Source organism: Pteronotus mesoamericanus, unplaced genomic scaffold (genome assembly GCF_021234165.1).
Source record: "Pteronotus mesoamericanus isolate MK-2021 breed Mesoamerican mustached bat unplaced genomic scaffold, CSHL_Meso_final contig_202, whole genome shotgun sequence".
Classification (NCBI taxonomy): Eukaryota; Metazoa; Chordata; class Mammalia; order Chiroptera; family Mormoopidae; genus Pteronotus; species Pteronotus mesoamericanus.
Window position 1 is genome coordinate 7,021,623 of NW_026555086.1, and position 137,132 is coordinate 7,158,754.

Here is a 137,132-nt window from a genome sequence, read left to right on the forward strand (position 1 = left end):
AGATGAGAAGGAAAAGGACTGCTAGAGATGAAATAACAGGCCAAGGCCATATTTAAACACAAAACTGGGTGTCGAACGCTCCTCTGTTCCAAGCTCCTTGTTTTACGGATTCACGACAGAAAGCAGCTGAGTCTTGGGGAGGCGGGGAACAGCCAGGGTTAAGGCTGCAGGCTGTCTCCTATCCCTCAACCAGGCTCTGCCGGCCCCCCCTCCCCACCACTTCCAAATCCCTGGAGTCCTCCAGCTGGACTCAGGCCTGTGCCTCTCCCCTCCTGACTTTCCTCTTCACCCGCCACTGTGCCCGCGAGGACACCTCCAACTACAGATTAAATGAAGGGAAAACTGAGTTGATATGATCTGAGCAAGGGAAGCACAAGGCCCCAGTTTCCTCTCCACATTATTTGGGAAGCTCTGGGCCACGTGGGGAGCCTTTTGATGTTTGCCTTCCTGAAAGTAAGAAGCAAACAGACAAGAGACGCCTTCTCCGCCTCCAATGCAAACTCACAGCAGTGGGTTTCCAACCACGCCTGAAACAAATCCAGACATGAAACAGTGAAGAAAGGAAGCAAATAAGAGAGGGAGAGACCATGGTTGTTTAGAGAGCTTTACGGACGAGATCCTTTAAAAGTAACTACACGCCATGTAAAAGAGCTTACAAACAATTCGAGTGCAGCCCTGGGCTGAGCTCCTGCATCAGCAGCAAAGAAGCCTGAGCCAGGGACCTAGCAAGACTCAGCTGAACCCATTCAGGGTGGGGGTGCGAGGCCCTTTCCCTACACACCTGAGCTGGGGATGCCAAGAGCCAGGACCAGGAGGCACCCGCCAAGCTGGAACTCCAGCTTACACGGTCACTGCCAGCCAGGTCACCAGGTTTGTAAATATGCTTGGAGACCCTTATTTGGATGTGTGGTTCAATTTCTGACACGTGCCAGAAGTCATGGTGGCCTTTAGGCCCTAAGCCTGGGAAAGAACAAGCGCATCAGTCTCCTTCTCTCCCCCATCTTCCTCTTCCTCTCCTTTTTCTCCTTCTCCATTTCCCTCTCTCTCTCAAATTTTTCATTGCAGTGAGGTGGGAGGCTAATGTGTGGCTCCCTGAGACTTTTGTCAGAATCACCTTGGACTTCTGCTGTAGCACCAGCAGTTCTGGAACATTCCAAGGTGCCACACGAGCTCAAAGCTCTCATAGCATGGCAACACTTTCCGGCCTTTACACACCACGGTGATCACTAAAAATTATTCAGGAGCCAGGGAAGAAGTATATACAGACAAGAAATAGCTGTAGCTTTTTTCCTTCTGAGGAGAGGCAGGGATTAAGTAAGATACATTAATACCTTCTCTTAGTCAGATCCTTCATGACATAATTTTTTTTTAATCTTAATATGCCAGCAACTCTATCATCATCATTTTACAGGTGGAGGAAATAAGGTAAGGTTCAGAGAAGTTAATTGACTTGTTTAAGGATGACATGTTATTAAGTAACGGAGCCAGAATTCAGCACAGGGCTGTCTGATTTTAAAGCTTGAACTCTTTCAGATAATATCCACTTGTATCCATTTTCAATGGCCATGTGACCCCCTCACTTGTATGTGCTGGGAAAGCAAGGTTCTGCTACGCCTCAATCCTCCTTGAAAATGAGACCAGAGTTCCTTGGACTTGGCACCTGTCTGGACTTGTATTTGTCAGCAGTGTCCACTCTGCCAGCAAAGTTGGAAAGTGAAGGTCTCCTGCTGTCAGCATGCATATGTATGGGCATGCTCCATACTCAGATTTATTTCCCCATTCTTGACCTCCACCCTCAACTCCCTCTACAATTGCTATTCCCTCTCCAAACCTTCTCCCTGACCACCCCTCAGGTCTTTCTTATCCCAGTAATGATACAACTGCTCATCTAGTTGACCAAAACAAATGCTTTGGAAGGGACTATTTGACAAGTCCAGAAATTTAATCCCAGGCCGTGCCTCAAAGGCCCAAGGTATTCTAATTCATGGGTGTAGAGTAAGCAACTGAAAAGAATGGGTGGGTGCGATGGGCCTATCATACAGAAAGGGGATTTCACAGAAGAATGAATGGGCCTCTAAGATGAGAGAATACCTCAGTAGGAGCATTCAAACTTGTAAGAAAAAAAAAAGAAAGCTTCTAAGGAAATATCTGGGCTTATATGTCAAAGCAAGGTCTTAGTGGGAGTTCCAGAATCTAACACTTGCACAGTATCTTCTATGTGCCAGGCACTGCTTAGGTGTTCTAATCATTGTACATTAATTAACTAATTGAATTTTCACAATAACACAGGAAGCGAGGAGGTTTATTTATCTCCCATGTAAAATTTTCAGGATCAATGGCCAGGGTTTGGTTTGGCACTCTTTAGTGTCAGGGGCCTTTGTGCCTTCTATCTTGTTGCTCTGCATCATTCAGGATGACTGTTAGAACTCCAGGCTCTATATACAATCCCAGCCTGTAAGAATGAGCAAGATGTAAGAGAGTATCTCTAGTGAAGGCACTCTCCAGAAGTGGCACATATGTATTCCACATATGCCCACTAACCAGAATATAGTCACATGATCATTCATAGCTGCAAGGGAAGCTGGGCAACATATCATTCTAGGCAGCCAAGTAGCTGTTTAAAAGCCAGTGGTCTCTTTTATGAAGGGAGAGCTGAAAATACATGTTAAAGGACAATAAGGGAGCTCTGCCACACAGATTGAGTAAGCTGACTCAGAACTCCCCAGAGAGCCTTGAGACTAGTTTACATGGTATATTAATTATCTATCACTACATAACAACTAACTTCCAAACTTAGAGCTTAAACTAACAAATGTGTTATCTCACATGGTTTCTGAGAGTCAGGAATCTGAAAGCATCTTTTCTGGGCACTTCTGAGTCTCTCACAAGGCTGCAGTCAAACTGTCAGCTGGGGTTGCTATAATTTCAAGGCTTAACTGGTGCTGGAGAACCCACTTCCAGACATACTCATATGGTTGTTGGCAGTTCCCCATCAGTTGTTGGTCAGAGGCGTCTCTTTGTCACATGGATCTCTCCACAGGCTGCTCACAACATAGCAGCTTGCTTTCTCCAGAGCATGAGATCCACAAGAGAGAGGCAGAGAGAAGGGGGAGAGCAGGGGGAGAGAGAAAACTCAAGACAGAAGCCATAATTTTTTATTACCTATTTTCAGAATAAACACATCATCATTTCTGCCATTTTCTTTTGGGCACAGGAACCAACCTTAGTGCAATGCAGGCGAGGACCACACAAGGGCAGTACACCAGGAGACGGGATTCCTTTGGGCCATCTTGAAGTCTGGCTACTGACCACAGGTAAGTAAATGTGAGTCAGGGGTTAGACACAGATTATCAATAGAGAGAGTTCCTTGAAGCCAAGAAGAGTTCACAGGTTCAGGAAGGCTGGCTGGCCCTTTACAGCAGAAGGTCAAAGGCTAAGGAATATAACAGAATGTTCCTTATGATTGCTTTCTGGTGTCTACTCAATCATCTTAAGGGTTAAACATTTTTTCCAGTTCAGGGAAAGAGGCAGTTTCACCAGCCTGTAATAATCAGTACTACTACCCACAATGCACAGAGCTCAGTCCTCCCCGGATGCAAGGCCAAGACCATTGAGCAGATAATCACCTGGTTAAGTATGGACACAGGGCACAATCAGAGCTTTGCCAGCTTCTCAAAGACTACTGCTCACCTTTTGAAGTCACTGATATGCCCAAACTAGTCATTCCAGAGACTGACAGTCTCCCCTGGCCTGTTACCTGAAACTGGGGACCCAATACCATGTGGATGGTATAAGTCATTATAGAGGCAATTAAGCGCTCACCTCCATAGCCAGATGCCAACATGCAGGCCTTTGTGCATGGCTAACCCAGCTCTTTCTGCAGGGGGAGAAATCTTCAGTCTTGTTTTCTCCCAAGCCTAGGGGTTACTCAGGAAGCCAGCTTCGGTGACTTGTACACAGAGGCTAATTTGTATGGCCATTGCCCCAAAATGGGGGGAGCAGGGGGACAATGACACGCAAAGCACATTGCTGGAGACAGTCAGCCATTGAACTCGATCTTAATATTCTAGTCCACAAGCCAGCAGTTACACTAAGGCCTAGTTTAAAAAAAAAAAAAAAAAAAAAAGGCAGGAAAAACCCACACACATTCTTTCAATTTCTAAAGGGAAATTTGACTCGAGCTATAGAACAAAGGACGAAGAAATAGAAGTAAAAGAAAATCAAAGAAAAAGTGATTTGGATTCAAGGGGATCAGATGTTTCATTTATTGCAGGTTGGAGACCTTCAATCAGTCAAATGAAAGGAACATTTGTATTAAAATACCTACGAGGCAGAGAGAAAGCCTTGATCGGGTGCGGGAGAGTTAAGTTACAGCAATGTTGCTGAGAGATATGAACCCACCTTCGAGGCTATCTGTTCCCAATATTGAAGGTTTTCTGTGTTACAAACCTGAGATGAAAGGTAGCTGTTTTGACGTCTGGGTCTGGAAGCCAGACGCTGAAATTAGCAGTGTTCTCCAAGTGTGCGCTGCCGGGAAGCTGGGGACGGGGTGGAAATATAGCTGCTTTATTCAAACGAAAAGACGTTACTGCCGTACCGAGGGCCCGAGGCACCCACGCAGGCAGAGCAGGGTGTGGACGGGAAGTATGGAAACACCCTCCACCCGATGGGAAGGAGCGCTCGCCTGAGTTGTGGAGCCCAGGGTACGGTCGCCCTCTGCCCCTGGGATCCCCACCTCGTGGTGGCTGGGACTTGGCTGTCCGATGCCCTGCATGCAAGAAGTGTTCTTTGGGTATAGATGGCAAGTGAACGTGACCTTGGGGGTACCCTTCCCCTCTTTGGGCCTATGTCTTATAAAATGAGGGGTTTGGATAGCTAAGGATTCCCCAAATAGGTTGCGTATCACACAGATGGTTTGGGGTGATAAACATGAATATAGCATTAAACCATATACCAGTGCATAGAGGGAGGCTAGCATCACATTTGAACTCTCTTTCAAGCTCTCTGATTCCCCCTAAGACGAAGGCCGAAGCCAAGGCATCTTTAACGACCTCCCCCATGAACCCCGCTGCATCCAGCCACATTTAAGAACATGATTTCTTTCCTTTGTACTCATTTTTATGATTACCTATTTATGGCCAGTGATAGTAGTTTTTCCTTTAAAGAACTGATTTTTTAAGGTTTCTTTGTCAGAAAAATATGATAAGTAAACCTGAATTAATGTAAAAAATTGTAACTTTTTTTGTAATGTAACATTTCAAGAGGGATGTAGAGAGAAAGATTTGAATGCCTAGGTTTGAGAAAAATTGTCCAAGGTCCCTTCTAGAAACGCTAGCCATCTTGCCCAGGCTAGTGTGGCTCAGTGGATTAAGTGCCGGCCTGCAAACCAAAGGGTAGGGGGTTCGATTCTCAGTCAGGGCACATGCCTGGGTTGCAGGCCAGGTCCCCAGTAGAGGGTGCTCGAGAGGCAACCACACATTGATCTTTCTCTCCCTCTCTTTCTCCCTCCTCTCCCCCCGTCTAAAGGTTAATAAATAAAGTCTTTAAAAAAAAAAAAACAACACTGACGATGTAAAGTTTAAGAATATACGCCCCTAGTTTGTGTAGAGCAGACTCAGCTGTGTCCAGCAAAGAAGCAGCTGTATAGCCTGAGCTTCAGGAGGATGGGACCATCCATTCATCCATGATTTCTGTAAATATTTATTGAGGGCATACTATTGTGCTCATTACTGTTCTGGGTACTGGGGAGACAGCAGGGGGAAAATAGACCATATATAAATGTATATATGTATGTATATACATATGTATTTATATTTATATATCCCTGCCCTCCTGGAGTTTCTGTTCTAGTGCACTGTGGCGGGGCATGGGCTGGGGGAGGCTTCCGGGTGCACAATGTAAGGAGGTCCCCATTCTCAGGGACGTGCATGGCTTGGCTCTGGCTTGAGGACTGTGCCCCGCACTGACCATAACCTAATGTGACCGTCACCATTATGGGGGCCACAGACTCTGCCTCCAGAGGTTCTGGTGTAATTGGTCTTGGGTGGGGTCCCCAGACCAATAATTTGCCTGAGTCTCCAGATGGTTCTAATACACATCATGGTGGTTTCGGAACTTTGAAATTTATAGTTTAACATTTTTTGCTGGCACCTACCTTTTTGTCAATAAATCAGAAGTAATGCTTACCAAATGACGTAATTAATAAGTGAATAATTTGCCACTCACCATAATGACAAAAATCCCTTCTGTCTTCTGTGCACTTAAAAAGTATCGGGTGCTGTTCTGAGTTCTTTATCCCTCTCGCACCATTCGATCATCACAAGCACCCACAGGGCAGGTGTTCTTATCATCATCGTCCCATTTTGCAGATGAGGAAAGAAAGGCAGAGAGAGGTTAAGAGCTTGCTCAAGGTCACCTGGAAAGCCGTGCTTCTAGCTCCTGTGTGCCACTGTTTCCGTGGGGTGAGCCTTGATGCCTGGGTCCTTGGGCACAGGAGTCACAGTGAAAATGAATGAAGTCAGGCATCATTTGCACCTTAATGACAGCACATCAGAGTCATTATCACTCCCACCAAAAAAAAATATGGCCTCCCTCCTTCTCCACTCCAGCTGCCTTTGACTTCCGCGTTCGTTAAAGCCATCACTATATAATGCTTTTTCATGGAGGGAAAAAATGGCAGTAGCAGCACAAAACTACACAGAGCAGCTGCCCTCCCTACCAGTTAGAGGGATACCTTGGGGAAAGGTGGAAGCTGTGGAAAATTGGGAAGATTGTCCAGAATTGTCCCCTGTTTTCAGATCTTCTGACTTATCCAAAGAAACAAAAAATTCAGAACTAGTTGTGAACTCTCCCAAGTTTCACGTGGGCTCTAACTTATAAATAACTGTGTGGGACAAGCACATGTTGTGTAAAACATGGATGGAGTCCCCTGGGAAAGGCAGAGCCAGAGACAAGTCCCGTGGGGCCTGCTCTGAGATCATCGTGTGATCTGGGACAAGCCCTTGGGTTTCTCTGTGCCTCGTATCGAAAGCTGTAAGAAGGATATAAAAATTATTATTTATTTGCTCTTCAACTTTTAGTGACACTTTCTGTATATTAAACACTGTGCCAGATGGCGGATTTAAAGATTAAATCAATATGCTTATCACTGGGACAGAGACAGGAACAGTGAAAGCTAGGGCCACGGGACAAGGGCTGCTGTGAAGTAAACATGGGACACAGGAGAACAAGTCAGTGGTCCCACCTGGAAAAGACATAAATCCGCCAGACCCAGAGGACTGAATGGGGCTCTCCCCCGCCGCCCCCCGCCCCCCCGGTAGCAAGGGCCGGAGAAAGTGACTTTTCCTTGAAACCAAAGTGCATGAATCTTTTATGAGTTCAGAATGCACACACATTCGTCGATAGTTCGTAGAGTGTGCACATGGATGCTACAAACCCCAAAATGTGTCCGTCTTGCAAACTGATCACTTATCTACCTATAAAACTAGACTCTGGTTTTTCCCCTGTGCTCCTCCCTCTCCTTAATCTTACCGGGGTCACCAATGTCCAGGAGCACAGCATAGGCACTTTGGTGTCACCTCCAACGCTTCCTCTTCCTCATCCCCCACATGCAAACTAGCCATGTGTCCCTCAAGTCACACAAGTGTCCTCACCCACCACCCGCGGTCATGCTTCCACTACACGATGCAGCCGCTCATCTCCTGTGTGGACTCTTGCTCTTGTCTCCTCTCTGCTCCTTTTGTCTGTCTTCCAGGCGACCCGCTGTGGTTTCCTAAACCCAGGTCTCACTGCCTCACTCTCTGTCTTTAAACCTCAATGGCTCCCGCTGACCACAGGACAAAGCCTAAGATGGCATCCACGGCCCTTGGCACTCTGGGCCTCATCTACTATTTCTTCCTCACCGTCCTTTAATCAGAGCTCCCTAAACATCCCTGACTGGTGTGGCTCAGTTGGTTGAGCATGGTCCCACAGAGCGAAGGGTTCAAATCCCGGTCAGGGCGCATGCCTGGACTGTAAGACCAGTCCCCAGTTGTGGTGCAAGAGGCAACTGACTGATGTTTCTCTCACACATTGATGTTTCTCTCCCTCTTTTTCTCCCTCCTTTCCCCCCTCTCTAAAAATAAATACACGAGATTTCTTTTTAAAAAGAACTTCCTAAAACAGATGCTCGCACGCGCCTTGCATGCTGCCTGCCACATGCTCCCCAGAGCCTGCCTGGCCCTTTCCTACCCCGGTGGCCTTCCCTAGGCTCTTCCCTCCTCCTTGTGCGACCTTCCAAAGTGTTTAGCTGTAGACCCATGACCACACTGAAGCACCCCCTCCTCTGGAAGCCTTCTCTGGCTATTGCCTCCCCCCCGACCCCCGCTGGCTCCCTTCTGTCCCCTCTGGGGCCCAGCAAGCTAAGAAACTGAGCTAGAGAATTCCCAGGGTGAGGGAGGCAGGGTCTTGAAAGTCTGGGAGGGAGAGAAGCCTTTCCGAAAAGTCATTTCTGCCAAAGCCTCAACCCAGAAAGTCAGTTTTGCGAAAGCCTCACCCCGCAGAACCCTTTGACCATGCAGACCCACCCACAGAAAGAAAGAGAACGCAATTTCACACATTGGAAAAAGGCCCTGGGCAGAAGAAAGGAAAAGCCACCAGTTGGCAGCAGGTGCGACAGGAGGCTAAGCAGGAAGCCCAGATCATATGCGAGGCTGGGACGTTTCTGGGGAGCATATGGGCCCCAGCGCTGGGCAGGCCGACACCCCATCATGAGGGGCGGGGAGCCAGGCCTCCAAGGGCCCAGGCAGCCGTGGGTCCACGGGCCGTGTTCATGGCCAGCAAGAGGCGGGGGTGAGGGCAAGGTTGCTGGGGGCTAAGGCTGACCATTGCAAGGCAAGGCAGGCTCACTCCCCGCTGTGCCTGTGTCGGTCACCAGGGACAAGAGCGCTTCCAACGGGTCTCTCTTTCTGCCGTGAACACCCAGCGTTTCCTTATAAAGCAAAGTCTCAAACCCAAACACCCAGGTCAGGTGGGTGACGAGGGAATAAGGCTGCCCAGCAGGGACTAGGATGATCAGACTATGGCCACAGCAGGCAGATGCCCTCTGCTCAGCATCAGCTGCCTGTTGCCAACTCTGCTGATTTTTCTAGGGATGTCAGATATTGGAATTTTCATGGGAAACCTTCTCTTATTAAAAGTTTTTCTTAGTTTTTAAAATTACCACAACACAAAAGAAAGAGAGCCACCAATGTCTGAACTGTGATGCATAGATTCAGATTAAGAGCGTTAATTTGGAGCAAATACACGAGGTCTGCCCGGGTTGTTAATATAATAAGAATCATTTGCATGACATTGCTATAACCTGGCAGCCAAGGAGAGTGGATTGGAATGCGCATGCGTGAACAATGAGAACTTCACTGTACTAGTCAGTGGGGGCAGTAGACACCATTTGAGTGGGCATGTGTACTGTGTGGTCGTCACATTCAAAATGACTGAGTGAGTAAAGCAACTAATCTGCACCAAATTTTGCATTAAGCTTGCACATTTCTACGCAGAAACTATTCAGATGATGCAGAAGGCCTCAGCTATGGGCAACTGGTGAATGGCAGCCTCATCACAACAATGTGCCAGCTCATGCATCACATCTCATGCAGTTTTTTGATGAAACATCAAATCACCCAGGTGACTCAGCCCCGCTGCAGCCCAGATTTGGCGCCCTGCAACTTCTGGGTTTTCCCAAAACTAAAATCACCTTTGAAAGGGAAGCAATTTCAGACCATCAATGAGATTCAGGAAAATACAATGGGGCAGCTGATGGCAATTGAGAGAACTGTGTGAGGTCCCAAGATGCCCACTGTAAAGGGGACTGAGGTGTCATTGTCCTATATACAGTGTTTCTTGTATCTTGTGTCTTCTTCAATAAATGTCTCTATTTTTCATAGTACATGGCTGGATCCCTTGTGGACAGATCTCTTATATGGCCTTTAAGTCTGTGACTCCATCTCTTTGGAGGATATTTGAGATTCTGTCATTAAGTTGGACTTGTTTTCTTAATATCTAGGTATTTTGTCCTGCAGAGATGTGGCTTCAGTATGCAATAATATTCACATATATTTCTCTCTGCATTCCCTGTGTATCTGTTTTACATGGCAACATCATCATCATCATTTATTCACTTATTTTACAAACAAGAAGAGTTCTTGAACATCAGCTAGACTTGCCTCTCCTCCAAAATTTCATAGTTCAGGAAACAGAGGCTCGGGGAGGACAAACTTGTTCAGGTCCCAAGAGCAAGTCAGAACGTCCTCTCCCCGGCTCCCCCTTTGCCTTGTCTCTGCGCAGGTCTCGGGGTATCTATATAGTGTGCTCACCCACGCACTGCTGTGTGTGTGTTTGCCCGGGCCCTGAAGAAAAAGCCCACCAGGTCACCAGATGTGCTGAGCTCAAGGGCGCCTGAGGAAGTGGTTTGTAGCCCTGAGAAGCCAGCTGGTCTGGGGTGTAATCTGGCCTGCCCAGCAGCCTCGCCTTTCCGTCCACAGGAGATGAGGAACCAGAGCGGAGGAAGCTGACGCACATTCCCGCGCCTCAGGAACGGTCTCCTTGGGGTCCTTTCATCTGGGCTTTGGCAGGTCCCCCCTCCACCTTCTGGGCATGTGCGAAGCCCCGGGAGCCCTCAGCCCGTGTGCCAGGGAGAGACATCTGCCTCTGGTGGGTCCTGTCCCTTTCTCAGGGTCCCCCCTTTCATGGGGTTCCTGTTGAAAGAAAATCCCTAAGCCAGGCCTTTTTTGCTTTATGTGTCAGCTCTTCTTTCTTTTTTTTTAATTTTTGGTTTAAAATCATCACCCAAGGACATTTTTTCATTGCTTTTAGAGAGAGAAGGAGGGAGAGAGAAACATCGATGTGAGAGAGAAGCAATGAGCAGTTGCCTCCTGTACACACCCTGACCAGGGACAGGACCCGAAATCTAGGTATGTGCCCGGAGCAAATCAAACCCACGATCTTTCAGTTATGGGACAACGCTCCAACCAACCGAGCCACACCGGCCATGGCTATGTGTCAACTCTTGCATTTCTTGGAGAACCTGCAGAGGAGAGGGCAATGCCTAGCTCAAGGCATGAGGCTCTGATGGTAGACTCACAGCCCCTTGGTCATGAGGGTCTTCCTGGTAGGTATCAGATGATACCTTTTGAGGGACCCTGGGCTCCAGACTCTGCTAAAGTTGCCCTGAAACTCCGGGGGTTCTATCTGCCTCTGCTTTTTTTGTCCCGTGGGTCCCATTTATTTTCACTTCAATGCAGACCTTGGCCACAAATTCCCTATTTTCACTTTAAACAATGCACGTGTGTGTGTGTGTGTGTGTGTGTGTGTGTGTGTGTGTGTGTGTGTGTATGAGAAAGAGGAAAGGAGAGATGACGGGAGAAAGGGAGTATGAAGCACCTCCTATGTGCTCACATCCTCCCAATTCATTCTGTGAGGTCAGTTAATGTCCCTGTTTTCCAGATGCAGACCCTGAGGCCTCCCCCCTCCTCTCCATCCCTTGCGTTCATTTCCTTGCCCACCCGTGCATCCTTCCTTCCCCGCATCAGGGTCATCATCACAGGCTGAGCCTGAGCTCGTCCCGTGTTGCTGGCTGGCGTGCCCTGCTGTCCCACGAGGGGGGCTGCAGGCCTGGAGGGCGTCTCCCCATGGGGTTTCACGCAGGAGTGTTCATGCCTGGACGAACATCTGGCCCTGGAAGCTCATGAGGATTCACAGGATGCTGCAAAATGTCCTTTTCCTGGGCCGATGTGGCCACAGAACAGAACCCCACTGTGGTCGGGCCACCTGGAGGCGAGAAGTCCGCCTCTGGGGTCACAGAGAGCAGGGTGCCCCAGCCGGCTGTGCCTCCTTGGGCGGATGGGGCCGCCTCTCTGTGCCCATCAAACGGGGCAGTCCTAATCAGTACAAGTCCTAACTGGGACTAGTACTAGGAGCACAGGGTGGTTGCAAGGATGAACTGAGACAATAGTATTTGGAGACTAACAGAGATCACAGACGACACAAAGTAATTTTAGGTGATGTTCAGACCAGACATTAAATAACATTGACTCACACAGTGAGTACATTGTGTTCTTTGTAACTCTCTTTGGACCCTCCTAATGACATCAAGAAAGTCTCTGTTTGATGCTGGTGTGACTCAGAGGGGATGAAAACAGGCCTCCCCAAGGTGGACTATCTTGGCATGAGGATTATTTTCAGTGGAAGGCAGTAGAGACCCCGTGGGCTCATGAGAAAGTTTACCTCTCCCTTAAAGAATTTAAGTCTGGGGTCTTGCCCTAATAAGAGCTATCACTAGAAAGAACATTTTATGGCCTATCTATAGGCAAGCAAAACTTCTAATTACTGAACATCTGCTCTCTTTATCATCCTGCAGATTGCCCTCCTCCCCTCTCTAACCTCAAAGCCCCTTCCCTCATCCCTAGCTCAGAACGGCCCACATCTTCGTTTTTCTTTCTGTCTCTGAACCTCAGATGTGAGGTTCCCGTATGTACATATGTAATTACATTTAGTTATTATTCTCTTGTTACTCTGTCTCATGTAGATTTAATTTGTAGACCCTCCAAGCATTAGAATCACACAGTGTCTAACCTCTTGTGATGGGCTTTTATTTCACTTAGCACGCTGTCTTCAAGGTTTATTTCAGAACAAAGTTTTTATAGGCGCTAAATAAAAAGAATAAGATTAAAAAGAAAACTTATATTACATGACAGTTATCCCAATAATCTTAAAAGATATAGTAATTCATAGGCTCTTATTAACCTTTAAATAATATGATATAGAGGTGAATCTCATAATTATAATTTCAAAACAGTCATTAGTCAAATATTTTAAGATATCCAAAAGCAACTATAATGTGATAGTAAATATCTATGATTTTTATTGATGATAAAGGCACAAAAGTCACATGTATATAGTACTGATACAGTTGTGGTTTGTTGCTTACATTCAGAATGGAAGGAAATGCTAAATTTTGGTTAGAAATTAGTACCAAAAAATGTGTGTGTTTGTCCCTGTATATGTATACATATATGTATTTGTGTGTGTGCACATACACACAAGCATAATTTTCCCATCCAAGCTCAGAGGCTTTCTGAATTCTCCCCCACGGACCTTTTTAGGCACTTTCAGCTCCATGGACCCCAAGTTGGGGAACCCCCACCCCCAAAGAAGTGCAGTTTTAGTCTCCTGCAGCTTGTTTCAGTCTTGGCTCACAGCTGGGGCAAAGGCCAGATTCTCCCAGCTTCCACCTGGTCCCAGAAACTGACCCATTAGCATGGACAGTGGGTGGGTTTCTAGACTCCAGACAACCTTTATTAACCCCCCACCCGCACCCCAGGCATTGTGGTTGTGGGGCAGCCTGTGAAAGGAAGTGATTAAAAGGGAAGACACGCCCACTTTTGCTCTGAAACCTGTTCCTTGTGACTCATTCCTAGTTTTTGCACAACAAAGCACTTGGCTGAAAAGAAGGGGGTAGCCTGAAACTTGGGAGACCCTCACGTATGTAGGCAGTGCTGTTCTAACGGACAGAGGAGACCCGGTAGTTAATTTTTCTCATCTGCAAACAAGCTTAGGATCACCAACCTTTAATTAAGATACAGTGTTTGTTTTTTTTTTCCAAAAGCAATATGTTCTAATAAATACCATCTGGGCCGGGGTGGGGGTGCTACAAAAATTATAATTGCAGCTGAAAAACCAGGAGACGTGCAGCAGGCTAACCAGGGAGGCCTTCAGGAAGGGAATAGTTTCCATGTGCTTCTGAGATGAGGACATGCCTCATGGGCCATGTTCCCTGGCTTCAAAGCCAAGCCACCGTGTGGTAGGTTCTGCCTTCGTGTGCAGAGGGAGGACAGGAAGAGGCGGGGCTCTGGCTCAGACAACTTCTGCATTTCATGACTTTAGAATCAAAAAACGTACAGGGGGTGAGGTTGCAAGTACTCTTCCGGCCACCGAGGCCCATGGGCTTTGGAGAACGGAGCTCCTTGAAAAGCAAGCGTTTCTGCAGATGGAAATGTCTTCACACCCCCAACTTAGAGTTGCTCGATAAAATACATGATGTCCAGTTAAATTGGAATTTCAGATAAATAAGGAATAATGTTTTAGTATAAGTACGTCCCATGCAATATGCTAAAAATATACAAAAACATTCTCGTTGTTTACCTGAAACTCAGACTTACTTGAGTGTCCTGTATTTTTACTTGTAAATCTGGGAGCTCACCCCCCACTCAATGGAGATTCTGGAATCTCTCCTCATGATCTTTGTAAAGAAACCCTGGGCCAGTCTGGGACTCACGGAGGTCAGCTTAGCGACATCTCTACAGCTATCACAGTGGTTGAGAATGTGAGCCTCAGAGTCTCCAAGGCTTCAGGCCTGTCACTCCCTAGTGGTTTGACCGTGAGAAAGTTACTTGGCCTCCTTGAGCCTCACCTTTGTTCTCTGCAGAATGCGGCGGTGGGGGGACTGAATCAGGCCATAGCCAATGGAACGACCTGTACTGGTTGTTTAAAAAGTAAGGCACTTCCCAGACCAGTCTGTAAATAACCTCCCAAGGTCCCCTCCATCTTTCCCGACACGCTGGCTCCTCCTCTACATTCCCCCAACCCCAACTGGCCTTCCTCTTGCAACAAACACCTGCCACAGACAGGAACGTCCAGTGCTGTGCTCGGAGTCCTTTCTGATCAGCCGGTATTGTGGTTCATTCATGGTTAAATAAATTGACTATCACTCTTGCTGAGGGGGAATACCCAACTCAAAGAGTTGTTGTAAGGGTTAAATTAAATGAGGTAGTCACAGGGATGTCCAACCTTTTGGTGTCTCTGGGCCACGCTGGAAGAAGAAGGGTTGTCTTGGGCCACACGTTAAGTACATTGCGCCATGTAATCACAAAACAATCTCATGATGTTTTAAGTAAATTTATGATTTTGTGTTGGGCGGCATTCATGGCCATCCTAGGTTCATGTGGCCCATGGGCCATGAGGTTGGACACCCCGGACTGTAGAACTGGGTGAGAGGACCTGTACACACACGCAATGAAAGAATGAACAAATGAACGAATGAATGAGTCTATATACTACTTCTAAGGAAGAGTCTTGGTTTTCTTTGTACATAGTGAAGTTCTTTCCTTCATGTAAATATAGATGTGTGTGTGTGTGTGTGTGTGTGTGTGTGTGTATATATATATATATATATATATATATATATATATATAGCATGTGTGTTAGAATCCCTAATCACACCAGCTTAAGGAAATCTTAACAATCATTCTAGTTTTAGTTCAATTCCTTCCACTTTACACAGAGGAAAGCTGAGATCTGGCTTAATTTACTGACTTATCTAAACAAGGCCATCTCTATGCATTGGAAGAAAATTGGTTTGAGGGATCACTGGAAAGATTTTTTTCTGCTCAGAAATTTGCCTTTCATTCAACTGCCACAAAGCCTGAAATTTCACCATTAGTATTTTAGCCATCTTTAAAATTGAAAGGCTTATCAGGGTATTTCTCAAAGCCCGCTCTCTTTAAGCTAGAAACAACCTAGGGCCATTCTGAGAAAATGGAAGTACTGGGCTGGGGGGGGAGAGGGGTGGAAAGGAGACTCTAAAAGAAGCCAAAAGGACACCTAGTACTTGACGAAGATGCAGGTGGCCAACATTGAAATTTTGTGACAGGCTTGTTGTGCGCGGAGTTGTTGCACTGTGACAGCTGTACATTTGTGCTGTTACATAGCAGACAAGGACAAAATGCATAAATACTAATGGATCATTGCATTCAAAAGAACTTCTGTAAGAAAGCAGGGCCCTTGATACCATCATACGCTATACAAAGCTAAAAGTCTTTCTGATATAGGTAGTCAAGAGTTTTTCAACTGGATGGATGGAAATGTTTTTCATAGGTCTACAAAGCAAGGATGGTAAAACATAGCCTCAGAATACCCCAGGACAAAAATGTAGCTGGGACCGTATCTGTTCACATGTACAAATTGGTTCTACCACCTGCATTAACGCTAACCATGGGAGTTCAATGTCCCTTGAATTTGGATGTATCTTCTTTTTTTTTTTTTTTAAGATTTGTATTTATTTATTTTTACAGAGGGGAAGGGAGAGAAACATCAATGTGTGGTTGCCTCTCGCACGCCCCCTACTGGGGACCTGGCCCACAACCCAGGCATGTGCCCTGACTGATGTTTAAACTGGCGACCCTTTGGTTCGTTGGCCGGCACTCAACCCACTGAGCCACACCAGCCAGGGCAGGATGCGTCTTATCTGCTGTTGCTTATTCCAGTCCACCTATGTGTTATTCTGGGGACAGTTGGTGACAACTATAGACTAGACCAATTTCCCCAAAACATAATAAATATGACCTCAAATGATCTGATGGGCTTACTTTGGGAGGTCTGAGTCTAAGGACATGAAGAAGGAAATTGTAGGGAAAAAACCCATGGTTAAAATCCTGACCTTTCCTTCCAATATCAATACCTGCAGTTTATTAATTACCAATGGACGATCACTAAACGAGGTAGGCTTTTCCCATCAGAGTCTAATTAGTTTCATTGTCTTTTCTCTGAATTGTATTGTATTCCACACTACCCGCCGGATGCCTCTTTTAATTAATGTTTTTGTTGCATTCAAAGGTTTTGCTTTCGTGCTTCTCCGTTTGATTTAAATTCCTTTTTGCAAATAAATAAATTAATAAATATCAAAGCTAATGAGGCTCTGAAGACTCGAAATGTAAATATCATATGCAGATTCTTTATGGGGCCCCAGCTCAGCAGAAAACCAAAAATAACGCTTGGAAGTTTGAGGAAGAAATCTCAGGCTCCCCGTTCTATGTCTCCCTCCAGACCATCCTTCTGCTGGCAATTTTGGTTATTTGACAAAAAAAAATCATGCCCCCTACACTGAAATCCCCAGAAGCAAATTCCTTTCAAGAACAGCTCAGATGGGCCTGGGACTGTGAGGAGTTGCTGTTTAAGATCGATCTCCAACGGGCTGGTTTGTGTCTGTCTTAAGAAGCTTCCTTCTCTGCGTGTCTGTATACACATCCACACGCTCACACAACTCGCCTTGGGTACACACACTCTCTCCCAGGCACCTCCCCACACACGCAAGCATATGCACACCAACTAATACAGGCACATTCTATATCCATACTTACCCATATGTGCACTGAACACATGTTTACACATGCAAAATCATACACAGCCTCACAGTGCAACTCACCCATACTCATATACACAGACACTCATATACACATTCACACAAACTCACAACACACATATTTACACACACGCATATCCACACACATATTCTCTCTCACTACCCAACGCATGTAGCACGCATTGACCAGTCAAGGTGTCTCGTCTCAAACCTCCACTGAAGAGACTTGAACTAGGTCTCCCAAAGGACGTCCTTGTGAGACATCCCTGGGCCCCCTCCTCCCGGGTGTGACCTCGGGGTGCTGGGGACCCCGTTATTAAACTCTCTCTGAAGGGCTCTCACATCTTGCAATCTGCTTTGGCCCGGGATATTTGTATCCTTTACTGAGAAAGTCTGATTCATTTCCCAGAAATTTTCATCTGCTATTAATCTGGCAGGATATCGTTAGTGTTGTGATATTTCAGATATTGTTTTCGGGTGGCGGGGGGAGGGCGGGCGGCTGGCGGGCGGCCGTCCCCCAGCGGCCTCGGAGATTACTCAGTGCTTCTGAGCAGCTCGGAACTATGCGACAGCATTTCCATGCAAGGGGCTTACAATCATGTTTCATTAATTCGACGTGAATGAAGCCTCATTTCTGGCCTTGAGGAGCTTAAGATTTATGTGAAATTAATAACGGAACAGATGTCTTCGCAATTTGGTTCCTCTGGAAAAAAGGGGAAAAAAAAGGAACCGGATTACTTTGAAAACTTCAATGCTTTAAGACATAGACCAGGGAGTTTTTACTCCAGGGTAAAGAGTTATGCCTTGATAGCATTCGCATCGCAGAACTAAGTGGAATTTAAATGTCAGGTTTATATTAAACAGTCATATTCCCCATTATGACATGTATAAACAACAGCTTATTACTTTCATTAATAAGCTGTGTTGGACATTTAAACTAAAGCTTCCGAGATAAAGCCAGCACCTCATAAGCGGGGGGCGCCGGGGAGGCGCGGGGAGAGGCCGGCAGCCTGGTTTGTCGCTTGGTTTCGGATCACTTAATCATCGCATCCTCCGAGGAAAACAAAACGCATCTGTGCTCACACAAAACTCCCCACTTCGCCGAGAAGTTGAGTCACCTCCCGCCGACGCTGAGCCTGGGGTCCGGTGCTCTCCACTTCACGGGGCACTTTAAGTCTTGCCTCTCCGCCTCATTTATTTCCTCCCGCCCGCAGTCCATCTCCTTTACCTGGGTTTCTGTCACACCAGGTGTCCCTGCAGCGGAGCCTCAACACTGCCCCAGGCTCCCGAGTGGCTGCGCACGCGTGGGGGCGGGGTTTTCACTCCTCAAAGTCCAAAGAAGGGAAAGCATCGTGGGGAGGTCCTGTCCATGGGCTTGTTCTGCAGGGGGCACGAGAGAGCGAGGACCCCCGGGCGCAGGCCCAGCTAAAGCGCTGTGCAGTGGGAGGGGTGCGGTAACCAAAAAAACCCAGAGTTCGGGTGTTAGGGTCAGATTCAGGTCCCCGCAGCCCCTGTGAGGGCCCCTTTCCCTGTCCCAGGCCTGCCGTGTGTCCTGCAACCCCATGCCGCCCGTGGAGAAAGCAAGACCATTGTGCCCGATAATCAGCAAGCATGTGTTCACATCCTCCATTTACTCCCATTTTTGGCTTTCCCGACCCCAGCGTTCTCACTGCCCCTCTCCGTCCTCCTCCTTTCAGGACCGGCTGTGGGGTTCCCTTGCTCCCCTCCTCTCTGCGGACAGCGGTCAAGGGGCGCTCTCAAGTCAGGGCCCTGCACTTCCTGAGGGTGTGGCCTTGGGCGAGACACAGGGTGTGCTGGGCCCTCCTTCTCCTCACCTGAAAAGGACAGAACCACCCTCCCTCAGGCTATTGCAACAGAGAGAGTGAAGGGGGCAGGTAGGCAGAGCTAGTGCTCTGCAAACACACACACACACACACACACACACACACAAAATGTGAATGAGGGTCAGAGCCCCCCTCCCATGAATACAAGTCACCATGAGTTATGGTTTTTATTTCTAGCACTATTATTTGCCCACACCCACCCTCACTTGGCCAAAACTATTCGCTGACCCCGAAGTACAAACGATTGAGAGCAGAGGAGTGTGGACAGCGGAGCAGAGGGACTGGGGTTGGCATCGTGAGCGCGAACCAAAGCCCGGATTCAGCAAAAGGCAGGAAAACCCTAATAATTAGGCAGCGTAGCTCTTTCCAACGTGCAAACCACTTTCTCCTCATTTGTTTCCTAAGAAACAAACAAAAACAACAAAACAGCAACAAAACCAACTCTAGGAGGGAAGTCAGGAGAGAAAGTTGTCTCAATTTACAAACGAAAAAAACTAAGCCCCTCCCCCCCAAAACCATTTATTTAAGATTTTCCAGGTACTGAAGAGGGGGATTGAGATTGAACCTGAGCCTTAGGTCAGACGTTTTTCTACAATATATGCGTGTGTGTGCATATAACACACACGCACACCCACACATGTGCTGTTGGAGAGGCAGAGAAATGGAGAGACGAATAAACCGAAGGATCAAAAATCCTAGCAAGTCACTGACACTCAAAGAGGCCTCACATCCCGTGTCTTGGCTTAACTGCACACGAAAGTATCAGCCGCTCCTCGGGCCACAGACCTTTACGCCTCATGTGAAATTAACCTCAACAGCAAGGTCCCTGTCGACCTCCAGTGTTTCTATTCTCTGCTCTTCTTCCATTGCCCTCCCGGGGCTACCGCATGGACCCTCTTTCCTGTCTCCACCCAAATTTATCTCAGTTCTCACCAGGGGGCTTCTTCCCCCTGTTGATAGGAATTCCATTCCACTCAGTTCACATTCATGGTTTCCCTGAGGGAGTTGTGATTATCTCCCTTTTACTGACCAGGAAACAGAGACTCAGAGGCTTTAAGAAACTCGTCCGTAGCTGTACAGCTGCACCTGACCATGTCCCCTGTCATCCTATGGCCCAGGTGGCCTGTCATTGATTCCACACAAGTTTCCTCTTTTTGAAACTGGGAAGAATGAGTGTAGGACACATAACCTTGCGAATGTGGAAAGAAGGTGGATCCTCCTGGTCCACTTTCCGGCTGAGTCACGTGCCTCCGTTCATACAGTGTTTACCGAGTTCCTACTGTCCAGACCTCTTACGCCTGAGGGTGCGAAGGGTTTGGAGGGCAAAGGAGAAAGGAAAAGGGAGAACCGTACTTGTTAATTAATGTGTAACAGGTTCCAAAGTGTTACTGAGCAAGAGCCTCTATTGGCAACCACTGAAGGAAAAGCAAGTTCAAGCACCAAGTCAGCAATATCTAAATGTAGATCTTCACAGTAGGTAATTCAATGCATATGTTAAAATAAAAAAAAAAAAAAATGTGTGAAGAGTCTGCCTCTCACCTTTATCACCCAGTACTCAGTTTCTCCCCATAAGAACAATGACTTTCTCACGAGTCTATCCGGTGAAGGTGAGGTCTCATCAATGAGACAACTTCTTTACTCCTCCAGAACCTCCCTAAGACAATATATTATCAGACGTTGAGATATTTGCCATTCTGATCAATGAAAAACAGTATTTAATTTTTATTGAATTGCCTGTTCATAGTCTTTGAACATTGATCTGTTTGGTTACTTGATTTCTCTTATTGATTTATAGGAACTCTTTATATAGTCAGTACATCCAGCTTCGTGTAATAGAGACTGCAGGTATTTTTTTGTTTTTAGATGTTTTTCACTTTTTGTTTCCTATTATGCAGGCTTAAAAATATTTCTTTGTAGGCAAATTGATTAACATTTTCTTTTATGGTTTCTGATGTTTCAGTTGTATTTTGAAAACTCCTACCCATTCTGAGATTATTTTCAAGTTTCTTCATACCTTCCTGCAGTTGTTTTGTGTTTTATTGACTGTAACTCATCTGGAATTTATTTTGCTGTAAGTTGTGAGGTAGGGATCCAACTTTATATTTTTTCCAGGTGACTACCCAGTTATTCCAAAGCCATTTATTACATAAACCCTCTCTCCTCGCTCGCTTGAAATCCCCAAACCTTGGCAACGGCTTCTACTTCAACATTCTTTATTCATTTCATTGTCTGGAGGCTACATAATTATTTCAGACTGATCACATCACTCCCAATGCCTCTGGGAGCCGTCTTGCACAACCCTTGGGTGAAACAGATAAAATGATTTGCTAAAGAGCAAGGGGTGCGAGCGGACATCACCGGAGAGCTCCATCGAAGGGAAGACGCTGCAGGTGAAAACGCGGCGCGAATGCTTTCCTTGGGGGCACCTCTGATTGCGTTCCGGTTTCAGCCGCCAAGAGAAAACAATTGCACAGCAGAACGAGCTATATAAGGGCACAGCGCTGTCAGCAAAAGCTTGCACCGTGAGGCCCGAGGACGCTCTTGCGGGAGGCTGGATTCCTGGCGCGTGCCGTTCAGGGCGCGGTTCTGCTGCGGGATCCCATCTCCGCCGCTCTGCTGGGGCCCCCACCCGGCCGCCTGGGGGACCTCCCTGCCACAGGGGAAGGCCTGCGTGCCCTTTAGTCTTCTTCGAGCAAAACCCACGGAGCGAAGTTACCGTTTGATAGGGCTGCCCTCAGCCTATAGAAAGTCGTACCCGCGGTAACAGCCTCCGCGCCGCGATGCCCTCCGTGCGGTGACACAGGCTCGCTGAGACAGCCAACCGGAGGAGCAGCCCGGGCCTCCCTGCATCGCTGTCTCGGGCCGGGGCAGCGTGATAAAGCGGTTTCAGCGTCACAGCAGAGCCCCCCAAAGAGTGCTCCCGCCTTCAGAAAAATGTCAGTGAGATACCAACGTGAGTAAGGGGCGTTTTCACCGACCACTTCCTCCTCGCTTCCAGCTGGCTGGCGGCTGCTGCCCCCACACCGGTCAGCGCCGGCTCTGGACGCACCTCCTCCTCTGCCTCCCGCAAGGCCGTGTCCAGAAGCTTCCCCATCCCCTGGGCGGCTGCCCAGGTTGCTCTGTGTCCTGAGTTGCCTGAATCCGAAGGCTGGGGTGAGCACCCACGGTGCGCAGCCCACAGCTGCAGAAGGGGCGTGGGGCGGAGTCGCCGGTGGGAGTCGGAGACGTCGTCAGCAGCCTCGGACTGGCTCGGCCAGCGTCAGCGAACCAAGGGAAATAAGAGCAACACAGGAATGTTTTTGTTTTTAAACTCAGGAGTGGAAAATGCAGATACCCGAGGGTTAGACCAATAGCATAACAGAGGAGATGGCGGAGATGCAAGGTACTGGGGGGCCAGGGGTAGTGCCATGAACTAGAAATCTCTCTCCCCTCGAACAGGCCGCTGCTGCTCAGCCTCACGTGTTTTTATATGTGGGGATGCCAGCCTGGCGTCACTAGGTCTTCACATGTTTTTTCGAGAAAACCTCCACATCCTAATTGTTTTTAATGGGAAATCACCTGATTTTGTATTGGCTACTTATTAAGTATTTAAAACCCTTGTGTGGGTCAAATCTATGAGCAAAATAAAATATGTATGGGATGAGCTCTTGCCCTCGGGCCCGGGGGAGGACTGTGAGGCCTCGTACTTTTCCCTTCCTTAATTTCAGCACCTATACATTCATTCACCCGTGCATCTGTCCGTCCATCCGTCCACCCGTTTACTCACCAGTTCATCCATTCATCCAGCCATTCTTCCTCCTGTCCAGCCCGCATCCGTCCATCCGTCCACCCACTTATCCATCCACCTACCCGTGCATTCCATTGGATGTTCACTGATGTTTCCAGGTGCAAGCTAATGGGATAAAAACAAGAGTCTGAGCCCAAGGGCAATCTCATCTCTAGCCTCACTCTGGTCTTACCGTGACTTTAGCGACCGAGGCAGCCAGATATAATTTTTAAATAGTATCGTGTGTGTGTATGTGCGTTTGTGTTTTAGCCGCAAACCAGGGATCAAAATCGAGGTCTTTAGCCCTATCTTGGCTTCAAAGTTGCATGTAACTTTGGGCTACTGTCTTCCCTTCTTTGGGCCGCTCTTTCCCCATCGCCCAACCTGGAGAATCTTTTATGAGATTTTACGTTGTCACAGTGACATTGCTGGTCTGGTCCTGAACCTTATTTCAGGCCGCGGGCCAAAACCGACCTTTGTGCTGACCTCACGGTGAGTCCTCCGCAGGATCGCCCGCCCGATCTCCCGTGACGTCCTCCCTCTGTCCTGCCTGGACTGTAACCAGGAAATGCCTCCATAATTGCTGAAATGGCTGGGTTGTATGTCAGCCAAAGGAGAACCTGGGAGAGGGGCATCCATCCATCGTCCCCTCAGGGAGAAGCGACTTCCTGGACGGCAGGCGGAAGAGCTCCTGGTCAGAGAGGGCCTTGCTCCTGTGCCCCCCCCCTCCCCACACTGTCCTTGTGCATGGCAGGTGGTGGGGGTCCTGGAGTCTTCTAGAAACATGAGCAAGACAGGCTCTGCGTTCTGGCAGTGGTCTTCCTTGTTGCTGGCCTGAGGACCCTGGGAAGATACCAGCCCTAAATTATCCCCGACCTGATACTTTGTAAGGATACAGACACTTCACAGAATACGTGCAGCATTTGCAGATTAACTGATCACCATCTTCACACACACACACACACACACACACACGCACGCACGCGCGCGCGCATCCTCATCTCCTCTGCCCTACCTTTGGCCCCTGGAAACCACTTCGGCAACAGATCACCCAGGCCTCCTACTCACACTCACCGACCCAAGTTCAAGGGCTACCCTTTTTCTCACACCTCTGTCAAAGTGGCCCAGGTTCATGCATAGTATCGGACACTCATTCAAGTTGTCCTTTAAGGAAGAAGTTGTCACGTTTAGCAGGGCCTCAAGCGGAGCAATAAGTTGGGGGAGAACATTTTTGCTGATGGGGTGAAGATTCCCCCATCATTCTCAGGATTCCTTCTTTGAGGAAGCAGCTACTTCTCTGGAAGCACGTGGGCAGAACACGCTTGCCCGCAGCACCTCCAGCCTTGACCTTAGGCTGAGGAAGGAAACATCAGTGCATTTATGCCTCGGGTTGCAAAACTGCAACAGAGTTTCCAGGCTGTTCTTTGGAAGGTCTGCTCTCTGTGCCTGTTTCTCTGAGTTCAAGGCTCCCTCTGGCTCCCGTTTTCTTCATCTGCTTATGTTTTCCCTGTGTCTTGGTTGTAGGTGTATATATGTCTCTTGCCCATGTGCACTGGTTTGGAGCCTTTTAGGGTCTGTTTTTTGCTTCTCCAGCCAGGTGCCTTTTCACAGTTTATGGGTCTGCATCTCCTCCAGCAAATAACCTGGCCATAATTCAACATGTGTGCTTTTTCAACTATTTCGAAAATTCTTCCATGGGCCTAGCTGCCCTTTTTGAGAGGGGGTAGGAGAGAAACATGTGCGGGTTTGCCCGATCTTTGTTTAAGCCCATTGCTGAGAAATCGTATGTATTTAGTTCATCGTATCTGTCTTGCCAGCTTTTGATCAATAACAGAGTGTGTGTTTTTGTACAAGAACCAACCAAATTTATTCAACAGATTATACATTCATTTTACCATTATGACAACATATGAACAGATAATCCACAAAAAAAAAAAATACGCTTCGGATTTCTTAAAAGTGAATTTAATTATAAGTAGTAATGTGTGCTGGAGAATTATAATTATGAAAAGGCATGTTCTGTAAGTCTGAAATGACAGATTATATTTCAAAGGCGTATTGCTGGGGAATTAAAGGACCCAGTTTATTCGTTGTAAATGTATGATTATTGCAGCTTTGCTTTAAAGAACAAACACACAGTCACGATCACAGTATATTGTAGTTGGATTAAGTGTGGCTAATCCTTTCAACAGGAATCATATTTTGCACCAAAAGCTGCCATTCCATTAATTTGTTTGTGAGACAGAGACAGGCAACTAATCTTCATCTCCTGCTCCCCGAGTGGTAATAATTTCAAGTACTTTGCAGGCGCGTTTTGCGTCCCTCGCTCCCACCCTCGCACCGTGATTAATAGGTGGGCACGGGTCAAGGAACAGAAACGCCGTCACTGAGAAACGGAAAGGGAACTACTTGCTGCGCATCTCCTCTGTCCCAGGCCCCGTACCAAGCGCATACTACGCGTCTCTCCATAGCCTCCCAGGATAACCCCCGAGCGCGGTATGGTATGAACTTATTATACAGATGGAGAAACTGAGGCTTGGAGGGACTGTCAAGCAACGTGCCCAGGGTAGCTGCATTCGTGAGTGGTGGAGCCGGGGCTTGAACGCAGGCGCCAAAGCCTGCGTGCTCAGCGTAGCCTCCCCGTTCCCCGCCCATGCGGAACGCTTGGGCGCACGGGGAACAGAGGGGGATGGGCGGCCAGCAAGTCCTCAGTGACATTAAATGGGGTGAGAGGCTGTGTTTATAGCCTCAAAGGCAGAGGAAGGGAAGGATGAAGGGGGCTGGGGTGCTGCCCCCACCGAGTGCACTTCAGAAGCCCCTGAAATCCCCCCTACCCCGGGTCTACATTTCCACCAGAAGTCCCTCTTGGATTCTGGACAGAGGCCCTTATTCCAATGAGATTGTATCCATGAAGGAGGGGCGGTGGCTACCATGCTGACCACCCTTAGTGCTGGTCACTGGTCACCAGTCACTGAGGCGGGAGGGCAAGGACCAGCAGAGTTGGATGGGGAAGGGGGGGTGGCACAGGACGTGGAGAAAGTTCCAGAGTTGGAGACTGATGGGAACCCACAGTGGGGCCTCCAGGAGACCCCCGCCTTTAACGAGAGTTTGTGGCCTCTGGGCTGTGAGTGGGCGGGCGGCGGACTAAGTCACGTGGCGTCTGGTTTCCTATTGAAAGGGGACGGGGTGGCGGGGGCAGGAGGGCTGGTCTGTGGGGCAGCGATGGGTAGGAGACAGGCCGTGAGCGTAGAGGCCTCAGTGGAGGGAAAGACAGGCGGGACTTGCAGCAAAGGGGGTTGACCAGATTCTTAGAAAAACAATAGCCAGAGCGTGTTGCTGCGCAGAAGGATTGGGGTCACCAGCGGGCTGTTGGGTAGCGTGATTGGTTCCTGGTGCTTTGGAGTTCAAGGGCAGGGTGTCCTGATTGCCCGTGTCTCCTTCTGTCTCTCTTGACTCCTCTTGAAGTGTGTGGTGGGTGAAGTCTCAGAGGCATTTACCGGCACCTCAGCCACACCAAGACCTCGTGGGGGCGCACAGGAAACAGACAATCATCTCAAGCTCAAAACCGCTGGCTTCCTGCCCTTCACCCCAATGCCTGCAGGGGCAGTGGCTTGCTAGTTGCAGGGTAGGGGCCTGGCCTGGGTGGGAGAAGGGGGACTTTCGGGATGGGGCTGGTAGGGTAAAGGTCGTCCCTACAGGTAACAGGCTACCTGCACGCCATCATCCATGGGGTCTCAGAAGGGTGTCAGGAGAATCCACAGCGGTCCCATTGTCCTCAGGACACAACCAACTCCTCAGCTCGGCCCCCCAGTAGAAACTGGCCCTGACAGCCCCCAGCTTCACCTTCCTTATCTCTGCTTCCTTCACTGCCTCTCTCCCCCAACACGCAAGCCCAAGGAGAGCAAGGGCTGTAGCTGATCACTGCTGGGTAGTCAGAATAAACATCTACCAGGTGCATACAGAGAAAGAGACCCAGGTGGGGGAGGGGGAGGCACAGCCACGGGTGCCCAGAGAGGGGACCGAGGTGTCACCAAGGGCGCAGAAGCCAGACCTTGCCCGCGCTGGAGCCCTGGGAGGTCAGAGCAGGCTGCCTGGGTCCACACTCACTGACTGTGCCTCTGTTTCCTCTCGTGTAAAGGGGTCGCCGTCAAAACACTCTCAGGGGCTGGTTCCTCGGGCAGGAGCTAGTACGTATAAAGCGCATGGAACGCACCTCATGGAACGGGCCTGACGGTATCACAGCGCATGACAGCAAATGTCAGTTATCGGTGTTCTAGACCCCTGCGTCCTTAGCTGTAATTGGCAGAGCTAGGAAGCAAGGTGCCTGCTGGCTCGCTGTGTGGTCGTGGGCCTCAGTCTCCTCCCACGTGTGATGTGGGTGGCGATTTTATTATTCAACAGATGGGGAGCAGGTACAAACATATGGCCAGAAGTCCCTTTAAGCTGATACTTCTCCAACTTAAACTTTCCCAGAGTTGAGAATCACCTGGGAGTCTTGTCAAAGTTCTGAGAATACAGTCCCGCCCCCAGCCCCAAATTCTCATTCAGTAGCTCTGGAATCCAGGGATGTGAAGAACTCAGGTGATTTCTGCGGTTGAAACCGATTGTAATTGTAACTGCTCAGAGGCACCGCCAGAGGGAGCCATAAGCCCGTGAATAGTCTGACCAGGTGCCTCTGAGCCCTGAAGCTGCTTCCCCGGAGTGACCACCAGATGGCGCAACCTATCTGCAGGGGGAGCCGCTCGCCCGCTGAGGACTGGGGCCCGGGATAACCCCCCCTTACCGAACGTATTCTGAAGGGTACACACATCCTTCCCTGCTGAGGCGGGTCCTAGCGCCCAGGAGGAGCCCTGAGGTCGGGGTAGGCCCAGTACTATTTCCCGGTGATAGACACCCAAATCCCTGTCCCCATCAGAGCCTCATCTGCCAGTGGTCTTGGCACTTGCCCCTCAGTGTAAAGGCTTTGCATTCAGTAGGTGCTCAGTAAACACCTGTTATCACTGGAACAGATAAGCGCTTGCACACCCAGACCTGTTTGGTGAGCCCTGTGGAGAATGCCATTATGATAAAGGTAGCGACCAATTAAGTATTAAGTGCATGTTCCATGCATGGCAGGGACTGGTGTTTAATAAACACTAACAGATTCTCACCCCAGCCCTGAGGGATTGTTATTAGGATTATTGGGCAAACACAGGGAGTGAGCTCTGTGAGGTTAAGTCACCAGGGGTCAGGGTCAATAGGCCAAGGTTGGCACTTGAACATGGTTGCATCAAGCAGGGCTCACCTGGGGGTGAGTTCTGAGCATGCTTATAAGTGGGGAAGAGTCACACATGTCCAAAGGAGGGGGGAGGGGCATTTGGAGAACAACCTTGAGCAAAGGGACAACCAAAGAGCTGAGGGTGGCCACGGGGCCAGCCAGTGTCTGGCTGCAGGGGTGCTGGGAGGGAGTGGGAGACAGGGGTGCTGGGGAGCTGGCTGACAGGGGACCCCACAGCTGAGCAGGCAGCAGCTGCTGCAGGAAAAAGAATCAACTCAGGTTCCAACACCGCAGTTCCGGGCTGTGTGTCCTTGGTCGAGCTCCTTAGCCTCTCTGGACCCGCCATTCCTAGGAGAGGGGCCTGTCACCTCTCCCAGTTCAGAGTGAGCCCCTGAGGGCCGCTGGTTTTCTTTCCTGGGCACATCCTTTGCCCGGTACCTCAGTGTCCCCATTTCTCCAGGGTGGCCACGTAGAGTGGTGCTTACAACAGCCCTGGCATCAGAGCCCCAAGGGATATCCCGCTGCTGCTGCCGTTGCGGGTGTGTGACCTTGAGCAAGTCCTCCTTTCCGGGCCTCGCTTTCCTCAACTACAAAACGGGGGAGGCTAACCCCACCGCCTGCCTCCGCGGAACACCACGGGGCTCCACGTCCGCCCCCCTCCCCGGATGGCATCGCCCAACAGAGGGTCAGAGGGACGAAAGGGAACAAGGTCAGGCCTTTCCTCCTGGACCCCTGCCTGGGAGGCCTCTCAGGCTGGGTGCTTCGTGGAAGACGCCTGCTCTGTGCAGTTCTCTCTTCTTTCGGGCTCCTGCCACTGCGCTCTCCTGTCAACCCTTGGGACCGTGACAGTCACCTTCCTGGAGCTTTGGGCCCAGGCTCTGCACCCCTGGCTGGGGCCCGGGCACCGAGCCAGATGCTTTGAGGTTAATCCCTCGGTTAGTCGTAAGCACACTGTGATTGTCCTCATCCGGGAGGGCCATCTGCTCCCTCCAGCGTTCCCCTCCCCGTGGAAAGGTTACAGCAGCTCAGAAGGGTCTGCCGGCCAGAGGCAAGGAAGTGGGGTTTGTTCCAAGAGTGGGCTGACGTCAGGGAGGGGCCTTAGGCGGAGAGTAGCCAGGCCTGCTGAGCTCCTGAGCCCCGAATCCACAAGCCTGGGCCTGGGGTTTGGGTCCAGGAAGAAGCCCAAAGGGCACTGGGCTCCCTGGCCCCACAGCAGGCCCGCCTCCACGGCTGCAGGGCGGGTGAGCTGGCGCATGCCTGCACCCCTAGGGGCGCTTCTCAGGGGCCCCTGCGACCAAGGGAAGGGGCAAAATGTGGGGGAGCCATGACCTCTGAAGCGGGGTCTGGCCAGGCCCAGTTTCTCAGCTAAGTCTCCCACCAGATCAGTCAGGACCCTCTGCTTGCAAATGCCAGAAACTCCATGCAAACAGGCTAAGGCAAAACAAACAAACAGCGTGAAAAGAATTAAGAAGCACACGTTTCTAGAGACAAGAGTCACAGGGATGTGACGCCCAACACAGAGAAAGCAGTCAGTCAGATCATAATAGCTGTGTATGGTCTCGGAGGAGCCCTAGACTCAGTGGGGGAGGGTCATTTGTAAGTGACATAAATGTCCAACCACTATATTGTACACCTGAAACTAATAGAATAGTGAGCGTCAACTGTCACTGGAAAATTGAAAAAAGAAAAACAGAAAACACAAAGGTAGGAGGAAGGGATATGTTGGCTCAAGGAGTAAGTGGCTCAGGATCTGGCTTCAGGCACAGCTGGATCCAGGAACGGGTCCCCTGGGGCCCCGGGTCACCAGTCCCGCTCCTCTGGGTGTCGCTTCCCCTCAGGAAGCCTCTGCCCTTTAGATGCCCCCAGCCCTTGTGTGACACCAACCTCATCTCCAGCCGGGAATGGGTTCTGCTTCCCACACACCTCCAGCGGAAGTCCCGGAGTTACTTAACCAATGAACTAAACTTTGTTTAATTCATTGATTGATTGCATAGGCCCCCTCAGTCTTACAAAGCCTTTTGAGAAAAGGTTACATTTCAAATAGGGTGTCAATGAAAGAACGTGCAGCCTGAAAAAAAACAACCTTAGAAGAGTTTCTCTCAATCACACTAACAACATTTTTGCCAGGCAGCAAAGTCTCGACAGGTTGAGAAAATGCTCCGAAGCACGGCATTTTGCAGCTTATTTTATGCCCTAGAACCAAAGAAGCAGATGTTAGGCTGCTTACATGACATCCACTGGTGGTAGATTAAGGAAGTGGGAGAAAGCGAAGCAGGGAAACCTCTGGGAGTGGATAAAAACTGAAACGGAGAGGCACAGCCCTCTTTTCCATCGGTGGATACAGGATGGTTAACAATGAACAAGCCCAGCACGCAGAGCTGGTTGTCGGGGAAAAGGGTAACAATGAGGGACTCTGTGGTTGTGTGCTGTGCTGGCGGCCGCTGCGGGGTCTGGAAAAGGAGATCACTCTGGCATTTCAAAGGTATGTGATCTTAGAGGCAAAAGGACAAGAGGCTCATGTGAAGAAAAAAAAAAAAATGACCTTTGTTGAGAAAGATACAGGTCTAGTGACTACTCACCATGACCCAGCTTTTAGTTAGAAAGTTTTCATGTCAGACCATCCTATGTGGTTCCTTTGGCCTCAAGGCGTCCCCTGGGTTTGCCGGGTGGACTATGTGGCCCTGTTTTCATTCACAGTTCCCCCTTTTGGCCCTAAATCAATCTGCAGAATGCACTGATGACCGATGTTTTGGTCGGATAACAAGGTCCCGTGGTGCTAGGAAGCACCGCATCTCCGAGTTCGCCTTGCCGAGCGATAGACGCTGGGTGCGGCTCCGGCCTTGGACAGAAGTCAAGGCCACATATTTCTCAAAAGGGACAGGCAGGAAAATGGGAGGGAGTCAGGTCTTATGAGGCTTTATTACGAAATCAAAACACTGTGGATCATCTTTAACCTACAAGCTCTCATGGTCCAAGTTCCGTCCCTCTCCTGTTTCTGTATTTTACGTCTAGTTTGACATTTATTGCTTGAGGGAATATTATACACCCTTCAGTTTTCACATCTGACCACGAGATGGGGTCCCCTGTACTAGCATTATTACTATTTATTATTATTTTTTTTTTTTTACATGGCCCATCTTCTTCCTATTAGAGGCACTCAAGTGCCATTCCTTATCAATCGGATTCCAGATCGCTGTGGACTTGGGAGCTGTAACTTTGAGGTGTAATCAGGCTGTGAGCACACAACGGTGTAAATTGGAATTACCATCGATCAATCTCCAGAGGCCAGGAGAACAGTTTCATAAGTGAATTTCCTGTGCCCTGTTTTTAGAGCCAGGTCAGTTTCCATCTGAATGAACAAAGTGAGTAGTACTCGTTGGGTTGGGGGTAAGCACGTTCTCATTCTCAGGTTCTAGCTTTTATATGTAAAATTCCTCTGTCAACATCCCTTTTGTGCTAATCTACAGCTTCCCCTCTCCTTAGTTTGTCCCTTTTTACTCATTCAGAAGTAACCAACTTATTAGACAAACTGCTTTCTTTGAACTTCTCTCGAATACACATCCCACGGTCCCTTCCTGCTGTAAGAACATTTCTTCAAAATTTCAAAAGAGAAACCATAAAAAGAGTGTTATTAATAATGCAAAAGTTACCCACATTCAGCAATCACTAATAGCTGAGCTATTGAAGAACAAGTTTCAAGAAAAGCCCAAAGAACAAGTGTAACTACTACAATGGCTCATATTATTAGTAGACAGGTAAAAACAATCAAACGAACAGTCTTTTGAAGTTCAGCATCGGTTTGCAGGTATACAGCCTTCTGGATGTCTTGGGACAGCTACCTCTGATGTCAGCAGCTTCTCATCCTTGAAGAGCCTTTGATGTCACTATGGGTTGAGGCCAGTGTTATAGGTGGGACAGTGTTCGCTTGCAGTCAGTCACCTTTTTTTTAAAAGATGTGAGTTTTTGCGTGACACCTTTAAGTTTAACTGCACATGGATTAGTCAGTAATACCTAATAAGGTCCCTTCCACTGAGGCTGGGGAGTCTTTAGCTCATGTGTTTTCCAGTGGACAAAAATCTTCTGGTTGCACGTTACTGTCTTTAAAGTAAGTCTTCGTCTCCTGGGAGCACACCGTGAAATCAATCAGTCACTAATTTATTTGTTTCTTTCAGGAGCCTCATAAAGTCCTTGATAATCATGCAAAATATCTCCTTTTAAGAAGGTCGGTTCATACATCCCTTCATTTAGATGCCCAGGATGACATGTGACTACTTCATAAATTCTGTATTTCCCCGAATAAGCAGATCTCACATTGAGGAAAACTATATGGAGAGCTTACGGCCAAGGCAGATTGAAAAGCTTCTGAAAATTTACCTGGCTGGGTTTTCATTGTACCACCTGTACGATGCCCCAGTCCATGGCCTGGGGCAATGGGCACAGGGAAAGTGCTGTGGAATAAGCCGCATGTTACAGATGGGGTGCGTTGTTTGCCCAGTAAACGCATCCCTCAGCCATTGTGTAACTCAGGGGGAATGTCCCTATGGGGATTTTTTCCCCCAATAATAACTGGCCTCCTGTTAAGGCCGTTGCTCTCCTGCAAGAGAATGCCTCCACCCAGTGAGAAAACATACAAATCCTAATGAACACACATTGGTATCCCTGAGGTGGGAGCACGTGGATAAAATCCAATCAATGACCATACCTCGCCCGGATCTAAAGGAAGTGGGAAATGTCCCTGGGACCCATGGATTGATTTTCCAGGGTTATAGTTTGGACAGATAGAACATCTGCTCTACACTTTACGAGCTACAGAAAGAGGAGGTTTTCAGGAACATCGTTCACTCGTGAAATTGTCTTTTCAGGACCCCGGTGCATTAGCTCATGTATCAATACATGTTGAAGTGTGGGTAATTGGACCCCCAGAGGTAAGACTGGTTTCTGATTGGGTCCAAACCACCTCTGTTTGTCTGGGTCAAAGGTTGCCCCTTTGTGTTGTCATATTCTCTTTTCTTCGTCTGTAGCTCTTTGTTGAAAATGTAAGAGAGTCTTTTATTACTTTAATAGGAAGCAAGGAGCATTCTTGAGTCTGGATAATTTGGCTGTTTGCTAGTACTGTCTAGCTGCAGTGTCAACTAAATGATTTCCTTTTGCTTCCATGGTGGCATCTTCAGAATGTTCTGGAATTTCAATAATTACCAATGGTTTTGACATCTAATAATTCGGCAGCCTCTTCCGCATTCTTTCTGGGCTGTCCTGTGGAAGTTAAGACACCTCATTGCTTCTATAACATTCTGAGCTATAGGCGCCAAAGACAGTGTAAGTATTGGCCCAATGACCATTGGCCAATTGACCAGCCTGCGTCAGAGGCAATTAATTCAGCTTGTTGGGCAGATCTTAGTTCATTCACACAAACAAGGACTTTCAGTCGGTGTCCACCACAGAAGTTACTGCCTGCCCAGCTCAGGAACATCCCTGTTCTTCCTTCAGATACGATCCCTCTGTAACCAAATTAAGTCAGCGTTGTCAATAGGGATTTCCTGTAAACCTTTCCTAGGAACAAGAAGGTGGTCAGTCGGCAAAACACGACTGTGTGTGCCTTCATCCTGCAAAGGAGAGAGCAATTGCTGGGCTAAGACTGTTACATGGAGGTTAAGGAATATGAGGAGCAGAAAGGAGTACTTCATGAGAAGCCAGTCAACTGTTGGATGTGCTGAGTGTGGTGATGGTTCAGTGGCAATTCTAAAGAAAGAGGAACCTCAATACAGAGGAGCCCTTAACCATCTCTTCAGTTTGTTTACATGACTTGGCGGCAGCAGAGCTGGCTGGGGGGAGCTCTTGGGCTCCCTAAGTCGCACTGCTGACTCATACCCTGTAGGTCTACGGTGACCTCTATGGTTTCAAGTTGAAACTCCTAAAGCATTTCTTTTATTTTCATGTATAACAAGAAAGACGGTTTGTAAGTAATGTGTCCCAGATGGGGAGCTTTGAGTAATACTGCTTGTTTCCCTCCTTGGGTTCTGCTGAACTGGATCAGGTCTATCTGATTATAGTAAGAAATGTACGTTGGAAACTTGTATGCTTTCTGAACCAATGCCACCCCAATAAATGCAATATAAAGAAAAGAAAGCAAAGGGAAGATGTATAGAAGCTGGGCCATTAATGAAAAACTTGGAATCCACTTGTGCTGGTAGCCAGTCAACCCCAGGAGCGCTCTGAGCTCTTTGTAGTTTGTTAGTGTGTAGAAGAGGTAAAGGGTATTATTCCCCTGAGCCTTTCAGGGGTAGCTGGCAACCCATCTTCAGATGGGAGGTAACCAAGGGATATTCCTGGGGAAACAGAATCGCAGCCTGTCCTTTGAGAGACCCTTTGCGGAGAGCTGTTGGAACAGTTGAGCTGTGTCCTCTTGGAAGTGAGCTAAGATCCAGGGCCTATCAGCCGTTAGCATCTGAAAGAAGGAGGTGGAATTCTCTGTCTGCCTCTGAGACATTGCAGCTCCTGATTGCCCCAGGTCAAAGCAAACATGTATTTACTGTATTTTTTTTTTTACACGAATGCTGAAAAAGACACTACATGAATTTATCACTAAAAAATATTGCAGTCCACAGGAATATGTGATAATAGGGTACGTGAATTTGGAACCACAAGATGTCCGGGAATAACTACTTTATTTACAGCCCTGAGGTCCTCTGCAATTCCCCAGCCTTCCCTTCCCATTGGGTTTCTTTACTGGAACAATAGGAGAATTACAGGTTTGCACGCAGAATTATAAGCCTCTCACTAAAGTAGCCCCGAATTGCAGGCTTAATTTCAGATACTCCATCGAGTCTTAAAGGATATTGGTGAGTATTAGGTAGAGGCAAAGTATTGTCAATAGTTATTTTAATAGGAGTGGCTGGCTTAGTCTTGCCAAAATCCGCACTGGGAAAGGTCCAAAGTCACGTTGGAATGTCCTGGAACAAACATTCAGTCAGTCTGGAGATTAGTTTCCTCTGGTGGAGGTTCCTCTGAAATGATTCTTTTCCCAACTGGTTCAGTAAGAATGTAATTCGTGCAGTTCCAAGCACATTTCGCCCCTCTGGGGAAAGGGCGTGGGCATGGATGTCACCAGTTTCAGGAAAGTGTCACCTTACCAGGTGAACTGGGAAAGATTGGTTGCCCAGTAACATTCCTCATTCGGAAGGAAATAGGTCCTGATTTAAAAACAGACGTTGGTTGGTTAGATAGCAATACCCTGCGCACAGGCACGTCCCTCAGAGGGAAAACCCAACTTAGCAGCGGAGGGGTAAGAACAGATCAAGTTGCCCTGGTAACTTCAGGCTCTCAGCGGCTTTCCCCTTGATGGTCCTTTCAATTTCTCCAAAAGTGTCAGTAAGGAGAAGGGGAAACGCTCTCCCCCAGTCCTCGGGGCAGTCCGGGGCTTGCTCCGGTTTCTTTCCTTTTTCGAAATCCCATTTCAGTTTTCTCCCATCCTTCCTAGGTGAGCCGGCTCTCTACAGTCAGAGCTCGCTCCTCTCTCCCTTGTCTGCGACCTTTGAGGAGGCCTTTGATTGCTTAATGGCTGGAGCTCTAAGTTCCTGCTTTTGGCAGCTTTTTCTCTCTTTTGAATAGCTTTAGACAGTTGATCAGCTGGAAGTGCCAGTTCATTCATATGCGTGGTTGGCCAGTTTAATATAGGTTGTTTAATCAGAGTTAATAAGCTCTTCATCTAATCCTTCCAAAAATGCTGAATTTAATAAGGGATCATTTTGATGACTCTTAAAACAGCCTGGAGACAGACCTGAGTATTGATTGAATTTTTTTTTTTTTTTGAAATGTTTGCAGAAATCAAATGCTCTTTCACCAGCCTTGGCTTGCTAGCTTGGCCTCGCACATTTCCTGGGGGGACACCCTTCGGGAATGGCTGGGCGAAGCTGGGGGGCTCATTCTCTCCATTTTTCCTGACCTGTCTCTCTCTGTTCCAACACATTTTAACCGCTCCAGCGGGTTCCCAGGGAACCTCGCTTGTCCATTCTGCTGCTGTCCTCTCAGAAACCAGTGGGCCTGTCAATTGGAACAGGTCAGAACAGCTAAGACTGTTATGTTCTAACAGTGAAAACAGATTCCTTCGCAAGCCCATCAGGGTCCTGGAGAAGGGCAGGGAAGTCATTAGATTGCTTAATTCCCTTGTAGTCCAAGGAATGTACACAATCGCTCGGCTACCCCGCTGCCTGAGACGGGCTATTCTCCGAAGGGAGCTGCCAGAATTTCGGGTTGTTTTTTCTCCCCCAGCCTATCCCGGTCTGGCTCTCTATTCTGAGTGTCCCCTAGGTCAGTAGGGAGCTGTGGTGGAAGAGGTGAAGCGGGGAGAGAGAGCGCGCGCGGAGGGGAGGAGGAAAGGAACGTCCAGACAGGAAGCAGAGGGCCGGGCGGGCTACCGAGGAGTGGGGAGTGAGGTGTCCGCACGGAGGCGCTGCGGGAACCTCCCTTAGTTCGGGGACAGTCTCTAAAACTTTCTTGTTCACTTCCTGGAGAGAGCTTCTCCCTGTGCTGTTTCAGAGGCTTCTATTTGCCAGCTGTGATGAGCGCCCCATTAACGTCATTTCACTCTAGAAGGTGGCTTTTTCGTCCCCTGTGGTGCACGCCCCCCGCCCGCCCCGCCCCCGCCACAAATTAATTAATTAAAAAAATTAAAGTTAGCTGTCTCAAGAACTCCATTTAGGGCATCTTACGTTATCACTTCTGGTTAAGTCTTCCCATTTCTACAAGTCCTCGTGTTGCCGGGGCGGGGCCTGGCCCGGAGCGGGTCTGCCCGTGGCCGGCTGCTGCACACGGGTTCCCCGCTTCGGGCAGGGAAGATGTCACAGCGCGAGTCCAGGGGACCGTGAGGGGACGTTTGTTAAAGCCGGTTCAGTGAAACAAGGAAGGGCCTAGCACAGAAGAAGCAACAGGAGGGCCGAGGCAGGGCTGCCTTGGCTCTCTGGGAATGTCCTGAGCCCCGGCGGGGCAGCTTTAGCCTCTAGAAGTCAGAGGAAAGAAGCCTTGGGGACAGGTTCAGGGGGTTGTGCCCGGGACAAACTGTTGCAGCCTCAGTTACAAGGCTCATGGGGTCCCCCAGAGTTTAGGGGGTGCGTGTCTGTGGCACAGGTGAAGGGAGGGCAGCGGGGGGAAGGCACGGGTCCTGCATCCTCAAACCTTTTAAGGGCAGAGGTCTCAGGGGGGCTCCGGGGGAGGGTCTCAGCAGAAGAGCCATCAGCTTCCCAGGTGTGTCCTCTCAGGGCCCTGGGCTCACAGCTGGCTGGCACCAGGGCAGGGGGTCGGCCGTCCACGCAGCGGCCCCAAGGCTACGGTAGTGTCGCTCGTCCGGTTTTGCTGCTTTTCTGGGCCCGGAGCTGAAACACGACCAAGGCCTAACGTCACTCCCAGGGAGGAAAGGCCGGGTGGGGGAGGTCCCCGGGGGAGATCCCGGGCCCGCCAGCTTCGCCCTCGCCAGGCCCTTGGGCCTGCCACCCTGGCCACCTTCTGCACCTGCCTGTAAGTTGCTCAGCCAGTTCATTCAGCTCTCTGCCTCAGTTTCCCCACTCCGCTTGCCAAGGAATTTTCCTAAGTCCGCACGGTCCTGCCTCACTTGCAAGACCAGGCTCCCTGCGATTCTCTATCTCCAGGAGCGTTGTGGGGACTAAGGGCTGGGGCACCCCCATGCCGATTAATTTCTTAATTTGGGGGCTTCCCATGTTAATTTTAGATTCCTTTGGGGATCTGCAGAGTCTGAGCGCATTTCTAGGGATACTGGGGAGTGGGTTGGAGGGTGCTGCTTACGGGCTGAGCGCCACTTCTCAAGTCGCTGCAGCCCCCCATGTGCCTCGGTTTCCCTCCCGGGCTGTCTAACACAATGGGAGGGCTCGGAGCACAGGGTGCCAGCCTCCGTGTGCGTGTCCCCAGGTGAGCCAATTCATTAGAGCTGTGTTGAAATTCCCTATGGGGCCCGGCTTATTTGGAGGGATGCTCTCAAACATCTCCGTATAGATTCTTAGCCACCTAAGCATATCTGAAATTCCACCTGCACAAAGAAGATGGCCCTTATTTTCGAAGCCAAATGAGTTCAGACTCTCAGCAAACTACTCACAGCAAGCAGTTCCAACTGAATAGCCAAAATGAAAGACTAGCCAGGTACCCTCCCCCAACCCTGAGTTAGCTTGGCCCTTAATCGTTAGCGCCCTCCTAAGGATTTCTTTTTTTTTTTTTTTTTTTTTTTTAAGAACAGGTCAAATAAAGTCAGAGCCTCCTACCTTAAAACAGGGAGGTGAGAATTCCAAGAAAAACTCACCAAAGTTACTCGGTATAAATCAGGGAGTGACTGAGGTACAATGGGCTTCCACTGGTACCTAGAACCACGCCCCACTCCACAGCATATCCTGGGTGGGCTTCTCTGGAATCCTGCTGACTACACCAAACAAAGGTTGAGGTAAGAACATCCAGCCTAAGGAAAAGTCTCATAGGAGTGTATTTGAGCCAAACTGAAGACAATTACCTGGAAGCAAATCTCGAAGGACTGAAAAAATACTCCAAAGAAAGGCAGGGTTACAGCTTATTTTATACCCTGGAATCAAAGGAGCAGATGTAAGGAGGGTTCCATGACATCCACTGGTGGCAGATTAGGGAGGGGGGAGAAAGCAAAGGAGGAAATCTCTGGGACTGAATAAAAAGTAAAACAGAGCGACACAGCCCTCTTTTACATCGGTGGGTACAGGGTAGTTACTAATGAACATTTACAGCTCATAGCAACAGCATTCGGGGGGAAAAGGTAACAATGAGGGACCCTGCGGTTTCCAGCTACGGCGACGTGGCGGTGCCCTAAGCAGTCTGGAAAAGGAGATTTCAAAGGTATGATTTCTTAGATGCAAAAAGACCATAGACAGGCTCACTTACAGTAAAGAATGACCCTTGTTGAGGAACATACAGGCCTAGGACGGGACTACCCACCGCGACCCACTTTCAGTTAGGAAGTTTTATGTTCAGACCATCCTATGTATCTAGTTTTGGTCTCCGAGTTTGCCAGGCTGCTATGCAGGCCTCCCCTGAGCTCGTCAGGGTTAGTATGTGGCCCCTTTTTCATCCACAGAGGCAGGTGATGCAAATGAGCAAAGCTGAGCTGAGCTAGTCACATGCAAGGCAATAGAGAACAGTGGGGACAGTGGCAAACCAAAGTCCTTGCCTCATCTAAAGGGAGCTGCTGCTATGTAGCTTCCCTTGAATTGTTGCCATGTGGAAATTGGTACCCAGGATTGCCAGAGCTTTGGGAATTTCTAAAAAAAAAATCCCCAAAAGTCAGATTTTTACATGAAGTTTCCCAAGTTTCAAGAGGCTTTGCAGGGCGGATTCAGCCCGCAGGCCACGAGTTTGCAAGCCCTGCCGTAGTGAGACAACTTTTTCCGTTTTCACTCCCAGCTCTGGCCTCTCCAGCTTGGCTCTCGGATTCTCCAACAGGCCGTGGCCATGAACCAGCTGGGGCCCAGCCAAAAGGCAGCCCTCCTCCCCACTGACCTCAGACGCACCCTCCCCTGGAGACCCAAGGCTTCACCCAGGGTCAGGCTGACCACCTCCCTCCTGCAGGGCAAAGGCCCCCCCACGGGGCTCCTTGCAGCCTGACTTCTGGCCCTGGCCGGCCAGCAACCTGTGCCTGCCAAGCAAGCCGGTACTTGTCCTAAACTCAGTGACATCCAAGTCCGGAGGCTTTTTCCGCTCTTCAGATAAAGACCAGACTCATCACCATGACCCTCAAGGCCCTCAAAGGCAGATGGTTGCTGACTCTGTCAGCCCATAACTTTGCTCCTCACATTGGTCCCTGGCTGGTCCCCCGCCCCCTACTGTCCTCAGGCAGAGGGATCTTCCTCCTCCCCGCTTGCTGTCTTTCGCATCTCGCTGTCTTTCATCTCTGGACCTCTGTATATGTGGCCTTAAACCATGCCTGAAACATCCTTCCCAGCCCACCCACCTCCACACAACACTCTTTTGTCTTGTAGCTCTTCAGGTCTCTACTTAGAAGTGACTTCCTCCAGGAAGCCTTCCCTGCCCATCTGCATTAGTTTAGAGACTGAGGTCAGCTGTTCCCACAGATGCAGGGAGTTCCCCATTAGTGCTTAGCACTTAATCAGTTCTCTGTCCTGAGAACGTGAGGGGACATTCCTCAGGGACACTGACCAGGAATTGTGTTTCCAAGTGTGCATCTGGCACCCAGGATAATGCCCATGGCCAAGGAAGTGCTTAAATATTTGCAGAAGGGGGAAAAGGAAAGAAGGAAGGGAAGGGAAAGGAAGGGAAGGAAAGGAAGACAGGGAGGAGGGAGGGAGGGGGGAAGGAAGGAAGGAAGGATGGAGAGGAGGAAGGAAGGAAGGACGGGAGGGAAGGAAAGGAAAAAGACAAGGAGGAAGGAAGGACCCTCCACTTTGTTTCCGTCTCTCTTTCCATTCTGAGCCTCTGTCTCATTGCTCTCTGTCTGCACCTAAAGCATCCACAATCTCTTGCTCTAACACTCTGTAACGTGGCCGATGTGTTTCTGACCCTTCCTCGGCATCTCTGACCCAGGTCTCCGGGAGTGCAGACAGCCCTGCCCCTGGGCGTCCCTCCAGGAACCGCTGCTCTCCAACCTCAGGACATCACGAGTCTACCGTGGTCGCGCCAGATGTTTCCCCTCGGGGGTCCTTCAGCTTTGTGCCGGATTGGGGGGCAGGGGTAGCAAGGTCGCGCGCTGTCGGCGCCCGGAGAGGCCTGGAGCCGCGGCAGGGGAAAGGGGCGGGGAAAGGAAAAGAGGAGGGGGCCGAGAGGGGCGGAGAGAGGCGGGCCTGAGCGCACCGCCCCATCCCCGCCCCCCACCCCCCAGCCCCCAACTCCCTGCACTGCCAGCGCCCTCCCAGCCCAGCCGGCCACATCTGGCGGCTGCCCTCCCTTGTTTCCGCTACATGCAGACTTCCTTCGGCGCTGCCTGGAGGCTGGGCATCTGGGGCTTTAAAGATACAAAGGGACTCCAGGATCAGCGAGCACAGGCGGCGGCGGCGCGGTCTGGAGCGCGGTGTTCCGACCATGAGCCGCTGAGCCGGGCAAAGCCGAGGCCACCGAGTCGTGCGGTCCCTTGGAGCGCACCGCTGCGCGGCGGAGCAAGCGCCAGCCAGGCGGCGACGCGGCCACACGCACCGAGCCAGCGACCCCCGGGGCGACGCGCCGGGCCCGGGAGCGCAATGACCGAGGCGCTAGTGGCCTGGGGCGCTCTCGCCGGCCCCCTGCGGGTGCTCTGCGTCCTGGGCTGCCTGTTGGGCCGCGCCGCCGCCCCGCCATCGCCCATCATCAAATTCCCTGGTGATGTCGCCCCCAAATCGGACAAAGAGGTGGCTTTGGTGAGTCGCTCCATGGGCTTCAATGATCCAAGTTTAAACAAACTTCTTAGGCAGAGGTTGGTGGTCTCCTCGCCACACCTCCCCTCGACCCCAGGGCGCACACAACGTGGGGGAGGGGCTTCAGTAAACGCGTAACGGGAGCCTTTGGCCAGCGGGAGACGGGGTCTGTTTTGGAAACCGTGGGGGGTGCTTTGTGAGTGGAGAAGGCTTTTGATAAACAACTTGGAAACTTTACGGACACGGCAGGGGTGCGAGAAACAAGCCGAGGAGGGTGAGGGGGTGCTTTGGCACACACGCTGGAAAGGGCCTCTCCTAAATAACAAGGACACTGTCTAGAATGCGAAGGATTTGGCAAGAGGGCGGCTTTGTGAACAACTTTTGGACACATCTGGGAGGTTGGCTAACAGGGCCCTTGGCAAAATGCCTCAGGGGGTCCCTTTTGCTAGCGGTGGGGGATCTTCGTAAACGGCGGTGGCGCTTTGGGAAGGGGCTCCCGTGGCACACGATTTGGGGAAACTCTTGCACACAGTAGTTCGGGCGCTCCGAGCCAAGCGGGACTTGGCAAACATCTGGGAATCTTTGGCACCTACCTAGAGAGAGTCCTTGAACAAACCATTCGAGGGGAACTTTAGGCAAATATTTGGGGCAAGTGTGGAGCCGAGAGCGCATCTTTGTCGCCTGGCCCAATGGGTAAGGTGGCCAGAAGGTCGGATTCCGGAAAGTTTCCTAGAACTTCTGCAAAGGGATCGGAGGACAGGAGAGAGGTGGCCGCGGGGCGGAGGAAGGGGCAGGCGCAGGAGGCCCGGCGCGTGGGGCGGGGGCGGGTGGGAGAGTGGCCAGCGAGCCCTCCCTCCTGGCGGGCCTCCAGCTGCGGCTCCGATGTTGTTCTGTGAGCGCCGCCTGGCTCGAGGGGCTCCCTGGGCGCAGCGTTGTACAGGCGGGCTGGGAGCAACGGAGGGGCATTACCCCATATCCTGCCAGCACCCCTAGCCTGCAGACCCCTCAAGATGTTCCTTCAAGCCCACATGAAATCTGCCCCCTTATAGCTTTGCCTAATCCCCGCCCCCTAAATCCTGTTCTCCTTCAGCCTGGCCTCCTCCTAAGAAAGGACAGCCATGCCCGCTGGTCACCCTGGAAGTCCCTTTTCAGGGTGTGACACTGCCCCCCACCCCATCCCAGCCTCTAAGCCTCTGACCCTCTGGATAAATAAATTGGAAGACCTTCCATTTTGGGAGACTACTGTTGTTTCTCAAGGGTCTGACGCTGGCTGGCCTCCCGATGTGGCTGTTAGCTGAGGGTGAGATCGGAGCTTTGGAGCTTGGAGCCTTGACAGAGCCTCCTGGGCCGCGCACCTCCCACACGGGAAGCACGGAGAAGTTTGTGGAGCCCGGGGCAATGCAGTGGGAGGCCTGAGAAGCAGGCCCAGGGCTCTGACTGCCTGGCTTCAAATCTCAGCAGCGCACTAACCAGCTGGCTGAGTCACTTAACCTCTCAGGTTCAGCTTCTTCTGGAAACTGAAGATAATGATGGTCCCTGTCTGAGACGTTTTGAAGTGGCGCGGGGTGAGCACTCAGTGTTACTCATCATTCATCATTTTTATCATACCCTGTATTTTTCTTTTCCGGACATCCCTCCAAACAAGGTTAGGAGCCCTATGGTAAGGTCTCCTGCCTCCCCTCACTATTCCAACGCAGCACCCAACGCGTTGACCTCCGCATTGATTTGCGGTCTGTCAGCGTTCCCACGCTGGGATGTGCACCCTAGAGCCCGGACCCATCGGTCGCGGTCACCGGTTTATTTCAGCCCTAGCACAGGGCCTGGAGCACGGGAGGTGTCAAAAGTATTTGTCGAACAAACAAATGAGCTGGCTGGCCCCGGACCCTCTGCATAGGCCTGTTTGGTTTTGGCGGCGGCTGGGGCAGAACCACCGCACCGGCCCTGACGTACGGGACCATTTTCTTTTTGGAAATGATCGATCCAGGGCTTGAGCCCAGGTCTGCTTGCTGCTGGAGCCCAGCACACAGCCCCTGAATCTCTATAAGGAAAGTGAGAAAAATGATCCTTCTGTCATCAGCAATTAGGTGGATTAAAAGATGAGGGAGGTACAAGCGGGTAGTGAACTACAATTCTAAACCTGGTTCTGGAGCCAGATTGCTTGGGTCTCAATCCAGCTCTGCCATTGGTGAGCTGTGTGACCTGAGACAAGTTTCTTAACCTCTCTGTGCTTTAGTTTCTTCCTCTGTGTGATGGGGACAGTGATAATAACTACATTATACAGTTATGGTGAGCATTCGTGTTGATGTCGGTGCCTGGGGGCATAGCAGGCACCGAGCGCATGGAAGCCATGCTCTCTGCAGTTATGCCACTCAGCTAGTGGGTTCCAAAGCTGGTTCGGGAACCCGAGGCTCCACCCGGTGCCCGTGGGCCCCTGCGTTGTGTCCTCTCTGGGCTGTGGGGCTGGGCCGGCGCTGGTTCCCGCAGCCCGCTTGGTCAGCCCTATGCCATCCTAGCGTGGCTGCTTACCTCTAGTGCTCGCCTCTTCCAGAAATACCTGAACACCTACTACGGCTGCCCCAAGGATAAGTGCAACCTGTTTGTGCTGAAGGACACGCTGAAGAAGATGCAGAAGTTCTTCGGGCTCCCCCAGACAGGCGTCCTCGACAAGCGCACCATCATGACCATGCGGAAGCCGCGCTGCGGCAACCCCGACGTGGCCAACTACAACTTCTTCCCCCGCAAGCCCAAGTGGGACAAGAACCAGATCACATACAGGTGCCGAGGCAGGGCTGGGGCAGCAGGGCCTCCGGACCGTGGGGCACAGGATCTCCTGGGACCTCACCCCACTCTGGGGTCCCATGAGGTGACTTGTGAGTGCTTGCGTCTTAAGGAGTATGCATACAAAGTTCTTAGGAGCTGGCGTCAGACCTGGACTTGAGTCTCCCACTCCTGGCTGTGAGGCATCAGGCTACTGATTTTTCAGTGCCCTGAGCCTTGGCCTTCCAATCCATAACATGGGGCTAAAACAAAAGCTTCCGCGTAGGTGGGTTGGGAACTAAGCTAGATCAGATATATGAAGGGCTTTCACAGTGTCCAGCATAGAGCAGCAGTGTGAGAAATGCTAGTCACTGTTACCACCAGGTGCGGTCACTGGGGCAGGTGGAGGGAACGTGACCATTGGTTGCTAATTGCGTTTATAGATAGAGAGTTGGTACAATTGGTTGTGGACTGGGTGGAGAACTCTGTTCTGTACGGCTCGTGCTGGATTCCAAGGATAAGATTTCTGCCCAGTGTCCCCTATGTCCCTGTGTGTCCCCCCAGCCAGAAGGGAGGGATGAGAGTCCTGAGACAAGGCCTGAAGGTGCTGGCTGGTTCAGGGCCACATGGGACCTCAAGGCTTTCTGGGTGGTCTCTTCTCTCAGTGAGCACTGCTCAGCATATGCACACGTATCCCCGCAGGTGCATACACACTCACATGTACACATTCCTGCACACATACTCATGCACCCCTCACACACTTATGTACTCACACATTTACACACCTGTGCACAAGTACCACCCTTACGTACATCCGTGCACTCGCACAATTTCATATACACACTTGCACATATGCATGCATTCTCGCACACATATATGTACTCATTCCTTTGCACACATGTACACACTCGTGCACTTCTCCCACCTCCAGGATCATTGGTTACACGCCTGACCTCGACTCCGAGACAGTGGACGATGCCTTCGCCCGTGCCTTCCAAGTGTGGAGTAACGTGACCCCCCTCCAGTTTTCTCGTATCTATGATGGAGAGGCCGACATCATGATCAACTTCGGCCGCTGGGGTAGGCAGAGTGGGGACCAGCAGGAGTTCAGTGCAGAGATGGGGGATGATTCTGCCCCCTAGAGAAGCACAGGGGGCTCCAAGGGCGGCTGAGACAGGACAGTAGAAGGTGTGAACACTGAAGTGGCGAGATGGGACCTGGTACTGGAGAGCCACATGGATGGGAGGGCCAATGACATGTAAATCTGAAAGCAGGTGGTCTTCCTGTGCTGTCCAGCGTGGTAGCGCCTAGAAACATGGCGCTGTTTACATTTAAGTTAGTTACAATTAAATAAAATTAAAATTCAGTTTCACAGTCACACTGGCCACATTTCTAGTGCTCAATAGCCATGTGGGGCTAGTTGTTGTTGAGTGGAACAGCGCAGAAAGTTCTGTTGGATGACACCGGCAGACACTGAAGAACTCCAGGTACAGGAGAAGGTCCGGAAGAATGGAGCAGTGTAGACCTGAGAGTGAGTGGAAAAGAACCCGGGGCCAATGGCGCCACCTGGGTTGGCGGTGTGAACACTGGCAGTAGAGGAGACACAGAGGTAGGAGTGTAGATACCGTGAGCAGTATAGCGTTGTGGGTAAATGGCGCAGCACAGGAAAGAATGTAGATGTGTGGGTGCGAGGCCAAGTAGGCGTGGGGTTAGTGTTGTGGATATTGGTGATGGACTTGAGGCAGCAGTGTAGACCTCAGGATGCTAACGATCAAGTCAGCACCTCTCTGCCCATTTGCTGTGTCCTTGTCTTGGGTAACTCCAACAGGAAGGGGACAGGTACCAGGTGGGCTAAAGGGCCCCGGTATGGATGGGGATGGGGCTGGGTGCCGGGGCCCATCCAGGGCGGATAGAAGCTGAGACCCGGCGTGTTTCAGAGCATGGAGATGGGTACCCCTTTGATGGCAAGGACGGGCTCCTGGCCCATGCCTTCGCCCCGGGGCCTGGTGTTGGAGGGGACTCCCACTTTGACGATGATGAGCTGTGGACCCTGGGAGAAGGACAAGGTAAGAAAGTGACCTTCCACTGCCCAAGCATGCTCTGCGGTCCCCTGCCTGTCTCCCTGTAACCTAGCAACAAGGACTGAGCCTTCCCTGGCAACCTTGGGCACCCACCTCTGCTCTGATGGGGGAGAGAGACGGGCGGGGGAGGGGAGGCGCACAGAATTCTAGTCTCTATAAAGAAGGGCCTGGAGATTTCACCCGCCCCATGCCACCCCTCAGTGGTCCGTGTGAAGTTCGGGAACGCCGACGGGGAGTTCTGTAAGTTCCCCTTCATGTTCAACGGCAAGGAGTACACCAGCTGCACGGACACAGGCCGCAGCGACGGCTTCCTCTGGTGCTCCACGACCTACGACTTCGACAAGGATGGCAAATACGGCTTCTGCCCCCACGAGGGTGAGTCCATCTGGCCCAGGCTTCCCGGGTTCGCCATGAAGTCTCACCATTAGCAATAATATGTGTGAAATCGCAGGTTTGATGTGCTAATTATTTTTTTCGAGCATACCTTAGAATGAACTTCAAACTATGAACATGCCCAGTGGAACTCTCTAGGACCATTCTGGGCTCTTCAGTGAGGATTGGGGGCTCAAGGGCATGAGGAGAGGATCAGAAGTCTAACAGTGGGGCTGAGGGGACAAAACTCAAGACACCAAGGCTGGTATTCAACTTGGCTTGGGGACGCTGACCCCTGGTATTTCAGCCATTACTTTTGGTTCTGATGCCAACTTTGCTAGTGTGAGTGTGTTTGTGTGTGTGCGCGCACGCCTGGTCATGGGGACTCTTCCATCTGCATCTCTCGGCCTCTTGTCTATTTTAGCTTATGCCTGCATTTCTGCGTGTTCACTTGGTATTTGTGTGTGTGTGTGTCAATGCTCACAACAAAATTTTCAGATATTTTGAAGCCGTATAGAGAGAATAATTTTTTTAAGGGGTAAGGGTATTGACACACACTCTGTCCTTTTAAAAAATATCCTTGACACACTTCATAATCAGAAATCAGAAAACAATAGGACATATAACTTCATACTCAGTCACGTCATCATATCTGATGATTCTCAAGATTGAAAGCCAGAATTATGGGACTAAACCCAAGTGTTTTTCTAAACACTCGTTTTCTCCCCCATCCCATAGCATCCTTGATCTCTATGTGCCTTTGTCTTTTGGCTATAAGTTTGCATGTTTGTGACTCCATGACTTCACGGCAGTTGAACACTGACCACCAACCATCTTGATCGAAGAATTCTGTTTATGCTTTTAGGACCAAAGCTCATGTGGTACTTTGTATTAAGAAAGAGTTCAAACCATTAATAAATCAGAAATGTTAAATAGAAACAATTTACATATCCTGCATTTCCCAACAGGGAGTCAGGTGGCGTGAACGCTCCCATGTGTCAGCCCTTGGGATTAGGACAGAATGCTTTGATGCTCAAAGTGAAAACAGCTGTATTTCATAAGTCGGGGAAGGGTTTTTCCCTGCATTGGACATTAGCCATGGACTTGGCCTGTAGCCAGACGCAAGTACGCACAGCACACATGTGTTTGGGTCTTGGGGCAGAGGTCTGGTTACTCAGCCCCTCCTGACTGCTGAGTCAAGTGTCTGTTTCTCTTCATTCTTGTTGGGGGCTGGATCCGAAAGGAGATATGGGCTTCCTGGGTGGTAGAAACGCAGGTCACAGGAGGCCAGAGGCGTGGAGGTTAACTCCTTGCCTTTCCCGTCTCGGAGGCCACCAGGCACCTGGCCCCAGTGTTGCCCCTTGGCTCAGTCCCATTGTTTCTGGAGTGGCAGGAGGAGGTCTCTTGATTGGGAAGACGGGACCAGCGAGGGGAAGGGGCCTGAGTCCTGCAGTGGCGGCCAGCGCCTGGGCTCCATTCTGGTCGTGGTGGAGTTAGCAGGGGCTGGTGAGGTCACCTCTGGCGCCGGCGTGCACAGATGGTCCTTGTTACGCGCTTGTGGTTTTGCTAGTTGGCAATTCCAGAGACACACCATTTTGTAGCTTTGGGGCGGAGGAGGGCACTGGGAGCAAGGGAAGGACCCGGACGGATACGTGCGGGCTCTGAATCCCGCTGTCTCCCCAAATCCCCCAGTCATGGCCCCAATCTTGGGGAGGTCAGAGGGGGAGGCTGGGGTGTTGGTCCCAGAGCCACCCCACTCCCGCCTCCCCCTCCTCCTCTGCCTCCTACCGGGACCACAGCAGAGCCAACCAGAAAAGTGAGTGAGGTTGAAAGGAAGTAAAGCTCTCTCTCTCTCTCTCTCTCTCTCTCTCTCTCTGTGTGTGTGTGTGTGTGTGTGTGTGTGTGTGTGTGGCAGTGAGTGAGCAAGGGAGACATTGAGATTAGTGTGTTTTGTAGTTTTCAGTTACACTCCTTACCCATTCTTCCGTTTATGTGACCATGAGCAGTTCTGGAACCAGGTTTCTCAGTGCCTCAGTTTCCCTATGTATCCCATGGAGAGACTCCTGCGATCCTGCTGGTTACGGATGGCATCTGTTTAGCAATCCGCACGGCGTGGGTGTTGACCAGGCAGAGCGGACAGTGGTCTGGGGCCTGAGGCCAGGGTCTTGGAGGCTCCCTGCTGTGTGCCCTGTGCTCAGCATTTCACTGTGGGCGGGGTTCCCTCAGGTCACAGGCAAAGGATGGGATCGACCTGGAAGCCAGGGGTTGTTCCCAGGAGCGCAGAGAAGCAGCAATGTACCAACCAGTATCAAAGATAGTTAATACTTTTAGAAACGATTTTATGTATTTTTAGAGAGAGGAGAAGGGAGGGAGAAAGGGAGGGAAACCTTGATGTAAGAGAAACATTGATGGGTTGCTTTTCTTCCGTGTCCTGACGGGGACCAAACCTGCAACCCAGGCATGTGCCCTGACTTGGGATTGAACCGCGACCTCTCACTTTGTGGGAAAATGCCCACCCCACGGAGCCCCCCTGCCAGGGCGATTGTTAGTGTTTTAACAATGCTGTAGCCTTGCTGGTGCGTGGGTCGGTGGTCTGACATCCGCACCCTCTCCTCTCTCCCCACCCCCAGCCCTGTTCACCCTGGGCGGCAACGCCAACGGACAGCCCTGCAAGTTCCCGTTCCGCTTCCAGGGCAAGTCGTACAACAGCTGCACCACCGAGGGCCGCAGCGATGACTACCGCTGGTGCGGCACCACGGAGGACTACGACCGCGACAAGAAGTATGGCTTCTGCCCCGAGACCGGTGGGTGTCCCTGTCCCTCCCTGCCTTCTGCAGAGAACCCCCGGGAGCCCCTCTCCCTTCCCCAGGATCGGACACTGGTCAGCACACTGAGTAGCTGGAGGGCAGAGGCACTGAAATCAGAGCAGACGTTGGGGGCCAACAGCCAGGTCCGCCCAGCTGCTGAGGCCTCGTATCAGGCCCGCCCAGAACCCTCCCCACAGGACCCACGTTCTCTCGGCCTCCCCGACAATTGTCTTTCTTTCCCTCCATGTGACCTCAAAGTCTCTTCCCTGCCTCCCTTTGTCAGCAAGGACTCTCAGTTGTCTTTCTTCCTCCTCCTTCTCTGCCTTTCGCCCTCTCTTCCTCCAGCAGATGTTTCCCAAGCACCTGCCTTCAGCAGGAAAACAGATGGGGCTTCCGTAGGCCCCTCAGCAGTGGCGCTGACGGCCCAGGGGAGCCTGTGGGCTCTGTCACCTCTGCCCAGCGCCCTGTGCCTCTGGTCCCTCTGTCCCCATCCATGCACACCTAAGTAAACCTCTGGGGTTAAGCCGGACGCTTCCTAGCAGGATCTGCTCAGGCACATTACTGTGTCTCTCTGAGCTGCAGTTTCCCCACCCGTGAAATGGGGTAACACAGGGTTCTGACTGCACGGGGTTCTTTTTAGGGGGGAGGGGATGAGACGTGTATAAAGCACTTGATCCAGCCAGCACTCAGTAAGTGTGGTTTGTTCATGTGCACATCATGCCGTTGTCCCTGGCGGTGGTGGGTGCAGACGCCTCATGGCCCCTGACCCGTGTCCCTGACTCCACAGCCATGTCCACTGTTGGTGGGAACTCGAAAGGTGCCCCCTGCGTCTTCCCCTTCAAATTCCTGGGCAAGAAGTATGAGCAGTGCACCACTGCGGGCCGCGGCGATGGCAAGTTATGGTGTTCCACCACTTCCAACTTCGACGAGGACCGCGAGTGGGGCTTCTGCCCCGACCAAGGTACGAGCCCCGGCCGCTGGGCTGAGACACCACACGCCACCCCCCAACCCCCCGTCTGAGCCCCCACCCCCTCAGACGTGGACATTGCTGCCCCCGCGCCCTGGCCGAGACCCTGCCTGTCCAGGGTGGGGACACTGCTCGCTCTAGGCCCGCCCGCGATAGAAGCACTGCCCATTCTCAGTGGACGCAGCCTCCCCGCTTAGCCACGCCCATCCAGGCAGAGGCCTGGCTTCCAATTTAAGACCCCATCCACCTTGGTACCTGCGTCTACTGAGACTCCCCAAAATGTCACAGTGCTGAGCTCGGTACCCTCCTCCGACGGACAGCTGCCTCGGAAGACAGGGAAAACAGGAGGCACCCATCCTGGCTCCCACCCTGTCCTCCACGCAGGGCCGAGATCCCCGGAGCCTCCCCAGTCCCCGCAGCACCATGCTCTGCCTTGTTGTGAGTGGGGGAGCTCAGGACACAGCCGCTGGAGCAGACCCAAGGCTGGGGTGAGGCAGTGACCAGGACACAGGCCGCCACCTTACTGTGCGTGTGTGGCCAGTGCAGTGTTTAGGGTGCTTGTGCCCAGTTCTGCCTGTAGGACTCAGGGTCATCGGACTCACTGATGACCAGGTGACAGGGCTGGTCCAGAGCCGGCCAGAAATAGGTCCCCCTCTCTTTATGTGACTCACGATGACATGGAACTTGGAGGAGGCCAACGGACAGAGGCTGGCTGAAGGAGCTTCTCTTACTCCCCGCAAGTGCCATGCTAGCACTTGTCTGATGTCGCCTGCTCTGCTCCAGCTGCTACCGAAAGGGGGGACCCCCCATCAGCCAGACCGGCATGGTGCACTGGGCTGTGTATCAGTTTCCTGACAAAGTGTCCCAAACTGGGTGGACTCCTCCACTTCTGGAGGCTCGGAGTCTAAAATCAGGGTGTCGGGGGGCCACGTTCCTCTGAGCGGCATGACTCCACTCCCGCCTCTCTCGCTGCGGGGCCTTCCTCCTCTGTTCTTTGTGTCTCTTCTTATAAGGGCACCAGTCCTACTGCGTTAAGGGGCCACCCTACGCCTGTATGACTTTACGTTTTAATTTATCTGCAAAGCCCTTGTTTCCAGATAAGGTCACCTTCGCAAGACTCAGGGTTAGGAATTCAATATATCTTTTGGGGAGACACACTGCAAGCCACAACAGGGATGACGCTGTCTGTGGCTGAGCCCAGCAGCCCCTGGAAGTGGGAGTGGCTTTTCCTGCTGTCCTTGGGGCAGGAATGATGGCCCCGGGGGGCCAGCCTGTTCCCTCTCTGTGACCTGTTTGGAGACTCTGCGGAGCAGGTTTTGCTCCTCCTCTTTCTGGAGAAGCACAGAAAGCCAGGTAGCCCGATGTCTAACAAGTGGGGCTTCAGGGAGAGGATCTACAGATGCCGCTTTCCTCACAGCACAGGTGCAGCCTGCCTGGAAAGGGACAAGGGGACTTTGGCTGACCCTGTGTGGAAAGAATAGGCATAGTCTATTAATCCCAGAAATCTCAGGGGAGGGAAAAATCAATCCCGGCCACGTGCCGGCCCTCTGTCCCACCACGGGGTGTTCTCAAAGGTCTCCATCACTGAGGCCAGGGGCTGACGCCTCTCTTGTCTCCCTCCCTTCTTTCTCCTCCTCCCCCCGCCCCCGCGGCCTCAGGGTACAGCCTGTTCTTGGTGGCAGCCCATGAATTTGGCCACGCAATGGGGCTGGAGCACTCGCAGGACCCTGGGGCCCTGATGGCGCCGATTTACACCTACACCAAGAACTTCCGCCTGTCCCAGGATGACATCAAGGGCATCCAAGACCTGTATGGTGAGCCTCGGCGTGGGGCTCCTGGGTGGGGCTCTGGGAGGGCCACACGGCCTAGGATGGAGGTCCAGCGTGGACCAGCAAGGCCCCAGCTACCCAGTGTCGCAGGAGACGAGCAGGAGGCACAAGGGCTGACCTGGTCTGAAGGAGCCGGAACGCCCCAAGGGAACCCTAGGACTGTCCCCTCCCTTGCCAAGTAACCTCAGTGTTCACATGCCCCCTGGCTCTCCCGCTCCGGGGCTCTCCGTCTTTCGGGGAGTACACTGAGACCCGAGAAAGGTGACCCTTCCTGGACCAACGTCACCAGGTTGCCGTAGCCAAGTTAGGTTAAGAATCCAGGTGAATTCTCTGCATATGGGGTAGAATTTCCCAGCTTGTGCCCTGGCCTTAATGAGACAGGGCTGCCGGCTTATAGTTTTCACAGGGATGCTTTTATTTTAATGTGTCAGAGGAACAATACAACTAGGGCCTGAGACCAATTATTTTTTTATTGCTAGTGCTTACAAGGAGGCTAGAGTTTAGAAAGTCAGTCTATCATTTAGGAAAAGTAGCTCTTGAGCCGAGAGGCTAGGGAAACAGCAGACTTAGACAGAACCCACAAGTGGAGGGGAGGCGCCCAGTTCTGTGCAGCCTCTGCCCCTCGCCAGCCATAAGAGACGGAGCTGGCCTTTGCCTCTCTGGACTCAGTTTCCTCATCTGTGAAATGGGAGTGATAATGATGCCTACCTCCCAGGGACGCAGTGGGGACTGATCTGGGTGAGGTCAGTGAGGAGCATTATAAAGTGTGAAGGGCCGTGGGTTGTGGTTTCTCTCCACTCCCCTCCCCGATCCACGTCCAGGCCCCGTGTTCCGCTCCTACCTGGGCTCATGCTAAGGCTGGAATAGTATGTCTGCTGATCCTTAGCAGGTTGGCGGGGTGGGAGGGGGGCAGCCCAGGGGCCTCAGTCCAGTGCGGGGAACCCCTGGAGCTGGGGAGGGTCTGAGGTCAGATGTCCCCCTACCCCACAGGGCCGTCCCCTGACGGAGACATCGACACTGGCACCGGCCCCACCCCCACGCTGGGACCCGTCACTCCCGAGATCTGCGTACAAGACGTAATCTTTGATGGCATCTCTCAGATCCGTGGGGAGATCTTCTTCTTCAAGGACCGGTGAGTGTGTGCTGCTTGTTCTCGGCCCTGGGCCCCCGCCCCTTGCGCAGGGACCCCGCCAGACGCGTTGGAGAATGGCCTGAAGAGACAGTTCCCGTGCTTGTCGAACCACCCCCAGGCCTCAGCGGCTTTGTCCCCGCGGGCCTTCCTTTAGCTTTCTGCCGGGCTGCGGGTCTGCCAGGCGTGTCAGTGTCGGTGTCAGGCTGCAGTGTGCGGAGCTATGCTCGGCTGCCACGCAGTCTCCTGGGGGTCAGTGGCTGCTCGTGGCAGGTGGCAGCAGCACAGGGGCGCAGGCAAACCGCACAAGCACAGCGAACGCCTGCACTCACGTTGGGTCTGAGACTCTCCCACCGACGGAAGCAAATCACACGGCCACGCCCAGCACCTACTCTTGGGGGTGGTTCTGCGAAGCCACATGGCAGCAGACGTGGGTCTATGTTTCCCAAAGAGGGATGGAGGGATGAATTGGAAACACTAATCCAGGCTGCCGCAGGCCTTCTGGAATGGCCTGGACCTCAGAGGGCCAAACTGTTCCGCGTACAGGGAGCAAGTAACTACAGGGTAGAGAAAGGAGGTATTGTGCCGGCAAGGCCGCTACTCAACTGACTCAACGCTGGCACGCGTCCAGCCATCCTGACCCTTCTGGGGGATGGCATATTAGGGCTACATTAAAGGACCCATCCATTACCCGCCTGTGCAAACATATATCCATTCATCTATCGATCCACCCACCCGTTATCCATCCGTCCATCCATTATCTGTCCATCTATAATCCATTACCCATGATCTATGCATCGTCATCCCCCATCCATCTGTCCGTCCGCCCATTCGTAGAGCGTGGCAACTGACAGTGGGCTGTGGAGCCCGAGCGCCGGGGTTAGGATACCTACTGGCCGCATTATCATAGGCAAGTGAACGATGTATCTTCTTTGTACCTCAGTTTCCCCATCTCTAAAATGGGACTAATTTTCCTACCTGTCTTATAGGGCTCTTGTAAGGGTTAGATGAGGTTAGCGCTTAGAACAATGCCTGACACAGAGTGTGTTCAGTCATACTAGCTATTATTATCAACAAATAATTACTTGGCATTAATGGGACCAAATGCTTGGCTAGGCTTTAGGAACTGGGGGTGCGGGTGGAATGCCGGGGGCAGACGGGCTACTTCATGCCCAGATCAGTTTTCTCAAAGAAAGGCCATGGGCCCCCTCCCTGAGAAGCCCTTGGGTGTGGGTGTCAGAAGTGTGCCCTCCTGTTCCCATTGCAGGCCCTCGACTGTGAGCTCCGCGAGCGCACTGCCCCGAGAACTTGATCTTAGCAAATCCCCCTCATGGTTCTGATGCACGTTAAAGTTTGAGCCTCACAGGCCGGGTCTGGGACACAGAGGCAGAGAGAACTGACAGTAATACGTGGCAGAATGAAAGACAGTGGCTGAAGAGGCATTGGCAAAGTGCTCTGTGGACCCATTCGAATCCAGGAGGCTTTAGAGAGGAGCCAGCACGGGAGGGGGCCTTTCAGGGGAAGTGGATGCAGATGGGCAGTGATGGGGTTGAAGGGTTGGGAGGGCGTTTGAGACGAGGGTTTTGCTGCAAGAGCAAAGCCATAGAGACATGAAAGTTCCTGGCTTCTACGGAGCCTGGTGAGGCAGGGAGCTATTTCATACTCTTTGGTGAAGGGCGTCCTCTGCTCCGGGCGCTGGGCTAGGTCCTGGGAGGAGCAGGTGCCAACAGGGAGGTGACAAGAAGGCAGAGAGAGATGAGACCCAAAGTGCAATGAGAAGTCAGGTACCGTCAGGCCTCGAAGGCCCAAGCTAGTGTGTAACAAGAGGTGTTCATGCTGTCCTGGGACCCCCGTTACAGGGTTGGGGAGCCCAGCTCCCCAGCAGCGCCCAAGCCTTGAGACCTCCAGCGAGGGAAGCCTCACTGACCACACGTGCTGATGGGAGCCCTGTGGGCCTGGGGTGGGGTGCAGAGCCCAGGCCTGCGGTGGGGCCACCCCAGGCCTGACACACTACCCTTTGGAAAGGATGTGGATGAGCATTTAATGGGCTCGTTGGATTAAGCACTAAATAGTTAAGCACCGATCAGGTGCAAAAATTGATGCTGAGCCTTGGGGAGGGCGGGGACGAGAAAGGCAATACTACAGGATGGTTCATCTCAGGCTTTGGAGTCAGACTGGGGTTTGAATCCTGGTGACCTCTCTGTGCTTCATCTTCTGAATAAGGATCCTGATGCCTCCCTGCACCAGCTTAAGTCACGGAGAGGAATGGTTCTCGCGTAGTACCAAGCCCAGGGTTAGGCTGCCTCCAGGCACAGAAAGGGGGTCAGTGACTCAGTGACAACTTTGTCCACTGCCATCCTCTGCACTGACTTCATCAGAAGGCTGGCTTCCTCATGGTTACGAGGTGGCTGCCCCTGGTAGCTGGGGCTATAGGTTCCCACATCCAGCAAGACAGAAAAAGAGAAAGACAGAGAGAGAGAGAGATCTCCACCTACAAAATACAAGTCTATCTGTTCAATCTCATGCGAACGCAAGTCATATAATGACTGCTGAGTCACAGGCAGTTCCCAGGGCGTGCTGACATCCCAGTGGTTCTCAAACTTTGGCCTGCGTTAGATTCATCGGGAAGGCTTGTTAAAACACAGATTTGCTGGACCCCAAGTCCAGAGAAGCTGATCCAGTGGTCTTGGATGGGGCTCATTGTTCACATTTCTAATGAGTTCCTGGATGGTGTGCTCTGGGGACCGCACTTTAAGAACCACCAGCTTCAACCAATCAGAATGCGGGGCAGGATGGATCATAAACTTGGGAGTTCCGTGAGGAAGGATGATAGGGAACTGAATAGATAATAGGGGCTGGGTGGACAGCCAAGAGTGCACATTGTAACACGGTGAGGAGCTCGTTTTGCAAGGCACATAGAGTGCTGGCACTTAATAGCCCTCTGCAAATGATCTCTCATATTCTTCTGAAGCATATAAATCCATTCCACTTCAGTCCAGGAGGTGCTTTTGAGTGCCATCAGCCCCTGCCTCACTTGGCTTCTAATCTTGTAGGAGAGCTAAGACATTAAAAAAAGAATCAAATTTTTTTAATCTGATTTTTAAGAGGCTCAGAAGAGGGGGAATACAATGTGGACAGAGGTAGTTAGGGAAGGCTTCCAGGAGGAGAGAACAAGAAGAGAGAGGAAAGAGGTTGCTTCCCAGCCCTGGCATCTTGCAGAGGGGGCTCTGCCTATCCCCCCATCCTTCTCCCACCTTCCTTTGATCTTGATGCCCCCGCCCAAGGCGTCACTGCCAGGCTGTCTCTGAATGGGTTTAGGGAGGCACCTGTGGTTACAGCTGCACCGTGGCTGAAGGTGAGTGTGGTTCTCCTAAGTCCCCTTCTTCCTCCTCAGGTTCATTTGGCGCACAGTGACACCCGGTACCAAGCCCATGGGGCCGCTGCTGGTAGCCACATTCTGGCCTGAGCTTCCAGAAAAGATCGATGCTGTGTATGAGGCCCCGCAGGAGGAGAAGGCTGTGTTCTTTGCAGGTGTGTGGGAGGGGCGGGTCCTGCCGGGCCCTCGGCTCCATGGGGCTCTGCCCCAGGCTTCCTGGGTGCCTGTGGGTGCTCCCGCTGCTTCGCTGACCCGTCCTTTCAGCCGTCATTTCCGAAAGCGTGGGGTTCACCTGGCGGGTGGCTCAGACACCAGCATCCAAAACCATTGGCCCACAGCATGAATAGTCATTACCTTTCATTGTTTTCCAATCTTTTTGATGTCTTTTCTAGAAGGAAAAGTCGCAGTGTAGTGCTGGTGTCTCTAATGCCAGCTAGAGCCTTCGGCAGGCAAAAACTTAAGTTAGGACTTAAAAAAACAAAAAATGACTTGCTTTCCTTGTTAAATTTTAAATTAAACGTATTTCTAAAGATTTCAAAATGAATTTCTTGAAAGCAAAATATCAAGTAAATAATTGTATAAGGAGCCTCTGTAGGTGGTAGAAATCATCAAGACCGGGTCACATGGCTAATGTTGGGGGACCCTGGCTTATGCAGCATTGACTGGGGCACCCGCCCTCACAGAGCTCGCACACTAGCGGGGAGACAGAAACCCAGGCTGTTACGGGTGGGGGGGGGCAGTAAATGCTGTGATGGGGAAGGGAGGACCAGCTGGGTCCCTGCGCTGGTCCCGGCTGGGGACACAGGGGCGGCTTTCTGGAGGAACGGAAGGCCCAGCCCACACTGTGGGTACGTGTTCTCCCCTGTCCAGAGTGATCATGGGCTGTGGCCGGGGCACCTTCATGCACATTAGATAAAGGCGCCTCTTCACGGCAGGTGTGGCATTCAGAGTGCACGGCTTGGTGAGGGGAGGGAGGGCTGGACCCACCCCTGTGCACCGCCTTGGCCAGCCACCTCCTATGTCACCAGCTGTCAAACTGTCCGCGTGAGCCCTGATCCAGGCTTGGAATCCAGGAGTGAGCAGCAAGCGTGTGCCTGCTGAGAACTGCCCGGCCACTGGCAGCCGGAAGATGGGAGTGGCGGGCTGGCGGGGCATTCTGTCCCTGGCATCTTACAGAGGGGGCTCTGCCCTTCCCGCGTGTTTCTCCCACCTTCCTTTGATATTGATTCCCCCTCCCAAGGCATCACTGCCAGGCTGTCCGTGACCCACTCTCTGCTTCCGCCCCAGGAAACGAGTACTGGGTTTATTCGGCCAGCACCCTGGAGCCAGGCTACCCCAAGCCACTGACCAGCCTGGGGCTGCCTCCCGATGTCGAACGAGTGGATGCCGCCTTTAACTGGAGCAAGAACAAGAAGACGTATATCTTTGCGGGCAACAAGTTCTGGAGGTAAGGAGGGCAGCGGAGCCGGCTGCGTGGACACGGAGAAGAGGCTTTGCGGCCTCACGCCTTGTCCCGGGTCAGGTTCAGAGGTCGATGGGCCAGGGAGGCCTCCCTCTGGCCTCTAGCCTGCCAGGACGGCAGCCCCTTAGACAGGCCATCAAAGGATGACCCATCCTTGTGCACATTGCTGGTACAGTTCTGGTCAGAACCTCCTTCCCCTTCTCAGAAGCCTTGATTGGGCCCACATCTGTCTGGCCTAGAGTTTCACAATTTGGGCTGACTCGCTGAAGAAGGGGGTAATTAAAATGAAGACAATAACTTCTCCTGCTGACATTATGCACCAGGCACTATTCCAAGGGCTTTATGAGAGGGGTATGATTAGTATTATTTCCCCTTTCTAGATGAGGACACTTGGGTTCAGAGAGGTTAAAAGTATGTCGCTTAAAGTCACAGGGCCAGGCAGGGGCAGTTTGGGATTTGGATCCTGGAAGTCTGTCTCCTAGAGAACATACTATTCTTCACTCTTCTACACTGTGCCTAAAAAGTAGTGGGGTCCCAAGAAATGGGGGCAGTAGAGGCAAAAGAGGATGAAGACAGATGGGTGCACCAGGTCTCCCGAGGAGCCTGCGTTCGCATCGGGCCTGTGGCGGAGAGCAGACGCCTGCTGGCGAGTCTGCAGCAGGCCCGGGGTGGGGGGCGCAGGCTGGCAGGGGCCAGCTGGGAAGCGGGCCGCCCTCGGCTCCAGGTTGTCTAAAGCGAAGGATTCCATTCTGAGAGGCCATGTTCCGGTCTAAGGGTCAGGGGCCCCATATCTAGGAATGGTCCGTGAGAAGTAGCCTCCGTTTGATTAAAATTTGTCCTATTTCCCAGGTGCAACGTGTATCATTGGCCACAGAGCCAGGATCGTAACTGCCTTCCCTGTCCTCTCACCCTGTGCCCCTCCACAGCACCCTAAGTGTCCTTCGGTCGGTGGGAAGAGGTGCTTGGTGCAGGTGGTTGGGTGTGTGCAACCACCCACGTCCCTCTGGTGGCTGCCACTGCTTCCTGATCCCAGTTCTGTCATCGCTGAAATAGCCCCGCTTTTCCCGCCAGGGCCCTCCCCCCTCCCACTTTCTCTTCCCGCCAGCCCCGCTCCCCGCTGCCCCCGCAGCATTCAGAACATTCAGAAGCTGCGTCCCACCCAGGCTGCCCCTGTCAGGGTGGAATTCCAGACAGATTGCCGAGATACTTAGCAATTGAAGCTGATTGATATCTCAAGCCTCGAGAAAGAACACAGTCAGCCAGGAAACCACAGAGTGGGCTTTCTGCCCACAGGCTCCAGAACATCCCCAGGCACACAGGCATACCGCGAACGTGCCCTGGTGTGGTTTGGTGCTCCGCATCTCCCGACCTTAGAGTGGGGGCAGTGAGAGGCGCGGGCTCTCAGATGTGCCTCTTAGACTCACAGAGCCCTGGCATCTGTGCATCATGGTGTTGGAAGGACTTTTCTAAACATCCTCCAATACACTTTCTGTATATGAACATAGAGGGACAGATGTGCCCGTGTGGGAACGTGAGCGTGCACACCCATGCCTGCATGCATACATACAACTCAGGCTGTGCCGGCGCCTTGCCAGGTCTCCAGCTGGGTTATCTGCCTCCCAGTACTTTTCCACAACAAGCCCACCTCCCAAAGTCAAGGTCCTTGTAAGCGGCAGAGCTGTAGGGCCTCTCTGTCTCTTCTGGAAACTCTGGGCAGCGTTTCCAGAAGAGACAGATCTGTGTCTGGAGAGGTGGCGAGTGAGCTGGAGATACTGGTCCTGGTGCAGCGTCTGCAGGGGGCCCACAGGCTGGAGAAGGGGAGAGAGACCTAGAGGGACAGAGGACGAGGAGCTGCCTTCAGCCTGGGCATTCCCTCCTTCATGCCGGGGAGTGCTCAGCCCCTGCTTCTGGAAGCTTCCACCAAGCCCTCAAATATCTATTCAGTATCGCCAGTATGCCAGGCACTGAGCTCCATGCTGAAAGACACTGGTCGTGACATAGTCACTCCTGCCTTGTGGAGCTTACGGGAGACACAGACACATTTGAGTAAGACAATAACGCTTCTCAGGATAGGTCCTGTGCTCTGCAGACCTGAGGCTGCTCATTTCACCTGTATTCCTCAGTCGAGGCAGTTGTCAGTGTGAGCCCCATCTTCTGGGTGTGGGGACTGAGGCTGATGTGCCTGCAGGGTGCCCCGTGGAAAGCCTGGGGCATAGTTGCCTGTGTCCCCAACACCAGCTGCAGAGGAGGTGGACGGAGTGTCACAGAGAAACCTTTCAGAACCATGTACCAGTGGGCGGGGACACTGTGAGGAGACTCTGGGGACCAAGGAAAGTGAAGACATAGGAGCCCCCTCAGAGCAGCTTCTGGTGCCACGATGCTGTCTCTTCCTGGAGGAAAAGAACGAGGAAGCAGATTGGTGCACTTCTCTGAGCCTCAGTTTCCTCATCTATAAAATGAGGGAGAGTCCTGCCCGCCCTAACTTCTATGGATAGAGAGAGAAAGAAACGAGGGCCACATCAAGGACACCTGGCCCTGGGCCATCATTACGTCAGAGACTGTAGGTTGAGGGGTCAGGTGGAGTGCAGGGTTTTGAGCTGGGCCACTTAGTTTTGGTGCTGCAGGTCACGAGGAAGCATGTTAGGTTTTGCAAGAGGCCTTCTGATGGGGGCCGGGATTAGAGAGGGCTTTGCTGGCAGGTCTCAGGGTGCAGGGTCCGTGGAAATGAGCTCAGAGCGGGGGCTGTGGCTGACGTCTGGGGCGGAGGCGGCCAGGCTGGCCGAGGGGAGGAGGGCCAGCGAGGAGCCCCTATGGAGGGATGCCTGGCCATCACCACGAGGCCCTTCGAACCAGATGTGCCTGGAGAATTAGCACCGCGCAGGCAGGACGTCCCCTTGTTTACTGCGCCATCCGCAGGCACAGAGAGTGGGCGCTCATTGAATATTTACAGAATAACGAAGGGGCGGAGTATAAGTGGGGACATAAGGAATCACAGTGACCCCAGCATTTAAAAAAGGTCTCCAAAAATGAAAAAGACAGAGGTATTGCCAGCCAGGAAGAGCATATATCAACTAAATACTCAAGGGATTTACCCAGATTGAGGGCAGGGCCCAGGGTGACTGTGCAGGCAGGACAGCTGAGGCGGCAGGGGGTCCGCCCTGGGACTGCCAGGGTTTGGACTCACATGCTACCTTGCATTATAACCTTCTGTCCCAGCCAAGATCGTCTCCCAGGACATGCACTGTCATCTCCACTTGACAGATGAGAAAGCAGCGATTTGGCCAAGCCACCCAGAACGAGAATGACGGGGCGGGACCCGTTCCTGGACTCCTGGCCCAGTTCTCGTCACGTGGCAGCAGGGATTGAAGTTCGTAAGGGAACTGATAGTTCCCAAACAATCTGCCAAGTACCAGATACTTTGCATGTGTTATTTTATTTCATTTACACATTAATTAATACATGAAATTAAACAGAACCCCATCTTCCAGCTGGTAACAGGGAGGCTTAGAGGAGAGCGTGCAGCCCTGGAGCCAGAGGCGTGGGTCGGACTATCGCTTAGCAGCTGGGTGCCCTTGTTAAGCCCCTGGTCTATGAAACGGGTACTACGGTAATAATTGTGTCATGGGACTGTCATATGGGTTGACCGAGAAAGGCAATGAAATGCGTTTAACTCACCCCTTCAGCGTTAAAGGTAAAATCACAAGCTTGTTTTTCTGGGACTGTGAAGGTCACATAATTAGTGTGCGGTGAAGTTGGGATTCCGACTGAGTCCTGACAACGTGTCCTTCCTTTCCAGCAGGCGGCTTCCCTGCAGGGCTGGGGCTGGGTTCCCAGGCCCGCCCAGGAGCCCTCAGCGGGGCCCTGCCGTCCCGGGCCCTCCGGGAGGGACGGCCTTTAGGGAGGCCTCGCTGGTTCATCGTGTCTGCTTCCTTGCAGATACAATGAAGTGAAGAAGAAAATGGACCCCGGCTTCCCCAAGCTCATCGAGGATGCCTGGAACGCTGTCCCCGATAACCTGGATGCCGTGGTGGACCTGCAGGGTGATGGTGAGCTGCCCGGGCCTCTGTCCGCTTTCTAGGACTCCCCGCCCCCATCCAGGACCTGGGTCCTCCAAGCACACACTCCCTCATTGTGCAGGGAGGCTTGCGGTGCCCGGGGAAACAAACCAGCCCCTTCAGCCCAGTGCTGGGAAGGCATCCAGACCCCTGACCTCTGCTCACTCAGCAGGCTCCAGGCAGTGAGACCCAGAAAGGCCCCTCGCAGCTGCAGGGCCCGGAGCCAGGGAAGGGGAGGGCGGGAGGCCTGGGGGTGGGGCGCAGGAACATGGGCTCTGTGCCCTGGATTCATTCTGGGGCTTGATCCAGGCCCTTTTGGGTTCCATGGGAGGCCTTGTCACCGCCTCCCCCTTAGCACAAGGGTGGCTCCATTTGAGACACAAAGCTTGTCACGCCCTCTTGCTGATGCGGCAAAGATCCCCGCGCAGCCCACTTTGTCCCTGGTCCCTGGCTGAATGAGACAAGCAGTGCCATCAGAGGACAGAATTAGGAGTTGGAAAGCCGTATCCCTCAGGAGCCTTCTGTGAGCTCTCCAGGCCCTGGAAATGGTCCAGTTTGGCTTTTTAGAGGCGATTTTAATTGAATTCCACAAAGATTTTTTTATTTTTTATTCTTTGAGCCCCTATCATATATGCTGGCTGCGCACACGGTCTTGACCTCGAGTGAGTGCCTCATGGTCTTACCTGTCCAACAAAACGCAGTGTACTGCCAGGCGCTAGGTGAACGGTTATCTGTGAGAATAAACAACTATTGGGCACCTACTATGTGCCAGGGTTTTAAAAGAAGTAAACAAGATACGTGTGTCCATAGTCCCAAGTTCCAACACCCAGAGGGGCTGGGCCAGTAGCACACATGAGTGAAGCAGGCAAGGCAGGCATTGGGGAGCAGTGGAGTCTGTGGCGAACCAGAGAGCACATGGCTCATGTACAGGGGTTGGTTGCTTCTCTGCTTCTGAGGATGGCGGCCCTGCAAGAACAGGGTCCAGTGTTGCTGGGTATCCTCTTAAAAGGAAGCAAAAAAAGGAAATAAGTAAATCCTGTATTTTCTTGTGAAGTTTCCAGATGTTTACACAATGGCAACTTATTCAGAATTCAAAATAAAACAAAACAAGAAAAACCTGTGTGAGCCACATAACGCCCATCTGCGGGCCAGGAGGATGAGCAGCCTCCTGGTTTGTCACCTTCCGTACGTGGAAAGCGCTTAGTTTGGGGATTGTGCTCAGCAAAGTACTGTTGTTTATATTAACAGTCACATTCTGTCAAACGTCATCCTCACTGCGAGCCCTAAGAGGCTGGTATGTTTACCCTCATCTTAAAGATGAAGACGGGGACTCAGAGAGCTAACTTCCGCAGCCACATCCCTTTCTCCAGCCCCAGAGGGTCCTTCCCTGTGGCCACAGGCTTCCAAAGCGCCCAGAGCCTTCCACACACCAGACTCTCCGAAGGTGGTCACAGCCTCTCTCCTTCCCATTCCAGGTCACAGCTACTTCTTCAAGGGCATGTATTACATGAAGCTGGAGAACCAAAGTCTGAAGAACGTGAAGTTCGGAAGCATCAAATCCGACTGGCTGGGTTGCTGAGTTGGCCGCAGCTCCCGCAGGCCCTGCGTCTCCGTCCGTTTCTGCACGTCGGGCCTGGAGCACCAGGGAAGGACCCAGGAGGGCCTGGCAACCTTCAGCTCTGTGGTTAATCAGCATTCTCCCCGCCACCTGGTGATCTAAGATTCCAGAGAGTGGCTGTGCCCTGTGCCCAAGGAAAGGTGCTGACCGTACCCCTCCCAGGTGCCCCTTGCTCCTCCGGATCCCACCAGCCCTCCAGAGCCACCCCAAAGAGATGCTTTGATGTCCTCAATGCGGCCCTGCCGCGGGCTGCCCTGGTGCTGCCACACTTCAGGCTCTTGTCCCTCCACAACCTTCTTCCAGCACCCTCAGAGCCAACAAAGACTGTCTCAGGGGGGCACTGGTGGCCCAACAGCTTGGCCTGGCCTGGGGCAGTAGGAGAGAGGCTTGGCCAGGAGGCCACCCGGACACCTGGCTTCTCACACTGCTGGCTGCCTTAGGACCTTCCCTCCGTCAGCAGGTTGCTTTGTGCGCACTTCGTTCTTTCGATCATCTTTTTTATTTTTCCACTTCCAAATTGCGTTTCCTGACAGAAGGACTCAGGCCGTCTGAAGTCACCGCACGAAGCATCTCAGCCCACCTCTCCACGGCTCCCCGGTTCACTCCACTTAGTACAAGCCTGACCCGTCACTTCCTCCACTGGATGGAGGAAAACCAGCCCGTGGCTTCTCGCTCAGCCCTCCCCTCCCTCCCCTTCAACCATTCCCCATGGGAAATGTCAACAGGTATGAATAAAGACACCAACTGAGTGGCAGTGCTTGCCTCTGATTTTACAGAACCTAGAGAGGAGCCCCAGCCCTAGCCAGAAGAGGAAACTTCCAAAGTCTAAACCGCTGCTCCCCGAAGGGCACAAGTGATGTTTGAGAGATCCCCAGAGTGTACAGTGTGAGCTGAGCTGGAGGCCCTCTGTCCCAGGGACCAAGTGATTCTGTGACAGTAATTGCAGGGTCTTGTTCAAGGTTCCCTTCCTCCTTGAGTCTCAGTTTCTTCATTAACAATAATCCCAATTCTAACGCTAATGAACAGTATCCCCAACCATGAGCAGAGGGCATTGCTTCATTGAATCTTTACAACAACTTAAAGAGGGGGTGGCCAAAATTAGCCCGGTTTTTATTGATGAGGGAAACGAGACCCAGAGAAAAGCGATTTGCCCAAGGTTCCATAGCTATTAGGTAAATATTTGCTCAGGGTACCATGGCTATTAGGTTACAACCCAAGTCGAGGCCAAAGATGAGCTAGAGGAGGAGCTTTAGCCCTCAGCCCAGAATCTTCAGCAGCAGCATTACCCTTCCCCAAAAGGCACCCTTAGTAAACACAGCTAGCGGGGAATGTGGGCTTGCTTTCTAAGCAGTTCCAGTTAATGGGTGAGCTTACCCCTCCCTCTCCCCAGAGTGCCAGCCCTAACCCCCTCCTCTGTGGAAATTCTGAAGTTGGTCCAAAAGAGTCATTTAAGGCTTGACGGTTTCAGAGGCCCCTTCTGGCTCTGCTAGTCTGTTGCTTCAGACCTCGTGTGGTGGGGCTGGTGGGGAGCGGAGTGAGAAATGGACGGGACTCTGGAGGTGACATTGGTGGGCCTGTGTCGTCTTTTCTCCTGCTGTGGCCTGCCCTCGGGAGTCCTAGACACTGCTTTCTATGCAGGTATCTTGCTGGAGGGCCACGAGGTTCTGCCAGCCCCTCCACGAAGATCCCTGAGGCTGCGGAAGCTCCTATCCTGGCTGTTACTACTACGCTGTTAATACACTGTCATTAAGGTTCTCTGTTAAACAGAAAATTCAGCTGCTCCACAACAGAATACCTAAAAGGTGCCATTTCTTGAACATGACACAATGTGCCCTTTTATTTCATGGTTACTACAACCCTACAGGGTAGAAATTTATCTTTTTCCATTCCTAGGTGAGAATACAAGCTCAGAGAGGTTGAGTGAGTAGCTGAAGGCCACACGGCTAATCTGGTCGGATCAAGAGATTCTGGGGTCTCCGGTGGGTTAGTTTGCAGAGGCGGCTGTCCCAGAGCCCAGATTCAGGTTCTCACCATGTCCGTAGTCTGCTGGGAGCCAGCTGGCCAGCAAGGATAAGTGATTCACCATCTCCATCTGACGCTCAGCCACTCGGGGCTTGACCAATGGGTCTCCGGTTCTGGGTAAACCCTTCATTCCCTCCCCCGGACCACCCATGTAGGTTCCGACAGGCCCTGAATTTCCTTCCTCAGGGTGGAATGGAGCCACCGGCTAAGTCATCTATCTCCCTTTGGGGGAGCAGGTTTCTCCCCTAATGAGGAGGGCAATAGTTATTTTTACCTTCTGATAATAGTAGCTCAATATTCCCCACTGTCAGTCCATGTTTTCAATGGAACAGATTCCACTCCTGGTATCAATTTCTCTCTTAGTCGAGACTCTTTCAGTTCTAACATAAACCTCCAACTCATACAGATGTAAACAAAAGCAAAACGTACACCAGAATTAAAATCCAGCCTGGGTATATTAACTCACTTAACGGTGCAAGCCCAGGGTCCCCCCCTGCACTAGCTGGATTCAGGTTCTGTTGATTCCCCTATTACAGAAGGAGGCAACAGGGTCATGGAGATAGTGATTTGGACAACATCGCAAAGCCGGTAGAACCGCCTGGAAGTCCCGGCCTGCCTGACCCTAAAACGGAGAACTAACTCTGCCTAAACCCTCTCTGGTGTGAGCTGGTCTGAGGGAGAGCCACGCGCTTCGAAGGGGGCAGAGAGCTATCGCACCAGGGCAGAGCCAGATAACTAGGAGGGTGGGGCTAGCGTTCAGGGGGTGGAGCCAGTACCTGGCGCGTTCAGAACCAGAGGGGCGGGGCGAGACCACAGGGCGATAAGTAACTTCGGCGCCTGCGCAGAGGCTCCGCCGCTCTGGGACTCCCGTGCAGCTCCGACTCAATCTTGGCTGCGACTCTGCTCTTGCGTTCCTCGCGTGTCGCTTCTGTCGGGTCCGAGGCCCGGCTCCGCCATGAGCCGGTGCGCCGAGGCGGCCGCCGTGGCGGCCACGGTGCCGGGCGCGGACGTCAGGATCGCGGCGCTGCGGCCGCCGAGGGTGCCCCGCCAAGCGTCCTTCTTCCCGCCCCCCGTGCGCAACCCCTTCGTGCAGCAGACGCGGTTGAGCACAGCGAGACGCGTCCAGGTGAGGGGCGTGGGTCCGAGGGAGGAGGCGCATCCAGGTGAGGGGCGTGGGTCCGAGGGAGGAGGCGCATCCAGGTGAGGGGCGTGGGTCTGAGGGAGGAGGCGCAGCCAGGTGAGGGGCGTGGGTCCGAGGGAGGAGGCGCAGCCAGGTGAGGGGCGTGGGTCCGAGGGAGGAGGCGCAGCCAGGTGAGGGGCGTGGGGCTGGGAGAGGAGGCAGGTCCAGGTAGAGGTGACACGTCCTAGGGTGCCATAGGTGTGACAAGGGAGGCGTCTGAGGGGGGCGCGAGTATGGGGAGCCAAGGCTCCGAGGAAGAAGGAAAGAGGTGTCGATGTGAGAGAGAGGGGCTTACGCGGGGGCCGTGACTCTGCAAGGGGCAGAGATGTGGGTCTGAGCGTGGAGGGCCCATGGAGGATGGTCCGAGGGCGATGTATGAACAGAAGATGCAGAGAACATGGGGATCGGAAAGGAAACATTCATTGCCTGCTGAGATAGGGAAATGAAAAATCGAGTTCCTGAGAATGTAGCGGGGGCGGGGGGGGGGCAACCTACCACAGGAGAGCGGGTTTGGGGAAGGCCTCCCGGTCCTGCCCGCGGCCCACCCCCCGCCCCCGCCCCCGCCGCCGCCCCGCTCCCCGGCCAAAGAGCCTGGGTCTGGAATTAGGACAACGAATCAGGCCCCGAGAGGATCGAGGTGAGCAGGGGCATCAGGGTATGACATCAGAATCTAGGAAAAGGGACAACGGGGTTCAGCTTAAGGTTATTTTAAGAGGTTTTGGTTCTGCATGAGTCTTCACCCACACACTTGTAGACTCATGGATGGAAGGTAGTCCAGACTCTCCCACTGTTAAATGGCTACATACAAAAAAGGAAGTTTCCTTTCCTTTTTCTTGTAAAGCTTTGCTTTTTACCATTAACAGTCACATTCACTCTTTGGACTTCCTCTTTGGTGAAGTTAGTGATCAAAGAACAAGATAGACCATGTCCTGTGTGGTCTGTATGGAAAAAAAAATCGTTTTGATGGTTTCTTGTCCATATCACAAGTTTCTTTACTTTAGATTTGAAATAGTGTAATTTTTGCACAACCTACATGAATGCACCGGAACCACGGTCCTCTCCGTGGTCGCGGGTTCAGTGCGGGGCTAAGAGCGTGGGTGGTAGTTCGAGCAATGATAGCTGGGTGTCTGGTGGAAGAAGGGCGTGAGAGGGGAAGAGGGAGATAATGTAGTAATAGCTCTTCGTGAAGAAATGAAATGTGTAAAACTGGTCTTCGAGTCTGTGGACCGATAGGTGTATCTTAAAATTTTAGAAACGCTTCTGAGTACATGGACTATCATTCAAGATTAATTTTAACCAAATCATTCATATTTAAATGAAAGTGTGTCCATTTATTTGGCCTCGTATTTTTTGAAAGAGGATCAAAGTATTTATATTGCACCTAAATTTTTTTTTTTTTTTTTTTTTTTTTGATATCATGGCCTGTTACTGTGTCGGGTGCACTTCAAAATAACTCTGCAAGAGTTGTATTACATGGGAGGATCACCAGTCTTGGTCAGAAAACATCTCAGACCTGCCATCTATTAACTGTTTGACTTTGGTCAAGTCTCTTAATGGCTCTAAGCCCCACTTTTCTCATCTGTTAAGTTGGAATAATAATATATCAAAAGAGGGTTAAAATTAAAGTGAGGTAATGTGTGAAAGAATCTGGTATTGTTTGCTGATCTTTTTAAAAAATTTTTCTTTGTTTAAAATTAATTTTAGAGAGAGGGGAGGGTTAGGGAGAAAAAGAGGGAGAGAAACATGGATGTGAGAGAGAAACATTGATCCATTGCCTCTCGCACGTGCCCAGACCAGGACCAAACCCGGAGCCTGGCATGTGCTCTGACCGGAAATTGTACCTGTGATCTTTCAGTTTGCAGGACCATGCCCAGCCCAGTGAGCCACACCAGCCAGGGCTTGTTTGCTGATCTTAATACTGATCGTTTTCTTAGGCTATTTGTTGTCTACGTTTTTAATGTGGTACTTAAAATTTACTACTTGCATTGAATGGAGTTGAATATAGCCTGGGTATTTTTTAAAAATTAAAAATTCATGTAATCCAGAGATACAAAATAGGTTTTAATGGCTTGAATGGGCTAGATAAAAGGAACTTTTGAATAGACATAACTGAAAAACAATGTTGGCTATATTTTCTAGTTTAAAAGATGGATATACTTTAAGTATGACTTAATATGAGCAATTCAGACTAAATTTAACTTGAATTCAAATTTAATCTTAGATGATGATCAATGTCTTGCTTAAGGACTGTTATCACTTTTGCATCTCGTATTAGGGCTTAGCTTTGCTCCTCCTCTTTTTAACTATTTAAGGGTCTGTTACTTAGTGGCATGGAAAAAAGTAGCCTACGTCTCATTTCCTCAGTAGAATATGGAATGGAAGTAAGTGTTTCATAGTAGTAATGGGGGTCATTTACTGTACAAAAATATTTGTTGAATGCCTACAGTGTGCCAGGCACAATGCAGTTCTCTGGAGATACAGAAGTGAACAAGAGAAATAAAGATGCTGCCTATCTAAAGCTTACATTTCACTGAGAAAAATGAACAAGTACAAAAACATATAATTTCACATTTTAGTGAGTGCAATGAAGACAATCCAGAGAAGAGGGTAACCCTGATAGAGCGTTAAAAGAATGTCTCCCTACAGAGATGACATATTACCAAATGGAAATAGGATAGAGAATCCTCCTAATTTGTCAGAGTTACTCAAGAAATGGTTTGCTGTTAAATACTATTATTTGTTGCCAGCCTGGAAGTGGCACAGAAATAAAAAGTTACCCAATATTTGACAACTCACTCAATTAAAATCCATGTTAGCTGCTCATTTTGAAAGTTAGTAAATGTATGAATATGCTATAACCTCATTTCAACTTTACCTTCAGGGTGTATGCTATGGTTATATTTTTTTTTTCTGCATTCAAGATTATATCTTGGTCATTTGCCAGACTGTCTTTATTTGACCTGCCTTGAAGCCAACCCACTGCAGTCTTTTCTCTGAGGGTGTTTGTCAGAAATAATCAGAGGCAACTCCTTAACAGCACAGCTGCCTGAGGCAATGAATAATAATTGAGGCAAACAATAAGCTAACCCAAAAACTTACAAGAAAAAGCTTGTAACTATATGCTGTCTAAAAAAGACACACTTTCAATTCAAAGACCCAAACAGGTTGAAAGTCAAAGGACCAAAAAAGATATACCGTGGAAACAGTAACCAATAGAGAACCAGAGGGGCTATATTAATATTAGATAAAGTAGACTTTAAGACAGAAAACTAGAAATAAAAGAACATTTTATAATGACAGGGGGTTGATTCATCAAGAAGATAAAGCAACTATAACCATTTATGCATCTAACAATAGAACCCTAAATACACAAAGCAAAACTGATAGATTGAAGGGAAAAATAAACAATTCAGCAAAAGTAGTTAGAGACTTCAATTCCCCACTTGCAGCAGTGGTAGAACAGTGAAACACAATGTCAACAAGGAAATAGAAGACCTAAATAACATTATAATCATCTATACCATATATATACATGTATAAATATACTCTACCCAACAACAGCAGAAAACACATTCTTATATTCTTATGTACCAATGGAACATTCACCAAAATAGACAATTATAATAGGTCATAAAACAAGCCTTAGTAAGTATAAAAGGATTATAATAATACATTATTCTATAACCACAATGGATTGAAATTACAAATTAGAAATCAGTAACAAGAAAATCTGAGAAATTCACAAATGTGTGGAGGTTAAATAACATGTTTCTAAGTAATCAGTGGTTCAAAGGAGAAATCATAAAAAGAGCTAGTAAATACTTTGAGATAAATGAAAATGAAGACACAATAGATAAAATGTGGCTAGCATTGTTTCAAAGTCTGGAAAAGGTGTTTTAAGAAGTGGAAATTTAGACCAATTTCCTTCATGATCATAGACATAAGAACTCTCAACAAAATATCAGCAGGTCGAATACAGCAATATGTAGAAAAGGTAAAATTTATCCTTAAAAGTTTGGCTTATTTCAGGAATGCAAGGTTGGTTTAACATACAAAAATTTACATTTCAATGTAACTCATCATATTAGCAAAACATATGGAAAGAAGCATATGATCATTTCGATAGAAACAGAAATATTGTTAACTCGTTTGTCAAAAGTCAGCAACTACTGATGTTTGAGAAAATTCTCAGTAAAATAGGAATAAAAGGGACCTCTCTCAATCTAACGAAGGGCACCTATCTATCCCAGTAAAAATCTCAACAGGCTTTTTTGTTTGTATGGAAACTGACAGATTAATTCTGAAATGCATATCGAAATGGAAAGGATCTAGATTGGCCCAAAAACAGTTGGAAGAAGAAAAAGTTGGAGATACCCGATTTCAAGACTTACTACAAAGCTACAGCAATGAAGAGAGTGGAAAATTTTGACAGGATAGATGAATAGACAGATCAGTGGAACAGAACAGAGAACCCACACATATATGTTCAATTGATTTTTGACAAAATTGCCAAGAAAATTCATTGGGGGATGTCAGCTCTTTTCAGCCGATGGCATTGGTACAACTAGGTAAATCTATGGATAAAAATGAACCTTGATTCCCTACTGCACACCACATGCAGAAAAATAATTTTAGGTGGACATAGGCTGAAACATAAAAGCTAAAATCATACAGCTTCTAGAAGAAGAAGAAAATAGAAAATATCTTCATGACCTTGAAGTAGGTAAAGATTTCTTAGAAAGGACACAGAACAGAATAAAAATAAAATAAATTAGTTTTTGTGAGCATTACAATTCTCATCAAAAGGTACCATTAAGAAATTGAAAAGGCAAGCCATGGACTAGGAGAACATGTTTTCACGTTTATGTATAACATATAAAGAACTCCTACAAGTTGGTATAATAAAACTAACAACCCAATAAAATGGGCCAAAGATTTGAAAAGACACTTGAAATAAGTCAAAGGGATAACCAAGAAACGCCTGAAAAATGTGCTCAGTATCACTGCTTATCAAGAAAGTATGAGTTAAAACCTCAATGAGATAGCACTTTTCACCCACTTGAGTGGCTGCAAAGACTGACAACACCAAATACGGTGCAAATGGGGAGCAACGGGAACTTTCATACTTTGTTAATGGAGCTATGAAATGGTACAACCACTTTGGAAAACAGTTTGGCAGTGCCTTACAATGTTAAGCATACCCTGATCCAACAATTTCACCCCCAAAGAAATGAAAATATATGTTCACACAGGGACTTGACCATTAATGTCCATAGGAGCTACATTCATAATAGCTAAAAATGTTTAGTATGTCAACTGTCCATGAACAGATGAATGGATAACTGAATTGTAATACTTGTGTATTTATACAATGGAATCCTACTCCACAATGAAAAAGAACTATACTACTAACACACAGAGCAGCACTGTTGAATCTCAAAAATATGAAGTGAAGAAGCCAGACATAAAAGTACGTATTGTGTGATTTAATTTATATGACAGTCTAGAACAGGCAAAAGTATGGTGAAAGAAAGTCTCAGTGGTTGCCAAGGGCTGAGAGGGTGTATAGGCTGCAGAGAGGCACAGTGGACCTTTGTGGGGTGACAGAGATGTTCTATGTGTTGGTTTTGGTGGTGTTTATGTAGCAATATACATTAAAAAAACTCATAACCCCTACACTTAAAACAGGTGCATTTTATTTTATGTAAATGATATCTTAATAAAATCAATATTTTAAAAAGACTCTCAACACCAAAGGCTGGTCAGGATGTACTATGGCTGACATTCTCATACATGGCCAGTGACATTTTATAATGATCCAGCCACTTATTTATTTATTTATTTATTTATTTTGATTAAATTTTGGCTTTCAGACTTTCTGCCTTGGAATTTTCCTGCTTCCCATTCGTGCCTTATTCGTTGCAATAGTTTTGATACTGGCATGGCCGTTTGCTGCAATTGCAACCCTGTGCCGTCCTGAAAAGCCAACCCACCCAGTCACCGGTTGGAGGAGGTAAGAAATAGTTGTGTCTACATACTAGATAAATCAAGATAAAGAAGGGTTTATCATAGTTTAGTGATCAATAGATTGATCTAACTGCTGCTACCTACTCAATTTTAATTACTTATTTCTGTTTCTCAGATGAAACCGTTCTTACTTTATCATATGTACAAATTACTGCCCAAGAACAGATGATCTTCTGTTGAAGTCATCATGTCCTAATAGTAAAATATTTTGTTTTCTGAATGACTGCCAAAAAGTGATAGATCCCTGATTCTCAAAGACCCCATTAATATAACTAAACCATTCAAGTTGAAAAATACCTGGCTTTTTTTTTTTATGTTTGCTTTTTCTCCTCTCTAAAAAACTATATACTTTATTAAGTGCTATTATCAAGTGGGTCAGTTACAGTATATTCATGCATTACTTCAGTGATTATTATTAACGACCATTTAACTATGGCTCAGCAGAGCCTGGCTTTATTAAGCATTAGCGTTGAGGCGTCGAGGCCCCCGGCACTGCTTTGCAAGCATTATGTAATTCACATTGTTTGAGACCAGACGGATGATAAGTTAAAGTTACTAGTAAAGGTTCATTCCCATCGGGCAGAGTCCACTTGTTGCCATCTCTGCTATGTCCTGAAAGCGAAGGTTCTTCGCGTGCAGTCCCTGGATATGCTAGAAATCCATACATAAGTTTTAGGGCATTGTTAGACTCTCGGAGGTTGTGCCCTTTTTTTTTTTTTTTTTTTTTTTTTTTTACACTAGGGTCTGTTCCTTTCCTCCAAATCTCAAATGAGAATATGTCTGTCCTTCCAAAATTTTGAGAAATGCTGTTTAAGGAACTTTTTCAGAAATACGCAACTCGCTGTTCAATTCATGTTTTAGTGAACAAATGTCAACAGGAGCCACAAGGCTGGCTGGAAGTGGACCCAGCTCCATGGCTGGCGATGCCTCAGGAGAAATAAGCCCCACTTCAGTCCTTGCAAATCACACCTCTGTGTTTTATAGCCCAAGGTTGTAGTCACTGAAAATGTACTGTGAGTGATATGTTTCACTACTTGCTCATTCCTTTCAATTATTTCCTCGGTTGCTGTTGTTAATGGCTTATAGAAACCTGTGATGAAGGAAGGAGTAGGCTAAATATCCAGAAAACAGATCAGATAAGTGTTGGGAAGGACAGTCCTACTTTTGTCAGTTAAGCCAGTATCCCCACCACCTCTCAAACAGGTAACATTGGAGTTATCATGCAGCACTAGACTTTTAGCCATTTTTAAAAAACATTATAAGTAGAAGTGTCTCACGACTTGGAATACGGGATACTTTGGAACGTAGTTGTCGGAAGCTGCATCTCTGTCAGTCAGAAATCATGAAAGGGTGAGCTTTTTATCCTGACATAAATAGAGATCTTAACTCTAAACGAAAGGTCAAGAAGGGGAGAGACAGTCCTTTGTGCTCTCTGGAATGGTTGGTCTATGTCTCACTTCTCACTGCGAAATAAAAGCCAGGGCAACTTCCTCAGTAGCTCGTTGCTTAATAGTTCCTCACTATAATATCACAAGATGGTTGAGAAAACTAGATAGGAAGTCCATTTTTTTAAAGCTCTCATTCGTGGCCTGAGGGCAGGGTATGCACAGCGTTTCTGTTTTTCATGAAGAGCTGTATGCTTACTTGCATGCTGAGATGTCCACCCTGTGTTTGCATTTCCAGGAATATATTTTTGTTTCTCTACTCATCTGAGCTCATCAAGGACAGCGACTGGGCCTTACTTGTCATGTGGGTCCACACAGTTCCCAACACAGTTTGATGAACGAATTAATCTTTAAGGACAGATTCTTTTGGAAAAGGCAGCTATGAGATTTCTGGAATTGTTTCAGTGCATCTTGGTTCCAAGGAAGTGAGAAAGTGAATTTTCTTAAGATCCATGATGATGTCTGTGAAAGCTAACTTTTTAAAAAAAATTATTCTTAAAATCACTCTGAGGACAGTTTCAGCAAAAAATTCTAAAAGTGTTTGGGGAGAGAGCGGCACTTTTGTTACTACACAGACAGATCCCCAAGGTGGCTGCTTTGAAGGGCATTACTGATTTGAATTTCTCAGAGGGACGTGTGTCATCAATTCAAACTCATTCTTTTCACTTTAGAGTCCAAGGAGAATGGAGCCACTTACTAGCCATAGGTCCTTGGTAAAATTACTTCTCTGTTGCCTCAGTTTCGCTGTCTGGAAAAGGGGGGCAATAATAAATAATACCTATTTTATAAAGTTGGGCTGAGGATTAAAGAAATTAATATATGTAGCACGTATATTATTTGTGCCTGGAAGGTAGTGCCCCGTTGGAAGTGTGAGCTCTTCTTCTCAGCATATATTTCCAAATGAAGTGTTCTGGTCTATGCTCTCGTTTTTGCATTGTGTTTTAAAGCAGAGCCCAGCGATGAGCGAAGCTAATTCTGACTTTTCTCTATGTATATTCGAAGGAAACTCACTCAGCCAGTTTTGAAGTTTCTGGGCCGTGCCATGTTCTTCTCAATGGGATTTATAGTGACTGTGACAGGAAAGATCGCGGACCCCGGGGAAGCGCCCATCTTGGTCGCCGCCCCTCATTCATCCTTCTTCGACGGGATCGCCTGCGTCGTAGCGGGGTTACCTTCCCTGGTTTCTCGAAATGAGAACGTGCAGGTCCCTCTGATTGGCAGTAAGTACTTGTAAGGTGACAGAGATAAAACATTTTCGCGCTCATGCCTCAAACTTAAAAAAAATATATTTAGTTTAGTGGTAGACTTTTCAGGAACTTTTAAAATAATGAACGATTTCAAACATACTTGCTTTCTTTTAATGAGATACGATGTTAAAGGAATGACTTGATGAAAAAACATTAGCCTTCCCTGTATATGTCCCCATATATATCTTTTAAAATCTGATTTTTATCACTGTACCATCATCTCTTCCTGTTCTTACATAAAAAAGACCAGTGTTTCAAATACCAAACATGCTTGATGATTTTTCTTTCTTGGGGGAGAGAGCGAATTGAAGCACAGGATCTGTGAAACCACCCACCTCACGCTAGTTCATGAATTTCCCTTCGGGGCATTAGGCTGATGAACACACTATGTTTGTCTCCAAACTCTGCTTTCTTCATTTCCCCCACTTCTCCATGAGGGACCAGTGTGTAACTCTTTGAAAATTACGATGTGGAACAATAGTGCTTCCTGTCATAAAAAAAATAACAAAGCAAGGGAAATGCTTTTCCCACTGGATGCTTGGGTCTCTCTGTCTGGGGTATTAGTTTCCAAGTAACTGTCCCCTGGTGTTTCAAGGCCTCTGCAAGCGCCAGGCGATGAGAGAGTGAGCGTGAAGCTTGCGTGATGTTGCTCTGGAGCTCTGCAGAAATAATAGTCATTCTTGCAGCTTTGTCATTCAGCTAAGAAAGATGCTTTTTTTCAACGTAACCCCCCCGCTTTATGTAATAAGGCTTTTACCTGAAAAATCATGTAGCAATGGGTTTTTGGTACATGCAGTTTTACTTTGCGTGTGCTAGGAAGTTATGTACTTAGAAGACTGCTGTGCTGAAAATGTTAGTAAAATGAGGAATAATAGCTTCTGACTCCTGTGTGCCATGAAGTCATATAATTGGTTTTCAGGCTGTCCCTAAAATAAAACCAGATGACCTTGTAGCACATTTCGAAGTTTTAGTGTCAGCTGAGGAAGAAGACCTTTAGGGAGTAAATTGCATCTCCTTTTTTTCATATTCCTGCTGCTCATTTCTGTTACATCAATGGACTATTTTTTTAGGTATGACTATCCACCCCTCCTTTTGAAACCAGAAACAAAGTTCTAATAAACTTTGAATCAGAGGGTATTTTTAAAGTTGTTTTTCTTATTCATTTTCATTTTCATAACAGTTCTTCATGATTTCGCCTGTGTTCTTATTTTGGTAGCTTTAGCTAAAAAAAAAAAAAAAAAAAAAAAAAAAGACTTGATTGTGAATCTGTTTTGTTGAAAAGGACTGTTACGGGCGCTGCAGCCGGTGTTGGTATCCCGCGTAGATCCGGATTCCCGGAAGAACACAATAAACGAAATAATCCGGCGAGCCACCTCGGGAGGGGAGTGGCCCCAGGTAAAACGTGGCAGATGTGAGCGTGACTACCTTGAGAGTCTATTTATCGTGCACTTGTAAACATGTTCACTTGGCTCCACAGACAGCATTAGCTCAGGGACGCCTGTGCTAGGCGTCTTTAGCGTAACAGAAGCAGAATAGGCGAGTGAGCCTTAAGAAGCCCTCCTCCCCATGAGATACTCCATGGATTTACAAGTATCATTTTTTGTTTTTTTATCTTCCAAATGCTTTGAGCCAATTTTTACTTTGGGTTATAAAACGTAATTCCCTGCCTCTTGAGTTTATTTACCTTGAAACAGAGGAGATGCTAATGCTCAGTCGTACTCAACCGTCCGGTGGGTTTACTAAAAAGGTCATGAAGATCCTCACGCTTGTCTGAGCTGCACTGAGACAGTGCTCTGCAGTTTGACGGGGGGCGCCTACCAGAGTCACCTGTGGAAGCTTTCAAACTTGACCATCTCAGCAACCCCTGCCCCTGGAATGGGTGCCTCCTGGCGGTGGGAGAGGGGCAGCATTAATGGGATAAAGGAAGCGCGGTGGGCGACACTGGCAGGCGTGCCTCTGCCTTTGCCCAGGGGAGAGCCAGTGACGCCCGGCAGAGCTGAGGGGCCCGCAGTGACCTGGCCGTCCGTGATGATGCGTGGCTGTTAGAGCCCAGAGAGTCTGTGACCCGCCAGGAGGTTGTAGAAGCCAAGGCATGTGAGGAAAGGTCTAAGAAGCGACTGGGAAGAAGGGTTCCATTTTTCTCTTTGGATCCGACAAACCTATCTAGGCCTGGTAGGTGGAAGTTAACACGGAGGAAGATTTCAGCTCATTTTGCTCCACCCGAGGGACTTCCTGTCCAGAGGCAAATTCGTCTGATTTGGAATCCTTTTCTGGAATTTTCAGGCACTGGTTGAGCAACCACTTGTGAGGGATATTGCAGAAAGAAGTCCAGCGTTAGAAATGCCAGAGGACTTCTCATGCCCGCTCCAGCTTGGAGACTTCACGATTCATTGTTAATAGTGTGGCTATAGAATGGCCACTGAATGAATCATGTTGGATCCCATTGCTGTAGGAAACCGATTTTTTTTTTTTAATAGGAAGGTGGAACGGCACCTATTCATAACTTTAATTTTACAAGTGACCTTTTATGGTGGCAATTTAGCCTAATGATGTTTCCTTCTCTAATTACTATAAAATACACATTATTAGGTGCTGGGGGAGCAGGCATTTTCTGTTGTGTTTTATGTATTGTACTTGGCAATTTGTTCGTTGCTAAATTCTAAACACTTCAGAAAATCAAGTTGTTATTTCATTCAGCTGATGGAAAACTGGCTACTGCCGATCTTTCACATGGAAAACAGGGGAATATGTTAAAAGCTAAAAGTACTTCCTCAAAAAGATATTAAATTGTGTTTCTTAGGTCAACTAATTCAAGAAAAAGCATAAAATGTACTGTAAGCAGTTTTCCCTCCTTGCATGTTGTTGGGAGTGAGTATCATTTATTGAGAGAACTGAAACAAAGAAGTAGGAAATGGCTTGGTTAAGGATGTATAGCAGCCGCAGAAAGAATGTAATATTGTCTAAATGTACACTTGGCCATGACTTAGGTCTGCATCTTCTGAGTCTGTGCAGATCCTAGGTATCATCAAGAAACATTTGCTAAGTGTATACTCCATTCAAAGCTTTAATCTATTTTCTAATTATCTTACTGGTCAGATTACACTTCTTTTAGAAGAAAACCAAAAACCTATCATCCCATTTTAGCTTGCATTGGAATCAAGGGTTAGCCTTCAATTTCAGCTTTGCTTGATAAGAATTGGCAGCTATTTATGAAGTAATCAGAAAGTGAATGATAAGCTAACCTATTAATTAGACTGAAATATTAAATCTATTCCTTTTCTCCCAAGATACTAGTTTTCCCAGAAGGTACTTGTACTAATCGCTCCTGTTTGATTACTTTTAAACCAGGTGAGAAATTAAATTATGTATTGTGACAAAATAGTGTGGGAGATCTCTTGAATGATTTGATAATTAACACACAAAATAACTCGCTGGTTTTCTCTGAGCCTTTCTTCTTTTCCAAGAAAAAGTTCTTAATGCTGTGAAGCTACAGAGCGCACTTCTTTACTTTCTCTTTTGGTATCACAGCCACTTCTTCCTTGGGGAAGGGGGGAAAGTGAGTGAGTGTGTGTGTGTGAGCAGAACCACAGGCGATTTTTCTTTTCCTCCAAGGCGGCTGTCACAGACACGCGGGGCCCTGTGCCATCGAGTAGAAAACACATGTCAATTATCATTATAATACCTTCTAAGGTTCACTTCATTTTTTTAAATATTATCAAGTCGTGCATTTCATAGTAATGTGTAATTTTATATGTAATGTTATAGTCATTGTAATCCTATGAAATGCGTCTGTACCAGCTGCTAGAATGCTCAAAGCCAAAGTTAGAACTCACTTCCAGCAACTGTGGCAGTTCTTGCTTCGAGCATTTGGTTTCGTCTAGGTGTTCTTATTTTCCTCTGCCATTACCTAATAAACAAACAAACAAACAGCAAACAAACCCTGTCACATAATAGGTATTCGGAAAATGGAGATGTACATAAATGAGTATCTTAAGTGACTTGGCACAACATTTCATATTTTGCGTACATAGTTCTGAATTTCCCCAGTCTCCCATTTTGGTAAACACTAGGGATTTACCAACATTTAGTCACTAGTTTTTTGTTTCATGTGTACTCTTAAAACATGCAGTGTATGTGTGTCTTTATATATATATATATATATGTATACTTTCTTTTCTCTATTGTAAAGCTTGTGCTCATGCAAAGAACACGCTCTAAAGTCTCTGTCGTGGTTATAGGAGCCTTCATCCCGGGAGTCCCTGTGCAGCCAGTCCTCCTCCGATACCCAAACGAGCTGGTAAGGCCCGACGGTCGCCGCGGGAGCACGGCCCCGCACTCCCGACAGCTCGCAGCCCCCGGGCCCCGTCCGCGCTGTGACGGAAGGCCCGACCCGATCCATGGCGGAAGCGGATGGGAAGGAGACTCCGTCTCCTGGCCGTGTGCGGTTTTTCACCGTTGGCAAGATAGGCCCGCATTTGCTGATGCCAGTATTGCGTTGTGGTTTTGCTGCGACTGAGCCACAGGAGGACGCTCCCTTAGCTTCTGCCCTATTGTCACGACAATGATACGATGAAGTCCCCGGTTGGGAGTCTCAGTAGGAAACGTGCAAAAGTTTGTGATTTTCATTAACAGAAGGACATTTTTCCTGATTCACTGGTCACTGCGGGTAGACAGGGATTGAAGAGGCAGGGTAAATTTGGGATAGGCTTGACGTTTCATTACTGGCTCGGTACTTACTAGCTGTGAGAGTCCTGGCAAGCAACGTAAACAAGACAATATTTAGAAGGAACCAACAACCCTCAAGGAAGTCCCCAGCTGGCTCCGGAAATTGTCCCCGCTGCTCCAGCGAGGCAGCTGGCTGTCTTCTAGACATTGATTATCTCGCCAGTTCCCCAAGCACAGGGTTTTGGAGGGTGTTTTGGTACTAAGAGAAACTTTAATTACTAGGGAATTTCCATCAAAAGGCAAGATGTAGTTGTTAATGACCTATGTTATTTCAGATTAAAAGTTCTCGATCAAGACAGCTTTCTGTTCAGTGGCTGGTTTCTCAACCCTGGACACCCGTAGTTAGACTTAAAATCAATCAGACTTTTACTCATTGTATTTCTGGCAGTGGGTTTGCATTTGCCATTTGTTCAACTTCCTTCACTTTGCATTACTTAAATCTTTTTCTCCCAAATTACTCTCTCTTTTTTGGAAAACTGATGTATTTTGGGTTTTGTAAACAAATTCATTATCCAGATATGTTCACATTCAGAGAAAAATAGCTAAGCATGCATGCTAGGTTTTTAAAAATTCAGAGCAACTTAGCTCCATGAAAAGGTGGTTACATAAGGAAGACGGAGCTTTGCTATGGAGATATGTAATCCGAGACTGCAAACACGCTTGTTTTATTTTACAACCTATTGCCTTTCATTCAGAAAGTACATGAACGCCAATGTGAAAGCCAGGGTTTTGTTTCGTTTGGTATCCTCTGAACTAACAGTTTAAATACTTTTGTTATTTTAGGATACTGTGACTTGGACTTGGCAAGGATATACATTGTAAGTCGTTCTTATCTCTTATTTATATACATTTTAAATCCTAGTGAAGAAAAAGATCTTTATAAAAGACTTGCTCCATGAAAGTAAAGATTTCTAATCAGATCCTTAAATCTTGCAACTGGTACGTCTCCGTACAGAGCGTCACCATCTTGCCCCTTAACCCCACCGCGTCTCCCAGGTACGGGAGTGAAGCCGTGTCCCATTCTAACGGGTCTTAAATCCTTATCTACCAACTTTTAAGAAACATTCTAACAAACCAGTGACCAGTATCTAGCTTTAATTTTGTGGCTTCATTTTCATTGAAGATTTAGCATTACCCAACATCCTCATTGTTATTTTCCTAACTGCTGGTTTAAGCGGCCAAGAGTGGTTTAGTCATACGACCTGAAATGTGAGTTGAAAAAATAGCGAACCAAGCTTTCAGTTTTGGTGTGGGATGGTAAAAACACAGGCCTCAGCAGTTTCTAAAAACCCTTCACAGACAGGAAAAGAATATAGTTTCACTATTAAGCAAGCTGAAGTGAAACAGGACTTTAAACAGAACAGGGCATGTGGAGTCCCTCTCGCTGTTCACAGCCTGTGTGCGTTTTGGTGGGAACCACGTAAAACACGTGGATTTGAGGGCTGTGCCCAGGGCTTTTCCAGCGATGCCTTCTGATACGTTATATATAGAACTCAAGAAACATTATTGGCGGACAAGTGACAACCGCTTGGAAATATTTGAAAGGGAATCGTTTGCCTTAAAGAATACTGTGGGCTCCTTTAGACTAACCTTTAATTTAGACAATCCAAACAACTTCTGAAAGTCATATTTTTTTAAATAGTTACTTTCTCTATTTTGGGTGTGCGAATCACTTTGCAATAAGAAATGTGAGTCAGAATAGGTAGCCAGCCGATGAACCAGTTCCGTCTGTCCTTGTCGGTTAACATGTGGGATCCTTATGTTCCCTTAGGTTCCAGTCCTTGAAGGTAAGTAGACGACACCGACAATAAAGGACATACATCGTAAAGGCTGTTGAGGCATTGCATTAACTCCTCAGGAAATCAGTTTATTTATTTATTCATTTGGTTAGAATATGTGTTTCATGGCGCTACTAGTTTTGAATGACTGGTTTTCAGTTTTTATACAAGAAAAAAGGAGGGGAAACAAGGAGTGTGAGGGCATTGTAGAAAAAGGGCCTCCAAATCAGGGGGGTGGTGTGTTTGTGTTTCCTGCGGCCTTTGTGTCATCCCGAGAGCCATCTCTGGGGCCTTTGCAGGTCGCGTTCCTTGAGGAGACGGTGGCGTTGGGTTCACTGCTCAGCCAGGACGGCTTCTCCTCCCCGGGCAGATCTGAAGGTCGAATAAGAGAAGGCTTTTCTGGAAGGGGGACCAGGGTTAGAAAATAGAGGACTTCAGTTCCGTTAGCCTCCTACCCTGGGAAGTTGTGATAAAGGGGGAGAGGAAAGAGGAGAGAGAATTCAGACAAGAAGAAAAACACATGGTCAGAGTTGAAGAGTTCTTAGGACTTAGAAACCAAGACAAACCCTTCGAAAGGCACAGCTTGGTTTTGTCCAGATGCCACACTGCGCCTTGCCCTGGGAACCCCCCTTCCCACCTCGGCCTCCTGCCCTGCGCCCCAGCAGGCAGCGCTGCCACTGTCGACTGTCGCTGCTGGGGCAGATCCCTCCGCGGCTTTGCTCGGGTGCCACCCTGGCCTCGGATTCTGAGGAAGAGATTCTAGCCCGAAGCAGACGCCCTGGGGGAGAGAGGCTGACGCTCTCGGAGAGGGAGCAGCCCTGGGCAACCCGCTTCGCGTCCCTCCCAGAAGTGCTGCGTGGTGTGCGTGTGGCGTGGACGACACAGGTGTACTGAGATCTTACATGTGGTTTTATTTCTTTATTCCTGCAGCATTTAGAATTTTCAGAACAGAAGGCTCTACTCAAATCACTAACATCCAAAACACAAATAATTAAAGAATAATACACTTTATGGCAGATAATATGAATTGACCTGGTTTGCTTGGCAGGCAGTGAAAAAAAGTTTTTTTCCCTTGCAGATGGAAGGTTTGAGAATTGATACTTATATTAAAAATGTGTAATTAATTATGGAATTGGCAGATCTATTTCCTAAATTTCCTCTTTAACTAAATTCCCTGTTTAACTTCCTAAAGTTTTTATCCTAAGTCCCTTCAAGTAATTTTTTGCAGTTAAATCATATTTTAGTTTCTTTTTTTTAAAAAAAGATTTTATTTATTTATTTTTAGAGAGAGGAGGGAGGCAGAAAGAAAGGGAGAGAAACATCAGTGTAAGAGAGAAACATTGGTCGGTCGCCTCCCGCAAGTGTCCCAACTGGGAACCAAACACACAACCCAAGCATGTGCCCTGACCGGGAATTGAACCAGTGAACCTTCACCTTGTGGGATGAGGCCCAACTAACTGAGCCACACCAGTCAGGGAGTATTTTAGTTTCTTAATAGCAACAACAACAAAAAAAAACTTGGTTGATTGTTTTCATAAACATGTACTTGAATCCACTCTGACCCAGATTTCTATGTGAGGTTAAATTAAAATCCCATAGAAATCTTATCCAGAGAGTCTAAATATATACTAGAAGCTTCAGGAAGGCCCTGGCTGGGGTGGCTCAGTGGATTGAGTGCCTGCCTGCAAACCAGAGTCGCTGGTTTGATTCCCATTCGGGGCACAAGCCTGGGTTGCAGGCCAGGTCCCCAGCTGGGGTCGTACAAGAGGCAACCACACATTGACATTTCTCTCCCTCCCTTTCCCTCTCTCTAAAAATAAATTAAAAAGATCTTTTTTAAGAAAAAGCTTCAGGATGGAGCAACTATTCCAAAAGTTATCTTTGAGAGGGTTGATTATAACCAGTTCCATGAAAGCCTTGGCCTAGCTTTACAATGAAATTTGAAACGTTTCAGAAAATTTCCCCACAATGAAAACATTTATTAGTAACTGAGACCCTCGTGATAAAGTTTCTGCTTTTAAGAAAGGCCAACTGAGATTGTTTTTCAAGTATCAGAAAAGAGCTTAGTAATGTAATGCTCTATTCAGGAGTCCTCCTGGAAGCACGTTTATGTCCCTTAACATGTGGCCTTGGGTAGTTTCTCTAGGGACGGAGGCCTGTGCGTCTGAGCTGTCCAGGAGACTTCAGATCCAGTGTTTAGTCTGCTGGGCTGTGGCTCTGACTCACACACACGTGTATGGTATTGCATGTCATGACTGAACTTTTGAATGTCAAAAATAGTTGTCTGAGCCCAAGAAGTGATGAAATCGCTGCGTGGCATTTAAAACCCACAATATGTATGAAATGGGACCAGGGGTGCTGTGCGTAGAGAAGGGGGTTGCTAAGTGACATTAAATGATCCTTGTATTATCTTGTAAAGGGGACCTTCTCTTCTTCCTCTTCAGCTTTCAGCTTTGTGTGCTCACCTTCTGCCAGCCCTTCACAAAAGTCGAAGTTGAGGTAAGTCATTCAAAACGTAGCTGTGGGACTTGCCATTTGGCCTTTCCTTTCATTCTGAATTCCTTGTCTAGAGGGATGTGCAAAGGCTGGACGTTAAACGCACCCTCTTTAAAATAACCCCTGTTTACAAATCGTGGACCTAAACCCAGGCGATCAGGTCTAGCCCTTAGCATCGTATCAGGAAACTCCTCTAACATCTGGGAATCTCCAGCATGTAACCCGCGTGGCTGCTCAGATTGACGTCACCATTTCTGCGTTTTTATTCCTTCCAATGCTGACCGCTGCCCAGGTGCCTTCACGTCCCGACAGCAGGAGCTGCAGAGGCTGGGAGCCCACAGCTCCGTGAGGACTAGTGGGTTCCGTGAGAGCCAAGAGGTGCTGCCCGGGGCAGGGGAGGCGCGGGGCTCAGAAGCCCGAGGAGGCCCTGGCTGCCTACCAGCCCGCCGCGTCGTTCACAGGACAGTCTTCCGGTTCGAGCTGCAGCGGCGGACGGGGGGTCGGGGAGTAATGAGATCATTCTGGACGTTCTGGCCGCATTTTCAAGACTCAGCCTTGTTTCCAGAACTATTCTTAGTTTCTAGGAATGATATGGAATGGACCCCTGAATTCAGAATCTGGTTGGTTTCAGAGACTCTCGGGTAGCCTGTGAGGAGAGAGGGTCACATATATACACCTACATATCTGAATTTCCTCTAAATTTACCCCTTCTCCCGCTAAAATGAGATCTAGCAACATGTAGAGAGGCACATGGAACTGTTCTTTCTTCAGAGCACATGTGCGCGTGGTCAAATTGGGTTACAACAGAGGCTTACACATTGCTCATTTTTTTTACCCTGACCACTATTACTCCATTTCCTTTCTGTGTCATGGCTGGCTTTCTTTTTCCTTCCTTCCTCCCTCCCTTCCCTCCTTCCTCCCTTCCTTCCTTCCTTCCTTCCTTCCTTCCTTCCTTCCTTCCTTCCTTCCTCCCTTCCTTCCTTTCTTCCTTCCTCCCTTCCTTCCTTTCTTCCTTCCTCCCTTCCTTCCTTTCTTCCCTCCCTCCCTTCCTTCCTTTCTTCCTTCCCTCCCTCCCTCCCTTCCTTCCTTCCTTCCTTCCTTCCTTCTCTTTTCCTCCTCCTTCCTGGCCCTGCATCTCCTCCTCCTCCCTCTACAAGTCACTCTGTTTGCATTCTCTGATCAGTTCTAAGACGTGTTGGATAGTATTTTCTAGCAAAGAAAAAAAAAAAGAATGTGTCCTTTGTTCAACAACTGCACAAACAAAATGGCTTTTGACCAGTTAAAAAAAAATACCTGAATTGGTAGGGATTTATTCGATGTATTTGCATTGTAGTACCTGGCAAGGAGATGGGAATTTGTGGACTTCAAATGTTGACGTCTTACTTTAATTGTTTGTATTTTAGATTTATGATGTTGCCTTTCATCCAGGCGCCTCCTAACAACTTTATGACTTTTGAATGTTTTTATTTCCCACTGCTTAGAGGTAGCTGTGTCTCAGCAGCCCTTCGGGCACTAAGCATGCCCGCCAGGCGCTGGCTCAGGATGGCCAGGGCTTCACCCTCTCTCTGAGGTGCCAGCTTGCGCTGCCCCGCACGTAGCTTAGCTAGAAGTCTCAGTTCATGTAGCTGCACCAATTTCAGGTGTCTTGATTGTTCAGAGACACCCTTCTCTCTCCTTTTCCTTTAAAATGGATGGAAATCCCATGCATTATTATTTTTTTAAAATCCTCATCTGAGCGTGTTTATTGATTTGAGAGAGAAGCATTGATCAGTTGCGTCCCATACGCGCCGCGCCAGGGACCCAACTTGCAGCCTAGATGTGTGGCCTGGCTGGGAGTCAAGCCCGCAACCCTTTGGTATACGGGATGACGCTCCCGCGACTGAACCACTCGGCCAGGGCCTACATCTTATTTTTAACAGATGTTTTTAGAACTTCTCCTTGACTATTAATCAGGTAAACCTAATGCAGGATGTGTCTTTCAAGAACATGGCATTAGTTTTATGGTTCTTAAAATGAACTTCGAGTGGATTGTTCAAGTGTCCTTTTAGACACTTGGCTCTTGTGAGTCACAGGTCATCTTCAGGACGCTGAATCCTCTATTTATTAGTTCCACAGGTCTTCCCTCATTAATGATGATTGCCAAACTTGTTAATTACAGACATCACGGAATACCTAGAGAATGTAATATTGAGGAATATGTCCTTGCCTCCTCTTTCCTTCCTTCTCTGCTTCTCCAACACAAAGGCTTGTTTTCGAAAAGCTTGTTATTTTCTTGACTGTCGGATCTTAAAAATACAGGTCTGGCACAAGTAACGCCCCTTTTTATTACAAAATCATAAGCATGTAATTCTGTAACCTAGCAATATCACACGCAAGCACACCATGTGATATTTTAGGTGAAGTGTTCATATTAAAACTATAGATTACGACGCCCCCATTATTACCCTAGCAATGACACCCAAGCAGGCATTACTTCTGTTGGCTCCTGTGCAATGAGCTGCAAACCTCCCCCCTTGTGTAACTGGCCTTCTGGCTTCCTTGCTGAAGGATGCCCCGGGTGTCTACGGAACGGTTCTGCTGAAAGTCACTCTTTGAATGAGAACGTGGCCTGGTGGCAGTGCCCCACGTCCCCAACGGCTCCCTTTGCTGGCCAGCTCTGTCATGAGCGTGCCTTACTAAGTAAGCATCTGGCTTAGGAGCCTGGGCAATATGCTGGTAGGACACATTCCCAAATAGGACATCAGTTAAGAGCCTGCTAGTTTATCTCATGAGAGAGGGTACAGGCAAAGTCAGACTGTCGGACACTATGTGGCCAGCAGCTGGTTTCTGACTGGGAGCCTGGCGTTCCCATTGACTGTAGTTTTCTACAGTCTTCTTCTTTGGAAGCCATATCTCAGTTTGAATTCCAAGCACGTGAACTTTAAAGCCACCCATTGTATTATAAATACAGCAAGGTGTTTTGTCTGTAGACATACGGACAGATTCTGCTTTAGGAAAATTTTTTTGCTGAGCTTATGATGAGCTTCTGGCAGCTAACAGTAGACCTGCAATGGTGAGTGAGTTGTTGTCTTGCATCACAGAAAGGGTTTTTTTGCTTCATTTAAAAAAGTTGTCTGATTTAGGAAAGGATGGCAATTAATAATGAGTATAGGGATCAACCCTCATTATTTATGCCACTTTTGAAATCTCCAAAGAGCTAATTACTTAGGGATGCTTCAGATACATTTATGTAGTTTATTTCAATATCCAAATACACTAAAATGATTTGTAGTTTGGAATCTGAAATGGGCCTCCTGGAGAAACTTTCACACACAAATATGTACACGCGCGCACGCACACCACAAATGTACTTGTTCTAACAAAGCTGCCTTCCTCCAGAACTTGGTCAAATTCTGCAGGTGGTAAGTAGGAGCGGTAGAGAAATGGGGTGTTTCAAGAAGGGTGTGAGCAGGGGTTTTCATTTCATTGCTCCTATGACCCACCAACCTGCTTGAGCGAATTACTTTACCTCTCTAAGCCTGTGTTGTCACTGGTAAAATGAGGCTAACACATTATTTTATGGGGCTGTTAGGATTTAATAAGGCTATTTCTGTGTTGGCATATGGCTTGGGTTCAGTAAGCATTAACTTTTATTTCCCTTATCATGTCGAGTTTTCTGCTCTTTCAGAAAGGAAGCAGCACTTTTCGTTCCTAAGTACCTCCCTTGTTTTGCATTTTTCTCTTCGTGAAAACTTAAGAGAAGAACCAGCATTGCACGTGTGTTAAGACTGACCTGTTAAAGTTTTCTGTTTCTTGGGAAAAGATAAGATTGTGTAGTATCATCACTCATCAGCCTCTCTCCTTCTCATAATCATATATTTAGGAGGTGGGAATGTGCTTGATGTGGTCAGGAAACAATGAATAAACCGGTTCTGCTGGGCCTGAGTGTTCGTATAAAGACTCTGGATGACAGATGGCCTTAAATCAGGCTGAGGGATCTGACTGTATCTTGCGTGCAGTCTGAGGCCCAGGAGAAGGGAGGAGGCTCTGGGAACAAAGGTGCAAACAGGAGGTCTCGGTATGGGAAACACATTCACCCATCAGCCTCCTCCTCTGCTGGGACAGGGCGATGCAGTCCAGTCGGCAGGTGGGGCCCGGCCGGTGGTGGAGGGAGCAGGGACGGGGCTGTGGAGTCGATCCCAGGGGAAGGGAAGGAAATGCCAGTCCCCATGGGCTGCTGTAGGGGTGGAAGACGTCCCTCCCCACCTGAGAACTGTAACTGAGTCTATGAAATAAACGGGCAACAAGTTGATTAACAGGGGAAAAGGCATACAAAGTTATTCATTTTAATATGTGCACAGGGGCACCACAGGGAATAAAAACTGAATACCTAAAACGAAGCGGTGAGATTTTTGAGCGCTCATAAACGATCTTCACAGAGGAAGGGGAGGGAGGCTATTGGCTGCTTAGTGGGGAATAAATAACTTCCAGGAAAGACACACGGGCCGAGGAGACGGGGGATGAAGCTGGTCCGGGTATGAGGTCAGGTAGGCCTCTGGCCTGCGCTCCCGTCAGCCTCCCTGTTGAGGACTCTGCATGGGAGCAGGTTTATGACATTGAGCTCCTTTTGGAGGATCTGTTTTCCGGCAGATGACGGGGTTCAGAGAAAGCCTCTCCTTGTATCTGCTACTTCTCATGTGACTTTGGCTCAAAACAATCAACAGACCCGAGTGGCATATTTTAGGGTGGCACGGACTGACCTCCTTCACCGTTATCTCTCTGAAGCTGAAGGTGAAATGCCATCGAGATCGAAAGTGAATCGCAACCCAAGAAGCGTGGCCTGTGTCGGAACAGTAACATGTGGCAGCAGCAGACCAGGAAGGGACAGTAAAGGGCTGCCAGGCAGCCGCGGGATGCGACCCAAGTGACTCGATCCTCGCCCATCGCAAAGACAGGAAGGAAATGGACTCAGTGTTAAGAAAACATGTTTTGCCACACCTGCAAAGATAAAGGAAGATCTTCCGCAAAAAGAAAACAAACCAAGGACGATGTTTATACTTTGGGCAGTGTGGTCGCCTTGGGAAAAGCAGCTTAGTTTCCAAGCAGCTGTGAAGAGCCTGTGGCCGTTCGCGTGGATTTGTAGTAGCCTCAGCCCGTAGGGTGTTTGCTAGCATCTCTCCGTGGTCTCTAGTGGAGTGAGACAGTGGGACCCAAGAGAGGTGACCGAGGGTTTGTCACTGGCACCGGGGGTGTGTGGTAAAAGTGAGAGATTCTATGTGACGGAAGAGCCACATGGAATTGTCTCACTGCCTACGACCAGGGTTGACAGGCAGGTTTTACAGGAGGGGCAGATAGAGAGGGACCGCCAGGCAGGGCCAGGTTAGGGGAGAAGCAAATGCTCACAGGTGACGGGGGAAACCTGGCTGAAGAGCTTGCCAGAGGAGGGGAATGCAGTCGTATGTTCGTTTCCGTGGCTGAAAGAGGCTTGAGAAGAATGTCTGCGACCAGGTGAAGAGGCTGTGAAATCAGGTGTCGGATAGGCCATCTGTGTGGTCACTGGGGATGAGGAGAGGCCGTGAGAACGGAAAGGGCCACTCAGGGCCCTGGAGTCACTGGAGCACATAGGCCTGTCTTAGGGGACAGTGATAGATAGTGGCCATCACGCTCCTCTCTTTTTGGTGCATCTCCCTTCCCAAATAAAGGGTATGTTTATGCTGTGAGCCTTGAGGCATCACACAAAATGGAAATGAGATACAGAGGGCAAGGCCTTATCCACAGAGAGCTAACTTTTTGTGAGCATTTCCTTTGAATTGCTTCTCAGCAGGCCGGCGGCCCACATACGTCACATCCAGACTTCTAATTATTTTTTTTACTCTCATTAGATTTCTTTTACCCCTCATGAATAAAATGCCATGCCGATATAAGAGATATTAAAACTTGTTTTATGGAAAATATTATCTCTACTCAAAGAACCAAGCCCATAGCTCATTGTATTGTGCTTGGTTAACGGTGGAGCTGCAACCTTATTTTTCAGGGTTCAGGATGTGCTACAAATCAAGGGTATTATATAGAAATGGTCATTTGGCCTTTAAAAAAATGAATTGTAGGTCAATTTAAAACTTTATTGTACTACTTTGTTAGAGATTTTACAAACATTGACTTTAATGCCCTGTTTTCTCCCTTGCATTTCATACTAAGCAAATACAAGAGATTTTATTATACTAGAACAGGCTGGAGGGAATTTCTAGAAATATTTATTTGCAGAGTTTGGTGCTCTGGATAGATAAGTGTCGTGGGGCCCCCTGGTGGCTTAGTTTATTTTTCCACCTTAAATAAAACTGGATACCGAACAGAATGCCAGACCCAGAACTGCAGTTGGAAGGACCTTGGAGATTATCCACTTACTCTTTTCACTCAACAGGGGAGGGAACAGAGGCCCACAGGCTAAACGACTTCTGGGATCCTGCAGCGGAGCCAAGGCCACGAGCACTATTCCGCAGCAAGCCGCTGTCCCCTGGGGGAGGAGGACGTTACTAGAACAAAGGTGGAGAGTAGAATGACACATAGCAGATTATCGTCTGATTCTGAGCCATTTTCTCTGGGACGCCCCGCTTGCCCCCGCCCTGACCTCTGCATCCTCACACCCTCTGTTCTTGGCCTCAGCATCTCGTGCAGGTGCTCCCTGCTCCTGGCCTCTTCCTCTTTGGCTTACCCACTCCTGGCCACCAAAAGTGCTGCTCGAAAACTTGGACCTGGTCCTGTCGCTCCCTTGCTCCAGCCTCACCTCAGAGTCACTATTGCCCATCGGCTTTTTAACGTGACTAACAAGATTTGAGAACGGGTCCTTGTGAGTCCAAAAGGGGTGTTATTTATACAAATCTCTCTTGTTCTTTCAAATCGTGGCCCTGCCACTTGTGTGTAGCTTTAGCTGTATTGTTTAACCCCTTCTAGCCAATGGAAATGGTAGAACGTGCCTCAAGGGATTGTTAAAAGAGTCAATCTTATGAAGACCCTACCGTAGAGTACTCAGCACACAGTAGGTCCTTCATGGATGGACTTAGCTTGTTGTCATAAATTTCCACCCCAGTTTGTGGGGAGCTCCTGGAGGGCAGGGAATTCATTGCCATGTCTGCAGGGTTGACTGCGGGGCCTGGCACATGGTAGGCACCTAAGCAATATTTATTGAGTGGTAGTGATCCATGGGATCTCGAGCCAGTTGTTTGATCTTTGTGAATCCCAATTCCTTATAACTAAAACCGGGAGGGTCAATGAAATGAAGCACCTAGCACAGGACCTGGTTGGTAGGTATAATTCAATAAACAGTAGCTGTTGGTGAAATCATGTTTATCCTTAAAAAGCCAAGGTCAACTATCAGCTCTCTGTAAAGCCTCTGTGTCTGCTTTTCCCTGCCCACTCCTGGCCAAATTAATCATTTCCTATCTTTTACCCGCCTACTCCAGGAAAGATGGTTTAGTAGGGAAACTAAGGATTTTAGAATCTGGAAGACCTTGGACTGAATCCTGGTCACATGACCTGTAGGACTTTCAATAAGTTAATGAAGCTTTTCAGCGCTTTCTGTGATTGGGGTAATAAGGGTAGTGACACTTGGCACATACTGCGTTGGTCTATCCTATAAAAATATCTCTCTTCTTTAGAACATGAATAGGGTCCTGTTGATCCTGCCTGGTGTACAGTAGGTGCTCAAAAAATATGCCATGACTTAACAATGGCACCGAAGCCTTGTTAATGTCAGAGAACTATTAATAAAAACAGGGACAGTATAAACAAGGCATCACAGAATGTCAACTGAGAAAAAAGTAAAATTTCAATGATACTAAAGCCAAACAAGGCATTAAGGAAAAACTAGAAAACCAAAATTAAGGTTTAAAATAAAAAAGATGGAATGACTAAACAGGCAGTTCCATCAAATGGTAAAAATACGGCTGATTGGAGACTGGATGGAGAAGATAAATTATAAAAGAAAAAATCATCATCATCATTATAACATTCTCATGCAAAGGGGAGGGAGTGGTAGAAAATGCCACCCTGACAAGATCTCAGCACCCACAGCTTCCCACCTTCCCGAATTCCAGACGCGGCTCATCGGCTCATCCGTCCTCACCGCAGCCGGGGAAGGGGCGGATCAGAGCCCTCCTTGTAGAGCTGGGGAAACCGTTCAGAAGAGTTAAAGGGCATGCTGGTTAATGCACGGGAAGACCCAGGGCTTGGAGGCAGACCTCGCAAGTCCAAGCTCTCGGTTCCTCCCATTACGCCCTGTTGCTGATGTGCTGGAAGGGTAGAATCGACGGGGTGATGGGTAACCTATCAATGAATGACTTTAGCATTTAATGTCTGAGTCCCACCAGTCCCTCTCAAAAGGTGTTTTTATCTTTCAGTTTTTGCCTGTCCAAGCACCAAGTGATGAAGAAAAAAGAGACCCTGTCCTTTTTGCTGGTAGAGTCCGGAATTTGATGGCCCAGTAAGTGTCTGCCTGTGCTTATAATTAGTAGATAGTGGGAACATTATTAGTAAATGACATTTAATATAATTCTGAGGATTTGGCTGTCTTCTCCTTAAGGTCCTCACGCTAGCCAAAGCGACTGGTTTAAAAAGTAGGAACTCCTTTTCCATTTACTGCTGTTTGTGGGCCGATGCAGGCCTCCTGAAAAATCATTAGCTTTTTTAAAAAAGTTGAATGTCACTTTGCCTTTGAATGCCTTCAGAGCGCTGGGAATTCCAATGACTGAGCACACGTACGAAGACTGCAGGCTGATGATTTCAGCGGGACAGCTCACGCTGCCTATGGAAACCGGGTTGGTGGAGTTTACCAAAATTAGCCGGAAATTGAAGTAAGTATATTTTAAAATTGCTAGACTTCCATAAAGGTGTCCAAAAGAGGTCTACATTCCTGTATGTTTATTTTTTCTAGTTCCAATAAAGCTCAGCTCTGGTGTTTATCAGGGAAGCCAGGGCGGTGAACTCATCTTCCCTTTAGTTCCCCTCGTTTTGTTTTTTCAAGAGCAGTGAATTCAAAAATACACGAGTCGGTCAGAGGAGAGCAGGAGACAGCAAGCGGGGGAGCCCCGCCTCCGTATCCCGACGCGGCTGAGCAGCTAGTTAGTCTCACCCCCTTTCACCCAGAGGCGAGCGTCGTGAGATGACAGTGGCTTGCGGTGGCCAGGACTTCTCTTCTGGAGCAGGAATTGACTTGTAGAGTAGCAATTCCGACCATTACTGAATTTTAAATACTTACTCAAGATCGACCTTTTTCTCCTGGGTACTTAATGTTTTATAAAAGGGCAAAAAACGCCCCTTTGTGTTTCTGTGCTTTAATTTAAACCATTTAGAACATTCCTTTTGAACTCTCTGGCACGAAAGCCGTAACCCCCAAGTCCTCTGTTGCTACCTTTCATTCCATTCTTATCCCTAGTGGGGATTTGTAGAACTTACTGATTTAATAGACACTGGCAGCCCTCCGGGAGGGCGCTGCAGCACCAGCTACTGTATTAAAGCCCAATATTCACAAATCATATTTTGATAACTGAGAGAGCAAATAGTATCTATATTTTTAAGATAACAGAATGTTTTGATATTACACTCACAATTTGAAAAGTTTAGATGGTTGCCGAGATTGGATACCGGAGAAGTATGTGTTACGTCACCTGTTTATAATATAAAGGAAGGATGTGACCGGTCAAATAAATACATGGTGACGGAAAGAGTGTGAACTTCGGGGGGTGAGCGCACAATGCAGCATGTGTGTGATATGTTACAGAATTGTGCACTTGAAACGAATATGATCCTATTAACCAATGTTACCCAAATAAAATTAAAAAGAAAGAATGTGATCTAAGCTACCATGTATTTTCCAGTATGCATCATCCTGATTTTTTATAACTAATACTGGAGGAAGTGTGCATAGTGCAATGACTCTCCCTAGCCCAACATTTTGTGAAATATGAATTTACCAGCCTAAAAGCTCCTTGTAAATAAAAAAAAAAAAAAGGTATTTTTTAACAACCCAGTAAGTACAATTGACTTGCTAAGTAATGTTTAGATTTAAATGTGATTTCTTATTTTCTTCTCATGAGTCATTTATTGTTCTACTACATTGATCTTCTCAGTTACTCTTCTTTCCCTCAGATATTTGAGAAAATTCCAGTTATGCTAATATCCTGTAAAAAAAAAAAATTAAAAGCCTGGATACATGTTCAATTTGTACATTAAAATACACATTTTATTCTCCTTTTCAAATTCAACACCTAAAATGTTTCCCTTAGACAAGTGAATAAAACAGTCTTCATAAAAATGTCACAAGTGGACCAGAAAGGGCTAAAACCATGTATTTCTAATTCTTTGCTTAGATTAAATTGGGACAGTGTCCGTAAGCATTTGGACGAGTATGCAGCTATTGCAAGTTCCTCAAAAGGAGGAAGAATTGGAATTGAAGAATTTGCTGAGTATCTGAAGCTTCCTGTTTCTGATGTGCTGAGACAACTTTTCGCACTCTTCGACAGGGTATGTTAAAATTTAAACTCTAACATGCAAACGTTTCTGTGTTCTCCGCGGAGTGTAAATCAACATGGCAGGCAACAAAGACTCATTGGGTTGGTGTTAGGAAAAGCTAGTCTGAGCCCATGGTTTAATTGCATGATTTTTTTTCCCCCTTAATAGTAATAATATGTGTGTGTGTATGTGTTTTTTAATGGTTATGATATTGTCTATTTATTTTAAACAGCAGGCCAGAAATAAATATTCTGATAATGTTATCATGTTTGTGATATAGAATCAGGAAGGTTTATGTAACTGGCAAGAATTTATAAATTTATGTCAAAACTCATACATCAGTGACCTGGGTTGTACTAGTCTATTCTGAAGGTTTTGGACTTTCCCCAAGATGTGTGCAAACCAAATAGATCTTATTTTAAAATAACATTTTATAACAAAGGTTTCAATGAAAGCATGGCCATCCCTTTGCCATAATATATTGGGGATACAATTTTCTCCTTATGAATATGTAAGTACATGAACTTAAATAATTGAATTGTCAAAAAGTTTCCCTAGCAAAGTGTATCAAGACTTCAAGTTCTCTGTTTTTTAATTTGTTTTTACTATATAAAATTCACTCTTTGGGTTACAGTTGTACAAGTTCTAGCAAACGCATAGAGAGGCATATAATACCACCACATTCAAGTTGCACAACAGTTACAAAAAGCTATTCTTTTGTAGTCAAGCCCTTCCCCCGCCTTTAACCCCTGACAACAGGATCTACCCTTTTGAGTCTGGCTTCTTTCACTTAGCGTAATGCATCTGAGATTCAGCCAGGCTGTTCATGTATCAATAATCCATTCCCTTTTATTGCTGAGCAGTATTCCACTGTGTGGACATACCCTCCTTGGTTTATCTGTTTCTCAGCTGAGAAACATTTGGTTTGTTTCCAGTTTGGGGCAGTTACACATATCGACGCTCTAAGCATCCACGCATATGTTTTTGTGCAAACGGAGGTTTAGGTAGATACCAAGGATTGTGACCTCTTTCTTTGCCCTAATCTGAGCATGACTTTATTTTGCGCTCATTCCTGAAAGACATTTTTTGTTGTGTAAAGAACACGGAGTTGAGAGCTCTTCCCTTTCAATGGTCCATGAAGGGTGGCCCGGCCGTCTCAGACCTCCAGCTTCCCTGTCTCTCTGGCTGTGCCTTGGGTTTCGACTTTGCTCACCAGCCCTCCTGCTGTGGCGTGTTGTCCACAGGTCGTTGGTTTCTGTGTTCTGATCAGAGTTTCTAATCATAATCAGAAGGAGAGGTAGACTAACCTGGGCTCATTTCATCTCCTCTGGCGCCAGCAGCCCCAGTCCTCTAGTAGCCACTGGAAAAAGATATTTTGCAAAGAAACTGTAGCTTGAGGACAGAAACCAGGACAGGGCTTTTACTTTTCTTTCCCCAGAGCACCCTAATATTCCTGATGGCTTACTCTGTGATCTCATAAATGAACTATTCTTTAATATCATGAAGTTAAGAAGCTTCTTCTGCCCTGGCTGGTGTGGCTCAGTGGCTTGAGCACCGTCCTGGGGACCGAAAGGTCGCTGGTTTGATTCCCAGTCAGGGCGCATGCCTGGGTTGCAGGCCAGGTCCCCAGTTGGGGGTGTGTGAGGGGCGACCAATTGATGCTTCTCTCCTGCTTTCTCCCTCCTTTCCCCTCTCTCTAAAAATTAATAAATACAATGTTTAAAAAAAAAAACATTTATCTATAGGGAGTACCCAGGCCTTTCTGCTGGACTCGCTTGCATTATACAAATAATCTTACCTTGTCCCTGCAATATCCACTCTTCATCACAGTACTTGATGCTGTGGTACTTCTCTAAAGCGTAACGAAGATTTAAGGGAAAGAAAAGGAAATTATTGGCTGTAAGTGTGCAAGCTGGGAAAACAGGAACTTTCCACTTGTACTATGGCTGGTCTTTCTGAGAGACTTCCATAGTATAGCTCTAGAAACCATGCAAGTAATTCTCAGTAAAGTTTCTATAAATGTGAACTTGGTGACAGGAAGGAAGAAGCGACATACAAATAAGGACAGGAGACAAGGAAGTGGAAAGTGACCTAAAATAGGAACTGAGGGGGAAGTTTAGGCTTCGAGCTCACCAGGATTTTTCATCAAAGTTAAAAATAGCATCTAGAGAGGATGCCCTCTCTTTCAGGTGTCAAACTGTCATAACTGGCATTTGCAGGACCGCTGTGACAGCATTTCTGTCTTAGGGTGATGGATGACACCTGCCACCAGCCTCGGCGTTGCTGTAGCCCTAAGTGTGGGGAGATTTGGGAGTGGGGATGGGCGTGTGAACCAAGGATTAAAATAACCCCGGTCAGCCAGACTGACTCACTCTGAACGCGAGACCCTGACAGCCTCCAGGGGAGAGGCGACAGGTGAGCCTCGGGAGCCGACGTGCCCGACCACATGTCAGCGCGTGTCAGTTACACCTGTGACTTCTCTTCCCTTCTTTGTGTGGTGGCACTTGGCTTCTTTAGAGAGAGACCACGAACTGGTCTTTATAGCACTTTTCTTTTGACCTCCAACATACTGGAAGGTAGAGAAAATAGTCCGGAGAATTAATGTTGCACGCGCTTGGCCGTCTTTTCTTTACCCCCTCCCTGCCTCCTTTCTTCCCTTTTTCCTCTCTCTGTCTCTGTTCTCACTCTCTCTCTCTCCCTGCCCCCCTTTTCTGTTGCTAACATACCTGCATGTCTGCACCTGTGCAGACTTGCTCTGTTTTGAGAGGTCCAGTTATGCAACTGGCTGCCACACCCTGTCCCCATACCCACTTCCACGCTGGGGAACGCTCCATGGGAAAGACGAGGAAGTTCAGCAACTTCATAGTTTGTTTCTCTCCCAGTGGCTTATCTCGCTAAACCCAATGCTTAAAGAGGGACCGGGCGGGGTGGGGGGTGGGGGGGCGGAAGGGTGGGAAAGAGAAAGGGTGGGGTGTTCCTGTTGCTCTCCCAGGCACTATCAATTTGTGCCACGGCTCCCAGAAGCCCCTCCCGTGTTCCTTCCTACTTTATTGCCCTTTCCCCCTTCTTATTTTCCGCTCCAGTTTTCCCCACATCTCACGGAGTTGTGGTTGCCGTTTTGGGGGCAGAGAACAGACCTGAGTATCTCTCCACATGCCCCGACTCCTTCTCCCCGCGTCCATTCTTGGCGAGTCTACAAAAACGTCATAATGGCTTTTGTCTTAATTTGCCCTAAAAAATATGCTGTCTGTTTAGCTCCTTCTGATATTCTGACCTGTTTTTTCAGATTCTCAGATATTTAATGGCAGATATTTAATCCAAGAGAAAGGTAGCCTTCATGGTCCAAAGCGGGGTGCAGTCATGGCTTTGGGATGTGCTTTGCTTTGGAGAGGTCCCCTCTCTTTGAGAAAAAAGACCGTTTTCATTGTTAGGTTTCAGTTAGCGTCTTTATTTTCATGAATGGATACTGAACTTCCTGGAGTCAGAGAATGATTTGGGGTTGGTCAAATGTCTGGATGTCTGGCACTGAGGGTGGAGACACGAGTTTAGAACAGTGTCTTCTCCCCATTTTCTGGATTCATAGTTCAGTCTGTAAGACAGTTGCCTTCTCAGTGATAACCGCATCTTGTGATGCCCATCACAGCGTCAGCACTCATTCTGCCCTTCTTCGTCACTGTCACTGAGAAAGCCACGTGTGTCCTGCCGACAGTGTCTCACTTACCTGGGAGACCAAGTCCTCGAGGGCTGCAGTGCACCCCTCGTCTTTGCTGCTAGCTCCGCAGTCTGCCTCTTCCTTACCACTTACAAGTAGCCCAGTTATGTCTCTCTTACCCTGTATCTCATGCTGCATCCAGCTAAATGTCCCATTTGATGCGTATATTTGTCTCCCCTGGTGACAAAGTCACATTTCAGGTGCCAGCAGACACTTTCTGTAAAAGAGCCAGATAGTCAATAATTTTGACTTTGCAGGACATATGGTCCCAAACTTTCAGAACAACTTGTGCAGTTGAGTAAAAAAAGTTTGTGATTGCCCCTCAGAACAATTTCCCTGTTTATTTCCAATCACGTAAGCCAAGTAAGCGCCCCACCTGCCGCTTGGCATGAGCAGAAAACCTGCATATCCCAGCAGCCTACCTTCTCTAACAGGAAGGAACAAGCAAGGATACTTGTTATTATTGGTACACATGATTTAACACTTGAACTAAGACCAAGAACAGGGCAGACAGGAAGAACCTGGGATAAAGAAACGCATTCATTCCACACAATGTGAAACGGTAATAAAAGATCCGCAGAAGTTTACAATAGCCACAAATGCTGGATTGTCAAAGTGCTAAAGTGTACTCCCACTCTTCCTGTCTAATATTTAAACAAAGTACCTAGTAAAGCCAGAAGAGCTCAGTGCCAGGTAGAAGGCAGGAATGGGAAAACTCATGCCCGTTTTCAGATTTTTTACAGAATGGAAAAAAGTAACCATCTACATTTTATGCGGCTCTGGTCTCTTATGAGCATAATAGTATTTGGTGGAAGGAGAGAGTGAGCTCATGCCAGACCATAGCTTAGGAATTAGAGGTCAGTCTCCATCACCTATAAATATGAGTGATATTCCACTCGTTAGAACTGTGGGAAGATATTGACAAGAGCAGTCTGGAAAAGGATCCAGAGTAGCCTCCTCTCAGTCCGCTGTGGGGCATCCTACAAACTAGCAGCGGTCATTGCAAGTCCCGACCGCTACCCCTTCCATCCGGTCCTTACACCTCACTGGCAGCCTTTGTTAGCGTCAGCTTCACAGGGGTCAGCAAATTACAATCATGGGCCAAATCTGGTGTGACACTTCTTTTGTTAATAAAGTTTTATCAGGATATCAGGACACTACCATGCCCATTCTGCTAGGTATTTCCTGCAGCTGCTTTATTGCTTACAGTAGCAGAGACGAGTTGTTGCAAAAGACAATGACGTCTTCTCTCCTTTACGTTGCCAATTCAGGTTGGGTATGGAACATAGTATTTATTTCATCTCAGTTGATCAGGATTTGTTCTGTAACATCGGCTCTGTAATGTATATGATATAATGAACAGAAATTGCTGTAACTTTATGAATGGGATGGATGAACATTTTTATTTGGTCGTACAAGCTGTCCTGAAAGCGTGGTGGTCCTATGTGTCTGACCATTTCCGTCTTCAGTTTTCAGGCTGTCTCAGCACTCCCTTCTCCACCCCACCCCGGCCCCGCACTGAGTCCATGACAGTATTCCCTCCCACTGGGTGTCGTACGCTAGAGATACCCACGTAAGCGGGAGACTTCTCTGCTCTGCTTCTTGGCTCCTTCATGCACGCGTACCTAGGAGGTGCTTAAAGGAAACGGAAAGGAGACTGCAGCAGTTAAAGCTTAACTTTCTAACCTGAGCAAGTGAGCAATTGCTGCCCCCCACCCCCAAGAGCATAAGGAAGTAAAGCGCAGGGCTTGGTAACCAGCAAATTGTGTCAGAGCAGTTTAATTTCCTCCTGTGACAGCGTGACGGTCCATGGTGTCGAAGAAAAAAGGAACAGATATTATCTGTATGGACTCTAGAAAGGTGTTGGGTTTCATCCAACATGACAGTCTCATCGATGCACTAGGAAGGCCTGGTCCAGGCCACGTGGCAGTCAGCGAAAGCCCCATCTGGGAGGAGGGCCGCCCTCGGAGTGGGACTTGTGTGTCCCTTCTGTGCCGTGCCAGACTCGGTTCAGTTCCCCCCACCTTGGAATGGGTCTGCCAGTGCAATGTACTTGATAAGGTTGCAATCGGAAGCATTTTCGAAAACGAGACAATATGTCAAAGTGGAGATAAAGGCAAGCAATCATGTCTTTACCTGTTGTGGAACCAGACCCAAGATAAAGAAAGGTTGCCTTGAATTCGTATATAGCGTACAAAGACTCGGGCACCAGAAGGCAAGAAGAGAACGCCTGCCAGGTAAGAGTGCCGCTGCTGTCACGGCTTCTAGGAATGTGAAGATTAGCCTCGCAGGTTCGTGGAGCGGAAGGGGCCGGCGGTGCTCCGTTGCCCGTCTTCCTGCTTCTGCAGAGACCTCCAGCCCTGGGGAGGAAGTGGCCGCACAGCCGGCTGGTTGCAGCGCTCGGACAGGAGCTTCTAGTGCCATCTTCTTTTTACAATAGGCTGTGCTGTTGACTTTTTAAAAACGACTTTCTTGAGGCATATGTCACCTGTCATATAATGTCCCCACTTTAAGCATACCAGTCAATGGTCAGTTTCCATAAATTCACCAAGTTGTGAATTTAAGCAGTTGTGGAATATTGCTGCCACCCCAGTGTGGTTCTTTGTGCCTTTAACGTCTAATTCCTGCCACCCACCTACCCCCCCGACCCTTGGCAGCCGCTATACAGTTGTCCTTCTGTGTCACTCTAGATCTGCTCTGCAACAGAGGCTTTCTATCTCCATAGATTTGCCTTTTCTAGACACTTCATGTAAATGGAATCATACAGTATATGACCCCTTGTGTCTGGCTTCTTTCACTTAGCATCATGTTTCTGAGGCTCCTTGATGCCATAGCATCCCATGCAAAGGAAGTAGTTTGTTCCCTTTTAATGCCATGTAGTGCTCCACTGCATGGATATGTCCCATCTTATCTGTCCGCTCACCAGTTGGTAGATATTTAGGTTGTTTCCACTCTGGGGCAATTCTGAATAACGTTGCTGGTGGCATTGATGTGTCATTTCATGTGTCACTATGTACTTTTGAAGTTCAATAACTCTTCCCCCTGAAACTGAGGATCAATTTTCTGTCCGATGTGGCCTCTTCCCCTACCCTTTGTCTCCAGATTGAGACAACAGCGCTGCACAGACAGCAGCCAGAGTAGCGAGTGATGTTCTAATAAGGAGCCGTAGGGAACTTGAGAGTCCAGAGGAGAAAGGGCTTGCTAATCTAACAAGCGTCTTGCACTCTGCGTTGACCCATGGGAAATTGTTAGCCTAACACCCTCCATCTTCACAGGAAATAAATGAGAGGAATTGGACTTAAACCTCAGTGAAAAGCACTTCAGATGCATGTAAGGGGGCACATTTTATGTGGCAGTGGATGCCATGGAGTTAATCTCTAATACCCTAAAAACAAAGCCTGGGGAATTTCCTCTGAGAGAAGCCTATATGAATGGGTTTAAAGTCTGTCTGAGGCCAGATGGCCCCGGGTGATCCCCTGAAAGGAAGATACTTCTCTGACGTTGCTGCTGCTTTGTGGTTAAGGAAGACACGTGGCCTTTGGTGTTCCCCGAGGCCAGTCACTGGGGTCAATACGCCATAAAACCAGTCGTCGGGACATTTAACACAAGCCCCTCGGGGAGGCAGAAGACGACATTGCTCTCAGGTCCTTTCGCTACTATTCTCTCCCTAATAACAGTTAGAATAGTCATCATTCAAGTCTAGGGTTGCACAGTTTACAAAGTCATTTCATAGCTAGACTTTTTTTTTTTTGATGTCACACGTGGGGTGTCTGTGGTTCCCGCAGTGGCCTATGAGGTGGCTGTTACCCTCTCCAGCCCAGTTCTACACTCCACCGTCAGCCTGCCGTGAGGCCTCCACGTGACTTCTTCTGTAGGTAAATGCGGTCCTCGCCTTTGCCTCAGCAGAAGTCATTGCTTCGCTTTTGGGTGCCCGGAATGGTCTGATAATACAGTAGACTGCGTTATTAGCGGTATGACCTTCAAAGAGTACCTTCCCTGAGTTTTTCTTTCCTTATCTCAAATCCTTTCGCATCTTTCAGAGGGCTTGCATGAAACCTAAATACCAAAGAATATGATAGACAAATGTAATAGTTTAGGATCAACAGCAGAAATATGGACAGAGACTTCAGAGTGTAATTCCAGCAAGTGTTCTGTGGGGGTGCTTGATTCTTGAGCATGGGCAGTCCTGATATCTTTGTATCCTAAACAGTGAGCCCTGGTCCTGATGCATAGTCAGTGAGATTGAATAATTATGAAATAGTCCGGGTAGATGCTCTGCCTAAATTTGAAACCGAGGCCCCGAATGCTAAGTGGGATAATGATTTAGTTATTATGCCCTGACCACCCTGCCCTAAGCTCGTCAACAGAACTTCAGAGGCCTCTGGAGTGTTGTGTCCTGGCTACACTTGGTCTCAAAGGTAGGGTTTCTCATAGTGTTATCTTGGACTGCCTGGCCTAGACTGACTTGTGAAGGTACTTATTAAAACTATAAAATCAAATCTCACAAACGTAATTTTGAAGGGAAAAAGCCCCAGATCTATAAGAGAGAACAGTATTATGACTTTCTCAGAAATAAGAAGTATTCTACGAGCAGACTATGAGCAACCGTATGACAGCAAATGGGATAACCTAGATGAAATGGACAAATTTATAGAAACACACAACCTACCAAGACTGAATCATGAAGAAGTAGACAACCTGAATAGGCCTATAACTAGAAGGAAATGAATCAATTAAAAAAAAAAAATCCTGACTGATGTGGCTCCATTGGTTGGGTGTCGTCGTGCAAAGCAAAAGGTTGCAAGTTCAATTCCCAGTCAGGGCACACGCCTGGGTTGCAGGTTCAGTCTCTGGTCAGGGCATGTGCAAGAGGCAACTGATCGATGTTTCCCTCACACATAGATGTTTCTCTTCCTCTCTGTCTCCCTCCCAGCCCCTCTCTCTAAAAATAAATAATTAAAATCTTAAAAACAAAACAAAACCTCCCAACGATGAAAAGCGCAGGATCAGACAGTTTCACTAGTGAATAATACCAAACATGTAAAGAAAAATCAACAGCAATTCTCACACAATGCCCAAAAGTTGAAGAGGAGGGAATAGGTCCTAACTCATTCGATGAGGCCAACATTATCCTGATACCAAAGTCAGAAAAAGATAATCACATAAAAAGGAAACTATAGACCAATATCTCTTATGGATATTGGTGCAAAACTCCTGAACAAAACACTAGTGAACAGAATTCATAGGAGGATTTCACATCATGACAAAGTGGGATTTATTCCTGGAATGCAAAGGTGGTTCGACATGCGAAAATCAGTCAGTGTAACATACCACACTAACAGAGTGAAAAGGAAGAAAACATCTTAGTTGATGCAGAAAAAGCATTTGGCAAAATAAACACCTTTTTGGATGAAAACACGCAACAAACTATGAGGAGAAGGAAAGTACCTCAACATAATGAAGGTCACATATGAAAAGCCCACAGGCAGCATCATACTTAATGATAAAAGAGTGAAACCTTTTTTCTAAGATCAGGAACATGAAAAAGATGCCTAGTTTCACTATTTTTATTCATCATAATACTGGGAGTCCTCGCCAGAACAGTTATGCAAGAAAATAAATAAAAGACATGCAAATTGGAAAGGAAGAAGTAAAATGAACTCTGCTCTCAGATGGCATGATCTTATATGTAAAAAAACAAAAACAAAAGACCTGCAGTTTACACACACACACACAGTTAGAACTAGTAAACTAATTCAGCAAAGCTGCAGGTTACAAACTCAACACTCAAAATTCAGGTGTGTTCCATATACTGACAAGAAACAATCTGAGAAGAATATTAAGAAAACAATTTTATATACAATAGCATTAAAAAGAATAAAACACTTAGAAATTAACTGAGGAAGTGAAAGATTTGCACACTTACAACTGTAAAGCATAGGTGAAAGAAATGAAAGACACAAATAAATAGAAATTAACCCTGTGTTCATGGATTGGTAGGCAATATTGTCAAGATGTCAGTACTACCAGAATGATCTACAAGTTCAGTGCAGTCCCTGTAAAAATTCCCCCAATATTTTTTCAGAAATAGAAAAACCCACCTAAAATTCCTGTGGAATTTCAAGAGACCCTGAATAACCAAAACAATACTGCAAACTAAGAACAAAGTTGGAAGCCTTACACTTCCTGATTTCAAAACGTACTACAAAGCTGCAGTAATCAAAACAGTGTGTACTGGCACAGAGACAGCCATATAAACCAATGGAATAGAATAGAAATCCCAAAAATACACCCTGTGATTTCAGACAAGGGTGCCAAGACCACCCAGTGGATAAAGAATAGTTTTTTTCAATACATGGTGCTAGGAGAGCTGGATTACCTCATGCACAGGAATGAAGTGGACCCTAACCTTACACCATATAAAAATTTACTCAAAATGGATCAAAGACCTAAACACAAGAGCTAAAAATATTATTAAAAAGAGCTAAAACTGTTGTTTTGCTTTAGACAAAAACATAGGGGGAAAGCCTTGTGACATTAGATTTCTCAGTGATTTCTTAGACATGACACCAAAAGCACAAGCAACAATATAAAAATTAGATAAATGAGACTATTTACAAATAAAAACTTTTGTGCATCAAAAGACACTATCAACAGAGTGGAAAGGCAGCCTATATGGATGGACTAAAATATTTACAAATAACATACCTGGTAAGGGGTTAATATCCAAAGCACATAAAGACCAACAACTCAACAATTATTTTTTTTAATTAAAAAATAGCAAAGAACTTATATAGACATTCCTCCAAAGAAGATATACAAATGATCAACCAGTCTATGAAAAGGTTCTCAATATCAATAATTAGGAAAATTAAAACTACTCACATCAAATGATGTGAGAATGGCTATGTTTAAAAAAAAAAAGAAAATAAGTGTTGCCAAGGATATGGAGAAATTGGAACCCTTATGCACTGTTGGTGGGAATGTAAAACAGTGTGGCCACTATGGAAAAAAGTATAATGGCTCCTCAAAAAATTAAGAATAGAATTACCATATGATCTAGCAATTCTATAATTCTTCTAGGTGTATCTCCAAAAGAAAGCAGGAACTTGAAGAAATATTTGTACATCCATGGTCATAGCAGCATTATTCACAATATCCAAAAGGTGGAAACAACCCAAGCATCCACCGGTGGATGAGTGGGTAAACAAAACATGTTATATACCAAAAAGGGAATGTTATTTAGCTTGAAAAAGGAAATGCCGATACATGCTACAACACGGATGAAACTTGAAGACGTTATACTAAGTGAAACAAGCTCGTCACAGAAGGGCAAACCGTCTGGCTCAACTTTGAGGAGGTACCTAGAGCAATTTAATTTGTACAGACATAAAGTGGAGCTGTGGTGGCTGGAACCTAGCGAGAGGCAGGAACAGAAGTTACTCTTTACTGGGCACAGAACTCTGGTTTCACAGGATGAACAATTTATCTGGGGACGGATGGTGGCGGTGGTTACACAGCCATGGGAATGTGCTGAACGCCACTGGACCGTATGCTTAAAAATGGCTAAGATGGTAAATTTTATGTTATGTGTTTTATTACAATTTTTTTTTTTTTAGTTTAAAAGAACTTTAAAAAGACTCTGAAAAGGACCTACTGCATGATTCCATTGATTTCAGGTACAAAAATGAACCGATGGTGTTAGATGCCCAGAGAGCGGTAACCCCTGAGAGAAGAGAGTCTGTCAGTCTAGGACAGAGGCCCGAAGAGGCTGCCAGGGGGCGGGTGATAGTCTGTTTCTTCACATGGCTGTGCACGGCCCGTGTGGGTTGCGTGAGCTAGACCTCTGTGGTTTGTACGTTTTTCTATATAAACGTCGCACTTGAGGAAAGATCCCAGTAATGCAGGTCATGAACCACACAGCAGACTACGGAATCAGAACCTCTGCATTTAAAAATCCCTCTTCCAAGTTTTTCTTTAAAAACAAACAAAAAAAAGATTTTATTTATTTTTTGAACAAGGGGAAGGAAGGAGAAAGAGAGGGAGAAAAACATCAGTGGTTGCCTCTCGCACGCACCCCAACACAGGACCTGGCCCACAACCCAGGCATGTGCCCTGACCAGGAATCAAACTGGCGAACTTTCCGTTTGCGGGACGATGCCCAACCTACTGAGCCGCACCGGTCAGGGCCCAAGTTTCTCATAAGAACATTGGATTTTGGAAATCTTTGCTAAAGGAAGGGGGTTAGGTAAGTAGGCTTCCGTTGCCCAAGAATTCTTCAGTTCTACTGCTGGAAAAGAATTTCTCACTTTCCTTGAATCATTCACCTTCTGTTAGGAAAACGCCTGTTATCTTGCTGGGGCTGAGAAAGAGCTCTAAGAGCAATGACATACAGAAATGTGTAGTTTACATATTCATTTACAAATATGATTGCTTCTCATTTGTCCGACGTACTATAATTTATGAATAGTTATTAGCTATATGAGGAGCATTGATTGGAAGAGCTCAGTATTTTATTGAGCGCCCCCTCCTTACACATGGCAGGTGCTAGGACCTAATGGAATGCAGGCAGCTTCAGTGGGAGCTGAGGCATCGCACTGCAGGGTGTGGCTCAGCGGGAACAGGTACAGAAAAGCCAGTTCTTCCACACGTGAGCTCCTCAGACTCCATTTCAGCCCTCTTCATCTATCTCCAAGGCTTGCGGCAGCTTGTGAAGCTGAAATCATGTTTCTCGCAAAGGCTTTTTTGGAAGGAGCGGATAGGGGCCTTGGGGAAGCCTTTGGAGGCCTTCTTGGAGGCGGCGGTCAGCGAGGAGGAGGAAATATTGGAGGGCTGGTTGGAGGCATTGTGAATTTTATCAGCGAGGCTGCAGCTGCTCAGTACACCCCAGAGCCGCCCCCCACCCAGCAGCATTTCACCAACGTGGAGGCCCACGAAAGTGAGGAAGTCAGGCGGTTCCGGCACCAATTTGCACAGCTGGCGGGACCGGACATGGAGGTGGGTGCCACCGATCTGATGAACATTCTCAACAAAATCCTTTCTAAGCACAAGGATCTGAAGACCGACGGCTTTAGCCTCGACACCTGCCGAAGCATCGTGTCCGTCATGGACAATGACACGAACGGGAAGCTGGGCTTTGAGGAATTTAAGTATCTGTGGAACAACCTGAAGAAATGGCAGTGTGTGTACAAGCAGTATGACCAGGACCACTCTGGGTCCCTGAGCAGTTCTCAGCTGCGGGGGGCTCTGCAGGCAGCCGGCTTCCAGCTCAACGAGCAGCTGTACCAGATGATCGTCCGCCGGTACGCCGACGACGACGGGAGCATGGACTTTAACAACTTCATCTGCTGCCTGGTCCGCCTGGATGCCATGTTCCGAGCCTTCAAATCCCTGGACAGAGATGCGGATGGGCTGATCCAGGTGTCCATCCAAGAGTGGCTGCAGCTGACCATGTACTCCTGAGTGGGGCACGAGAAGGCGGGCCCGCCCCGGAGGCCAAGGGCTGGACGGCCGGAGGCCGTGCCGCGTCCCGTAGCCGCCATTTCCCGGCCACCTGTCCCACGCCCCTACCTGCGTCTGGACTTGCGCCGCTTTTTACTGCTTCATTAAAACAGATTTGCCATGAGAAGTGTTGTCAGTGGTGTGGGCAGCTGCTGTTTGAGACGCGGGAGGTGATCCTAGATGTGATGGGGTGCAGGGAGGAGCCCTGAGGGACTGGATTTGAGTGGCTTGTTGCTCATTTGGTGATCAAATTCCCCCCAAGGAGCAGGACATGTGTTGTTGTTAAGAATGAAATTTTGAAAAAAAAAAATTGCAATAAATCAAGAAAACACTCAGGAGATGCATTTTTTTCCCTTTAAAAGGTGAGGAGGGGGGAAGTTCAAAATCTGTTTTTCCTCTTAATTTTACAGCTGGTATTTCCATTATGTAAAAGAAAAATGAAAAATGCTTTCCTGGAATCCTATTGAACTGTATAGAAACAAGTTCAGGAATGTGGAATGAAGCCATTTTATATAAGGGTAGTTTTGTTGTTTTTTTTTAAATGGTGGAGCAACTATCTAAAATTCTAGAATTCTTTAGGTGGAGAAAAAGCACGTAGCAATTTTTTTTGTTTCGATATTTGTAAAGCGAGTCAAGGGCATCAGGGAATGTCTGGCTGCTTTAAGGATGAAGCGATTGCTGATCACTCCGGCATGTACTTCAGACGCAGCCAGGCACGCCCAGCTTTCAGCCCGCTCCTGCTCCTGTGGTGTCTTGCCTGCCTTGGAACAAGGACTATTTTTTTTTTATTGTTTATGCTATTACAGTTGTCCCCACCCTTCTCCCCCACCCCCACCCCCACCCAGCCCCCTCCCCTCAGGCATTGTCTGTGTTCTATGGCTAATCCCTTCCCCTCCTTTCATCCATCCTCCCCCTCCCCGGCCCCTCTGACAGCTGTCAGTCTGTTCCCTGTACCCACGCCTCTGTTTCTATTTTGTTCATTAGTTTATTTTGGAACAAAGAATACTTTGTGGTGGCTGTTGCTTCTCTCTGAAAACCAGGCAGGAGAAAAAGTAAACAATGAAAGAAAGAAAAAAAAACCAACTTAACGTAAATCCTCATCAGGCCTGTGTGGTATATAAAACAATATAGAGAAATATATGTCAGTATTGCAGGCTCTTTATTGCAGCATCCTCAGCCCTGGCTGGCCTTCAGACTCACGCTGAGGGGTCCTGATGCGGAGCCCCTCTCCAAGTGAGTTATCGCAGAATCTTCCGTGGGCCAGGGGTGCCAGCCACGGCTCTAAAGGAAGGCTGTCTCACAGCGTTTTCCAAACGTCTCACCCAGAACAGCCCCGGCAGAGGAGTCCGTAAGGGCAGCGTCCAGAGAAGGAAGACAGGCCTGCTGGGAAGCTGACAGCCCGAAGCCAGGGTAGTCCTGCCTTTCTTGTGCAAGTGGCCCTTGGTTTGGTTTTATCGTTTTGATTCAGGTGGTGAGAGCTGGGCAAGAAGAATCCAGAATCCAATCTGGTGCGCGGAGACTCTGCCAGGGAGGCCCCGTCTGCAGGTGCTCAGCTCACGGGCCTGGTACCCGACCGGTTACCCCTCCTGCTTGCCTGGTTTTCAGCCCATTTCCTCTCTCTGCCAGCTACTTCGGAGGCTCCTCCTGAGTTAGAAGATAAATTCTTCCCTTCTCTTTTGACTCATTTAGAGGAAAGTTGTAGCTGTGGAAGTGGCGTGACTGGTTTGTTAACCGCCCTCCGCTGCCGGTGGGAAATCCCCAGGGGAATTAAAAGGAGGTGACTTTTTGGCCTCTGTGGTCACCGTCATCTCCATCACATAATATTTATGAAACCACGTGCACATAATCCTGCACTGAGCCAAGCACACGGGGCACCTCCACCGGGCTCAAGGGCTTGGTGACTTGAGCGTGGCCTAGTGTGCTGCTCAGACCAGGTGTGGCAGGGTCGGTGTGAGGCTGCTTCCAGCAGCCACACATTAACATCAGGACCTGCATCTTAGGGTGTGCCTACCAATTGCGTTAGGCATGGGTGTGGGAACGTGGCCTGGAAAGGGGGAAGCTGCCAATGCGCCTTTTAGGGCCTCAGAATATCGAGTTATAATTTAACCTTTCCACGCGGTGGTTGTGGGAAGGGCGATGTAGCCACACTTCTTTCCCTCACTTCGTTTTAAATATTTTATAAACATTAAGACAATGACCTCCCACTGCGGGTGGTAGGAGGTATTTCTCTTGCTCCTCAAGTTCAGGGCCCCCAGCTCTTGTGACCGCTTTTCCGCCCGCACACACAAAGGGTCCCGCAGTCCCCCACAGGTTTCTTCCCTGTGTTCTCCTCAGAGAACAGAACATTTTGCATGTTTATACAAACACATTTGATACAAATTAATGTTGTATAAAACTTGAACAAATAACCTCAGTCTCTAGAGCGTATGCTACAACATTCAGTCCAAACTCTGGATTTTTCCAAGTAACCAAATCTTTGGCCTAGAATGAATAATGAAATTTCTTAGTTTTCATCCAATAGTTGATGGTCTAAAGACACATTTTTCAATGTAAGAGGGAGTGTTTACCAGATACATATTTTTTTTAACTTTGACATTTCAACATGGGAGAATGAATACCTGTAGCTTAAGTAAAGGTCTTTGATTCCTGTAACTCCCTCCCATTATTTTAAAATTTCTAGTATTAAATATTGCAATCAATATAGTACAGTGAAAATTATATTTGTTTATAAAAAAATTTTGTGAAATTTCAGCCTCTACATTTTTTAATGTTAAAATACCCCATATGATTTTGAAAAACACCTTCATCTTGATATCATACACTGAATTCTATAACCTTTAGCAGGAAAAAGTACTATAAGCTGTGTACCTAAGAACAGCACATCTCCAAAAATATTCAACATTTGTATATTATTTTAAAATCACTTTTAAAATATTTTTGGAGTTGCTCCAGCCACTGTGGCTCAGTTGGTTGGATGTCGTCCCATAACTGAAAGGTTGCAGGTTCGATTCCCAGTCAGGGCACATGCCTGGGTTGCGGTTTGATCCTAGCCCAGGCCCGGGTGTATGCAACCCCAGGTGTGGACGCATACATTCCCTGGTCCCGGAAGGGCGCATACAGGAGGCAACCAATCGACGCTTCCCTCTCTCATTGATGTTTCTATCTCTCCCTACTCTCCCTACCACTCTGTCTTTAAAAAAAAAGAAAACAAAATATTTTTAGGGTAACAGTGCATCTATGTTTACAAGTTGAGTCATGTAGCAACCTCAGTCAGAAATCTCATCAAGTAGTATAGCACAACTAATCCATAGTGGGGCCTTACAAATATTTTTGAATGTGGCTGTTGATCTTGAAATGCTCTTAGAAATACTTACTTCAAATATTTCCTTGTAATGCTAAGTGGATAAAACAATATAATTCCTAGAAATTGGTAATTACCTATAATTACCAACATGGGTAGAAATATCCTCTTAAGGAATATCCAGAATATTCAGAATACCTCTTCCCTGACTTTTTTGGGTAACTGAGAATTTACTGTATTTGAACACTAATACTCCTTTGGACCTCGAGAGTATCTTCAAAGACTCAGTCTTCTTCTCTGGCCACATAGTCATAGCCGAGTCTGATTTATGTGACAATCACACTCTTATTGATGCCAAGCATTTGTTAAACTCTGAGGTCCCGCCCTAGCGATGCTGTTGCTACTAGTTCGCTGCTTATCTGGGAACTCATCACTTGCCTGATGTTGCTGCCAAAATGATCCTGACACCTGGGATTGTAGTCACAATGCTGTTTATGGTTCTCTTTCCTCTTCCTCCTCCCCTTTCGTCCTTGCCATCTTTCCGTCCTCTCCCCATCTCTCTTCTTTCTCCTCCCTCCTTTCCTTCTTTCTAGCCTCACCCTCCCTCCTTCCCTGCCTTGCCCCTTCCTTCCTTTCTCCCTCCCTGCCTTCTGGCCACTCCGTCTCCTCGCGGTTCCTGTCCCAGCGAGTGGTTCGCGTGTGGGAAAGTGTGGTGCTGAGGCAGCCAGGGTTGGGGTGACTTGCATGCCCTGATGAAATACCTCCTGGCTGTATGGGTCCTGGTGTCGTAGTGGTTAGGCTCAGTTTGCGGAGGCTGAGACATGCTGGATCTTCTGGGGCCCGGGGTCAGTCACCACGGGGCTGCTGGAGCTGCTCGGGTTTGCTCCCTTGCTGCTGGTTTCTTGCCGATTAAGCCTGGAAAGAAGGACAGACGTCCCTGGGACTGCTGCCTCAACTTGCCCTTGTCCTCTCTCTTTCTTTTTCTGCAGGTAAAGGGTTGCTTAGTGACCCTTTAGTGACTCGTTGATGTCGGCCATCGTGGCAGGGCCACCATCGATGGGGGAGGGAATACTTCGGCCCCACCTGGGATACAAGTCTTAGATCCTACCTCCCAGAGGGGCTCTGGATGCCACAGAGCCCCTCTAAATGAGCCTCAGTGATGTTTGCATTCGTTGCTAAACAGAAATAACGTTTTCTTCCTGTGAACCGGGAGTGGGGGGCCACCTGCTTGCTGTCCTGCCTCACTTTTTTCCAAACAGGCTCAGCTCATGATGATGTTGAGGTGCATGGCATCCCTGAACATTGCCTTGCGGAGAGGCGGCGGGGGGAGTGTTTAGTAGCAGTTCCACTCGTGTCCCTGCTAATCGATGTCTCCCATCCCCTCTCAGAACCACGATGGCAGCATCGACTTCCGGGAGTACGTGATTGGCCTGGCCGTCTTGTGCAACCCCGCCAACACCGAGGAGATCATCCAGGTGGCATTTAAGGTACCGTTGGCCCTGCGGAGAACGTCGGGGCCTGCCTCATAAACAAGTGTTGACTCTAAGTGTATTATTTGAAAGGCAGTGAACCCACTACATGAGTTTATAGATCCGCTGTGACAGGCACACGAGGGTAATGTGGTTAAGACAATCGCTGCTGAGGAGGAAGGAAACACAGGCATCCGTTTAAGCGAAAAGGTCTCTGGAAGCAGCCCAGGCGGCCACCGCATCAAAATCCAAGAGCAGGTGATTTCACAAATCAGCTTAAAAAATTATCTCTTTCCTGCCTCCCGGGTTCCAAGCCCTGAAGTGAGGTTTATAAATAAATGGCACCTGTCACTAGGCATCCTCAGTCATCCTACAGAGTTCTGATCTGTCTGTCCATCCACGCTCTCTATGTCCGAGGTCATCTTGGAGGTATTTTCCCATTGGAGTTCATTTTTTTGGAGGTGGTGTTAGGTGAACTCCATCAAAAATGTCCCCAGCGCCCACCCTCTAGGTTTTCCTGTGGTATCGCATATATTTTCACAGCAGTGTTAGGGGACAGATGAATAAGACCATGGCCCCCATCCCAGCAGAACTGGATGGAGGTTTGAAATATGAGGAGCCTGATTTCATTTACCACTCCCATGTGCAAAAAAGAGGGCGGGGAAGACATGCCCAAAGTGTGTTTTGAGTTTTTCTGGGTTGTACGGTGCTTCATCTCATTAGTATTTAAATGGCACGCTCCCTTCAGAATCCTAACCATGTACGGCCTGCTCGCAAGTAAAACAGAAACCCCACCTCCCTCCTGTCTCACGCGGTGGCTACAGATCCGCTCAGTGAGCATGTGCTGGGTTCTGTGCTTTGCGGCCCCAGCAGCGGGAGGACCTTCTCGCGCCCGCCTCCTCCTCTCGTTCCTTCCTGATTTTCTCTGAGAAGACAAGCCCTTGAGATCCCAACAAGTTTTTCCCGCTGCTCCCTAGACAGACTGGCTTTCAGAGCCCTTTTGCCCACCGCAGGGACCAGCAGGGACAGCCGCAGGAATGTTCGTGCCGTCTGTCCTTGGCCCAGGAGTCCCCACGTCTACATTGTTATGTCAGGTCGGTTTAAACCGAGTTAACGGCGAGGCCTGGGAAGAACCTGCGCGGCTGATGCTTAGCGGACGGCGAGAAGGCCAGGGCCAGAATGTCTTCCAAGTCGAAAACTTTGGGCTCTCACAGCCCTTATTCATCATAAAACCTAAAATTAGACCCGTAGCTAACTCGTTCCGACCCAGATACTTCTGTTTCTGTTTGGGGGCTGTATGCGTAATTATAAGTTTGGTTGGGCAAATGTGCACTTCAGGTTTACCAATGAAAGACCTGCTAGGAAATGTGGCCCTTAATCACAGTAATGACTGTTTTTAAAGATGTCTTGCGATTTTGTGTAGCCTGGACCTTGGTTTGGGGGACAGAGTGAGGAAAGGAGGGCCTAAAACTATAATTAGCTCTTTTTTCAGGAAGGCAGGGTCTGCTTTATATTGGTTATTTTTTAGCCTTCTTGGATGTGTTTGAAAATATTCTGCCATGCTTTATATTTGCATATGCACACACACACGCATATGTGTGTGTACATACATGTGTGTACATATATGTGTGTACATATGTGTGTATACATACGTGTGTGTGTGTGTGTGTGTGTGTGTGTGATCCAGTCACATTCTTTGATTTGGGCAGCACGTCACAGTTAACGCCCCATCTCTGACCTCGTTCCATCCTCACAGTGGCCCTAGAGGTAGGATGTCGGTCCGAGTTCCTCGGTCGTGGCCGCGGGCACAGCTCCGGCTGAGGGCCCGTGTGAGGGCGACAGGGGGCCTCCAGGAGCGACTCTGCATTCTCCCCGGGCCCTCCGGCGAGGAGGGGCCAGGCCCGCTCTGCCCTTCGCTCCCACGGCGGGCGGGCCCAGCCAGGCTTGGGCCGTGTCTGAGGAAGATTTTGATTCAGGATTTGACAGTGTTCTGGGCACAGGGAGCTGTCACTCCCCCAACGGAAACTTGGGTGTTAAACTTTCCACCAGAGCCTGGGCTGCCCATTAGATCTGGGGACTGAGGAGCAGGGAAACCGTCGGGAGTGATGAGTAATTGAGGGAAATCGGGTGTTTCAGGGACGGGAGCGTCTGGGGTAGTGTGACGAAGGACAGATGGGAGGAAGTGGAAGTCCCTGGCAGGGACGCACGGACCCATGAAGGGAACTTAATATGGAAGTGAGAGCCACCAAAGACCCCGTGTGGAGCGGGTGAGAACCGCTCAGGACGAAGACCCTCAACAAAGCCCAGAGCCTGTGGGGGGCGGGGGAGGGGGAGCGGCCGTGGGGCGGGACCTGGCAGCCACTCTCTCAAGTCTCAGGCCCAGAAAGAGCCCTGGGGCTGCAGTTTGGGAAAACAAATGCTAATTCCCTTCCCTAGTCCATCTATCTCCGCCCCCAGTAGAGGCTGAGCTGTGGAAAAGGGAGTGGAAGTGAGCGCTTCCTCAGCCGCAGGCAGCCAATCACAACTTCAGAGGTATTTTTCTCCTCTCACCTACTGGACAATTACAACACTATCCTGTATTTGCTGGTTGTTCATTTCACGGTTACCACACCTTACCTAGTGGCTGGGGTTTCTTCTAGTTTTTGATCACGTGTTTGGTCAGAAGTAGGTATCGTAACAGCAGGAACTTGAGATGCTCTCTGCCAGGATACTGCTTCTGGGACCTTGGGAGAGTGACCTGACTTTCTCCCCTGGAAGACGGGGCTAAGACGGCACTGACCATACCCAAGGCTATTGTGAGGGTTAATGAGTCAACGCATATGCAGTGATCTGAATACTTTTGATCAGGACTTGCACAGACTAAGTGCTTCTATTATTAAAAAAAAATGTAATGCCAGGGAGAGGATTTGAATACGGGATATTAATTATCCATGAGCTCTTCTGTGCTGCAGCTGGGCTTAAAACACCCGTCCATTCCATCACTCCTGGCCTCTAACTGATACGCGTCCCGTCTTGGATTCCGTATAAAGCCTTCCCTCCCCACGTCCCTCCTGCTTCTCCACCCCAGACCCGCAGTAGGTTTTCCCGTCTCCAGCTTGGTTAACCTTCTGCCCCCAACCCCTCCCCCATGCTCCGCCGCAAAGAGCCCCATCTGTTCGCACATGATCACACCAGGGCCCTAACCGCCGCCGTAATCCTCCTGGGTCCGGGAGAGGCGTCCTCTTTCCGCCATGGTCTGCTGCCTGCTTGTCCTTCTGCCCCCTGACCTGGGCGCCGAGCAACCACCAGCCAGTCCTTGTATATTCTGGGAATCTCTCCCTAATTTAAGTTCTAAGACCCAACTCACACGTCACCTCCGCCGTCCGTCCAGCCTTCCCTGACCTCCTGGGGTCGGAGTCATCTTTCTCTCCTCCACAGGACTCCCGTGTCCTTTGTCCTTTGCACCGTGGTAGCCTCTATTTTTACTCTGTCTCTTTCCACCACTGACCCCGAAGTGCCGCGCGGGCAGCAGACACCCTGCTTTCTCCATGAACTATCCCCGGCCCTGGCACAGGGCACGCTCCTGTGGTTAAAGAGTTGATTTCCCGAGATTGTCCCATGCCAGTGCTGCTCTGCGGGAGCCAAGCCTGACCTTTCGTTTTGCTTCCTGCAGCTCTTTGACGTGGACGAGGACGGCTACATAACGGAGGGGGAGTTTTCCAGCATTCTGCAGGCTTCCCTCGGGGTGCCCGACCTCGACATCTCTGGTCTCTTCAAGGAAATAGCCCAGGGGGATTCTGTGTCCTATGGTGAGTGGGAAGCGTGGCTCCTGACGCAGTTTGCAAAGACAGAGGGTCCAGATGATGCGCTGGCTCTCACACGCGACCATTGTTGCCCTCCACTAATTATGTTAACAACAATCGTGATGATGGTGCTGACTGTAAAATAGCTGTAGTGGTGTCATGGTAGTAGCTCGCTACTGAGGACTTACCACACGCTAAGTGCTCCGCTAAACATTTTATATGTGTTAACTCATTTATTCCTTACAGCAAGCGTATTTAATCAGTGCTCTTTATTATTCTTATTTTACTGAGATGCAAAGAATTTCAGTTAGTTACCAAACGTCACCCAGCTAGAGGGTGCTGGAACCAGGATTCCAGAGCCAAGACCGTCTGGCTGTAGAGCCCGCCCTCTTGACCTCCACACCTGAGTGCCTGTCACATCTCTCAGACCCACTGCCCCTCCTTGAGGAGCCTTTCCTTTCGGCCATCAGTGTGGACAAGCAACGCTGAGCACGTTCCCCCACTGGGCGGTAACCACAGTAGAGAGAAGGGGCTGAGGGGTCAGCCATAATAGGAGCAGCCAAGCCATCTATTGATGTTTACTGTTAGCAGCTGACATAAGCTTTCGCGGTCACTGTCCCACGTCATGCCGGTGGCACCTCTGCGGGGGAGGGACTATTGAGGAGGAAGACCTTACGGCCAAGTGGCAGGTTCATCCATCGGCGACTGACCTTTCTCCCAGTGCCTTCAAGACCCTCAGCAGAACTCCTCCCATGGGGCTGACGGTGGCGCCTCAGTTTCCACAGGTCTCAGGGCAGTCATTGAGAAACACACCACCACAGAGAGACGGGAGTGACCGTTTCCCTGCCTGAGCTTTGATGTGGTCACAGAAGTCAGGGCGGCTTACTTTCCCGGTCTCTTCCCTTGGGCTGGAAGAGGATTCCTCTTGAATGTCTATTTCCTCATGGAGTTCAAAGAGTTTCAGCTTAACTTTTAGGGGATGGGGCAATTAGATCACATACTTCTCCTGCTCTCTGTTTTTAATTACCGTTGATTTGGCTGCCCTTTATTCTAATCTAGGTAATTAAGTGCCTAGGGCACTTAGTCTATTGAGTTCATTTAAGAAAACAAGAAAGATAGGAAAAGTGGGGGAAGGGAGGGAGGGAGAAGGGGAGGGAGGGAAGAAAGGAGGGAGGGAAGGAGGGAATAGGGAAGTTTATACTGTGATAAAACTTATGAGTCATAAAGCCCCTGTGTACTCATTCTCTGACCATTTTTCTTATATAACTAAGACTCTGTTATTACTATTAACCAAATTTTGAGAAACTATTTAGAATAACTTTTAATGGAAGCTAATACTAAAAATTATTTGTAGGCAGTCATGATTTTGCCTATTGGTTTTAATAAATTTTTAGGGAAACCTACATTGCTTGGGGGAGTTCAACCTTTTAATTTTCAGAATATAAGGAATGTCTCCCCTTTGCCATTAGTATACAGCCTACTGTTTGGTTTTCTCTTTTTCTTTTTCTTTTTTGGTTTGTTTGTTTGTCTTTTGCAGGAATGTTTGGAATAGTTAAGTTTATTATTTTATAAAAGAATAGCTATTGAACTATATCATGAACGTGACCTTTTAAATTGTTTTCATTCTTGGGTTTCCTTTAGCCACATTAATGCTGAAATTCCACTTAAAGTTAGTTCACAGCACTTTGTGTAGAAATGAGTTACTCTTTAACGCCACTGGCATCCCCAAAGAGAAGAGAGACCTGGAACTCTTGAACAGATCATAAGTCTTGAAATTAGTTTCAAGATCAACTGAAATGATCAGTTTCAGCAGATCAACTCTTATGCACCCTTATCATAGAAGTCACCCGAGTCCTCTGCCTCTCCGTCACTGAAGCAGACTCATGAGGACGAACCTTTCTTTTGGATGTTCAGAAATAACAATTCATGGCTTGCCTGCTTTGGAACTGTAGAGTGGCTTATGAAGGCAAAATCATGTTGCAGTTGCAAAGAATGATCCAGGCTCAATCTGGTGACTTCCTCAGCACTAAAAGCCTGTTTTCTCATTAAGAGTTGTCAGGCCATCTGATGTGCTATGCAGTAGGCTCTTGGTTGTCAGAGGATTTTTTAAAAAACACACAGAAATAGGACATTGGGTTAAAATCCTTTTGTTATAGACCAAAATAGTGAGCTGATTCAAAGACCAGGTTCCCTTTGCTTTTCTCCACCCAAATAGAAGAGGATAGAAAATTGTCAAGATCGAGAGCAGCATCGTATTGCAGAAACTCCAGGTTCTTGGAGGCTTGCAGTTCAAACTCGGATGGTTAACTTACTAAGCCTTCCAAGCCTCTACTTCAGTTCCTAAATCTAAGGCACTTGAGATGAAAAGAGGTCCGCTTCTCGAAGGGCTTGGGATATGATTTTTATGTATTGTACACTCTTACTTGTTTTTTATGGGTTATAAGTCAGGGCTTAGCTTTTGTAGACTGTGATATCACTGTACCCAAGTTAAGGGTTAAAATAGTTTTAAAAGGCAGTAATGGAAAGTCCTGGGGGTGATAGAATTTTGAAAACCTTTTTATTACAAAAATACAGAACACTGAATAAAAAACATAAACATGGAACATAATGAAGTTTTACAAAGTGACCACTTGTGTAACTACCACTCAGGTCAAGAAATAGAGCTTTTCGAAGACTCTAGAAACCCTTTCCAGCTGCACCCCCTTCTTCCCCCTCACAGGAGACTCTGCCGAGCTGACTCGGAGAGGAGCCCCCACCTTGCTCTCCTTTCACATCTCACCACAAAAGGACACATCTTTAATATTACATTTCAGTTTTCTAAGCTTTTGGAGTTTATGTAATAGACTCATACGATAGGTGTTCGCTTGTGTCGGGCTTTGTTCTTTCAATATGGTGGCTTTAAGATTCACCCACTTTGTGGGCACGCAGCTGTTCATTCACTTTCATTGCCGTATAGCATTATGTTCCACGGATATGTTAAAATTTGTTTATCCATTTCTACTGCTGACAAACCCGTGAGCTGTTTCCATGTTCTACCTGTCATGGTTAAAGTTGCCGTGGACATTCTCCCCGGACACGATACACACCCATTTCTCTACGTTGGGATAGAATTAATCCCAACTCTGGGATAGAATTAATGGGCCCCAGAACATGCATGTCTTCAATTTGACTAGATCATGGAACAACTGTCTTCCCAAGTAGTTAATACAAATTTACGAGGGTTGAGTAATAAGATTTTGCAATAATTATATTAAAGTCATATGTTAATCTGTATCATGTCACAAGAAGATTCCCCACAGTTTATTGGATTTTGTGTCATCCCTTCTTCTAGAGGAATTTAAAAGTTTTGCCCTAAAGCATCCGGAATATGCGAAGATATTTACAACGTACTTAGAACTCCAGGCAAGCCATGTGTTTTCATTGCCCGAGGAAGACCAGGCGCCTCCCCACGATGCGAGCAATAAAGTCAGTCCTGAAAACCACGACGACGAGAGTCCCTCAGACAAGAAAGAGGACTGAAAGCAAGTGTCCCCAGTAAGAAACACAGAGTGGCTTTAACTCGACACGGTGAAGGCATTTATCGAGAGTATTGTAAATAAGATTTATTGAGTAATGATCATGTGTAAAGTGGAAAGCTTTTTTATAAAAATGGTAGACTTTATTAAGATACTTTTATTCACATGTGTAGATCAAGGATTGTGATATTCTTCTTTTCTGTTATATTGTGTTATACTGATTGGTTTACTGGTGATAAAGACGTTTTTGTGGATTTTTCCAGTTTAATTTGCACATCCAAATGAATGAAATGCTCCCACGCACCGATGAGCATTAATCAACATGCTCAAGAGTTTTCTAAGGGGAAAAAAGTACTATTTTGTTCTCTCTAGTTGCTTTCCATTCTGGGAATAAGCATGAAGAGTCTGAGGAACGCTGCAGAATTTTATACCTTTAACTTCAGAGATTCATTGTTTTCCATTTCCATTTCAGTTCCTTGGATCACTGACCATGGCCGGATTAGAAAGGAGAGCCCCGTTAATTAGATGAGACTCATATTAAAAAGCCCTCTCCTCTCCGGCATGCATCCCCATTGTAGGTTTCCTCCACCGCCTGCTAAGGGAGCGCATGCCCTTCTGCATGATCTACTGATTCAGAACTCTTTTTTTACAGACAGTAGCTGTGGCCAAAGGCTATGTGGGGATTGCCTTATTGAAGGTAACATTGATTATCTACCAAGAAAATGAATTGTTGGCCAGGGAGTGTAGTTCAATTTGAGTTGGACAGTTCAGAATGCAGCTCTTGCCCAGTAAATGAATCAGATTTGCTCTGCTGATATAATTTTAGAATTCAGAACTTGTCTGAAACACCTGCAGGGAACACACAAAAGCTTCCAATGCATCACCAAAAGCTAGGGAATCCAAAATCCTAGCAGTCCCCCACCTTGAACCCGAGGCACGAATCTGACAGTGACGTTCTTCCTTTAGGTTAATCAGTAATTTCCCTGTGGTGCCATTTTTATGGGATGTCGTGCACATATGCATATCATCAATATGATTTATGTTTGAAATTTTGACCAAAGGGCCAATTTTTTAATATACGAAAGTAGTTGGTTCAAATTCTGAGTTTAACCTTTGAATTTAAACTCTTTGGCTCAGTTTCTGAATATAATGGCAATTCAGCCCCAAACTAGTTTTTTAAGGCCATTTTTTGACCTAGAAAGTCTTATAAGAGAGGCGTTGGAGTCATGATTTCAAACCAGCTGTCCATAGTCAGCACTTAGTGTTCCAATGTAATGAGTAAATACGTTTTTGGATAATTGCTTACTAAAAACTTTATGAAAGTATTGTTTGCTTTTTATATGTCTTAAAGCTATTTAGACAAAGCATTGAATGAGCTGAAAACAATTGCTGAAGTAACTAGGAAAGGACATGTTTACAATAGTGTTTGTCATCCACAAATGAATGTATATAATACTCAGGCACCGTGATTATTTTTATCATAGAAAAGCCATGTAGTAATCCTCTTAGGCATGAGAACATAGCATTGAAAATTAAAAGCTTCCTATGAGGCTCTTGTCTTCCTGTTTTCAAATAATATTTTATGGTCTTAAATTCCACTTCTGCTAATGTAATGTTCCTATTTTGTCATGTTACTGAACAAACAGGATTGCTACATCAAATCTTGGTAATTAAAAAGTTCTGGGTTTGTCATTTTGTCTCAAATGCAAGATAACCTTTTAATATCATGGTTTGAGTTTGTGTGCATATTTATGAACATGATTAATCATTTTTGTTTGCATCGAAGCTTTATGAAATATCAGCCTTGATTTCACTCTAATGAAAAACTCAAATTTTAGCCAAAGTAGCAATCTTAGTATTTAACGTAAAAGAGTTGGCTTTTGACTGGTGGGGGGGTGTGGAACAACACAAGCCGTGACCCTCAGTATTACTACAGACGAGACCTTGATTTAACCAAGATTTCTTTCAAACAGGCATTTCTCCTCATAGGATCTAAAGTACGGAATTGCAGCTCATTAAATCAGTTAAGTGCACTGTGGTTTTATGTAATCGTTTGAAAAAAGCAGGTTACTCTTTGAAAGGAAAAACACTAGATCCTGAGACCTATAACCCATGACATTTCCATCAGAAGAGTTCTGTTGAGGGATAACGACTTCCTGAATGCTGCAGACCACGTGGCTTGCGTGCTGTGATCTACCTCCTTCTCCTCCGCCTGTGCGTTAGAGTTCTGGGAGGCTGAGCGTGAGGGCTGGCCAGGGTACCTACAATGGGGGTTTCAAAGAGACCGCCTCCCTTGTAGAAGACACGCGGTCTGCTCTCCGCAGGAGCCACTAGCAGTGCAGGTGCCTGGGCCCCAGACCCGGAACTCGCCCCTTTGGACGGGGACCGGTGCTAGTGCAGGTGCTTCACTGGCTACGGCCGAGCGATGCTCCAAGGTGGGGGCGTTGAGTGCTTTGGGACAGGCGAGCTCCTTACCCCAGAGGCCCTTGGGTATTTGCTTTTTCATAGCAATCACTGAAGAGGTTAAAAAGATACTAGTGAGAAATCCTCGAGGAAAGCAGACACATGTACAATGTTTTCTTTCTTTTCTCTTCAGTTGGATGAACTTTCTCAATTTGGGGAGGAATTATTATAGCAGAGTATTAAGTAAGTGCCGTGTCGTGGCTGAATAGAGTGAAGGGCACAGTCAGCTCTTGATGTGTTCCCGATATGCATGTCACACACTTTGGTAAATAGGGCAATAACCTGAAGAACTTTGGTCTTTTTACCACATTTAATTAACTCTTCTTTCTAGGTAATTATTCTCTCCTGACAAACTTCTCAAGTGTCTGTTTAAGAGTCAGCAAGGTCTAACAGACTGTCTCAATTACATTGTGTTATATTTTTTCTAACATGTTGTTAACCTTATCATTTCTAATCATTCTTATAAAATAATCTATACATATTAGAAAAGCTAAAAAGCAGAGAAAACAATAAACAAAAGAAAATCATGTTTACTTTAATTATCCCAAATCCAGTATTACTAATTTTTGACATATTTTACCCTTTTTTTAGATGCTCTTACATGTTCAAGATAACAATATATGTGGTATTTTTATATCCTATTCTTTCTCTTGCACTATAACATTTTCCAATGTCATTAATGTTCTCTGTAAATGTAAATTTTAAAAAAGTGTAACTACTCTTCCTTCAGGTAGCTATAACATAATATGTGTAATCATTCTTCCAATATTGAGCATGTGAGTTTGAGTCTCATTTTGGGACTATTAAAAATATCCAACTCAATACTCCGTAGGAGTTCATAATTACAAAAAGAGTTTGCCAAAGGACTTATTTATACTTTCTGAATTCCAAAATGAAAAATTCACTGAAGATTTTATAATTCCTAAAATTTGTTTCAAACTCATTTAATTACAGGAAAAAATTGATATTATCTTAGATTACATCTAGTATAGTAATTTTAACTTCTTAGTGATTAACAGGCCCATGTCTCTTAAAGGTAAGTAAACTTATGTGTTTAAAAATATTTTTCCCTTTGTAAAAGTAGCAGACTTTCTAATTATTACAATAAGGAATAATAAGAGGAGTAATATTAGCTACCAATTTGGTGGGCTTCCTATGCATCAGACGTTGTGTTGATGGAACCACGGGCCTCAACTCACTCGCACACTCAAGCATGGGTAATTTGCCCCAAGTTTTAGTAACAAAAATGTAAAACCATCCCTAAGTCACTCATTAAGTGGCACAGCTTGGGATGAAACCTAATTTTGTCTGATTCCAAAGACCATACTTCTAATCATTTATATGAAGCAACACAGCTACCTGATCTATCGAACTTACAGGTTTAGCATCTGCCATCTGCTTGTGGGTTCTGGACATCAAACTTCTGCTGTCACGGAGCGTGGCCTTTGTTCCTTCCCCACTGTGCTCTCGCCGCTCCCCCACCCTCCCGTAACTTCTCTTGCCGAACGGAAAGTGCAGGGGCCAATTCAGACCATTTTCAAAGGCTACCCAGTGCCACTTGGATAGAATCCCAATCATCCCCGAGGCCCTTCATGGCCAGGCCCTGCCTAGGCCTCAGTCACCTCAGTCTCCCTTCACAAAACCCCCACCACCTGCCTTTCTTCCCCTCAAACTGACTGAAGTCCCTTCCAGCCTCGGGGTCTTTGTGCTGCTGTTGCCTCTGGAACACTCTTTCCCAAAGATGTTTGCCTGGCTTTCTCTTCTTCATTTGGGCTTCCAATGAACGCGTCATCGAGATGTGATTTGCACACCGTGTAATTTCATCCATTTCAAGTGTATAATTCAGTGATCTTTTAGCATCTTCAGAGGGCTGTGCAACCAACCTTCACGTCTAATTTTTTCATCTTTGTCTTCATTCAGATTTTAAATTAAATGGCATGTCGTCATATAGGAACCCCTCATCGTCTAATTTAAAAAGCCCGCTTTGCCTCTCAGTCCTGTCACATGTTTTGTTATTGCATTTAAGCTTCTGTGACATTATTGGTTTATATGTTCATCGCCTGTTATTCCTAGCACTTAGCTGGGCCTGACACATAGGCGGGAAACAATATCTGATGACAGAATAAATAATGATAATGTCATCCTTCCCTTACTGTGTCTTGCATCGTATTAAAATAGAGATCATTTTGACAGCAAACCTGAAAATCTGGGATTAGGATCCCTAAAACTCCTTCGGAAGCGAAGGCTCAGAGAGGTTTCCTCACTTGCTCAGAGTCAGGTCACTGGTGCGTAGCGGGGCTGGAATGCAAACCCCAGGCCGTCTGGCTCTCAGTGTGGGCACTTTTGATTAGACCAAGGCAATTTGAACCCCTAAAATAACTCAAGAATTACATGACAGGCTTCAAATTCCAGAAACATGGAAACTGGATGATCTGAGCACTCTGGCCGCAAAACCCCTAGCATGCTAAACAGAGCATCGTACACATATTTGAAAATCATGGCTGAACGTGTGAAAGCCAAAAACGGAAAAAGGAGCTAAAACCAGAACTGTGTGCAGGTGTCAAAGTTCCAGTTGCCCTGCAGCCATTGGTCAATCTCTGTAACAAAAGAGGCTTAGTCTTTTGTGGCTATGGGAGACCTAAGACAAGGAGCTTTGGAACTGAGATCTTGGGAGAGAAAAACAGACATTTGAAGGACCACACTCAGTCAAAGAATGAACTAGAAAAATCCCACTTCTGGAAAAGGAAGACCATGAGGAAATTTTTCGGTCTTGGCCTGGGTTTGAGGTGGAGGTACAAAATATTCCTATGGTTATTTTTACAATTTCGATTCCTTTCAATGTTTCAGGATTCATTTTATGTGCCAGCCTGTGGTGCATCTTGGCGGATGAACATCTCCTGTGTGCTTGAGAAGAACGTGTTCTGCGATTGCTGGGCGTAATATTTTACAAATATCAGTTAGATCGAGTTAGGTGACAGTACTGTCTCCTTTACCCTTACTGATTTTTTGGTTTACTTGTTCTATTAATTATTGAGAGAAGGACATTGAAATCCCCGACTATAATTCTGATTTTATCAGCTGTCATTTTGTCTGAAGCTCTGCCGTAAGGTTCATAATCATTTTTGACTGTCATGTCATCATGATGAACTGGCCCTTTAATCATTGTAAATACTCTTTTTTAATTTCAGGAATACCCCCTGTCCTGTGATTAACATGGCCACCCTAACCACGCCGCCTTGCGTATGAGTGCTTGCATGGTTTATCTGTTTCATCCTTTTTCTTTTAACCTATCTATGTCTTCATATTTCACAGGCTTCACTTAAATTAGTATTTTATGGCCCATTTCTGTCTTGCGTATTTATCTTGTCTGACAATTTATGTCTTTTCATTGGAGCATTTAATCCATTTCCATTTACTGTAATTATTGATATGATTGGACTCGAGCCCACCGTCTTACTTTTTGCTTTCTGTTTGTTCCATCTGTCCTTTGATCTTTTTTCCTCCTTTCCTGACTTATTTTGAATTAATCATTTTGTATTATTTTATATTTTCGTTTAGCTTATTAGCTAGCCATACTTCGTGTTAATGGTTGCTTTAGAACTTACAATATACCTCTTTAATTTAATATAATCTACTTTCAAATGACAGTATATTTTTTACTTATAACAGGAACTTTCCAACAATATGTTTCCATTTGAGCCCCTGTCTCCAGATGTACTGTTGTCATATGGGGTTTTTAACTCTACAGGTGAAAAGACAGGCCACCCATTGGGAGAAAATACTTGCAAGTCACATACCCAACAAAGAAATATCTAGAATATATAAAGAACTCCCAAAGTCCAATGGAAAAAAATAAAACAATCCAATTAGAATATGGGCAGAAGACTCGAACAGACAGACTTTTCACTGCAGAGGATATACACATGGTACATAAGTACATGAAAAGATGTTCAACATTATATCTCATTAGGGAAATGCAAACGGAATACCACTCAGCCATAAAAAAGAAGGAACTCTGACCCTTGGCCACGGCCTGCGTGGACCTGGAGAGTATCATGCTAAGTGAAAAAAGCCAGTCAGAAGACGACAAATACCGTATTATGTCACTTATGTGTGGAATCTAATGAACAAAATAATTTAACAAGCAAAATAGAAACAAAAGCATAGATGCAGAGAACAGGCTGACAGCTGTCAGAGGGGAGGGGTTGGAAGGTTGGGTGAAAAAAAGGTGAAGAGATTAAGCAATGCACACAAAATACATAGGCAACGGTATGGTGATAGCCAGAGGGAAAGGGGGTATAAACAGGGACGGAAAGGGATTATTGGGGCGATAGGCGCACAACGCAGTGTGCAGATGATATTTTGTTGAGTTGTATGCTTGAAATGTATACGGTTTAGTTAACAAATATCACCCCAATAAACTCAAAACCCCACGATGTACCTATCAGAACGGCAAGGATGTGGAGAAACTAGACCACGCCTACACTGCTGGTCTGAACAGAGAGCAGTACAGCTGCCGTGGGAAGGGTGTGACAGTCTCTAACAAAAAGAGGCGCGTGACACTCCGTGACCTCGCAGTTACACCCCTGGACATATGTCCCAGGGAAATGAAAGCAATGTCCACACAAAGGCCTGTAATAACGTGTGTGGCAACTTTGCTTATAATAAAAAACAGAAAATTACCCGGACGTCCATCAGCGGGTGGAGAGTGCAGTGCACTGTGGTATATCCACATTGTGGGAGAAAAGGAAAAGGTCTTGATACGATCAGCGACCTGGATGAGTCTCCAGAGAAAGCTGCTGAGTGAGAAGAACCAATCCCCCAAACGTTACCTACTGTATGATTTCATTTATGTGACTTTCGCAAAATGACAAATTACAGATGTGGAGAAGAGATGAGTTGGTGCCAGTGTGTTTATCTGGTTGTGACGTTGTACAGTAGATTTGCAACCTCTGGGGAAGGTAAGAGGAAGACAGTTTTGGGAATCTGAAAGTGGCACAACTATATATTGAGAAAGGACTTTAAAATCATAAGAGAAGACTATGAAATCTGTAAACATATTTGAAAGTTTAGATCAAATGAATATTTTAAAGAAAACTGATAAATCTAATTTAAGAAGAGAAATCCCGAATACCTTTTTTAATTAGTCATTTAAAATCAACCCCCCAAAAGAACCCCGAGATGGAATTACAGATAAGCTTTAAACATTCAAGAAATAGATAATCCCAAGATTATACATATTTAATAGAGAAAAGTAACCTTGATACCAAAATTAAATAAGGGCAATGTGAGAATGATCAGTAATTACTCTGCTTCGTTTATAGATACAGATTCAATGACCAAATCCAATCCAACAATGCATTAAAAGAATTCGTGATCACGTGAATCTGTTCCAGGAATGTAAAGATGGTTTAATATTAGAAAATATTTGTGTGCAATTAAATTCATTCTGTCTTTGTTTCCTATTGCATCTGTGACAAGTTACCACAAACTCGGTGGCTTAAACAATTCACATGTGTTCTTTTATCCTGGACGTCACTGAGTCTCTCTGGGCTGAAGTCCAGGTGTTGGCACGGCTGCCTTTGCTCCTAGGGGCTTTAGGGGACAATCCGTTTTCTCGCCCTTTGCAGCTTCTAGAGGTTGTCAACCGTCTTGGGTTCCTACCCCTTATCTCCCTCAGAGAGAGGGCTCCTTGAGCCACATCAAAACTAGCAAAGCCAGAATTTTTTTTTCACATCACACATCATCCTGACCTTCTTTTCTGCCTCCCTTTCCCACTATAAAGGGTGCAGGGGGCAGTCCAGGGTCATCTTTTTATTTGAAGGTCAGTTGATTAACAACTCCAGCTCCATCTGCTATGTTCACACCCCTTTGCCATGCAAGGTAACATTTGTCCAGTTTTCACTGCTCTTGAGCAAATGCCTAGGAGTTGAATTGCTAGGTCATTGACTAGCTGGGGGTTTAGTTTTATAAGAACTGCAAAATGTTTTCCCCAAAGTCCCTGTTCCAATTGACATTCCCATCAGCAATGGATGAGAGAGCTGACTGGTCTACCACACGGGGCTCAGGACTCACATAGGGTCCAAGTGGAAATATGACCTCGAAGGGAGACCCCCGCTTTGCTCTGATCCCTCGCGTGGCAGCCCTTGAACGCCATCCACAGCCTACGTTTCCTCAGCCATTGTCTGTGCGTTTGTGGACATGTTCCTGCGGAGGTCGCCCAGCCCCCGCGCGGTAGCAGCTGTGACGCCAAGCTCCCCAGGCTGAGGCCAGCACAGGGCGGGGAGGTGCACTGTCCTGGGGATCGAAGGAAAAGCCTTGTTTATTCCTGGAGGGCTCGATAGCCGGGCGTGGAGCCAGGGCTTCTGTGCACATTTGGAGGGGGCGGGTCTCAGGGAGGATTTCTGCCCTTTGCAGAAGCAGCTGCAGAGCGGAGCCACACTGGGAAGCACCCAGAGGCACCCCTCCTAGTGCTCCAGACCCTCCCACCCTGCCTTCCGTTTTTGCCTCAGTTCAGCTTCCTCTGAGAAGGGTCCGTAATGCAGGGAAAAGAAGGCCAGGGTCGCGGTGCTTAGGTTCTCGTCTCTCTGTTCACCCACCAACATAGTGCACATCCTTTGCCCTCCCTGAGACTCAGTGTCCTCATCTGTAAAATGGGGACATCACTTTATCTACACACTGTCACTGGGATTTTCTGAGTCAGTTCAGACTAATCATGTCTGTGCCCGAGAGAGGGGGAGAGAAAGAAAGGAGGTCAGAGACAGAGAAAGACAGGCCCTTCCCAGGCTGCCCTCCCCCCCTCCCCCCGTATACTATGCCCAACTCTAGAGACACTTAAGGAACTTGGCATCACCGCCACTGAGCCCACCTCTGATGTCAGCCTCAGCTCCGCGGGCACCGTCTTGTGGGCTGACTCACCTTTGCAGGCCAAGCATGACCTCAAGGGGGCGCAGTGCACCTTTCTGCTCTCTGCTCCCTGTTCCCTGCTCATCCTCCTGGCATGCAAATAGCCTAAAAACACAGGCAGGTTGCTGTCTTTGGAGGGGATCCCCAGCCAGTCAGGGCTGGGGGCTGCTGGACAAATGTCCTGCCTTCCATTGGCGGGAGGAAGTGCGGGGAGGCACTTTTTTTACAGGGGCTTCTCAGAGGATCTGGCAGAAGTGAACAAGACACCAGTAACACCCCACCCAGCCGCGGGTGGGGACTTGCTTTCCAGCTGTAAGATTAAGAATGGCCAAGTGCTCCTTCTTCGGGCGAAGAGGGTGCTTGGCCCAGAAAGAAGAGCTCACTGCAGCCTCGGCTCACAGAACCGGCTGCTGGCTCCGGGGTGGTGGAGGCCACACTTGGGCAACATAGCCTTTCTCCTCTGGTAGCACAAAGACGCTGCTCACAGATTAGAGTTTGTCTGCAGTCCCTGGCTCAGGTCTCACTTGTAAAAGCATCACCTGTTGCTCAGAACTCGCGGGGTTTGGTCTGGGTGCCCTGGGAATGGCTTCATTTCCCAGGTGACTCTGGGCTCCAAAGCGTGGTGGCCCCCAATCCCGGGCCAGGTCCTTGGACAATGTGCCATATGGGCAGGGTCATCGGAGCCAGGATTTTCAGGAACCAGGAGGTGCTGAGCTGGGTCAGCTTGGTGTGGCTCCACCGTCTCCACATACCAGGCTCAGCCTGGCATATGCAACATCCCTCCCAAGGGAGGTCGCCTCAAAATCCTGTTGCTGGTTCCAGTGCATCTCACTTTTTGGCATTTGCTCTCTCATTTACATTTGGATGACATCAAAGGACATCATGAAGGCAAACCCACATCAAAGCTCTCAAGTCCTTTAAGGGGCAACAACAACAAGGACTTGACCAGGTTATACTTCCTTCTCTTTCACCCCCCGTGGCTCTGAGGTCACCGAGTAGATGGTAAGTTCCACTAAGTGCAGAGGCTGCGCTTTTCTTACTTCTCCAGTGGGAAAAATACAAAAGTACACCCACCTTTGGATGATGCTGAGGGTGCCCAGAGGAGAAGGTCTGCAGGGCACTCTGCCTCAGAGAAAGGGATACCAGTCAAAGCTAATTGCAAGGCGCATGCTTGTTTAGCAGACACGGGGCGGGGGATGGGGAGGGTGCCTGCCACCCGGCGCATGGCGTGTGCAAAGAGCAGGAGGGCCAAAGGTACTCGACGGTTCAGGAAGCACCTGGCAACACTCACACAGGTAGGAGTTCAGGCGCAGGGCCAGCGACGGCCGGGGAGGTGGGTGCGCGTGGAAAGCCGTAGGTGCCCGCAGAGGCGAAGTGATAAGGCTTCCCCAGACGGCGCCGCCACCACGGGGGATAATGCGGCAGCCAAGGAGGCTGAAGTGCCAGGGGCAGGGGTCCCAAGCTCTCCAATGTCACAGAGGTAGGCAGAGAGGTAAGTGAGGAAGGGGTTTGGGGTCAGCTGGAGAGCCCTGCCCTCTCCCAAACGCAGAGCAGAGGGAGAGAGCTCCTAATGCTTTACGAGATTTTTGTGTGACATTTCCTGGTTTGCAAAGCAGCAGGTGGATCACATAAAACATGGGGGCCTGGAACTGGCCCACAAGGCATTGATTGGTGACCCCCTGGAACAGGTAACCCCTTCTGCTGGCCACCCTGGTGTCAGACTGAGCGACGTCACCGCAGCCTCGTGACGCTCAGGCACCTTCCTGAGTGACCATGAAGGGCTATACCCTGTCCCGGGTGTGAGGGAACGCAGGCAGGTCTCGCGGGGGTGGTGGAGCCACGCAAACGTTTACTTTTCACCAGGATGCAATTGATACAAACCGGATCAAGGAAACCTATGAAAGTGGCTGTGGAGGGGAGAGAAATATGTCCCCACAGCCTCTTAAGCAATTAGCTTTGATTCCTTGGCAGCTGTGGGATTCCAAAGGCAATTCCAGGAGTTTTGATTTGGAACCTGTTTTTTTAGGCAAAATCAAAAGCATCGGGGCTGTGCACTTGGCCCAGAGAAGAGAAAACCCAATGTGAGTGGCATAGCGTTGGCGTGGGAGGGGGTCTTGTTCTTCCTGTGCTCCGATAGGTGCACGGCTGCTTTGTAGGAGGAGGGAATCGATGTCTTTTCTGCGGCTCCCAGGGCTAAGCCCAGGGCCAGCAGGTGCAAGGTGCAGGCAGACAGCTTGGCCCAAGGGGAGGGGGCTTCCTTGCTGTCAGAGAGGCCTGCACGTGGAGTTGGCTGGCTTTGGAAGAAGTGAGCTCGCCGTCATGGGAGGTATTCAAGCACATATTAAATGGCTGCTGTTTGGGAATGATAAGGGGGTAGAGAAGGTCTGCTTTGGATGAACTCAGGAGTCTCCTCAGTCCTAGAAATCTGGTGTTTTACCTTATTAGCCGCAGCTCATGGTGTCCTATTGATCTGCTTTACCGGGGATCTTAGTTTTGTGGGTTTTTTATTAGAAAACAGACCAAAACTTCAGAATCCTCTTTCCGCTCCAGAAGTGGGGCTTGGCGCTCTCAGCACAGGAACTATGCCAAGTGGAAGGTACCCCCAAATCCTGGTACTTCGGAGGTGAAGGTGGCAGGGGGTCCTTGGCAGTGGCTTAGTTTGCGGCTGCCTGGAAGAGTTCAAGTGCAAGTGAGGCTTCTGAGAAACAGGAAGGAGAATGCCCAGATAGGACACCAGAGCCTGGAATTGATAAAAAGTCAAATGGCTGAGTCACCAAGCTAATTTCAAAGTCTGAAGGTAAGCAGAAAGGAGAAAAAAAGAGGAAAAAAAAAACCCCCAGACAATTGGAAAGTAATGAAGGCTTTGCAAAGACCACAGGTGACCAAAACAACAAGAAAAGCCGGGAAAATGTAATTATGCACTGATATGTGAGTCTTTGGTGGCGGCCAGAGCTTCCTGCCCCTGGCCTGCCCCTCTTACCAGATCCCTGCCTGGCCAGTGGCAGCCCCGAGCCCGGATGCAGTCAGACAGGCAGAGGGCTCCCCGTTTGCTCAGAGCAGTCTCCCACAGTCCCAGCTGCAGTGCCGGGCCGTCCACCCGCCCCTTACTCTCCCAGGTGAGGACAGAGAATCTCAGAACAGAAGTGAACATTCGGAACCCATCTGCCCATTACACAGAGGGGAAGGCCGAGGCCCCAAGAGTGGATCCCGTGCTGAGTGCAACAGGGTGGGCTGAGGGGTGCAACAGTCCGTTCATGTTGTCCCGTGAGCTAACAGGGAAGGTTCGCATGCTAAAGTCAGAGTTTCTGCTTTTAAAACGCAACTTCTCGGGCTTTAAGACAGGAGTCTCTTTAACTCCGGAAATGGCTTCAGAGGAATAGAGCTTTCTCCTGTCCTACATATCAAAGGTCACCTTTTTGTTGACAGGGTGAGGTCTGGGGACATCCATAAGAACAATCAAATTCTGTGTTCTGCCGTGTTTGCAGACCCATTCAGAGAACAGGTCCGCTCGTAGGCGGTTCTGGGGCCGGCAGCCTTGGAAGCTCATCCAGTTTGTCTGACTTTGAAGGGCAGAGAGGCCCCACAGTGGGGGCCTGGCAGGATTGGGCAAGGCGGGCGGCGCTCGTATGCGTAAAGAGCTAGAGAGAGCATGTCCATGTACTCTTTAAGTATTTCTTTATACGGTTTCAGAGTCAGAAAGGGTCCCCAGACTGTTCTTTCAGAGTCCTTGTCACAACCAGCCCTTGCTTCCCTGCCAGTCCCCCTCCTCCAGCCTGCGGGAAAGTCTCCACCCTTTCCCACTGCCCCCTCCTGGTGCTTCTGGAACCTCCTGACCCATCCCCGCTCCACCCCTACCCGCCACTCTGCCCTCAGCCAGAGGGACCCTTGAAATACAACTTTAAAACCCTTCAGAGGCTTCCCCACTGCCTTGAGAGTAACACTGTCCTTCCCAGTGTGGCCGGAAGGTGCCTGACAATCAGATAGCAGCCCATCGCTTCACCGCCCCCACCACAAACGCCACAAACACTGCAAACGCTACAAACCTCTGCCGGAGCTGCCCCCCACCCTCCCCACTCTGCTCTCTGCAGGGCTGAGTCCGGCTCACCTCCTGGGCAGCCTTTCACCTTGGGAGACCTCCGAGGGGGCTTCTTCAGGGTTTTCTAAGTGAACCCACCACTCCGGTGGTGACATCAAGGGCTTGCCCATATCCTTTGAGATCTTAGTTTTTTGCTTGTTTGTTTCTAGACTTTTCCTCCTACTTGAGTTTAGGTAGGGGCTTCATCTGTCTTGTTTACCACTATAGTCCTGCCCCATAGAACTGTTCCTGGCATATAATATTTGCTCAGGAAATACTTGTGGGAAGGAAGGAAGGGAGGGAGCGAGGAAGGGAAAGAAAAGAAAAACAGAAAGAACTGACAAATGAAGCTTCTTGTATTTACATATTCTAGCTGGTTTTTAGCCTAAAGAGGGTAACAATGAAAACAAAGCGGTTAGCTATGGGGTTTTGAGACAACAGAAGCAGCAATGTTTGGGGGCGTGTGGGGGGTTGGGGAGCCCCCAAGCCTCACCTTCCACGCAGCCAGCTATGTCACCTAGGGGTAGGACAGATGGGAGCTGGGGGGGCGGGCAGGGACCTGCCAGCGGGCTGGTGGCCTAGGTGGAGGAGGGGAGACTCTGCAGGTGCAGGAGCCGCCCCATGAGGCTCGGGATGGCAGCCTAGGAGCGGCACTAGGATGAGCATTGTCCCCAGGACATCTAGAAGCAATCAAAGCGTTGGTGGAATGCAAATATTTAGGCCAGAGAAGGGGATAGCATTTCTCTCCTTCAGCCCTGGAATTCCCTGGGGCATGTTGACTCAAGAAGCAGCCTGAGGTCGGCACTTGGCACACAAGAGGCGCAGATGTATGGTGGGGTGACAGGGACCGGGAAGGCCCGTTCCAGGGACCTGGGGCGGCGCCGACCTTCAGCGGTCCGGAGGGCTGGGCTCCTGCGGGCAGACACAGGAGCAGCCGGCCGGCCGCCCGCAGAGAAATCTCTTCTAACCAAGCGTGGAGGCACCGGACAGCCGGCCTCAGGGGTCCCCCCACACTGGGGGTGCTGAGCAGCGCCGGCTTGAGGAATGAGTGACATTGGTGGTCGAGGGCCCCTGCCGAGCCTCAGGTTCTGTGATGCCCAGACGGGATCCATTCCCTGCTAACGTCCAAGTGGCCTCAGAGCTGCCAGGGGGTGCTCAGCTCACCAGGGAAAAGTCAATTCCCTAGGGCTTTCACTTATAACTTTGTTTGCAGATAGTGAGCCTTTTCCGTCCGGCTCCTCGTCCGATCTTTTCTGCCTGGAACAATCACATTATTTAATTTAGACGAGTGAAGTTACCTTAGATCAATTATACTTCTTTTTTTTCTGTGTAATTTCCAAAGCTTAATATCTCCATTCAGGCCCAGCCTGGGGGCCAGGTTGTCTAGCTGAGTCCTAAACGATTTCAACCCTTAATTCAATTGTACTTTTACCACAGCCCGGGCAGCAAGCATAATTCTTTTATCCCTAAGATGTCTCATTAGCACTAATCTAATAGCACATATTAAAATATAGGTCACCGAGGTGGGCTGCCAAGTGGAAGACTTGTCATAACTTTGAAAGCTGGACAGCTGTCTTGTGCCCCCAACAGCACCCGCCCTAACCCCGGGCTTCGTTCTACAACAATCAACTCAATGAGGACAGTTTACTTTCTGCAGTTCAAGGCTAAAGACTCACCCTGGCTAGGAAACAGAGTGGACATCTGTTGCTCTGGGGAGGGGCGGAGGGGGACTTTTCTTGCCAATATGACACAGTGGAAAGGGTCTCTGGCCTCAGGCATTTGGGGCTGGAGCCCCAGTCCCAATTGTGCCACCAACGTGCAAAGTGACTGGGAGGTGTGGCTCTTCCTCTCTCTGGCCTCAGTTTTCACACCTGTAACAGAGGAAGGTAGTGAGCTCGATCCACTGGCCCCTAAATTTTCCTTGTCTTAGTTTGCACTCGATGGTCCCTTTAAGTCAACGCACTCTTCTTAGTTAAATACGTTTGTTTTAAAAAGGAAGCTCCAGTATCAACATGGAAAAATCTCAAGAACATTTGCGGAAAGATCCATGCAGAACGATACCATTTGTATAAACTTTAAAATAGGCACGAAACGATGCTTTGTATTGTTTAGACAGGCGAAATGAGTCTCTGCCATAGAGGTCAGGACAGTGGCTTCTTTCAGGGCAGGGGGGAGGCCTTGAGGGGGAGGGAGTACGTGGGAGACATCTGGGGCGCTGGTCACTTTTTAATCGTCCTGATGGTGCTTGTATTGTATTTACTAGGTAAAAAGTGCACTTAGAACTAGCGCACACTTGTGTGTGTGTTACATCTCATAGGCACACACAAGCCCACATATAAGACAATTTTAGGAACACAACATAAATACACGTTTGGCAATAGTCAACACTATTTAAGGATGGTTTCTGCAGTGGGAGGGAGAAAAACATAACAGAGGAGAGACACACAAGGACATCAACCGTGTTTCCGATGTTTGTGTCTTAAGCCAGCTTGTTTCTTGCTGGATGATTTGTCTATACTTTTATGCATCTGAAGTATTTCATAGTTAAACCATAAAGTTAAAAGTAATAATGAAAAAGCCTTTCATTATGTCACTACCGTAAATCAAAAACCAGTATCACCTGCCATAAATAGACAGTAAGTGTACAAGTAAATGCAATGAGAAGAAAACACTGTTATTCAAATGTACTTGGGCCGTGGGCAGAAGACTCTGCCCCCCATGCCCGGCTTCCCTCTGTTGAAATGGGGATCAGTAAACGAGAGAGGCACTCCAGGCACGTTCGAGCAGACTGACCGAGACTTCTTCAGTAACTAGGGCTGGAAGGACGTGGAAATGAGGCCGTACTTCCTCCCTGTGTGACTCAAAGCCGTTGAAAGCAGGGCCTGTGCGGTCTTCACTGACCAGCCCTCTCATCTACCCGCTCTCCTGCTCCACTCAGAAAAGGGAGGCGAGGTCCCTCTAACGAGGTCCCTTCCCGGCTTCTAGGTGGCTCGGAGGGCAGGGAGAGGTCTTATTCGGAGTGGGGTGCAGACAGGGAGAAAAAAGGGGAGGGACTGCTATTAGCAAAGTCATTAGCAATATTAGCATAATTCGGAAAGCCTCGTGGGACCGGCTGGGAGCAGATGAGCCTGCGAGGGGAAGCACGCGAG

At 48.1% G+C, this 137,132-nt stretch overlaps 3 protein-coding genes across 3 annotated transcripts; all 3 read left to right on the forward strand.

Moving 5' to 3' along the window:
• The first annotated feature begins 40,922 nt into the window (after positions 1-40,922).
• Positions 40,923-64,617, forward strand: MMP2 (matrix metallopeptidase 2). Its single transcript, XM_054570345.1, has 13 exons — positions 40,923-41,404; positions 43,950-44,176; positions 45,090-45,238; positions 46,096-46,224; positions 46,441-46,614; positions 49,242-49,415; positions 50,206-50,379; positions 52,044-52,199; positions 53,205-53,346; positions 56,738-56,874; positions 58,007-58,166; positions 62,118-62,227; positions 63,712-64,617. The coding sequence occupies exons 1-13, from the start codon at positions 40,973-40,975 to the stop codon at positions 63,813-63,815; spliced, it is 2,268 nt and encodes a 755-aa protein (XP_054426320.1). The 5' UTR covers positions 40,923-40,972; the 3' UTR covers positions 63,816-64,617.
• Positions 64,618-66,726: 2,109 nt separating this feature from the next.
• On the forward strand, positions 66,727-120,708 carry LPCAT2 (lysophosphatidylcholine acyltransferase 2). Its single transcript, XM_054570346.1, has 14 exons — positions 66,727-67,002; positions 72,930-73,069; positions 75,531-75,748; positions 77,058-77,170; positions 79,063-79,123; positions 80,014-80,072; positions 81,284-81,318; positions 84,723-84,777; positions 93,150-93,232; positions 93,477-93,602; positions 95,118-95,271; positions 113,162-113,260; positions 116,895-117,030; positions 120,356-120,708. The coding sequence occupies exons 1-14, from the start codon at positions 66,832-66,834 to the stop codon at positions 120,541-120,543; spliced, it is 1,638 nt and encodes a 545-aa protein (XP_054426321.1). The 5' UTR covers positions 66,727-66,831; the 3' UTR covers positions 120,544-120,708.
• CAPNS2 (calpain small subunit 2) lies at positions 107,696-108,433 on the forward strand. The gene has a single exon (XM_054570347.1). The coding sequence runs from the start codon at positions 107,696-107,698 to the stop codon at positions 108,431-108,433; it is 738 nt and encodes a 245-aa protein (XP_054426322.1).
• Positions 120,709-137,132: the final 16,424 nt, after the last annotated feature.

What these genes read in the sequence shown, in the direction of transcription:
- MMP2 (XM_054570345.1), top strand. Translation starts at nt 40,973, where the DNA reads ATGCAGACTTCCTTCGGCGCTGCCTGGAGGCTGGGCATCTGGGGCTTT. An exon ending in GGGCTTCTGCCCCGACCAAG is followed by an intron (nt 50,380 to 52,043) that starts GTACGAGCCCCG and finishes CCGCGGCCTCAG; the next exon opens with GGTACAGCCTGTTCTTGGTG. An exon ending in GGGCATCCAAGACCTGTATG is followed by an intron (nt 52,200 to 53,204) that starts GTGAGCCTCGGC and finishes CCTACCCCACAG; the next exon opens with GGCCGTCCCCTGACGGAGAC.
- LPCAT2 (XM_054570346.1), top strand. Translation starts at nt 66,832, where the DNA reads ATGAGCCGGTGCGCCGAGGCGGCCGCCGTGGCGGCCACGGTGCCGGGC. An exon ending in GTCCGGAATTTGATGGCCCA is followed by an intron (nt 93,233 to 93,476) that starts GTAAGTGTCTGC and finishes GAATGCCTTCAG; the next exon opens with AGCGCTGGGAATTCCAATGA. An exon ending in TCATCCAGGTGGCATTTAAG is followed by an intron (nt 113,261 to 116,894) that starts GTACCGTTGGCC and finishes TGCTTCCTGCAG; the next exon opens with CTCTTTGACGTGGACGAGGA.
- CAPNS2 (XM_054570347.1), top strand. Translation starts at nt 107,696, where the DNA reads ATGTTTCTCGCAAAGGCTTTTTTGGAAGGAGCGGATAGGGGCCTTGGG.